Source organism: Centropristis striata, chromosome 17 (assembly GCF_030273125.1).
Source record: "Centropristis striata isolate RG_2023a ecotype Rhode Island chromosome 17, C.striata_1.0, whole genome shotgun sequence".
Classification (NCBI taxonomy): domain Eukaryota; kingdom Metazoa; phylum Chordata; class Actinopteri; order Perciformes; family Serranidae; genus Centropristis; species Centropristis striata.
The window spans coordinates 4,765,511-4,903,641 of record NC_081533.1 but is presented as its reverse complement, the minus strand read 5'-3'; the positions used below and the strand labels follow the sequence as shown (position 1 = coordinate 4,903,641).

Below are 138,131 nucleotides of genomic sequence, written 5' to 3'. Positions count from 1 at the left end.
ACATTAAAAAGCCTCTATTAAAGTTGTTAAATTATTATTAATAAATCATGTTTCACCACTGTAGCTACTTGTTTTGGAGTGCCTTCCTGTTTATCTTATTTTCGAAAAGCATCAGACATGCATTAATTCATTTATTTAGACTGACAAGTCCTCTCTTTTCTTTTTGACCCTATATCTGGTTTTGCTGCATCAGAACGGTCATTAAAGGTTTGAAAGTGGACAAAAACTGACTAATGTGCAGCTCTGCTACGTGTCGATATTAAAAAATGTATTTGGTATTTTAAATGTTATATTACATGTGAATAAATGTGATAAATTAGTTGTTTTTTGGTTGTTGATTTTTTAAAACTAACATACAGGGAATGTTTTTACATATTTCCACCTGTTGGACACTAAATACATTCTGCATTCATTTAAAGAGAAACTTTATTAAGTGATGCAGTTATTAAAGACAAACTTTTAGTGAGCAGAGATCATTACAAGACAGGGACAAAGAGAATCTGACAGTAAAATCCAACAGGAACAGCCCAGTGTGACGGAAAGCAGTAAATGACGTCATGAGTAGGATTGTGTGCTGTTACTTTTTTTTTGTCACAGCACGTTAGCATCACGGAGGCTACGTCACATGGTGACCTCTTACCTGCCGCAGGTCATCACATCACATGTGACGTCTCTTATTCGTTTTCTTGGACAATATTTATGACAAATTTATACTTTGACTAAAAAATGTACTACATGGATTTACAATGTATGAAAAAAGAGTTGAAAATGAATATTATCAATGCAAACTCATTATATGACCCCCCCTCCCCCGGGTCCGTATGTTTTTTTTTACACATTCTGGCTGTATGTAATATCCTCCAATATTCTCTAGGGTTGAAATTTGGAATTTGCAAGTATTTCAATGAGTGCCCTATTGAGGGTTAAAAAAATAAAATATTTATCTTTGGATCATTCAGAGTATTTGTAACATTTCTGCAGATGTATATAAAAATAAATAAGAGGCCTGTAGAACCTGATAATGTAATAAATTCCCGATAATGTAATAAAGTGCATTTCCCAATAATGTAATACACTTTTTTTACCAATAATGTAATAAAGTAATACATTAATGGGAGGTTATTACATTATCAGGTTAGCCTTCATTTCCCAAGTCCTGATAATGTAATAATTCCCCAATATTGTAATAATGTAACAGCAGACCACCCATTACTTGGGTTCAAGTGGTGATACTGTGTAGGAACTCTAGCTCAAGAGCTCTAGCGCCACCAACAGGTCAAAGTTGATTGTTTATTAACTTTTGACCCGTTCATCCGTTTTTCACTAACGAGGTATCCATGACAACGAATGCATTCAACAGCTTCTTGAAATCTAAAGGTGCTTGGTGTTATACTTTACTACATTATTGGTAAAAAGTGTATTACATTATTGGGAAATGCACTTTATTACATTATCAGGTTTTATTACATTTTCAATGGACTTAAGTGCAGATGATTTTTATTACATTATCTGGAATTTATTACATTATCAGGTTTTATTACATTTTCAGTGGACTCAAGTGCAGATTTTTATTACATTATCGGGAAGTTATTACATTATTAGGTTTTATCACATTTTCAATGGACTCAAGTGCAGATTTGTATTACCTTATCGGGGTTATTACATTATCGGGGATTTATTACATTATCAGGTTCTACAAGGCCTGCTGTCTCTGCAGTCTGGCACGTGGCATGTCCCCAGTGAGGAGTTAAACATGTCAGTGAACACCAGATACAGCTGATCAGCACAATTGACTCTGAAGAGAAACCGTACAGCTGTGACCAGTGTGGGAAGGCTTTTACCACGGCATCTAACCTGAAACAACATCAATGCATTCATTTTAGCCCACACTGAACATTTCCATTTTATGACACCTTATACTTATAATCGACTACATTTAACTGACAGCTTTGGTTATTTTTCAGGGTGACATTTAACATGAACATTTTTTAAAGAAATGTATAATTATTGAACTTATACAACTTATAGATTTATATATATGTTTTATGCTTTTCGTGGTATACACTTTAAGCAACATTTACTACTAATGTCATAATGCAGATAATTGCTTATATTTGCCAATTCGCTTTACTTTAACATAGAAAAAATATTTAAAGTTTAAACGGGTCACAACATTCCCGCCTACATTTGGCCAAATCTGCATTTACATCACTTGCAGAGTTTTAAAGAAGTCGCAGTTTAAGTTTTGTGGTTTTTCAGTGTCTCAGAGTTTATAATGGGTGTGTATTGGATCGAATGTTCAGAGTTAGAGTGGATGACATCACAGCTAGAGTGGAGAGAGGCTGGGACATTTTCTGACATTTTTCTGAAAATCCCGTGCTGGTTCCCAAACTTTCACTCTTCATAAATTATTTCTAGGGCAGGTTGTAAAGGATTTATTGCTGGTTGCAGACATCTTACCCTGGAATCAATGGGACGTACGGATTTCACTCAATGAGTCTGAATGTGACAGCAAATCCAACCGACTGTCCCATAGAGACCAATGAGAACTGGGACCAGGCATTTTTAGAAGAAAACCTAAAAAACACAGTTTTCCAACCTGACATGTTGCTCACATTTCTTTTTCTACAGACATTAAACCTACATCAACGCGTCCAGGGGAGATTTGTCTTTCTAATTAGACTAATATTTTGTTGTTAGGACTCACGGTTTTTGAGAAAACAAGAGCAGTTTGAGAGGTGTGATATCCATTAATTGACTTTCTCAGCCATTAGATATCAGCTGATAGTGTGTGCCCCTCCCCTCACCACTCTCTACTGCTGCACTCATCACCATAGCAGGAACAAACAAACTGAAAATAAAAGCTGTTTATTAAACTTTTAACAACTACCTCCCTGTAAATAACCTGCACATGTATGAACAGAACTAGAATATATTATGAGCTGTTTTTACTGAGTTCTCCCCTGTTCTATACATTGTGTTCTTTATATATATATTTGGAGAGACGCCATCCACAATTTCAGAGTCTTTTGACAATAATGATTTTTTAAAGATTTCTTTCTACTTTTTTATGTTATCTGGAGCAGATTTGGACACACTGGTCTGAATAATAAAACATTTATGATATTGTGTAAATGTGTAAGTGTTGGAACAAAAAGGAAACAGAGGATCAGGTCATTATTTAGTGATTCTGAGAAATAGATAGAAAAGAAAAACATCAAATTCTGATTAAATGTATCATTGCTAGAATAAGACAATATTTATATTTTAACATAAAACATGACTCATCAGGTAAATATAGGGTTTATATTTATTGATTACTTTAAAAAAAATCTTATATGTATTAAAATCATGAGTTAAATCCGATCTACACTCCTGTCAGAAGGTGGCGCTAATGATCCTGAAAGCTGTTTGCAAACCGCCATAAAACAGGAGAAGACGGACCGGATGTGGGCGGGGCTTAACGAGACGCTACAAAGACGCGAGGGAGTTGTCCAGACCTGAAACCAGAGTGAGTCCAGCAGTCCCAGCGGAGACCAGGAGCAGGAGCAGCACAGAGCAGAATGGAGGAGAACCAGGACCCGGAGGTCCCCAGTAGACCAGCAGCAGGCTCGAGCTCTGAAGTGAGTGGAACAGATGAAATACTTTCTGTTTTCTTTGTGTGTTTGAGCTCCAAAGTAGCAGATTGCAGTCGGTGTTCACATTTTTTTCTTTGTTGTGAGGGACAAACTACAGGTTCCAGCTTTAATAAACTCTGATCACATTCACTTCCATCAGCTCTAAAAAGCTCCAGCTTTAGTTTCTTTTCCCATCAAATCAAAAGTAGTTTATTGAACTTTTCCTTCTCTGTTTAACTTTATCAGAATCAGACTCTTCTCTGCTCCCTGCGGATAAAAATGGCGACATTTGTTTGTGTGAATGTATAAGTTGGTACAGGCAGAATTTAGACACATACATGTGTGAATTTTAATGAAACCATGAACAGTAAAAATCATCATTTTGAACCGTTGCAGGTTTCTTATTGATGCTGAAACAATCTTTGAGTATTTAGTGTTTCCTGGTTTCATCCTGATGTGACTGTATTATTATTATTGTATTATGAGTCCTCAGGAGAATCCTCACAGAGAACAATGAGGCTCACTGATCCCACAATGCATTGCACTTTTGCATGTTGTCCAGATGTCATTCTGGGCTTTTATTTTGAAGGTCTGGCTAATCCTGCCTCTGCTGGTTGCTGCTGTGATTAGAGCAGCATTAGAGAGTGGAGAGGGGAGGGGCACACTAGATCTAACAGATGAGAAAGGTAATTTAATGGAGAGCTCACCTCTCAAACTGCTCTTATTTTTGAGAGCAGAACACTGTCAATCCTAACAACAAAATATTAGTATCATATGGAAGAAATGTCTCTGAAGAAGGTTAATGTAAGTTTCATGTCTGTAGTAAAAAAATATGTGAGCAAGGTATTAGACTAGAAAACTGTCTTTCTCTGTTTCTTCTAGAAATGTCTGGTGCCGTTTCTCATTAGTTTCTATGGTAACTCTGAACATTCAGTCCAATATAAACCTATTATAAAGTCTGAAAAAACTCTAAACAGAAACTGAGAATTTTGTTGGGAAGCGTACATTCAAGGCCCATTCAAGTCTTAGGTCTCGTGACCAATTTAAACTCTAGAGGAGATATGTTGTAATGAATAATTAATAGAATAAATATGTTTGGATGACCATTGCTTTATAACTCAGCCAATGAGGGACAGGCGTCACTGTTGGAATAAATGTCCTGTTTGAACATTGAGGGTTATGTTGTACAACAGACGTCCTCTAAATATTATTGGTGTTTTAGATAGCTTGCTCTACCATGACATCTCACTGAACCTCTCTCTCTTTCTGTTTGTTCATTGCTATAGAAACAAGAAAAAAGAGAGGGACTCAAAAATCACCACTGTCAGCTCTGTGACAAATCCTTCACAACGGCTCATAATTTAAAGATACATCTACGGGTTCACACCGGAGAGAAACCGTACAGCTGTGAACAATGTGGGAAGGCTTTCACCACTGCACAGCACCTGAGACGGCATTTACTCGTTCACACTGGAGAGAAATCGTACAGCTGTGACCAATGTGGGAACGCTTTCACCACTGCGCAGCACCTGAGACGGCATTTATTCGTGCACACTGGAGAGAAACCGTACAGCTGTGACCAATGTGGGAACGCTTTTACCACTGCTCATTACCTGAGACTACTTCAACGCATCCACACGGGAGAAAGACCATACAGGTGTGACCAGTGTGGGAAGGCATTCAACAGTGCACAGTCCCTGAGACGGCATCAACACATTCACACTGGAAAGAGACCTTACAGCTGTGACCAGTGTGGGAAAGCTTTCACCACTGCACAGCACCTGAGACAGCATCAACGCATTCACACTGGAGAGAAGCCGTACAGCTGTGACCAGTGTGGGAAAACCTTTTCACAAAGTAGTACCCTTGATTGTCACCGACGTGTTCACACTGGAGAGAAACCATACAGGTGTGACCAATGTGGGAATGCTTTCACCTCTGCTCATCACCTGAGAACACATCAACGCAGCCACGCTGGAGAGAAACCCTACAGCTGTGACCAGTGTGGGAAAGCTTTCACCACTGCACAGCACCTGAGACGGCATCAACGCATTCACACTGGAGAGAAACCGTAGTGGTGTGAACAATGTGGGAAAACCTTATTACAAAGTGGTCAGCTTAATGTCCACTGACACGTTCACACTGGAGAGAAGAGTAGAGAGAGTAGTATCCTTAAAAGACAACAACACGTTCACACATAGTGTTCTTAAGCCTTTTTTAGAGCCAAGCTAGCTGTTTTTCATGCCTCCTCTCCATGTACTGTGTTGTTATATTCTGAGCTTCTCTCTGAAACTAAAGACTGACAGCAGTAACTGAGTCTGACTGCGGTGGTTTGATCCAGTGGGGAGGAAAAGGAGGTGAATAAACAGAGACACAAAAACACTTCAGAGTTCAAACTGAAGTAACCTTTTTTTCTTGAGACATTCTGACAAAATCTAAATATTATTGTAAACATGATTTGATTTGACTCAAGTTGTTGCTTTAATAATGCTGTTTTTATATTCTTATTAAATGTTTGAACACAAAGAGAAGCTTTGACTCGTCGTTTCAAACTGTTAGTCCTTGAATCAGTGTTTGCTGACCAGTTGTTGTCTTTCTCAGCATCAATTTGATCATTATTTTCAATTATCTGACACCAGTAAGATAATAAATAACACTAGAAAATTTCCTCTGGGGAAATTTTGAAAGGGCCACGGGGGCTACTGCCGGTGTGTGTGTGTGTGTGTGCGTGTGTGTGTGTGTAATTAAAATCACAAAGTTACTGTGTGTGTGTGCGCGTGTGTGTGCGTGTGCGTGCGCATGCGTGTGTTTGAAGCATGTGTATGCATGTGTGAGGAGTGTGCGTGCTTACGCGCATATGCGTGTGTATCTGTAACTGTAATCACATCAAAGATCAAAGGCAATCAGATCAAAGCAATCAACAGAATTAACTTACACCTGCTAATGAAAGAGTGACAGCAGCCAGAGGTGGACTGAAATTTCTGGCCTCGAACAGAAAGCATTTTTGGCAAAACCATAATACCTATCATTGATCCGACTTCCCTTTGAGCGTCCCGAGTTCTTCCTGAACGTCTACATGTGATTTTTTTAAAGAAAAATGAAAAAATAGCTTTGTTAGAGTGATCTAAAAAAACTGTTCCATCTTCCCTTTTTCCGAAATCTCCCTGCGTTTTTAATATGGGAGCCAATGAGGCTGTTGGTGGTTTTGATGGCGAATCTGTGGGTCGTAGGCCCAAACTATAACTCTGACAGCTTTACCAGAGGATTGTGAGTGAGAAGACAAATTTTCCTACGTTTCTATGTATAAATTATTTCTGTAGAGTGGAATTTGCGGCCTGGAGTGCAGTTTTCAAATTAATTTTTGACAATTTTTTCTCTCCCTCTACACTCTGGCGATGATGTCACACACTGTGACACGAACATTCCGTGCAATACACACCCATTATAATCTCAGAATTTCTCCAAAAATGATCATGGTCATTGAACAGGGATTGATAAAAAACTATATGACCTATCGAAACGTGGATTAATACACCGATACACAAGACTTGTGTCTACTGTTTAAAGTTTAAATGGAGTCTCTAGGTGAAATTATGCCGGAGAAGTAGACGTTTAAAAATCTCCAATTATTGTTCTTTTTCGCTCATTTTTTGTCGGCCGTCCCATTCATTTCAATGCAAAATTTTGGGCAGTTTTTCGCGACTTACATCGCGAAAAATTCGTATTCTGTAGAGAAAAGTAATAGCACACCGATCCCGATCAAACTGCACGTTTTGATATATAATTTGTCCTGCAACTCTTCAAGTTGTAGGACTAGTAGCGGGACGAAATTGCGTCCGGAAGAGGAATAAGAAGAAATCCACAGTATAACAGTAGTGCAGCACTGTGCTTGGTGCGATTGCCTCGAGGCCCTAATTAAAGTAATTGGATATATATATATATATATATAAATCCCAAAAAAGTCATACTTTACCATGTCGCGTTTTGTAAAAATGGTGAAAATTTTGAAATGCCTAAAAATGCTAAAAATGACTTTATTATAGTCTGCCGATACATATTAGAGCATAGTTTGTACAGAAATTACAGAAAAACACCATATTATGGGATGTCCAAAAATTGGACGAAAACATAAAAGTCATATTATAGCATGTCGTTTTTTTGTCAAAAATTTTGAAATTTTAAATGCCTAAAAATGTTTACAATGACCCAGTTATAGTCTGTTGATAGATATTAGAGCATATGGCCAGAAATTACAGAAAAACACCATATTAAGGGATGTCCAAAATTTGAAACAAGTCATACTATAGCATGCCCATTTTTGTTAAAAATGGTGACATTTTAAAATGCCTAAAATGCTAGAAAAATGACATTATAGTCTATTAATACGTATTACAGTATAGTAAGGCCAGATATAACAGTAAAAAACATATCAAGGGATGTCCAAAATTTGAAAAAAGTCATGCTATGTAGCTTGTCGATTATTGTCAAAATTAGTCAAATTTTAAAATCCCTAAAAATGCTTGAAATTGCCCAATTACAGTCTATTTAAACATATAAGAGCATAGTATGGCCAGAAATGACAGAAAACCACCATATTATAGGATGTCCAAAATTTGAAAAAAAGTCATACTATAGCATGTCGATTTTTGTCCAAATTGGTCAAATTTTAAAATGTTGATTTTTGTCAAAATTGGTCAAACTTTAAAATGCCTAAAAATACTTGAAATTACCCAATTATAGTCTGTTGTTGCATATTCAAGCATAGTATGGCCAGAAATGACAGAAAACCACCATATTATAGGATGTCCAAAATTTGAAAAAAAGTAATTCTATAGCTTTTCGATTTTGTTAAGATTGGTCAAATTTTAAAATGCCTAAAAATGGTTCAAAAAGCCCAATTATAGTCTGTTGATACATATGAGAGCATAGTATGGCCAGAAATGACAGAAAAACCAAAAAAAAATTCCCCCACATCGTGCCCAAAATCATCGTGAAAAAGTTTTCCCACACTGGTCACAGCTGTACGGTTTCTCTCCTGTATGAATGTGCTGGTGTTCTTTCAGGGTTTGTGCCTGAGTAAAAGCGTTCCCACATTGCTCACAGCTGTACGGTTTCTCTCCAGTATGAATGTGTTGATGTCATTTCAGGTGCTGTGACGTTGTGAAGGCGTTCCCACAATGTTCACAGCTGTACGGTTTCTCTCCAGTATGAATGTGTTGATGTCGTTTTAGGTGCTGTGCCTGATAGAAAGTGTTCCCACACTGGTCACAGCTGTACGTTTTTTCTCCAGTGTGAACCCATAGATGTACCTTTCCACATGTACATTTCCAGCTGTTGGGAAGGATTTGTCACAGAGCAGGCAGCGTTGATGTTTGAGTCCCTCTCTTTCTCCCTGTATCTATAGCAACAGACAGACAGACAGAGAAAGAGAGAGGGTCAGTGAGATGCCATAGTGGAGCAAGCTATTTAAAACCATCAATAATATCTAGAGCACAGCTGTACACCATAACCCTCAATGTTCCATTGTGAACAGATGTTTACCACCCGCAGGGCCATGTCCACCTTAATATTGTAGTAGAGGAGGGGCCTGCAGGACTTTTATCCAAGGTGGGAATAAAAATGAACAGTAATGCTATGACCCGCCCTGCCCTGTCCCTCACTGACTGAGCCATGAAACGCTGGTCGTCCAATCGGAGCCAACAAACGTTTGTCTATATATCTATGGCTACAAGACTCTCACCAGAGTTTCGTTCATAGTAGCTGAGTGTCAGGTGTAATTTGATAACAATAATTATATTATCACAACGGACTATCAACCTGATTGAGCAGAAAGCTGGAACAGCCAATCCGCATTCGTCATTTAAAATATGAATAATATGTATCTTGAGTTTATCCATCAAACTATCTGCTACAGAGGCAAAATGTATTTTTTAATGTATTCATCTTCTTATTCTGTGTTAGGCAAGCATTGTTTTTACATCAGCAAAAATACCTGTTGCTGACCAATAGAGACAGAGTGTATAACTTTCCAGTAGTTTAAAGTATTGTTCCATTCATATTACTACTAGTGATGTATGTTTTGATTATGTTAGGTTTGCTTGATTACAATTGCCTAATCTCACAGTTGTATGTGTAAAGTGGGCGGGGTTTGTTAAATTTGCAATTTAATGTTAAATTTGCAATTTAATGTTAAATTTGTAATTTAACAAACCACAGCTTCCCAATTCATTGTGGGAACAGTGAGCCTCATTGGTCTCTGTCGGGATTCCAGGAAACCAAGAAACACTGAATATAATACACTAAATTATTATATAAAGTGATTACTTTTTTTACTGTTTACACTTTTATTAATATTCCCACGTGTCTAAGTTCTGTCTGCATATTCACACAAACACACGTCGCCATTTTTATCTGCGGGGAGCAGAGAAGAGTGATTCCAATAAAGTTACACAGAGAAGGAAAAGTTAATTAAACTACTTTTGATTTGATGGAAAAAGAAACCTGGAGCCTGGAGCGGTTTGAACTGGTTTGTTGGAGCTCAAACACACAAAGAAAACAGAAAGTATTTCATCTGTTCCACTCACTTCAGAGCTCGAGCCTGCTGCTGGTCTACTGGGGACCTCCGGGTCCTCTTCTTCTGTTTTATGGTTTGCAAACAGCTTTCAGGATGATTAGTGCCACCTTCTGACTGGCAGAGGTGGAAGAAGTATTCAGATCCTTTACTTCAGTAAAAGTACTAATACCACACAGTGAAATGACTACACTACGTTAAAAGGATTGCATTCAAAACTTACTGATTAATATATTACTGAAATATAATGTAGTGTGTATTATATTTATGTATATTTATATAAGTCATAGTATAGCATGTTGCCCAAATTTTGAAAAAAAGTCATTGTATAATAATGTCATTCAAAATCACAAAGGAAGTCATAGTATAGTATGTCGTAAAAAATAAAAAAAAGTCATACCATAGTACTATAGTATATATTACTATAGTATGTTGATTTTTGTCAAAAATGGTCAAATTTAAAAATGCCTAAAAATGCTAAAGATGACTTTATTATAGTTGATACGTATTAGAGCATAGTTTGTCCATAAATGACAGAAAAAACACCATATTATGGGATGTCCAAAAATTGAAAAAACTCATACTATATACTATACTATAGTATGTTTTGTTTTCAGGGAAAAAAAAATCATACAATTGCCTTATTAGAGTCTGTTGGTGCATATTAAAGTATAATCTGACACAGAGTGACAGGAAAACACCAAATTAAAGGATATCCAAAATTTGAAAAAAACAAAACAACAAAATGCCATACTATAGTATGACTCTTCATTTTCAGAAAAAAGTAAAAAGATAAATAAATGTAAATGCCCCAAATTAATAAAATTGCCCTAATAGTCTATTGATTAAATTAAAGTATAATCTGACAAAAAGTGACAGGAAAACACCAAATTATAGGATGTTTAAATTTTGGGAAAAAAACCCTGTCCTGTCATGACTTTTTTTCTGAAAGAAATGGTCATAATATAGCATGGCGTTTTCTTTCAGTTTTAAAATGCCCCAAATTGATAAAATTGCCTTATCAATGTCTGTTGATGCAGGTTATCGTATAATCTGTCAAAAGTGACAGAAAAGCTCCATATTACAGGAACTCCAAACACTGAAAAAACCTGCCATACTATGATTAAATCCCATAGTATACTATGGCATCCTAGAAAAACAGCATTTCATAAAACTTTCAAAATAATATCAGCAAACAGGACTCTGAAACAACTCCAATGCCTCCATTTTTTTATTAAGTCTTCTACAGTATACAAATATTCACACACAAAATGTTCTCAAAAAAACCCTAATGTCTCGTAAACATTCATATATCCTCGTCTCGCAGTTCTGTCTTCTATTTCCTTCATTGTGTGCTGTATTGCCACAACTTTCTCAATATATTTTTCTTAAAAAAAAACAAAAAAAAAAACAGAGGCCCTGGTGTTGTCCCGTCACCCAGACACACCTCGTACGGCGGGATCATCGTCCCCCCTGACAGTTCTCCCCCAGCAGTGACCGCCGGGTGCAGGATGAAGGGAAGAAGGCAGAAATCACAGTGTGAAGCAGGAGCTCTTGACATCAGTGCGCTCGGTGCAGGCCCAGAGGTGAGGAACGACAACGGGACCGTATTGCATGGGTCGGCTTCGAGCTTAGTGTGTGGTGGGTAGAGGGAGGGGGGGCAGGTGTCACTCAGATCTGGATCAAAAAGTTCCTTATAATTAAACAGATAATCCTTCGTCTTTGTCTTTGAGCCTGGAAAGAAAGCTGGTGGAGGCCATTTATTATTATTTTTGTAGTTTTAGAATTGATTTTAAGATTTTATTACTCGTTTTTAAAGCCCTGAATGGTCAGTGTAGTGAAGAAACTGGGGCTAGGCGTTAGTTCAGGGGTTTGTCACACAGTTCACACCAGAGTGCCGGCCAGAGCACCAACTTAAGGCCAATTAACATCTAGAGGGTCCAAATGATGAGGCAGGTGATGGCTAGTGCAGGTGATTTATTTCTCTCTTTGCAGTCAAGGTCATGTGTGTTTATTTTTCATTCACGCACAGACCACTTGACGTGACGTTAATTAGCTGCTTATTTCTCACTCTGCCGTCTCACCAGAGCACACACCCGTTTCTGACCAAGCGCCGTCAGTTACGTTTTTGAACCAGCAGGGGGAGCGCTACTCTATAAGATGACCCACCCTACAACTGAACATAATACATAATATGACCTAACTTTGGGGCCTTTTCTACAGTCAGGCTTCTGCCTATATCACCAAGATGCTTTTACGCTACGAGCCTGAACGCTGCCTGAGTTCCTGCGGCTCAGCTTTGCTTCTGGTCCCGAGGTCCCGTCTCATTACAAACGGTGACCGGGCCTTCGCTGTCCGTGCTCCACAGCTGTGGAACTCACAGACTCAGGCAGGCGAGCTCAGGTCTGGATCAAAAAGTTCCTTATAATTAAACAGATAATCCTTCGTCTTTGTCTTTGAGCCTGGAAACAAAACTGGTGGAGGCCACACACACCGTCACAGTCTTCCTCCCACTCCAACCACAATTATTTCGACTCTTTCAATTAATTCCTTATGGGCTGAAAGAGTCGATAGTTTTCCCTTTCAGTGTTGTTTTTTTCCATCAATCCATCCAAAGATGCATCTTATGGTTTAATCTATAGATCAGCATTGACTTAATATCTTGTAAAAAAAAGATTAGTGTTTGATCTCGGTCAATTCAAACCTGATTTCTTTTTAGTTCAGATACAAAAATGTAATATTTATTCTCATTATTATCGACCTTAAGATCTTCATTGTTTTCCGTGTTTCCAGTTATTTCAGTGAAAAAAATGAAAAATGAAATGTTAAGATTAAGAGGTATAAAGGAAACACCAATGTATGCTTTGCATCTTGTACTACCTTTTCATTTGCAAGTGCTAATTTGTAAAAATAAAAAAATAAAAATATGGCACAATTACATCTGAAAAACTCAACATAATCCCCAGAAGTTGTTGTGAGCAGTTTCATATTCAGACTACTTTCTTTTTACCGAACCACACATGTAGGATGTAACTACGTTTTTATTTTGACTTTCTTTTTTGTAGTTTTAGAATTGATTTTAAGATTTTATTACTTGTTTTTAAAGCCCTGAATTACAAACAGTGACGGGACCTTCGCTGTCCGTGCACCACAGCTGTGGAACGATCTCAGGCAGACAAGCTCAGAGGCTTCTTTTAAATCTTTTAAAAACTCACTTTTATCCATTGGCCTTCTCTTAATTTCCTATTATTATCGGTGTATGATTACCTTGTTGAGAATGGTGATTTAAAATTTTACATTTTTTAAGTCCAATGTTATTTCTTTTAGTGGTTTTATTTTGTTGTCAGTAAATTGTATTTGATATGTTTTATTTCTGTTGTACAGCACCTTGTAGCTTGTTTTAGAAAGGTGCTATATAAATAAAGTTATTATTATTATTATTATTATTATTATTTTGACCAAAATCTGGCAGTGACACCAAATTTGCAACATGATCTCACAGGAATCCGTGAAATAGCCACGGATTTGCTTAACTCAAAATCCGTGGAATAGCCACGGAATCACTCAAATTTCCGTGAAACTGACACGGATTTCGCTACAATGCAAGTTAATGACAGTCATATCCCGTGGCTATTCCAACATACAAAGTGATTATGTACATTCACTGAGTGAATATTTAGAAAATAAAACATATATTTCTCGCTAGAAATGTGATCAAAATCCATTTTTATGCAGAAACTAAGTCAAAATATTGATTTTTTTTCACTAAAAATGAGAGAACTGTCTGCCATGTTTTTTGTTCTGACCGCCGGGACCTTGAAAGTCACGTGACTTGGAACAAACCAATAGGAAAAAATATTAACTTGCATTGTAGCGAAATCCATGTCAGCTTCACGGAAATTTGAGTGATTCCGTGGCTATTCCACGGATTTTGAGTTAAGCGAATCCGTGGCTATTTCACGGATTCCTGTGAGACCAGGTTCCAAATTTGACAAAGGGGGATGGGGGGGGGGGGGGGGGGCAGGGTATTTAAGACAAAGAATGGAAATGTTGGTATGGCTACAGGACACTGTTAATCAAGTAATAAGGGACAGCTAGATTATAGGGACAATGACTGGTGGGTTAAATCTGCATATTCAATAAACCTTCTTCAGTAAAGATCAGTTCATACAGTAGGAACCCCCACCAATATAAATCTATTTAAAAACATCTATAAGAACATAATCATGTGAAAACAAAGTATATATATATATATATTTATATATATGGAGACATCCATGAGGAGCAGCGCTGCAGACGCATCAGGTAACGTGGTTGTGGCTCTGTGGTTATGTGCTGCGTCTCCACTGCTGCTGCTCATGCATTCCTCTCATCTCTAGATCTTTATTCAATATTTACTCCGCAAGCAGCGGCTCTTTCCCAAAAATACCAGGAAAGCAGTAGTGCAACAAACTTTTAGCAGGATTTTTTTTTTTTTGTTATCATCAAGTACGTGAGTTTGGGACTCAAAACACTTCGTAAGATGCAATCCATGATCTGAGCGGGAGGTTTTTAAGAGTGATATGCATGTTGTTACTGAGGTTTTAAAGGGAACAAACCACATGTTGAAAAAAAAATGCATATTTTTCCTTTTACCTGCTGTGCTTTTTATGAGTCTAGATTGTTTCGGTGTGAGTTGTTAATCTGAATCCATACAAGTTATTTTAAATGTTTTGCTTGTGCATAATATTATTTTAGTTGCATGATTTTACGTTTTCTTTAAATTTTCTTTTGTTTGCAGTCCAGTTGACGGTTTAAATTTGGGAGCAACTTGTTTTAATGTAACTCAAACCAATCAGTAACTGTTAATTAATTCCTTATGGGCTGAAAGAGTCGATAGTTTTCCCTTTCAGTGTTGTTTTTTTCCATCAATACATCAAAAGATGCACTTTATGGTTTAATCTATAGATCAGCATTGACTTAATATCTTGTAAACAAGATTAGTGTTTGATCTCAATCAATTCAAACCTGATTTATTTTTAGTTCAGATAAAAATCTTTAATATTTATTCTCATTATTATCGACCTTAAGATCTTTGTTGTTTTCAGTGTTTCCAGTTAATTTGGTGAAAAAATGAAAAATGAAATATCACAACGAAAAAAAGATTAAGAGGTATAAAGGAAACACCAAATGTATGCTTTGCATCTTGTACTACCTTGTGCTAATTTGTAAAAATAAAAAAATAAAAATATGGCACAATTACATCTGAAAAACTCAACAGCAATCATGATGTAAAATGATCCACAAATGTTGTTGTGAGCAGTTTCATATACAGACTACTTTCTTTTTACCGAACTACACATGTAGGATGTAACTAAGTACATTTACTCAAGTAAGTACAAGAACCTCAAAATTGTACATAAGTACAGTACTTGAGTATTTCCATTTTATGCAACTTTATTCATGTACTTCACTACATTTTGAGGCAAATATTGTACTTTTTACTCCTTTTCCAGGAGGAAAATATTGAAAAAGTTGCTTGTTTTTTAACACAAAATCTATTTTTGTCATCTTCAGTTACTTTTCAGGTTGAGATTTCATCTAAAAAAACATGATACATTTAAAGTGATGAGACATTTCTTAAAATAATAAATAAAAATGAGCCCTATCTTTACATAATTAAAACGCTGCCGACATAAATGCATCATTAATAACCCAATATTATATATGGAATATATAATAACAATCTGAGTGGGTCCATTCTGCATCATTTTAAGTTTTTTTTCCTCCGGCAAGTGCAAGGTAATAGTGTCTCCTAGAAATCCCACAGTGCTGTTAAAATTATCCCTTCTTCTTTTAATTTATTTTAAATTTAATTTAGTTTTTTGTTTGTTTCTTTTACCTTTGTCAATTCTGTATTTTATTGCACTTTTTGCACTTTTATGTGAAGCACTTTGTGGCTCAGCCGTCTGTAAATGCGCTATATAAATACATTTGACTTGAACTTTGACTTTATTTTTACTTTTGATCTTTTAAGCACATTTTGATGCTGATACTTTTGTACTTTTTCTAAAGTGACTTTTGAATGCAGGACTTTAACTTGTCGTGGATTCATTCTGCAGTGTGGTTCTACACTTCTTCCACCACTGCTGCGGATGCACGCTTCCTTCTGCGAGGTGATACGGAAAGTCAATAGCTCCTACATGAAACTGCTCTGTGGATTATCTTGAACAACCGGGTCTAGTCATTATATTCAAGAGAGGTCAGAGCTCTCTAACACTCTGCAACTCACACCAAAACAATCGTAGCTTGATAAAAAGCAGTTCGGGTAAGAGAAAAGAAGCTTTTTTTTTATTTTGTGGTGACCTGTCCCTTTAAATCCTGCCAGTAGGAAGCAAACATCTTGCTGTACTGAACAATAAACATGTATGGAGTGCACCTTTAGACCTTTACATATCGTGACTTTTTGGTTCAAACCAAAACAAATAGAAGACAGTGAGCAGGTCATGTGGGTTTTTTTTTTTTTTTTGCTGCCTGGATGACAACTACCATGACCTTTGACCTTTCTTTGACTCTTCCTTTTACCTTTGCAGGTTTCCCTGTGAGGCTATGAGTGAACTAAATAAAAAGGCATTACTGAAAATAAGGCTAGCAGCCTGAGGCATTTAAAGGCACCCAGTCTGAGCTACATTCCATCTGTGACGACGAAAACAAGAGAGAAAATGCGATGTTTTAGCTTACAGTGATGTCCATCTTTGCTTTCTTTTCTTTCTTTTATTATTGAGCTAAAACCACTCTTTTATATCTTATTTCTCTCTCTCTCTCCAACACTATCTCACTCTGGAAGTTTTATTTTTTCTTCTTAAATAAGCTTTTGATTTTAGAGGAGGAGCGCTTGATTTTCTCTCCATTGTCGCTGGAGTCCTGGGAGGAGGTGCTCTGGAGCTTGTATTCCCTTCCCACGCTCCGGCCCTCCGAGTCCAGGGAGGTGAGGGACGGGTAGCGGCCCACGTTGGGCAGCATGCTGGCCGGCAGCTGGCCGAAGCTGTAGGACTTCTCCAGGATGCCGTTGTACACGCCCTTGCCCGTCGGAGAGGTGGCGCTCCCCTGCGAGAAGGTTACACTTTGGGACTCGGGGATGATGCGGGTGAGGTCGGGCGAGCCTCTGTGTGCAAACGGGTGGTGCTCCAAGGCCGGGGAGGGGGAGGTGGAGGGCGGGCCGGAGGGGGTGGGAGGCAGCGGAGGAGGCGTGGAGTCCCTGAGACTGCTGCTGCTGCTGCTGCTGGTGGTGGTGGTGGTGGTGGTGGTGTGGGAGCTGGAGGGGGCCGGGGTGGAGGCGGCGGGAAGCTCCGGACTCTGGCCGAACAGCAGCAGCTCCTCGCGGGAGATCTTGCGGTACGGGGCGTCCGAGGAGGAGGAGGAGCTGTGCAGCTGCTTGCGGCCCAGTGAAGAGTTGAGAGAGTCTGTGTCGCAGCTGCCCTCCTGAGCCGGCTCCCTGCAGGAGGAGGAGAGCCACAACTCAGACACGACAACAAAGTGGAGCAACTAGTGGACCGAAATAAAGTCAAACACAAAATCTATTTTTGTGACTTGAACCCTTTGATGCACAACTCTGTTTTTTAAGATGCAGTGTGCAGACTCTATACTCTACTATATGTAGATTTATGTAGGTATGTATATATATCACTTAAAACTTATCCTATTAGGTGCTTAAATCCTTAAAGTTACACATTTGAAAATATTGAAAAAGTTGCTTGTTTTTTAACACAAAATCTATTTTTGTCATCTTCAGTTACTTTTCAGGTTGAGATGTCATCTAAAAAAACATGATACATTTAAAGTGATGAGACATTTCTTGAAATAATAAATAAAAATGAGCCCTATCTTTACTTAATTAAAATGCTGCTGACATCAATGCATCATTAATAACCCAATATTATATATGGAATATATAATAACAATCTGAGTGGGTCCATTCTGCATAATAAAAAAAAAAAATTCCTACGGCAAGTGCTAGGGAACAGTGTCCCCTAGTAATCCCACAGTGCTTTTAAAATTATTATTATTAAATTATCTCAACCCTTTGATGCACAACATATTGACCCCCCTACTAATTCACAACATGGGTCAAAAATGAGCCTCATTCATTCCCCATGTTATTTAATGCTGCTGTGTGTTTCTGTGCTCTTTTGATATCAACTTATTTTATGATTGAATATTCCAAGTATTCTTTAAATATCTTGTTTTTGATAACAACAGATCATTATTTCCATTTTGCCTCTCATACTTTATGAGGAAAAACATTTTTGTATTATTACATAGCTAACTACTTGGCTAAGTAGCTTGCTAAGCTAAATACTTAGACAAGAAGTTAGCTCTGTAGTTAGCTTAGCAAGCTATTTAGCTAACCCTTTGATGCACAACATCGGTCTAAAGTGACCTGACAGAGTTTTTATGTTCTATATCTTTGCAATAAATTGTTTTCATCATTCAGTATTCCAGGTTTTCCTCAATTAGTTTGTTTTTGATCATCATACATAATTTTATGTTTTCCTTTATTATTTTTTTTTAATAAAATACCTTTTTGTGCCACTACTCTTCTAATGCACCACATGGGTCAAAAATGACCCATATCCATTTTTTAGCTAAGTAGCTTGCTAAGCTAACTACTTAACTAACTTCTTGGCTAAGTAATTAGCTAAGTAGCTTGCTAAGCTAACTACTTAGCTAACTTCTTGGCTAAGTACATATTACATATTGGGACATATTACACTGTTTTAAGTCCCGCCTCCTTAAAAAGCCCAGTCTCATCTGTCCAGTGGTTATTATTGACGTTTTATTTTTAAATGTATTATTACTATTTTTCTTGTAAGTGTACTTACTGTGTGTGTAAGACAATAACTTATAAAAGGGCAAAGTTGACTGAAGATCTTACTAATTAATTACATGAGACATGAACTGATTCGGGTGTATGACATGCAGGTTCCAGGAGAGCTTATCATGCATCCTCCACATAGTAGACGGCGCCCAGTAACAAACGGCTCCGTTTAACCCCGTGTGTGAATGAATAAAACACCTGTGAGTCCAAACTGTAAAACCATTCCGCGGCGTTCCGGCCACCGCTACATACCCCCTCCTATCCGAGCTGAACATGATATGTTCGTCGTCGGCCTCGGGGCGATAGGAGAGGGACGAGCTGGCCATGGACAGCAGGTCGGGGTCCGGGGACAGCAGCGAGGACTGGGGGGAGCTCATCAGGCTCCGGCGGGAACGACACAGGCTGCTGCTGCGGGTCAGCGAGGGCCGGATCAGCGTGGCCGCTGGGGGGGAGACGCTAATGTTAGCATTTAGCTCACCACTTTTATCTTTGTGTCCGTCTAATGCTACCTAGACATCAGAAGACTTTAAAGAGATTTAGAAAAAAAGACTCCTGGAAAACTATCAGAGGAGGGAGGAGAGAGAGAAGGAGGAGAGGAGGAGGAGAGAGAGAGAGAGGAGGAGAAGAAGGAGGAGGAGGAGGAGGGAGGAGGATAGAGAGAAGGAGGAGAAGGAGGAGTAGGGAGGAGGAGAGAGGAAGAGGAGGAGAGAGAAAGAGGAGGTAGGAGGAGAAGGAGGAGAGGAGGAAGAGGAGAGAGAGAGGAGGAGGAGAGAGGAGTGAGAGAGAGAGAGGAGGAAGAGGAGGAGAGAGAGGAGGAGGAGGAAGAGGAGGGAGAGGAGGGAGGAGGAACAGGAAGAGGAGGAGAGAGGAGAGAGGAGGAGGAGGAGGAGCGTTACTGACTTGTGAACTGTGGAATGATGGGAGGCGTGTCCTCGTCCAGGTCGTCGACTCCTCCTGCGATGGGATAAGGAGGAACAGAGACTCGGGGCATCACCACCCAGCTGTGGTCGGAGTAGAGGCTGGCCGTCAGGCTGGGCAGCCCCGAGTTATTCACCACGGGGAAGTTACACAGCTTCTCTATCTGCTGCCAGCGGTGGAGACGCTCCCTCAGGCACGCCGTCACCTCCGACAGGGCCTTCCTAAAAATAAACAACAGTTGGAGGAGTGAGGAGCAGTGGTGGAGGAGGAGGGAGGAGCAGTGGTGGAGGAAGAGGGAGGAGAGAGAGAGGTGGAGGAGGAGAAGAAGGAGAAGGAGGAAGAGGAGGAGGAGGAGGAGAAGAAGAAGGAGGAAGAGGAGGAGGAGGAGGAGAAGAAGGAGGAAGGGGAGGAGGAGGAGGAGGAGGAGGAGGAGGAGGAGGAGGAGAAAGAGAAGGAGGAAGAGGAGAAGGAGGAGTAGAGAGGAGAGGAGGAGGAGGAAGGGAAGGAGAGAGGAGGAGGAGAGAGAGAGAGAGGTGGAGGAGGAGAAGAAGGAGAAGGAGGAAGAGGAGAAGGAGGAGTAGAGAGGAGAGGAGAGGAGAGGAGGAGGAGGAAGGGGAGGAGAGAGGAGAAGGAGGATGAGAGAGAGAGAGAGGTGGAGGAGGAGAAGAAGGAGAAGGAGGAAGAGGAGAAGGAGGAGTAGAGAGGAGAGGAGGAGGAGAAGGAGGAGGAGAGAGAGAGAGAGGTGGAGGAGGAGAAGAAGGAGGAAGAGGAGGAGAGGAGGAGTAGAGAGGAGAGGAGTAGGAGTCATCAATAAGACTTTCTACTAATATGTCATATCAATGCAGATACAAAGGGCTCTGATTAGTTTGCACAATAAATGATCCTGTAGTCACGTTTGACTGCACAGACGAGTGTGTGTGTGTGTGTGTGTGTGTGTGTGTGTGTGTATGTGTGTGTGTGTGTGTGTCTGAGTTTCTTACTTTGCTTCTAGTATTTTGTGGTCCACCTCATCCAGTGATGAACTGTGGGCGACATGAAGGGTTCCAAACACTGAACCTCTTTTCTTCTTTATTTTCTCTGCCTGAGATTTAAAAAAACAACAAAAAAAAACATTGCAAGTATTATTTTGACCACATTTTTTTTTTAAATAAAAAAAATCACAACTTCTATCCAGAAAGTTGGATATAGTTCAATTATTCAATTAATTTGTTAAAATATGTTCTTTTTAAGGCTTCCTGATGCTTTTGTTTCTCTACCAAAGAATAGTTACATTGAAGCGAGACGCCCCAAGGAGAAACCCGACGAATGAGGCTCTCAGTTCTCTTATTAACTCGTCATGAGGACTGAAGTGAGAGGATCTGTTTTACGTCCAACCCGACTCGAAGGCTTGATGGTTCTTTGCAGATAAAGGCTACGGCCACACTAACACAGTTTGGTTTTAAAAAGGCCTTTCACATAAAAATAGATCTATATCTATATGAAACAGAATAGAATATCTTCATTGTCATTGTCGCATGTACAACGAAATTAAGTGAATTCTTGTCAGTGCAAGATTGAAAATAAATAAATAAAAGCTAAATTAATAAACTAGAGGAATATTAAAAAAACAGAAAACACATTTATATAAAAACAACAACAAACAATCGGAAAGAACATCAAACAACTGCATTTTTCGAAATATCTCTATTACATCTACAGGATGGGTTTCAAACTTGCGGCCCGCGGGCCAATTGCGGTCCTCGTGACGATATTTTGTGGCCCCCACCTTGATATGAAAGTTTAATGTGAGTTTTATATGAATGGCACTTTACCCTGTTGTGTGTGGAAGGTCCCTTTAATTACTTTTTTTGGTAATTTTGTGTCTCTTTTTAAATAATTCTGTGTCTTTTTTGATAATTGTCTGTCTTTTTTGGTCATTTTATATCTTTTTTATATCATTTTGTGTCTTTTTTTAATAATTGTGTGGTTTTTAAAAATAATAATTTTGTGTATTTTTTTTTTGTAATTTTGTGTCATTTTAAAATAATTTTGTGTCTTTTTTAAATAATTGTGTGGTTTTTTTTAAATAATGTGTCTTTTTTAGTAATTTTGTGTCTTTTCTTTGTCATTTTGTGTCTTTTTGGTCATTTTGATACTGCCTCCAGCGGCCCCCAGGTAATTTCAGTTTGAGACCCCTGATCTACATCATATTTTTATGTCTGCCTGCAGTTTTCTTTTCACACCACTAGAGGGCAGACTGTGCACATTTCATGCCAAATCCAAAATCACACACAAGCCACCTCCAACATTTTAACAGTGACATTTTGGAATAAGAGAAAATCTCATTTACCTATAAAATACAGAATTTAACTGCAGCATTGAGAGTAATTTGTGACGAATAAGGGAAATCTGGGAAGGACATGTTGTGGCTTTCAAGACCAAGAAGTGAATGTGTGTTTCTGCATCACTGTTTCCACCTGCCCAGACCAAAGTTATAACAGTTTTGGATTTTTCATCAGTTTTAGTTGTAATTTTGGTGTGATTTTTTGTTTTCAAATTCAGTCAGTTTTAATTCCTTTTTAGAGTGAGTTTGCTAGTTTTAATTAGTTTTTAATTTTTGGAAAATGCTTAGTTTTAGTTTAGTTTTTATTACTTTGTTATGTTTATAGTGACAATAAAGGCATTCTATTCTATTCTAACTTCCTAAGACACATTTCTCCACTTCAGTTCTTATGTCACTGTTTTTATTTTACAGTGCTACAGGCCAGCCATTAACCTGCTTTTAAACAACAGCAGCTATTAAAGAGAGAGCAGACAGATGTGCTGAGCTCTCTCTGCAGCAGTAAACATGATTTACTTCTCTTTTACCGTGTGGACAAAAAGAGATGAGCGAGGCACGGCTCGGTGTGCTTCAGCTCCAGACGGGCCTTATAAAACGTGGGGAGGGTTTTATTTTGCAGCTTTTGGTTTGGTTGTTTTCCAGCCAGTCAACATCCAGGACATAAAAGTCTCCTGCAGTGGCTGAAGATATGTGTCTTAGAAAGTCAAACCTAAAGTAGGGTCTTTTTTTTTTAATTTTTAGAATTTCACACAATTTAACCCTCTGAACCCCAACAAGCTGTTTCGGGGCGTATTTTGCTCTTTTTACATTTTACTCACTGTATCCTTGTATTTCACTGCAACATATAAAATATATGCAGCTCTATGGAATTGGCACAATCATGGCTACAATCGGGAGCAACTAAAAAATCTTTTGTGCAGAATAACACAATTATATTTTTTTTAAATTGGAATAAAATGGAATTTAAATATACACTATATATAACACTTCTCCAAGTGCCCATTAGTGTCCAGAATATTGAAAAAAAAGATTGGGTCTCCACATGCTGTACATATTGAACTATTTACATTTGTACAGCCTCTCCTGTCCTCTCCTCTCAGCTCTGTGTAAACAGCCTCTCCTGTCCTCTCCTCTCAGCTCTGTGTAAACATTCTCTCCTGTCCTCTCCTCTCAGCTCTGTGTAAACAGATTTTCAGTGAATATTTGTCACGTGACCGCAGAATTTCATGTTTTTAACAGGATCTAGTTAGTGCAAACGCTTTATTTTAAATGAGACATGTAGAATAAAGTGACTTTGACAGAAATATCAAGAATATAACGGAAACTTTAGTAACCTGTGATCCGTTCAAGGACTGTAAGAAAGTTCAAAATCTGACTCTGACGCCTGTTTTTACAGTTTCTTTCTACGATAAACAATGTTTTTTTTTTGGCAATTTTTGAAAGCAAACATATGTTTGAATCCCGCCCTCAGGGTTCAGAGGGTTAAATGAAATTACATAATACCTGAAATCAAATAAATGCATTTGAAATACTGTATACACCGGGTGTAAAAACAATTTTTAGTAAATAAAAGCCGGCCTCTTTTATAAGCCGGGTGTCTTACCGGTGTTATGTCAAAGTCTCCTGCTGTCCTCGTCATTCTCTGTAAAGTCGAGCCATTTACGCACGTTCTTCTGGGCTTTTTAGTAGTTTAGACATTTTAAATCCTGCTTAAAATGAACATTCAGCGTGCTGTTCATTGTTTGTTTACATCCCAGTACTTCCAATATGGCCGACATCCGGGTAACTGGCTACAATGCGCTGTGTAAAACACTCTAAAAAGTGGCGGTCAGATCTGCTCTGATTTTCTTTTTTTATTAAAAGTCTCCTTCAAATAATAGCCTGCCCCTATTATTAGCCGGGCCCCAAACTGATTTTTCATTAATAGAAGCCCGGGCTACTGTTTGAGGAAATACGGTACTGTAAAATCTCTGCTCAACCTGATCTCTGTTCCTTTATGAAAATGAATAAATGAATGAATGAATGAATGAATGAATGAATGAATGAATGAAGTACCTCTTCTTTGGCGACGCACAGCTGAAACTCAGCACTCTGCTTCTTGATGTTGTAGTACTGAACCTCCACCTCGTGTGTGAGCTGGAGCCACTTCTGCAGCGCTTCAGGCACCGACCGCTCCGACTGCATCTCCTTCTCCGCTCGCTTCAGGGCCTTCCGCACCTCGAGGAACAGGAAACAGGAAACACCAGGGGTTAAATTCACTCAGTACGTTTACATGACACTTGAAAAAAAATTAATTATTGCCTTAATCTGACTATAACTGGACAACTGAAGTGCATGTTAACATGTTAGTCTGACTGATGTCGGAGTTATCCAACTCTGATTAGGACACAAAGATAATAAGATTGCCGATATGCCGAGCATTTGATAGAATATGCAAAATACTGTGCAAGAATCTGAACTAGGGCTGGGACTCGATTAAAAAATTAATCTAATTAATTGGAGGCTTTGTAATTAATTAATCGAAATTAATCGCATTTTAATCTCATATAAATATTTGACCTGAGAACAGGGAGGAGTAATTTTTTTCACATGGATTTTTAGTATACCATTGAATAATGACTGAATACATAAGCTTAAGAAACAAAAATATTGTTTATTTTTGTTCAAGTCCAACAGACCAGTGACATTTTTGCCATTAAGTGTAGCAATAGCATATTTATAAATATAGTACATTTCATAAATCCAGGTAGCCTATAGGTAGGTAGACCTTCTGTAAACTAGAATACTTTGGTTTTGGAAGTAAAACACAATCCACGCTAGCTAGCACACTAGCCGCTAGCTGCTATATGTTTAGCATTGAGGTGATACTTGAGGCTGGATGTGCTGCGGTGATATGTGAATTCCTTGTTGCCTAGCAACACAACCATGCTCTTATGGACGCTTCCATCCGTTGGTTTAGTAACTAAATGTCCCATCATCCACGGGGCCAACCAAAGGTCTCATCAGCTTCTTCCTTCATGTTCACTGTGGTTTGTTGTTGTCTCAACTCATCAACGCTAGTTGGTGCTCCAGTATAATCGGTCCTCCTAGTCTCATCCAGTGAGAAACGTTCCACGGTGCTAAAATAAGTGAGATTAAAATGCTGAAATTTTTTTAACGCATTCATTTTTGTGTAATTAATTAATCTTAATTAACGTGTTAAAGTCCCGGCCCTATTTTGAACATTTGCAAAACGATGAATCTGTTCTCCAGCAGGTGTTGAGGGTTAAGTGGCAGCGTGGGCAGCCCTACCTGTACGAGCTCTTCCTCTGCGTATTTGAGCCGACTGAGTTCACACTCGGCGCCCTCCCGCAGCTCTCGGAGCCTGTGAGCCTCCGTCTTGGCCCCGGTGATCTCGTCCCTCATCTTCTGCTCCAGGTTCTGCTTCTCCACGGCCACCGTCCGGTTCTCCTCCTGAGCCTTCTCCAGCCTTTCAGATGGAGATGAACACAATAAAATGTTGATTTGGTGAAATGTTTGACGCCCACACAGATCCCCTCTCTCATTAAATACGTGTGCATCTGACGCGGTTCCTTCTCTCACCGGCTCTGCAGGTCTAAGAGGCTTTGCTCAGCATTTTGCAGGCTCTCCAGGTCCTTCATCATCTGGGAGATGTGCACCTTGCTGGACTTATTCTGCACGTAGGCAAACCAGCAGCCCCCGACACCGATCACTATGGAAACCATCAGGACAAAGTCCTTCATCCAGTTATGTTGAGGACCTGCAGAGAGAGAAATATTGAGAGTACAAGCACAACCAGTTAATATTCATGAACAACAATGTTTCTGGTTTTAACCCTCTGGAGTCTCCAAAAGCACCAAATCATGACTTCTTCATCACATCCAGACTAGAAAACAAAGCAGCGTGGAGCCCTACTGTAAATTTACCTCTAAAGTTCTGGCTGTAAACTCCATGAGGCCAGTTTCAGTTTGATGATGATATACCAAGTAAAACTGGAGACAAGCTCAAATAGATTTAGTATAAAATGATAGAACTGGATGGAACCCTCTTATATGTTAGATTTGACACCTTTGTTCACATTTGCAACATTTCAAATCACATTTTATGTTGAACCGAAGGACTGAAAAAGACACAACATGACCAAAAAAAGACACAAAATGACCAAAAAAAAAAACACAGAAGAAGATACAAAATGACTAAAAGACACAAAATGACCAAAAAAAGACACAAAATGACTAAAAAAGACACAAAATGACCAAAAAAGACACAAAAAGACACAAAATGACCAAAATTGTTACACTAAACACAAGAAACAAATAAAATGGAGTCCCACTAGAATAAAAACCAGAGTTGATGACAGGATCACACACAATCACAAGATCACATTTATGTTGGTTTTTCTTTGTTTCTTTTTGGTTCTAAATGTTTTAATCCAGTAAATCAGAATAAAAAATCAATTATTATTATCAGGTCATATAGGTGAAAAAAATATACCAACATGGCATTTAAATATTTTCTAAGGGGTGAATACAGGCAGGATGTAAAGGATTAAAAAATGGACAAAATAGCCCAAAACTCCATAGAGTTAAAATACTCTGCATACTTACGTAGTGGAGGGCCGAAAAGCACCGCGTCGAGCGCCTTTAAGTTTAGTTTCTGTTTATGCCGCTGGTCTAATATCTTCAGCTGCATCGACATAAACGACGGTTCATTTGCCGCGAGTCTGGAGAAAAAGAGAAATCTGCATTTAATACAGAGCACCTCTCTGCACAGTCACATTCAAACTGTTCCGCTGTTTCAGTGTGCAGCATATTTGTGACATTGAGCATTTTAGACATAAAGGCTTATGGCTGCACAAAGCTTTTGAAATTAATGTAAATAGATTCTGTGTGAATGAAATGCCAATAAAAAAGTATATTAACAGAAAAAAATGCCTTTAATTTATTTTTAAAAAATGAATGAATGCATTTAAAAACAAATAACAAAAAAAAAATGAATAAAATAAATAATAAATAATTAAATATATAAATGAAAATAAATAATAAATATATGGGCAGATTAATTAAAATGGTAAATAAATTACAGAGCAAATTAAAATAGAAATATCAATTTATGTCACATTGTATTCATTAATGGCTACCCATCTCTTTTTAATATTTTGTTTCGTCCATTTAATGGCATATTGGTAATTAATTTATGTATTTATTAATTCATTTATTAGTGTATAGGGAAACAAGCAGAGAGAATATGTCATTAAAATGTTGTGAATTATTGTTTTTTGTTAACTTTTGTGTGTGTATATATATATATATATATATATAGACATCAACCAAAACCTACAGTAACCTTAGAAAAAGAGCCGTACACAATAATTTCACTGAAGGAAACAGATTACCTGAAACTTCATACAAAGTTTAAATTTAAAAAATAATTTATACATATTTTTTGATGGCAAACACTTAATAATATTATGTTTGGTCCATTTAATGGCATATTGGTAATTCATTTATGTATTTATTAATTCATTTAATAGTGTATAGGGAAACAAGCAGAGGGAATATATTATTAAAATGTTGTGAATTATTGTTTTTTTTGTTTAGTTTTGTAGCTTGCTTGTTTGTCTTTTGCTATTTATTAACTTATATATATATATATGTATATATATACAACCCCCCCCCCAAAAATAATATATATGTATATAAATACCAAAACAACAACAATAATAATAATTATATATATATATATATAGATTATCTTGTTGTCAACTTGAACAGAAAGTCAAATATTTAGTGCTGTCACACAAACCTTTCCACTGTCTGACTTTAAAAGATGTCTCACTGCCCACCACCATCTTAAAGGCTCAGACAACATGGCAGCCCATCTAAACTCGACCCCCTTCTGCTGTGACATCACTTCATGAGTCAGCGCCCGTCAGCCGTGTGGCGTAACATGAACCCCCCCCCCCCCCCCCGTCTACTCATGCCGTACATGCAGTTTGCAGCGTGTCACATTCCTCAAGTGTCCCAGCAGCGTCTGAGTTTCCTCTCTGATGTCGCCACTGAAATCACCTCCACAGTTTCATCTCTACTGGCAATTTTGTGCAGATTTATGAGATTTAAAGTGGTGAATCTGCGAGAAAAAAGGTGTTTTTTTTCCACTTTTTTCTCGTAAATCTGTGACTTTTTTCACACAGATTTGCCACTTTAAATCTCTTAAATCTGCAACTTTTTTTTTTTTGTAGATTTGCCACTTTAATCTAGTAAATTTGCAACTTTTCCCCCGAAATCTTACCATATTTGGCCCTAATCAACGTCATAGTCAAGTTCTCCTGGTACAAGTCACTGAACAATAACTCTGTTTGTACGACTGTTTCTTGTACATTTTTTTTTGCAAATTTATATATATATATATAATTCTGCCAATATATGCATTTTTTTTTAAATCTATACAGTCATGGAAAAAAATATTAGACCACCATTTTTCTTCAATTTCTTGTTCATTTTAATAACAACAAAAACAGCTGATAATAGTTTAATTCAAGAGCTGATATCTAGACATTTAACATGGTTTTATTGATAATAACCAAAATCATTATCAAGAAAACCATGGAAAATATCTAGATATCAGCTCTCAAATTAAACTCTTATCAGCTATTTTTTTGGTTATCATAATATTTGTCCATTTTCCATGACTGTAGATGCTCTACTCTGGATTTTTTTTTATTTTTAAAAAGCATTTAAAATGTGATTTAAAAAAAAAAGATCTGACCTTGAAAATACCAACAGAGGAATAATTAAACAGAGGTGCAGATTCTACACTGTAAAACTTTTTACTGTAAAATTTACAGTACCTCTACTGTTTTATAGAAATACAGGTCCGTTTACTGACAAACTGTCTCGTAACGGAAAAAAATTTGTGACATTTAAATGTTTAACTCTAAATTATGTTACAACTAATCCATTTAAACTCTATATTAGGATTATTGGAAAAACAACACATTGTGATTATTTCAGCCGAGACAAAAAATAAATAAAATAAAATTTGTCTTCTTTTAGAAAATAACGGCTTTATATTCCTGACATGCTCAGCTGAAAACAGTAAATTCCTGAGAAAAAAAAAATATCATTTTGACCGTTGGAATGCCGAAGCAATCATGAAAACTCCCACAATGCTTTGTTTTCATAGCAATATACTGTACACTGCAAAAAAGCCAACTTGTATTTTTTGGCCTAAAACAGTGATTTAAGTTGGTAAAACTTGGAAATATAAATTATTGACATTTAGGGCAATAATGTAAGTTAGCACAACAAAGGAAGCCAGTTGTCTGCTCAAAAACAAGTTGGTGAGTTGTTGTTACTTATATCTTTAAGTTGGGGTTCAAAACAAGGGACAATAGTTCTGATAACTCTTATTTCTTTGTTGTGAAATGCGGGAAAGTGGTGAAATTCGGTCATTAGCGAAAGCTAGCGGCTAACTGATGCTAGCGGCTAACTGATGCTAGCCGCGCTGCTTGTTACAGCTACAAGAGTAGCCATTAGCGTATCAAAGCTAACTCAAAATTGTGGTCGCAACATTAGCTGACATTTCATAGCGGCGTTAAAATCGTGCCAATTCAGCACATTGCAGAAGTTAGCAGAAGTAAGGATTAAAAGTTATTACAATGTAAAATTATAAGTTAGTACAACTTTCAGTTGAGTTGACATAAACTTGAATTCAGAGTTGAGCACACTTAAAAAACAAAACTTAAAATATTTAGTTTAATTGTCCAACTTAAAATTTTATTGAAGTTTGTTGCCTTGAAATTTTGAGTTCAGCCAACTTTTCTTTTCTTGCAGCATACAATCGTTATTAGGGTTGTCAAAAGTATCGATACTAAAACGTTGTATCTGGACATGATACTCATTTTCAAAAGTATCGATAGCTCGCCAAGGAATGAACACTTTTTTTTTTCAAGCTTGCCTAATATTGTGCACAGCATACAACCTCTAAATATTGTTCTAATTGTTATTGTTTATTGTATTTATTTATTTTCTGCACTACCTCAGACCTGAAGCTTGTTATCATAGTTGCAGTTTCTTTTCCACAACTGTTTTTTATTATAAATATTTAACCTGTGCGTCTTTTCATTTTTACATGTTGCATTTTTCTTGTTAATAAAAATGTTTCTGTTAAATTTTGGGGTCTTTGTTTTTATCCTTGTGGTATCGAAAATGGTATCGAGTATCGAATATTTTCCTGAGTATCGGTATCGAGTTGAAAATTTTAGTATCGTGACAACCCTAGTCATTATACAGCAAGTTACTGTTAGAATTTGACTGTAAATTTACAGCAAAGTCCTACAGTGTACCTGTCTTTTCCCTCCTTGTGCTGCCTTTAATGACCAGCAGTGGGCAGCATTAAACAGAGTAATGTTTCAGCTGAAGATGCCTTTGGGTATTGTAATAAAGATCATAATGGTGTTGCTGTTCATAAACACACTCCACTGCTCACCAGCAGCAAAGCAAAACATCTTAATTAGAGGCAACGAAACGACACGAAGCACTTGTAACATCTGCAGACAGACACGTGGGGAGAGGTACGCACCGAGGCAACGTGTTCCCCGTCACCCGGAAGTCCCGGAAGTTCTTCTCATACTGCGGCAGCTCCACCGACTCCTTCAGCCACTGCACCGAGTCGTCCACGGTCCAGTTGTGGACTGAATGAGGAGAGAGGAGAGAGTGATGTCATTACGTTACAGTTAAAAAAATCACCAAATCCAGACTTGTTGACTCCATCAGACTAGAAAACAAAGCAGCGTGGAGCCCTACTGTAAATTTACCTCTAAAGTTCTGGCTGTAAACTCCATGAGGCCAGTTTCAGTTTGATGATAATATACCAAGTAAAACTGGAGACAAGCTCAAATAGATTTAGTATAAAATGATAGAACTGGATGGAACCCTCTTATATGGTAGATTTGACACCTTTGTTCACATTTGCAACATTTAAAATTCTTTATTGAGCATGATAGTGTTTTGAGAGTAAAAAAAAGATTCAAAATCACATTTTATGTTGGACTAAAGGACTAAAAAAGACACAAAATGACCCAAAAAGACACAAAATGACTAAAAAAAGACACAAAATGACCAAAATAAAAACACAGAAGAAGACACAAAATGACTAAAAAAGACACAAAATGAGAAGACAAAATAACCAAAAAAAGACACAAAATGACCAAAAAAAACACACAGAAGAAGACACAAAATGACTAAAAATGACACAGAATGACCAAAAAAGACACAGAAATACAGAAAAAGACACAAAATGACAAAAAAAGGACACAGAATGACAAAAAAGACACAAAATGACCAAAAAAGGACACAGAATGACAAAAAAGACACAAAATTAAAAAAAAACACGGAAGAAGACACAAAATGACTAAAAAAGACATAAAATGACTAAAAAAAGACACAAAATGACCAAAAAATAAACAAAATGACTCACAAAGACACAAAAAGACTAAAAAAAGAAAATTTGAAATTTGAATTTCAAAATATATCAAGAAAAAAAACGTTCTTCCAAAAATCATGTCATTTGCAGCATCACAGCCAAAATTATTGCCAAAACAAAAGTGAAACAGGAATAAAATATGGCAAATATGGCTGAAAATGTCCCGACTGGTTCCAGAGGGTTAAGGAAGCAGGAGTGCACGTTAAAAAAACTCGTTCCAAAAGCTCTTAGCTGCACACATATTTCAGAGAGATAAACAAACAGCAGGCGGAGAGTGACAGATTGGTGGGGGAGTGTTTGAACATAAACCACAGATGTGTTAAAAACAGAAGAGGACTTTGGGTCAAGAGTTGTCCCCATCTGAAATTTAAATCAGAGAAGAAGAAGGAGGGAAGGGAAGGGAAACTGATTTTGAAGCTGTTTAATTGCAGTAATATGATTAAATCTACAAACTTACACACTGTTACATTTAGAGGAAAAGTCTGTGTGATCAAAATGAAATTTAAAAAAAAGCTCTTGCCCCTGAGCTGCAGAGTAATTAACTCTATGGAGTCACAGAGGCCTATTTTGTCCATTTTTGAATCCTTTTCATGTCTTTGTAAGTCATTTTGTGTCTTTTTTGTGTCTTTTTTATGTCTTCTGTGGGTTTTTTGGTTATTCTGTCTTCTCATTTTGTTTTTTTTGATAATTTTGTGTCTTTTTTTTGTCATTTTGTGTCTTCTGTGGGTTTTTTTTTGTTATTCTGTTTTTTTGTTATTCTGTCTTCTCATTTTGTGTCTTTTTTGGTCATTTTGTGTCTTTTTTTTAGTCATTTTGTGTCTTTTTTTGGTCTTTTTTGGTCATTTTGTGTCTTTTTTGTGTCTTTTTTGGTAATTTTGTGTCTTTTTGTGTCTTTTTTGGTAATTTTGTGTCTTTTTTTGCCATTTTGTGTCTTCTGTGTGTTTTTTTTTTTGTTATTCCGTCTTCTCATTTTGTGTCTTTTTTGGTCATTTTGTGTCTTTTTTTTGTCATTTTGTGTCTTTTTTTGGTCTGCTTTCTTTTCTAGTCTGGATGTGATGAAGAAGCTTTGGCGCTTTTGTAGACTCCAGAGTAATTAAAAGCAGTAAATGATGATTAAAACAACTCAAATAGCAGATGGTTCCTTGAATAAATAACATGAATGAGTGTCAGCTTACTTTTAGATAATACAAACTCTGCAGGGAAAGTAAACACTCGACTGGAGGTAAATATGCCCCTGAGTGAAAGTCATTGCTCACATCCTCCTGAAGTCCACTTGAGTTTGTTTTTTAGAGAAGTTGTAAGTCACTTAATCCTCTCAAGTCCAGGAGATTTTAGTTCAAATTTGTCAACTTCCTATGGATTAATTTCTGTCTCTGTTCAGCATCTTTCAGTCTGTCCTTACATCACATGCATGGCTCCTTTTTCTACACACAAACTTGGCTATCAGTCAGATTTTTCATTTTATTTTAATTAACAAAGTATAAAGCTGCCAGGAACCCAAAATACAAACAAAAGATAAAGGTTTCTATGGAAATGTGCCATTTTTTAACCCTTAATAGGGCACTCATTGAAATACTTGCAAATTCCAAATTTCAACCCTAGAGAATAATGGAGGATATTACATACAGCCAGAATGCGTAAAAAAACATACGAAAATAATATTTTTTTGTGAACAACTTTTTTATTGCTTTTAAAGACAGAACAAGTACTGAAAATAATATTTTGAGAAAAAAACTTTATGAGATTAAAGTGGCAAATCTACGAGAAAAAAATGTGCAGCTTTATGAGATTTAAAGTGGTGAATCTGGGAGAAAAAAGTTGCTTTTTTCCCATTTTTTTTCTCGTAAATTTGCAACTTTTTTCTCGAAATATTACCCGAAGTTACCAAATATAGTTATTTGCAAAAATAATAAATAATAAAACTGCAAAACAGTCTATTTGCATGTAAATTAAAATAGTAAAGTACCAAAAAATACACAAAAAGACACAAAATGACTAAAAAAAGACATATAATGACCAAAAAAGGACACAAAATAAGAAGACAGAATGACCAAAAAAAACAAAGAAGACACAAAATGACAAAAAAAGACACAAAATGATTAAAAAAAGAGACAACAACAGACACAAAAAGACTTAAAAAGACATGAAAAGAATAAAAAAATGGACAAAATAGCCCAAGTTAATTAACAAAGTATAAAGCTGCCAGGAACCCAAAATACAAACAAAAGACACAGGTTTCTATGGAAATGTACCATTTAAAAAAAAAACCATTTATACACAAAAAACAGCATAATAATAAAAAAATAAAAAAATAATAAAACTACAAAACAGTCTATATGCATGTAAATTAAAAATAGTAATAGTTTTCATTGTAGAAAGAAAATTTAAATTTTAAAAATGGTCTAGAAACATAAATGGCACACTGTGAAAGCTCCTATGATTGAACTTTAACTGGCTTTCTCAGCTTGTCTACATATCATATATAAATAAAGTTATAAATGCAAATAAAACATGTGTATTTTCAATAAATAGATGGACTCCAGAGGGTTAAGTTGCCGAACAAGGATTGTGAGAGTCGAGGAGAGCTCGTCAAACAACTTCACTAAGAGGATGAGTCACTCATTAGAAACCACACCTGTGTCATGTTATTTGGTCTAATTACAGGGGAAGGTAAGGTGGCTCTGCTTGTCTGCTTGTTAGCAGGATTACAGAAAAACTACTGGCCTGATTTTCATGAAACTTGGTGGAACTGTTTCCCATGGGACGACAAAGAATCCACCATATTTTGGAGCGGATCCAAATCAAGGGGCAGTTTCAGAAATTATATTTAACTTTCATTAACCCTCTGGAGTCCATGAAACAACCTGCACATGACTTCTTCATGACATGAAGACACAAAAATGAAGCAACATTGAGATTTGCCATCTGCTTCCCTCTAAAGTTAAAGATTTTTTTTTATGATATTCAGCCAAGTAAAACTGGAGATATTGTCAAATATATTTAGTATAAACATATAGAACTAGATATTATCCTCATTTTACCTGATATATGTTATATTTTCAACCTGTGTTCATATTTGCAACATGTACATTTCAGTGTGTGAAACATCATTTTCAAGATCAGATTTGTTATGTTTTATGTTATGTTTTGATATGTATTTATTTGTTTCTTTTGGGTTCAACATTTTGATCAAGTACGTCAAAGTTAGAAATTAATTATTAGGACATATAGGTGAGGTAAAGCTGAAATAAACTGATACCAACATGGCATGGTAAAGATTTTTTAACAGATTTTTTAATGGACATAATAGCCCAAGATTTCAGAGGGTTAACATTGCAAGATATGGCATTTGTGCTGCATTCATGAAGTGAATTTTACTAACTGTGGCCTTGTATTTTACTGCAATATTTAACTTCAGCTCTATGGAATCAGGCTAGAAGTGGGAAAAACTCAAAAATGTCTTTTGTGCAGAATAACACAGTTATAATCACATAAATCATTTTTTTTAAAAAGAGAAAACGCAAGTTGAATTTCTCTGATACATTATTTTTTTTAATTGGAATAAAATGGTATTTATGTATACAACAATTTTAAGGGTCCACAAGTGCCATGAATATTGAAAAAAAAAATATTGGGTTTCCACATGCTATACATTTTGAATTATCTGTATTTTTACAGCCTCTCCTGTCCTCTCCTCTCAGCTCTGTGTAAACAGATTTTTAGTTAAATATAAAGTGCTATCTCAGCAGATCATCAATCATGTCTTCACAGTGTCTCTGAGGAGCAGAATTTAATGTTTTTAACAGGATCTAGTTATTCCAGACGGTTTATTTTTGGTGATGCTTTAAATGAGACATTTAGAATAAAGTGATTTTGATGGAAACATCACAATTTTAAGTTTCGTTTTGGTTACTTTTTCTAACAGAAACTTTTGTAAACTCTCAATCCGTTCGAGTACTGTCAGAAAGTTCAAATTTTGACGATAATGCCTGTTTTTACAGTTTATTTCTCTAATAAAAGGTGTGTTTTTGGCAATTGTTTAAAGAAATCATGTCTTCACAGTGTCTCTGAGGAGCAGAATTTAATGCTTTTAATGCTGAGCTGAGTGTTAATGTTGAGCTATTAGTGTTTTTGACTCGTGCTTTACCTTCAGAGGTCTTCCAGCCCTTCCACAGCTCCTCCACAGTGATGTGCTGGTCTTCATGGTGCAGGTTGCTGTGTTTGTTGGTTTGCTGCTGCTTCATGTCTTCTATTATAAACTAGGAAATAAAAGAAAAAAGAAACAGAATTGAGTTTTGCCAGCTTTTCACAAACATCACTAACAGATAGTTGAGTTGGTTAAAAGCATGTAGGTTGTTTCTACAAAAAAACTCTGGGGGAGATACAGACAGCTGTATATGTCCAAGTGTGGTTTTGACTGAGAGTGGTGCAGATTTGGCTTTGGATCACACACACACACACACACACACACACACACACACACACTTTCTTTTGGTTCTCCTTTCTTCCTTTTAGGGACTTTGAAAAGAGAAAGAAACCCGTGGCAGAGGCACCATTTCCACCTATGTGTGTGTGTGTGTGTGTGTGTGTGTGTGTGTGTGTGTGTGTGTGCTTCCAGTTTCCGGCTGTCCTCCTTTCGAGGCTCAGAACTAAATGCCCCCGCAGAGAAAGCCACAGCAAAGAAACTCACCAAGGAACAGCAGCAGCATTAACAACAGGAGGGAGGACGTGTGTGTGTGTGTGTGTGTGTGTGGCCTTGGCATGAAATAAAACCTAACCTCCTGTCTCATTTTTAATTCATGCACTTTACCTGCTTTGGATAACTAATTAGCCTTTCATATCACTACAGTAAATGCTAAGCATCCCATGCAAAATGCTGCTTATTCCAGGTGTAGATTGACCTGCTAAAGGGAGACACACCTATGTTACGTTAAACCTCTGTAGTCCAGGAGATTTTGGTTAAAAAAGAAAGAAAAATTCACATTTTAAAAATGGTCTAGAAACATAAATGTCACACTGTGAAAGCTCCTATGATTGAACTTTCAACTGGCTTTCTCACCTTGTCATCATCATATATAAATAAAGTTATTACTTTAAATGAAACATGTATTTTCAATAAATAGATGGACTCCAGAGGGTTAACCTCTCGTAGTACTACTGCGTGTCAGTCAGTAAGACCTCATACGACCAGAGTTCACACCCAAATCTGTGATTAAACAAAATCTAATTCAGGAAAATTAATCAGCAACACTGATGTGGTTTGCAGCTTCCCCTGAAAGTAAGCTAGTTAAACAGCAACCAGGAAAACTATTTATACTGTAACCGGGTGGATAAGTTTAATCAGCTAATGTTTTGTAACCTAGATACTATAATCACATTTAGTTTTAACCCTCTGAACCCCGACAAGAAGTTTCAGGGTGTTTTTTTTCTGTTTTTACATTTCACTCACTGTGTCTTTGTATTTCACTGCAATCAGCACAATCATGGCTAGAAGTGGGAACAACTAAAACATGTATTTTCTAAAATAACACAGTTATAATGACATAAATCATAAAAAATGAAAAAAGCTAGTTTCTGATAAATTATTAAATTATTTTTTAAAAATTGGAATAAAATGGAATTTATATATACAACACTTTTCCAAGTGCCCACAAGTTTTGTGAATATTGGAATAAAAAAAATGGGTCTCCACATGTTATACAGATTGAACTATTTACACTCTTACAACCTCTACTCACAACCTCTCCTGTCCTCTCCTCTCAGCTCTGTGTAAACAGATTTTCAGTGAATATTTGTCACGTGACCTCTCATCTAACTCTCTGCAAGAAAGAAAACAAGTGTATTTCCCAAATAATATCAAACTATCCCTTAAATTTACATCATTTTATCTGGAAATGTCCTCCAATGAAAGCCTGAATGACTGATAAGGTCCTTAAATTGTCTTAATATCTACCTGTGTATAAAGTAAATGAACCGAGCAGGACCTGTAAGCTAACAGGAAAAAAAGGAACATCTGCAGCTAGGTCTTGCTAATTGTAGCTCAGGGACAAATAAAGAGAAGCTTAGCTGGTAGAATCACTAGTTAAGATGCATAAGCAATAGTGTAAATTCACAGAGGAATTAAAAGTTCCTGAGTTTTCAGCCTCGGCGTGATCAGCGGGGAGCTGAATGTGCTGTACTATATGAACCACTTTGCCTGTTAATGTCAGCAGCAAACTCAGAGCTCAGAGAGCAGAACATCATTATGAATCACAATAGTTTCACATCAATGCATTTCACATCTGACTTAATAGATCAGCACACTCAGATTCTAACACAGCCTGAGAACTGTCATGTGTCTGCATTACCACACACGTTACCATCAATGCTCGACTGCACTGAATGCCTTTGAAATCGTCCTAAAAGCATGTGAAGATGGATCTTGGACGGCTGCATTTATCATGACATGTAGACATGCATGTCAGTTCTTAAAATCCACCAGTACTTTCACACATCTGTGCTGTGTGCAGAGAGTCTGCAGGAGCACTGGGAGTTTGACATTGAATACATAATAGCAGTCGGGTGTTGAGAAGAAAAAAAAACCTTTCCAGCACTGAATGCATTTTCCTGTCACTGCAAAAATCTCCCCGTGTGATCAAGGAATTATTTGAAAATTTCCTCTGTGAGATTCACTTCATGGAATCAAAGATGTGGGAAGAGATTTGTGCACAAAATACTGAGTGAACAGAAAAATCAGTGATATCAAAGGAATCGCTGGACATCGTAAAAGGGCGGAAAATGTTTGTGCTCATTTCTTGTCATTAAAATTCATGCCTGGACATGCCACTAGATTTTTTCATTTTTTCATTTTTTCATTTATCCTTTATTTATTTCTCGAGGAATCATTGAGGGCAACCCCTCATTTACAATGATGTCGAGAGTACAGAGAAAACACAAAACAGCACAGAGAAAAACACATGCAAAAACATTAAAAACAGTTAAAGTGAAAGGCAGTTATTGGTTATCATAGTTTTAAACTGGCCCATAGTTATAATTGTGTTGAGTTTGAGTGAATGTTGTCAGATGTTCCAGGTAGATGCAGCAGAAAAACTGAAAGCAGTTTTTCCAAATTCAGTATTTGTCCGAGATCTCTGCCTTTGTAACATAGTTAATCAGGTAATAAGTGATTCCACTTGCCATCTTTAAATAACCACAGGTATTGAACGCAGCACCCCTGGGGTTTAGTGTCGTGCACCCCGGGGGCAGCTGCATTCAGACCTTGTGGAGTAACGGTAAGGTTACGGGCTATGAGCTCCGTCTTTTTTCTTTAATATATTAATTTAATTTCACTTTATTTTAGTAGAAACTTCACGTGTCTTTTAATTTTATATTTTTCAGAGGGATGCACCTGTTTTTATTTTATCAGGTATGATTTTTGTATTTTGTGTATGATTTTTGTGTTTCTTGTCGTGCATTCGGACCTTGTGGAGTAACGAGGGATGCACCTGTTTTTATTTTATCAGTTTTCAGAATAAATGGCTGGATGCCAACTAGATGTCCTGGTCTCAATAACTAACACAACGCAGAAAGAGTACTAAGCCGCTACACCTTCGTTTGGCTGAATCTGACTCTGCAGCCTGTGGCGTGAGGGCGTGCCAGCTGGTGATGTAAAGTGATTTTATCAGCAGTCCGATTCAACCTTCATACACACACACCTGGTGTGTGACGCACGGTATTGAACACACACTGAATCTGCATGTGACCAGTCATGAGAAAATATACCACAATGTTACAGCCTGTACTCACAGCCTCTCCTGTCCTCTCCTCTCAGCTCTGTGTAAACAGATTTTCAGTGAATATTTGTCACTATCTATATTATCGCTAACTGTGCACAACGTCAGCAGCTGATCATAAACAAACCAGCATGGCTAATTATGCACAGCCAACTGTTAGCCTGTTAGCACTGTGCTACTATGCACCTTGTTCTGTGATGCCGGACTGAACTATGAAAGGGCAGAAAATCACTTTCGGGGGCGTTTCAGTGAGTGAGACCCGCCTCGTTCTGGGTATTTGACTCTAGTGGAAACACCCCTATAAGTTCTGATGATTCCTCCTGAGGGGAACAAGACTGGACTAAAATAGTGCTGTAACATCTCACTCTAAACCACAAATGTCAAGGTGCTGGTGTCAAAAGAGGCAAAGTCAGCAGATCACAATGAACATCTCTATAATTCTTAGTTAAAAAACTTCATTCAATAGCTGCTGAGATATTTTAGTTTGGAACAAAGTGGTAGACTGACTGACTGACTGACTGACTCTGCTCTACAGACTGAACATAAAACATTCCTATAGAAACTCTTTAGTTGTTGTTGTAACCCTTGTTTACCCACATCAGGAGTTTTCTGGGGTCTGAAAAGCTCTTTCACCACATCAGTAGTGGACAAAATACTGTGAGCAGCCTGAAAACTTTGCAGAGTGTTTTCTTCTCCTTTGCCTTCTTCTTCTTCTTACTCAATACAAATGCTAATGAGTTTCCTCACTGACGTAAAGCCAGGAACCAACTAAAGGAACCAACTGTCTGCTGAGTCACTGGAGGGACCACAACGTGTGCAAGACCAGTCCAAGCAAATGTCTTGCAAAGCCTTTAATGCTCCTTGTACTTTATGAGAAATTAAGTCCTGCTGGCAAAGGTGCCAGCTTCAAGGGCGGTTTGCCAGAGCGCACACACAAGAATAGAAAAAGCCTGATGAATGAAAATGTAACTCTATGGCCATAAAAGAAACATTTTAAATGTCTACCTTTGCTTCTTATTTAATTATTTATGTCTCCATTTAATTCTCGAATAGTTAGACATTTGGTACATATCAAGTTATCCCTCTGAACCACAACCTCTCACTGATGAAACATGTGTCTTCTTTAGAAGATGATAAAAAAACACACTATTTATCGTGGAAATAAACTGTAAAATCAGGCATCATCATCAGAATTGGGACTTTCAGACAGTTCTCAAACGGATAATTAGTTACAAAAGTTCCTATAAGAAAAAAGTAATCAAAATGACGCTTAATTTTTTTTATATTTCTGTCAAAATTACTTTATTCTACATGTCTCCGTTTGTAATAACTTGTTAAAAACATTAAATTCTTTGTTTTGACTCCACCTAGGTTTTTTGTTTTGTTTTTGTGGTTTCTTTTTTATTTCTTTTATTTTTCTACTATCATTCTGTTCTTTCGTGTTGATTTCAAGCATAAATGAACATGTACCTTCTTTATTTTTGTATGTGAACGAAAGAAAAAAAAACAATAAAGAGAAGTTTGAAAAAAACAACAACATTAAATTCTGCTCCTCAGAGACACTGAAGACATGATTGATTCTGCTGAGACCAACGGTCACGTGACAAATATTCACTGAGAATCTGTTTACACAGAGCTGAGAGGAGAGGACAGGAGAGGCTGTTTACACAGAGCTGAGAGGAGAGGACAGGAGAGGCTGTTTACACAGAGCTGAGAGGAGAGGACAGGAGAGGCTGTTTACACAGAGCTGAGAGGAGAGGACAGGAGAGGCTGCTTACACAGAGCTGAGAGGAGAGGACAGGAGAGGCTGGAAAAATGCAAATAGTTCAATATGTATAACATATGGAGACCCAATGTGTTTTTTAAATATTCATGACACTTGTAGGCACTTGGAAAAGTGTTGTATATATTAATTCCATGTTATACAAATCTTTAAATAATGTATCAGAGAAATTTGCACTTGCATTTCTTCATTTTTTTTTAACGATTTATGTCATTATAACTGTGTTATTCTGCATAAAAGAAATGTTTTAGTTGATCCCACTTCGAGCCATGATTGTTCTGATTCCATAGAGCTGCAGGACGTATAGATCTTATATATATTGCAGTGAAACACAAGGCCACAGTGAGTAAAATGTAAAAATGTTAAAGACAAAAGCCCCTTTCACACATGTACTGCAACCCTAAAAGTATCTACACATTACCCGGAGAAGCTGTATGTGAGAAAACAAATGTGCAAATGAGTTGGAGCGGACATTAAACCGGTCTTTACCCTGCCAGCTGCATGATAGATTCAAATCTGATTGAGCCTCCATGTGAATAATGCAGCTCGTTGTCTGCAGAACTCACAGTGAGCGGGTGGGCATGTTGATGACATTTCATTTTTACATATCTTGCAACGGAAAAGTCTTACAAGAAAGACAATAAGATGCCGAAATCATCAAATTTGACATATTCTACACTCCAAAAAAATAATACTACATGTTACTTAATTCAGTCAGTGCAACATTTTTACACTTAAAAATATTGAGTTGATTTGAAAGCTCTCACATCGGTTACACAAAACATGAGTAATTAGTAAATTTAAGTAATGTTTTCACGTACGTCTGAATTAATTGACTTATTAGATCAATTACCACATAAGTAAATGTAACTGAAATATTATATGAACCATATGAAAAAAACTGAGTAGAAATCACTAAACAAACTGAGTAAATATAATTGAAAACATTTGTAGGATAAAACTGCAAATTTTTGCTTATGATTTACTTAAAAAAATGTGTTGTACTGACTGATTTTACACTTATTATTACAAATATTTAAACCATGTAATCTGTGAGTCAAATATTAATTCATTTTGAAGAAGTAAACTTAATTTATATTTGGAAATTTTACACAAAGATTCCTGTTGGAATTCTACTAATGAATTTTGATGCAGTCAACTCACCTCACCTTGATATGAAAGTTTAATGTGAGTTTTATATGAATGCCACTTTACCGTGTTGTGTGTGGAAGGTCCCTTTAATTACTTTTTTGGTAATTTTGTATCTTTATAAATCATTTTGGTAATTCTGCGCCTTTTTTTGGTCATTTTGTTTCTTTATTTTAAGTAATTTAGTTTTTTCGTTCATTTTGTGTCTCTTTTGGTCATTTTGTGTCTTTTAAAAATACTTTTGTGTCTCTTTTGGTAATTCTGTGTATTTTTTGTCATTTTGTGTCTTTTTTTGTCATTTTGTGTCTTTAAAGTAATTTAGTGTTTTGTTCAGTCATTTTGTGTCTTTTTTTTTGTAATTTTGTGTCTTTTTTAAGTCATTTTGTGTATTAATAATTTTGTGCCTTTTTTGGTAATTCTGTGTCTTTTTTTTTTTAGTAATTTTGTGTCTTTTTTAAGTCATTTTGTGTCTTTTTTCTGTCATTTTGTGTCTTTTTTTAGTCATTTTGTGTCTTTTTTGCCTCCAGCGGCCCCCAGGTAATTTGAGTTTGAGACCCCTGCCTTAAAGAAAAAAAGATTTTTCTCTTTTGTTAGAAAAAGACATATTAAAAAAAGTTTCCCCACCAAACAGTGTAATAGACAACACAAAAATGATCAAAGTAGACTATTTGCACCTGTTAAAAAACAAATAATTCACCTCAAACAAAAAAATAAGAGCATTAAAAGTAAAAGAATTGGTTGGAAAGTGCTGCCGTCTACGTATGAAGCATCTACTTGCTATCAAAATGCAGCTTTGCATGCGGTCAAAGCCAGCTCTGTGACGCTTTATGGAGTCATATCAAGCCGTGCATATAAAGATACGTCTTTGTGGGAGAGGCTTTGTGGCCTCTGTGGTTAAGAGTTTGGATAGTGGGAAAGCCGTGATGGTTACGGACATGGTGTGAAGCCTGGAAAGGAGAAGAAACTCCAGCGTTTAAATGGGTGAATTGGTAGAGATGAGTAAACAAGATATGAAGGCCTGAGTCACTCCTGAAAAGAAGACAATAATGCGTAGACGTATTCTATGCAGACAGAGTATGACACATGCTCAGACACACACAGCAGCACACAAAGACATATTTGTTCCTTTCAGATTCCAGATTGCAGGGAGCTGGCAGAGTCCGACACTCTTCCCATGAGCCTCTGCTCTCTCCAACAGCCGACTCTGACTCCAGCCACCCCTGATAATCCGCTGCATCGGTCCATCTGTCCACATCTACTCATCTAATTTACCCAAAGTGATCACATCCATCATGAACCCCAAAATGATTCTTTTCACTCAACGGCACGCCTCGACATTAATCAACCCCGTTTACAATGTGAAACTGCAGGAAGATGCTGATTAGATTGATTAATTGTTATCAATCTGATATAAATTTTGGACAAAACAGCTCGCCGTGCTTGGACATGACTTATGAAATGCACGAACTGCTCGGAGCGTGAGCTGATTTATTACACATGACAGCTGGGAGGCTGGATTGTGAAGCGATCACTCATGATAAGATCTTCCTTGTGCTTCCTTGTGAGGCCTGTAACTTGCCCAAGATCAAAGTGGGTGTCTCTGCATAGCAATGTGCTCTTTTGTTGGACATTTTTGGAAACTACTTGTTTCAGTGGTTTTGTACTGTGGCCCTGAGAGCTCACAGCAACTGCAACTGAAGAAAACACATGCAAATACAAAAAACACAAGCAAACTGAGAAAACATCTTCATCAATTTGACAACACAAGAGCAGCATTTAGAAAACGCTGCAAAGACCACAACACAACAGAAGTGTTTCCAGAGGACACTTAAAAGTGATGCACACGTCTGGACACGCGTGTGTGCTATGCTAACAGTGCGTTAGCATGCACAGTTTAATCGAGCTACGCTTAAAAATCGATATTGGCGTCTAATAGGACTTCTGTCCTTGTCCCAGTTTACATGCAACTGAGAAAATAGAATAACTGACGGGAACGTGTCCTCCTCCTCCACACTGGGTGGTGATATGCGTCGTTTCAGCGGGTTAATATGGGGCGGTTGTGGCTCGGTTGGTAGAGCGGTCACATACAGATTGGAAGGTTGGTGGTTCGATCCCCGACCGTGGATCCCTGACCTGACCTTGAGCAAGATACTGAAACCCAAAATTGCTCCCAATACTGCGTTCATCGGTGTGTGAATGAATTCCCAATGGTGGCAGGTGGCACCAGTGTGCCCTGGTAGCCGCTAACACCAGTATCAATGTGTGTGTGAACAGGTGAATGAGCGTAGTGTGCAGTGTAAAGTGCTTTGGATAAAAGCGCTGTATACGTTTTTTTTAATATGGCCCCCTTTCCGGTTGACCTCAGTTTGACACTTTGTGCATTAGCCGTCGCTACTGACCGGCTAATGTGACCGGCTAATGTGAGACCGGCTAATGTGAGATTGGCTAATGTGAGATTGGCTAATGTGAGATTGGCTAATGTGAGACCGGCTAATGCGACCGGCTAATGTGAGACCGGCTAATGTGAGATTGGCTAATGTGAGATTGGCTAATGTGAGATTGGCTAATGTGAGACCGGCTAATGCGACCGGCTAATGTGAGACCGGCTAATGTGAGATTGGCTAATGTGAGACCAGCTAATGAGACCGGCTAATGTGAGACCGGCTAATGTGAGATTGGCTAATGTGACCGGCTAATGTGAGATTGGCTAATGTGACCGGCTAATGCGACCGGCTAATGTGAGACCGGCTAATGCGACAAGCTAATGCGAGACCGGCTAATGTGACCGGCTAATGTGAGACCGGCTAATGCGACCGGCTAATGTGAGACTGGCTAATGTGACCGGCTAATGCGAGACCGGCTAATGCGACCGGCTAATGTGAGACTGGCTAATGTGACCGGCTAATGCGAGACCGGCTAATGTAAGACCGGCTAATGCGTGACCGGCTAATGTGACCGGCTAATGTGAGACTGGCTAATGTGACCGGCTAATGCGAGACTGGCTAATGTGACTGGCTAATGCGAGACCGGCTAATGTAAGACCGGCTAATGCGTGACCGGCTAATGTGACCGGCTAATGCGTGACCGGCTAATGTAAGACCGGCTAATGCGACCGGCTAACGTGCGAGCAGCTTTCGTGGATGTTTTTGTTCCGGGGTCATACTCCAGCGCGGCGGTGGAGCATGCGCACGTGTTGTCTTGTCATACATGCCGGCGAAAATCCTATGTGGTCCGATGACCAAACAGAGAGACATGGGGACCCCGTTTTAATATCCACTGAAATTACCAAATATAGTTCTTTGGCCTATAAAGGGTTAATGCACAAGTTCTACATCTCTATTCGAAGCAGCAGGTCATAAATAAATCATCTGTCTTGAATGTTCGCTCCAGAACATTCCCAGACAAGTCAACAAACCTCCTATAGATACAACAGGACGCTCCACCAGCTTCTTCTCTTCCCAGATACAGAATGCTTGCACTGATGTCCAACTCACATGCAAGCCTCATTTTTCCACAAAGCGGTAGTGCATGGCTTGTCAATAACTAATAAAGCACACACAGAAGCTGCACCTTCGCCCCCCGATCTGTGACGTGGGTTGGGGTTCTTGCAATTTCAAAGTGATGCAACACGATCCAGCTGAGCGTCTTCTTGGCAGACGTGCAGCGCCCCGAAGAGAGGACGAGCACCTGCCGTCCCTAGTGACGGCGCTTAGCAACAGACCTGCAGCTGTCACTCAAAACGCCTGGCGACGCCCAGACTCACCCGGTAATCACAGGCAGGATTATGTTTAACAGGATTACAGCTGGATTCGATCCCTAATAAAATTCTTCCACGGTAGTCGAGTTACAGAAGCTTTTGGCAGTAAAAAAGTGATTACTTTCGATTTTTTAAGGGCTATAAATACACGTTATTTATTTAGGCAGGTCATTTTGTGTCTTTTTTGGTAATTATGTGTATTTTTTTGAAAATGTTGTGTCTTTTTTGGTCATTTTGTGTATTTTTTTGGTCATTTTGTGTCTTTTTTTAGTCATTTTGTGTCTTTTTTGGTCATTTTGTGTTTTTTTTAGTCATTTTGTGTCTTTTTTTTAGAAATTTGTGTCTTTTTTGTCATTTTGTGTCTTTTTTTGTAATTTTGTGGGGTTTTTTCTGTCATTTTGTGTCTTTTTTGTCATTTTGTGTCTTTTTTGGTCAGTTTTTTCTCTTTTGTTAGAAAAAGACATTCATTAAAATACATAAATCAAAACAACATATATCAAAGTTTCCCCACCAAACAGTGTAATAGATAACACAAAAATAAAAGACTATTTGCACCTACAGCTGGATTCGATCCCTAATAAAATTCTTCCACGGTAGTCGAGTTACAGAAGCTTTTGGCAGTAAAAAAGTGATTACTTTCGATTTTTTAAGGGCTATAAATACACGTTATTTATTTAGGCTGATGGAGACAGGCAGGGGAGAAAGATCTGACAGTTCTGATCTTAGGGCAACTTCACGGGAAGAAAATCTTTTTCTGGGTGCTACACATTATAATACACTCATTCATACACATTTTCACACCATTTCAAATGTCATATAATCATGAGACTGTATGGCATTAATGATTTACTATAAATCAACCTTTTACCTTCATGATGCCGACTGATTCTGACAAAAAAATCTGTCTGTTTGCTTCACGAGAGAGCTATTTATGTTCTGCCACGACTCTGCTCCAGCTTCAAAAGCAGCCAGATCAGAAAGGGAAAAAAAATGAAACGCAAGTTGAATTTATCTGATAAAATATGTTTTTAAAAAGTGCACACAAGTTTCATGAATATAGGAAAGAAAATTGGTTTCCACATGCTGTACATATTGAACTATTAGTATTTTTTTTTCTGTCCTCTCCTCTCAGCTCTGTGTAAACATGCAGTTGTCAGATTTTCAGTGAATATTTGTGAATGTATTATGTGATCATTCGTCTCAGCAGAATCAATCATGGGTTAAGAATTTAATGTTTTTAATAAAATTCAGTTATTACAAACAGTTTATATTTAAACGAGACATGTAGAATAAAGTGATTTTGACAGAAATATCACCATTTTAAGCTTCCTTTTGGCTAATTTTTATAACAGAAACTTCAGTAACCTGTGATCCGTTCAAGGACTGTTGGAAAGTTAAGAAAAGTTAAGTAAGAGTAAGTTAAGTTAAAATGTCGGCAATAATGCCTGTTTTTACAATTTTTTTCTACAATAAATGTATTTTTATTGCATATTTAGGCTCATATAAACTATTAATTTAAAAACTTAAATCAACTATTCCAAACTGTTAATTTTCAACAACATGTCAAATAAGACATGACAGAAATAAATCAACCTTATGCCAACTGATTCTGACAAAGCTCTCTCTGTTTCCTTCACGAGAGATCTATTTGTGTTCTGCCACGACTTCAAAAGAAGCCAAATCTCTTTTTTTTTTTTGCTCAACATCCTGACTGATAAGTGTCTGACGTGACATGTCAGTGAATTCTGCAGTTGCAGTTTTGTGTCTTTTTTTAGTAATTTTGTGTCTTTTTGGTCATTTTGTGTCTTTTTTTTAGTAATTTTGTGTCTTTTTTCTGACATTTTGTGTCTCTTTTTTTTTAGTAATTTTGTGCCTTTTTTCTGTCATTTTGTGTTTTTTTTTGGTCATTTTGTGTCTTTTTTGGTCATCTTGTGTCTTTTTTTGTAATTTTGTGTCTTTTTTTCTGTCATTTTGTGTCTTTTTTGTCATTTTGTGTTTTTTTTGGTCATTTTGTGTCTTTTTTTAGTAATTTTGTGTTTTTTTCTGTCATTTTGTGTCTTTTTTCTGTCATTTTGTGTCTTTTTTGTAATTTTGTGTCATTTTTTGTAATTTTGTGTCTTTTTTGGTCATTTTGTGTCTTTTTTTAGTAATTTTGTGGGTTTTTTTTCTGTCATTTTGTGTATTTTTTCTGTAATTTTGTGTCTTTTTTGTAATTTTGTGTCTTTTTTGTAATTGTGTGTCTTTTTTGGTCATTTTGTGTCTTTTTTGTAATTTTGTGTCTTTTTTTAGTAATTTTGTGTCTTTTTTCTGTCATTTTGTGTCTTTTTTGTAATTTTGTGTCTTTTTTTGTAATTTTGTGTCTTTTTTGGTCATTTTGTGTCTTTTTTTGTAATTTTGTGTCTTTTTTTTAGTAATTTTGTGTTTTTTTCTGTCATTTTGTGTCTTTTTTCTGTCATTTTGTGTCTTTTTTTGTAATTTTGTGTCTTTTTTGGTCATTTTGTGTCTTTTTTTAGTAATTTTGTGTCTTTTTTTTGTAATTTTGTGTCTTTTTTTAGTAATTTTGTGTCTTTTTGGTCATTTTAATACTGCCTCCAGCAGCCCCAGGTAATTTGAGTTTGAGACCCCTGCCTTAAACACCTCTATTTGTGTTCTGCCACGACTTCAAAAGCAGCCAAATCTCTTTTTTTTTTTTTGCTCAACATCCTGACTGATAAGTGTCTGACGTGACATGTCAGTGAATTCTGCAGTTGTAAAAGGAACAGAGGTACTTATTGGCCTCACCACTTCCTTGTTTGCCTTCCTCGCCTCGCCGCTGCAGAGTGTCAATATGTTTAAGTACACGTTAATGGCTGCTGTTTTTGTGTGTGTGTGTGTGTGGCCCATTACAACAAAGTGTGAAGCAGTTGGTGAGACTCCAAGTCAGAGATATGATGGGGAACTTCAAATGAAAAACGCCAGCTACAATGACTCAGCAGTGTGTGTTTTATGTCTACGAGGGTTACTAGGCTACACTGATTGTTGTTAAGGCACAGAGGAATCTTAACTCTACGGAGTCTCTATGGACTATTTTGTCCATTTTTGAAAACCTTTTCATGTCTTTTTTTTGTCATTTTGATCATTTTATGTCTGTTGTTGTGTCTTCTTTAGTCATTTTGAGCCTGTTGTGTCTTTTTTTAGTTATTTTGTGTCTTTTTGTGTCTTTTTTGGTCATTTTGAGTCTGTTGTGTCTTTTTTTGTCATTTTGTGTCATTTTTGTCTTTTTTTTAGTCATTTTGTGTCTGTTGTGTCTTTTTTTAGTTATTTTGTGTCTTTTTTGTGTCTTTTTTGGTCATTTTGTGTCTTTTTTCTAGTCATTTTGTGTCTTCTTTTAGTAATTTTGTGTCTTTTTTGGTCATTTTGTGTCTGTTGTTGTGTCTTTTTTGGTCATTTTGTGTCTGTTGTGTCTTTTTTGTCATTTTGTGTCTTTTTTTGTCATTTTGTGTCTTTTTTTTCGTAATTTTGTGTCTTTTTTTGTCATTTTGTGTCTTTTTTGGTCATTTTGTGTCTGTTGTTGTGTCTTTTTGGTCATTTTTGTGTCTTTTTTTTACGTCATGAAGAGGTCGTGCTCTGGCGCTTTCGTGGACTCCAGAGGGTTAATCATCATTTTTACGCTTCACTGCTACCAGGTAACTCAGTGATAAGGCCGCAGTCTATTTGGTTACAGTAAGTAACTGCATGCTGGCCAAAATAGGCTTTGTTATAGCAAATCAAATATTTTGTCACTGTGCTTCAGACTTCCCAGTGCCTGGTTCAGACATTATCATGAAGTGGGAACAACTCAAAAATGTCTTTCGTGCAGAATAACACAGTTATAGCGACATAAATCATAAAAAATGAAAAAACACAAGTTGAATTTCTCTGATTAATATATATTTTTTAAAATTTGAATAAAATGGAATTGATACATACAACACCTTTCCAAGTTCCCACAAGTGTCATGAATATTGGATAAGAAAATTGTGTCTCCACATGATATACATATTGTTTGCATTTTAACAATCTCTCCTGTCCTCCCCCCTCAGCTCTGTGTAACAGGATCTAGTTACTTTATTTTGGCAAATGAGACATGTAGAATACAGTGATTTTGACAGAAATATTTCAATTTCAAGCTTCCTTTTGGTTACTTTTTTTACAGAAACTTTTGTAACCAATGATCCATTCAAGGACTGTCGGAAAGTTCAAATTTCAACAATAATGCCATGTTCTTTCTACAATAAACTGTGTATCTTTGGTGATCTTTAAAAAAAAAGAAGTAATTTTCAACATGCTATACACATTGAACTATTTGCTTTTTTACAGCCTCTCCTGTCCTCTCCTCTCAGGTCTGTGTAAGCAGATTTCCGGGGAATATTTGTCACGTGACAATTTTTTGATAATTCTATTAATTGTTTTCATTTCCCAGAGCATATTGCTACTGTATTGACCCTACAAATACAGATCATAGTGTAAACTATATATAATGGCAGTTTTCCCAAGAAACACATTCTCACAGCACCATATATAATCACTGAGCTCATGTCATCTCTACCACCAGCGCAAGAATCTCTGAAATGCGTGTTATGAAAAACTTGATATCCTGACCACGGCTATAACATTACAAATATATGAGCATCCTCTCGTCTTAGCCAGGCTGTTGAGATTTAGGACAAAGGTGAGAGGAGGGCAGAATAAGAAAAAAGGAAAAAAGCAGGAAGTGACAGTGAGATCTTTGTTGGCTGAGTAAAGTTTCAACCAGGTGGCAAAAGAGGCTGACACCCCCGACCCCTCACTCATAAAACCATGACGCTGCGTTTAACTCATCACTGCCAGGAAGAGACTGACTTTATTATTGAACCAACAGTAAATAGGGACCTAAATTTGGCACCTCATAGTAACCAAAACAAAGCTTAAAATTGTTATATTTCTGTCAAAATGACAAAAAAAAAAGGAAAAAACGTAAGTTGAATTTCTCTTATAAAATATTTTTCAAAAATTGGAATGAAATGGAATTTATATATCCAAACATTTTTCCAAGTGCCCACAAGTGTCATATAGGAATATAGGAAAAAGAAATTGGGTTTCCACATGCTGTACATATTGAATTATTTGCATTTTTGTCTGTCCTCTCCTCTCAGGTCTGTGTAAACAGCCTCTCCTGTCCTCTCCTCTCTGCTCTGTGTAAACAGCCTCTCTTGTCCTCTCCTCTCAGCTCTGTGTTAACAGATTTTCAGTGAATATTTGTCACGTGACCGTTTGTTTCAGCAGAATCAATCATGGATTCAAAATGTAATGTTTTTAACAGGATCTTGTTATTCCAAACAGTTTCTTTTTTAAACGAAATGTAGAGAGTTACAGTACAGAAACCAAAAGTAAATAGGAACCTTAATTTGGCACCTTATAGTAAACAAAACAAAGCTTAAAATTGTGATATTTCTGTCAAAATCTCTTAATTCTACATGTCTCATTTAAAATATGACCAAAAATATCTGTTTGTAACAACCAGATCCTGTTAAAAACATTAGATTCTGCTCCTAACTCAGAGCTAAGAGGAGAGGACAGGAGAGGCTGGAAGTAGAGGTTAGAAAAAAGCAAATCGTTCAATATGTAGCATGTGGAAAACCACTTCTTTTTGTGTTTTTTTTTTTTAATCACCAAAGATACACCATTTATCATGGAAAGAAACTGGCATTATTGTTGAAATTTGAACTTTCCGACAGTCCTTGAATGGATCATAGGTTACAAAAAAATAACCAAAACAAAACTTTAAAAAATTTAAAAATGTCTGTCAAAATCACTTTATTCTACATGTCTCATTTGCCAAAATAAACTGTTTGGAATAACTAGATCCTTTTAAAAACGGTCATGTGACAAATATTCACTGAAAATCTGTTTACACAGAGCTGAGGGGAGAGGACAGGAGAGGCTGTAAAAATGCAAATAATTTTATATGTATAGCATGTGAAGAGACAATTTCTTTCTTTTGTCTTTTCTTTGTGAGCACTTGGAAAAGTGTTTTATAGATAAATTCCATTTTATTCCAATTTAAATCATTTTTTAGGGATTTTTTTACACAGAGCTGAGAGGAGAGGACGGGAGAGGCTGTGAAAATGCAAATAATTCAATATGTATAACATGTGGAGACCCAATGTGTTTATTCAATATTCATGACACTTGTAGGCACTTGGAAAAGTATTAATTCCATTTTATACAAATCTTTAAATATTGTATCAGACATTTGCACTTGCATTTCTTCATTTTTTTCATGATTTCTGTCTTTTTAACTGTGTTATTCTGCACAAAAGACATGTTTGAGTTGCTCCAACTTCTAGTCATGATTGTGCTGATTCCATAGAGCTGCAGGACTTATAGATACTATATAGATTGCATAGATACTATATAGATTTTTGCCAATTAGGGACTTTTGCTTTTCACTTTGACACCAATTCGTCCAGCGTCCTCTTGTTGGTCAACTCTGCTCGCTCTTATCACATGATAAGTGAAATGTGACTCCTGAGCCGACACTTTCAGTGGGTAACTGGAGCTTCTGTCAGCCGACTAAGTCTTGATGGCGCGCTTGGTATTTTTTTATATGACGACTGTGGAAGCTGATACACAAGAATACATTTACTGCTATAAAAAGTGCAGACAGTGGGTAAGTAATGTATTCAGTGTGTGACTTTAGTGTAAAAGTAAAGCCATGAATCTTTTCACTTAACCCTCTGAGCCCACTATAATTTACAACCCTTTCAGACACTTCGGGCTGAAATTTTTTCCCAAAAAGCGCGATAAAACTTTACAGAGTAATATTCCTCCTAAACAACTTCCGCCCTGCTCAAAACTACCAAATGTTTAAACATTTTTGCCATTTTAACTCTTTCAATGACAGTTTGATTGCATGGTGTCACTGATGTTGAAATGTCGTTATTTTCCAGATAATAAATCATTTTTGGCTGATGGTTTTGATCAGGACTGAAGTTGATTGAAGGATTTAACCCCAAAAAGTTTATATATATATATATATATATATATATATATATATATATAGTCACAAAAAACACTGTATTTTTAAAGTTTATATATATATATATATATATATATATATATATAAACTTTAAAAATACAGTGTTTTTTTGTGACTATATATATATATATATATATATATATAGTCACAAAAAATACTGTATAAATAAATATATATATATAGTCACAAAAAACACATATATATATATATATATATATATATATATATATATATATATATAGTCACAAAAAACACTGTATTTTTAAAGTTTATATATATATATATATATATATATATATATAAACTTTAAAAATACAGTGTCTTTTTGTGACTATATATATATATATATATATATATATATATATATAGTCACAAAAAATACTGTATAAATAAATATATATATATAGTCACAAAAAACACTGTATTTTTAAAGTTTATATATATATATATATATATATATATATATAAAACACTGTATTTTTATAGTGTTTTTTGGAAGTGGAAGTTGTCTGCCATCAAGTTGCCATAAAGGGGTTTTTACATCTTAAATCTGACACAACACAAAAAAAAAAAAAATGCATCAAAATCAATTTTGTTGCTAATCTTTGACATATCCAAGGCTGTGATAAAAAAAAAACAAATGCCCCAGCCAAAAAATATTCATTGTATGGAGAAAAAAAAAAAAAACAGTCTTTGAAAAACAGTGACATCATGTAATCAAACTGGTATTTAAGGGGGTAAAATCATCAAAAATATTTGAAAGTTTGGTAGTTTTGAGCCGGGTGGAAGTTGTTTAGATTAGATTATATTAGATTAGATTAGATTAGATTAGATTCGACTTTATTAATCCCACAACGGGGAAATGTCTTTGTTACAGCCGACCACGAAAAATTGCACACAAAATTATTTCCCTTTTAGATAAAGATAAAAAATAAAAAATTAACAATCTAATAGAAAAAGACATTTAACAATATACAATATACTATGTACAACTTAGTGCAAATTAAGTGAAGAATATGCAGAGTGCAAATTATATGCAAAATGTGCAGAAAAGAAAGAAAGAAATTTACAACACGTTTAAGAGGTTTATGCAGAAAAACAGAAAAAAATATGAATCTGTAAAGTTTTTATCACATTTTTTGGAAGTGGACATTTTCAGCCCGAAGGGTCTGAAAGGGGAGTAAATTACACAGTGTATTATTATTATTATAGACCCATTAGAAAAAAATAAATTTGAACCTTCTTCGAAAAATCATGTCATTTGCAGCATCACAGCCAAAATTATTGCCAAAACAAAAGTGAAAAGACAAATTTGGCTGAAAATGTCCCGAAAATGTCCTGAAAATCCACTTGTTTTAGTGCCGTGCTCACAATTACGTGATAATGAAACTAAGTGATAGACAGCCACTAATTTGGTGAAAGGAGCATCCATCATGTTATGAAACCCTGCTCGGCTGGAAGAGGCTCGGAAATCCTCAGTAATGAGCAGCGGCCAAAAACAACTGCTGCAAAGAAACAGACACTGCTCACTGCCCTTATAAAGACAAAGGGTAAAAACAGGCGAGGGGTCAGTGTGTGTCATACACTCCTATGCAGCACATATACAGGCATCATGCACGTCGGCTTCATGTGGGCCGGGGGCCAGTTCTAACGCTGCAGCCCTCAGGGGCCCTGAGGCACCACTCATACAGCGTCATACAGCCCTGCACCCAGGCTGGAAGGTATAACTGTTTCTCACACCAGCACTTCTCAGCCAGTTAAAAATGACTCCTGCCAATAACACACACACACACACACACACACACACACACACACACACACACACACACCCACAGAATGTGAGCATGGTCCAGAGTGGTTTCTTTTGAGCGTTGATCACCAGGAGACTCAGGGGCCACAGCAGGTCAGAGAGCTCTCAGGTGTCACTTTCTCCTCTCAGAAACACAAACCTGAGGCTCGTCTCTCCTCACCAGCTCCACACACACAACCACTGTCGCTACCGTTATTGTTTAGGCCAGGGGTGGGCAGTTAATTCTCCCAAGGGGCCACATGACGTACACTACTGGTCAAAAGTTTTAGAACACACCAACTTTTCCAGAATTTAATTGAAAATTATGCAGTTTAATGTCTCAGTGTACTCTGAAATTAATGCAGATTTGCAACATTTAAAATTTTTTATTGAGCATGATAGTGTTTTGAAAGTAAAAAAAAAGATTCAAAATCACATTTTATGTTGGACTAAATGACTAAAAAAAGACACAAAATGACCAAAAACGACACCAAAAGACACAAAATGACTAAAAAAAGACACAAAATGACCAAAAAAAGACACAAAATGACTTACAAAGACATGAAAAGAATTCAAAAATCGACAAAATAGCCCGAGACTCCATAGAGTTAAGTTGTTAACCCATTTCTTGTTCCCTGAAAAAGGCCTACTTGTATAATTCTGAAATGTACATTATTTTTCAGTTTTTGTTAACCTTACCTTTTTTTATTTTCCTCTGGCAGTTCACCACTTACCTTTGGACCCTTTCAAGCTGTTCATTTGACTTGAACTGCTTGAATTTCAATAAAAAACTGGAAAAATTGGGGTGTTCTAAAACTTTTGACCGGTAGTGTATACTGTGAAGCAGGGGTAGCCAACACAGTGCACTTGGTTGCCCGCAGGGACCATGTGAGTCGCCCGCAGGGCATGTTCTTAAAAAAGCATTCTTTACAATGAAGGTCTATCTAAAAATTGTATTTAGTTGTGCTACTGTGCTTTTTGAATAAATAACACCTGATGTAGATTTGAAAATGACAATATTCAATATAACATTTTCAAAACAAAAATGTTCAGTGTATATATGAACTCTGAACTTGTCTGAGCGCCAAAAATACAACATTTATCGTAGAAAGAAACTGTAAAAACAGGCATTATCGTCAAAATTTAACCTTTCCGAGAGTACTTAAATGGATCATGGTTGCGAATGTTTCTGTTAGAAAGAATGACCAAAACAAAGCTTAAAATTGTGATATTTCTATCAAAATCACTTTCTACATCTCGTTTTAAAAATAAACTGTTTGGAATGACAAGATCCTGTTAAAAACATTAAATATTGAATCCATGATTGATTCTACTGAGACAAACTGTCCCGTGACAAATATTCACTGAAAATCAGACAGAACTACAGGCTGTTTACACAGAGCTGAGGGGAGAGGACAGGAGAGAAAAAAATGCAAAATAGTTCAATATGTATAGCATGTTGAATTTTTTTCCCTATAGTCATGAAACTTGTGGGCACTTGGAAAAATGTTTTATATATGAATTCCATTTTATTCAAATTTAAAAAATATATTTTATCGGAAAAATTCAACTTTATTCTTTATTCTACATGTCTCATTTAAAACGTTGCCAATAATAAAGTGTTTGTAAAAACTAGATTCTGTTAAAAGCATTAAATTCTGCTCCTCAGTGACAAATATTCACTGAAAATCTGTTTACACAGAGCTGAGAGGAGAGGACAGGAGAGGCTGTAAAAATGTAAATAGTTCGATGTGTATAGCATGTGGAGACACAATTTTTTCATATTCATGACACCTATATGACACCAACACAATAGTGTTGTATATATAAATTCAGTTTTAATTAATTAAAAAAATATATTTATCAGAGAATTTCAGCTTGTACTTTTTTCTGATTTATGTCATTATAACTGTGTTATGGACAAAGATGGACATTTACGTGACAAATATTCACTGTAAATCTGAAAGAACTGCAGGCTGTTAACACAGAGCTGAGAGGAGAGGACAGGGGAGGTTGTAAAAATACAGATAGATCAATATTTGCAGGTGCAGGACTTATATATTGCAGTGAAATACAAGGCCACAGTGAGTAAAATGTAAAAGGCTCAGATCAAATTAATTCCCCTGAATTGAATCAAATCAAGTTTGTATCGTGAGTGTTGTATATATGAATTCTATTTTATTTATTTATCCTGATTTTTTTCTTTTTATCAATGGTTTATATCATTATAACTGTGTTTTTCTGCATAAAATACATTTGGAGTTGTTCCCACTTCTAGCCATGAATGAGCTGATGTATGAATGTAACAAGCAAAAAAAACAGGCTGAAAGGTCTTAATGTTCTGAAGGATAAATGCTTTCAGCTTCTCAGCTTTTTTTGTCATTTTGTCATTTTTTTTAGTCATTTTGTGTCATCTTGTGTCTTTTTTTGTCATTTTGTGTCTTTTTTTTTTGTCATTTTGTGTCTTTTTTAGTCCTTTAGTCCGACAGTAAAATGTGATTTTTTTCTTTTATTTTTATCAATGATTTATGTCATTATAACTGTGTTATTCTGCATAAAATACATTTTGGAGTTGTTCCCACTTCTAGCCATGATTGAGCTGATTCCACAGAGCTGCAGGACTTGAAGTGAGATACAAGGCCACCATGAGTTAAATGTAACAAGCTGAAAAATCTTGGTGTTTTGGGGGTTAAATGCTTTGAGTTTATCTGAAAGGCACCAACTCATAAAAAAAGGCCTTGCATTGCATTGGAGGGCAGTCATGTGAGCATGTCTGCACAGAACTAAAAATCTAAATAAAACATTTCATGCTTCATATTAGAGCATAATGTCTGTGAAGATCTGCAGCTAAAGATCTGTGTGTGTTCTGATGATGTGTCACTACAGCTACACGAATTCGTCTCTTCGCTGATGACTACTTGCTTAATATTTCAATTTTTTTGACTTAATAGCTGAAAAACCTGACACACTGCCATAGGCTGTTACTTAATGTTAACTAAATATTTACTTTTTATGTGACTTTTAGAGATGATAGGCATGTACTCTTGTGTAGACAATAAATTATTTATAGGGAGCTTAGTTTAGTTAACCTACTGATCTACAAAATGCTAGTAACATGAGAAAGACATAGTATTCAAAACGTACAGAAGGAATTTGTTACCCTTTCTCTTTACAAGAAAAAAGGTTAACACCTGGTTTAAAACCCCTCCTTAACTTTAACCCTTTGAAACCCAACGCTCTTTTTGCATTTTACACACTGTGGCCTTGTATTTCACTGTAATCTATAAAAGTCCTGCAGCTCTGTGGAATCAGCACAACGACCTCTCCTCTCAGCTCTGTGTAAACAGGTTTTCAGTGAATTTATTATAAATTAATTATTATTATTTTGGCAAATGAGACATGTAGAATAAAGTGAATTTGACAGAATATTTTCAATTTTAAGCTTCTTTAAAAAGTGTTTTTCCACATGCTATACATATTGAACTATTTGCTTTTTTCCAGCTTCTCCTGTCCTCTCCTCTCTGCTCTGTGTAAATAGATTTCAGTGAATTTATTATTTATTAATTATTATTATTTTTGGCAAATGAGACATGTAGAATAAAGTGATTTTGACAAACATTTTTTAATTTTAAGCTAAGACACTGTCTTCAGTGTCTCTGAGAGCAGAATTTAATGTTTTTAACAGGATGTAGTTATTAGAAACAGTTTGTTTTTGGCGATGTTTGAAATGAGACATGTAGAATAAAGTGAATTTTGTCAGCAATATCAAAAATTTTAAGCTTTGTTTTGGTAACTTTCTCTCACGGAAACTTTTGTAACCTGTGATCTGTTCAAGAGCTGTCGGAAAGTTCAAATTCCAACGATAATGTGTGATTTCATGTTTTTTTTTCTTCGAAAAACGGTGTATTTTTGGCAATCTTTCAAAGAAAACTTCCATTAAAACCCTGATTTTAAAAAGCTGAGTGTCACAAAGCTCACCTCCACGCTCTCGTTGACTTCTATCCCCCCGTCATTGTCGTCGTCCAGCTGTTTGTGGATGATCCGCAGCGCCTCCAGACTGAAGCGGTCCTCCTCGCCCATGCATGGCGGCATCACAATGAGACAGGGGTCTACGGGGGACAGGAGGTTCAGGTCAGAGGTCAGGGGTCAACAAGCAGCTGGAGGAAGTTTGCACAGTGATCACATGTCCAATTATTATGTGTCAGGAGCAAACACATTAGCAGTTTTAGTTACATAATAAACTTTATATAGTTGCAGGCAGAATAGCGTGACTGCTTTGTGTCATACTTGGCACGCAGACGACATTTGAGTTTACATTCCAAGTCAAAGAAGCAAAACATAATAATAATGACACATCTTTTATAGGGTTAAGTACAATGAGGTTGTGTCTGCAAACAGTAGCTGTGTCCCAAAGTCAAGGAAGGATCCTCAAACGGCTGAATTTCGTCATCGACAGCTGAAGAATGTATGTGTGTATCCTCCGTGCGCCCCGAGTACCCATAATGCCTTGCACACACCGGTCTACCGGTAGATTTAAAAAATGGTGAACCAAGAAACTGCAAAGCCGGCGGTGCAATATGCATTTAAATATATAAGTATTTCCAGTTTATTTATTTATTCCAATTAATCAATTTTTACTCCCTCAGACAAAGTAAAATAACTGTTGCCATTGTTGCTGATTAGTATTAAATTAAATTAAATTAAATTAAATTAAATTAAATTAAATTAAATTAAATTAAATTAAATTAAATTAATAAATTTTTTTACTCACTCAGAAAAACTAAAATAATTGTTGTTATTTTTGCTGGTTGGTATTTGTTTTTTCATGTCATTTAATGAAAATACAAATAAATTTTAATTTTAATTTAATTAAATTTAACTTAATTTAATTTAATTTAATTTAATTTAATTTAATTTAATTAATATTAATTTATCCCTCAGACAAACTAAAATAGCTGTTGTCATTGTTGCTGATTGGTATTACATTAAATTAAATTAAATTAAATTAAATTAAATTAAATTGAATTAAATTAAATTAAATTAAATTAAATTAAATCAAATTACATTAAATTAAATTAAATTAAAATTAATTAATACTTTTTTTTTACTCACTCAGAAAAACTAAAACAATTGTTGTCATTGTTGCTGGTTGGTATTTAATTTTGGGAGATTTTTTAAATTCTCTCTCAGAGTCAGACAACCTTAAAATATTGTTGTTGTTTTTTGTTTGTTTGTTTTTATATATATTTCCATACTTTTGTTATAAAGATATTGTTATATTTATAGAGTTGTGTTACATTTATTCTTTAAAAAAACAAAAAATGAATCTCTAAATCTTTAATTATTTGTCATTTTCTCCTGTGGTAACGAAAACAATATCAAGTATAGCGTATTTTTCTGGTATTAAATCGAGTTTTAAATTCCAGTATGGTGACAAGCTGAGCTGTGGCAGTTATCATGAAGATCTGATGCAACATATAAAGCGTCTTATGGCAGCAGCGTGTGCTCCGAGCTGCTGCTGGACTCTCTGCTGAGCTGTTGTCATTCCTGCTGCGTCCCCAGGCGTCCCCCCTTGTTTTCATTCAGTCCCCCTCCCGTCCCCGCGGGGAAATGAGCCCATTACTTCCAGCCTTCCAAGCCATGGACAGTTTGAGCTGGCCGCATGCCAAACTGTCTCAATGGAGCCACAAAACACACACACAGACAGATTTCACACACACACACACACACACACGACCCAAAACCACATTATAAAAAGCAACAATCACTAAATAAACTGCACACAAAATGACAGAAACTATGCCTGAAACCTGTAACTGCCTGTTTAATGTCAATACAAGTGGTGCCAGGGTTTGGTCCAAGCCAAACAAATAATGATGCTCCCGGTTTGGCAACATACCCAACCCAACACACACAAAGCCACACAGCAGCTGAGGTAGACACAACAACAATTAGACAGCAAAACACACCCAAACACATGACTCAGGCTCCAGCTAGGAGAGTTTCCCAACCAGAGGACCAGATACTTCTCAAGGCACAAACTTACTCACGAGGACAAACTATTGAAAATGCTCCGTATTCATAAAACATAGAAATAATCTCTAAGGTTTAGCAGCTGTGTTTCCATTAACCCTCTATGATACAGTGCAGGCTACATTCCCATTTTTGGCCTGTCAAATTTTTACAATGCATGGTTTTGAGTGATGTGATACTTTCAAAAAGAGGGAAGAGTATAGGGAACCAATAGCAATGCTTTAATTTGTCACATGACCTCCAGGAGGCCATATCGAAACACTTTTTTTGCAGACTTTTTGCCATTTTGGGCCACAAAATAGCTCTCAAAACGTCATTGCGTGACCCTTTTCCATCTGTAAAAAATATATTCCTACTAATAGGTGAGTAAACCTTCATTTTCGATAGTTTCATACAATTTATTTTCTAATTAAATAATGGAAACTGCTAAAATGCAACTGTTGCTTATAATTTCCACACATGGCAACAGGCAACAAACCCCAAAAACTCCCACAAATATACATATATATATATATATATATACATATATATATATATATATATATATACACACACACACATATATATATATATATATATATATACACACACACATATATATATATATATATATATATATATATATATATATATATAATGTATTCTTATTTTATTTTATTTTTTTTATTTATTAATAAAGGCAATTGGCCCACGGGCTGCAAGTTTGAGGCCCATGCTTTTATGAAAACCACATTATAAAATACACTGAAAGTTGCAATTAAGTCAGAAGCATTTTGAGTGCATGTAAAGAAATAAAAATATCCATAAGCGTGTACATTATGGTGCATATAGGCGGCCATGTGGCACTTTCTGTGGGTTTTTGATGTCGTATCTGTTTACTGACAGGAGACATGACACGTTAGTTATAGAGTTGCCACTTGGCAATCTGCAGAAGAAGCAAAAGGAGACATTTGATTGGACGTGTGCCCGGGCTAAGTTTGGATGAGAGGACACTGGGGAGGATGTCCATGTCCAGGGAAGAAAGCGGCGTTGGCAAACGGCTGCACCTGGAGTGAGGCCTCACGGCGCTACAGCGCCCGGCTGGACGACGCCAACATCACTTGTTTTTGTGTAAATAGAAACAGTCGGTTGGTTGAACTGTGTCAAACTGTGGAGCCACTGAAATAAATATTCAACCTGTTTGAACATGGTTGTTTAAAGAGGACTGGATAGAGTGTTGGAGGCGGGGCTTATTCCTTATGACAGCTGCTCAGTGACGCATGATGACACCGAAAGAGTCACACTTCCATGCATTAAAAATACCTGGATCTTTAAAAAAAAACAGTCCATATGGCTTGAGAACTAAAGAGTTAAGCCAGGCGATCTGCAAACTTAACTGTGCATAATAATAATAATAATAATAATAATAATCATAATAATAATACTCTTGCGGCTCCGTTATGTCACTTGTCACTCTCTTTTTTGTACTAATTTATTTGATTTTATTTTATATTATTTATTTATTTACTTTGTATTATTACTACTATATTATTATTATTATTATTATTATTATTGTTATATAATAAACATTTTTATTTCATTATATATATAATTCTATTTATTATTTATTTGTTGTTATTATCATTAGTATTTTATATATTTTATAATAATAATTATTATTATTATTAGGTTTTTTAAATATATATATTTTATTTTAAAACATTTTTGCTAGAGGTTAGTGGGTTTGTTTGGGATCTGATGGGCGTTAATTAAGAGGAAGGGGTATGGTGGGGGTAAGGAAGGGGTATGGTGTAAAACATGTTTGTGAATAAGAAAAAAATGATTTGAATCGAAATGTAAACAGTTTTAATGTATTTCAATGATAAAAAATTAAATTACATTTTTTTTAAATCGATTTTTAATAAAAATAATCTTACAGCTCTTAAAGACTTTCCAAATATTGTTGGACTGAATGAACCAAATTTTGAAAGTTTTTTTTTTATATACTTAAAATCGATCCTTATTTGTTCTGTATTGATATTCTTCAGATGTGTTTCTATTGTTATCATTGTTAATATTACTTTACTTAATTAATAAAATTATTTTTAGACTTAAGTTTGTTGTTGAGGTTTGCATGTTTTGTACATTCTTTGATAATCTTTATACATTTCCCCTTTCTTAAAACTCAATAAACATATCTGAATAAAAATCTATAATCTGCCATGATCTTAGAGTTTGTTTTCACAGGTTCAGGCTTCTTTTTCGCTTTTCAAAAATTTACTTTTGAACCTCCCACCTTTACAGAAGCTTAGACATCTCTCCCTGCACTACTGCAAAATAAAAACCTCTCTAGTGACAAACTGCACGGATACATGTGGCTGATTTATCTATCAGTTTCAGTAACAGGAAAGATTATCCAAACAAGGAGCCTCTTTGTCGGATCGTCCTTATTTCCGTCTGTCTCTTCTCAAAAAGCATCTGATCCTTGAGAACAAGTTACATAATGCATTTGCTTAGCCTGCCAGTGCAGTTTACATAGCCTGTTGTTTGCATAGCATGCATATCTATTTGGCTGTTTGGTTATTTAACCAGGCGCAAAACTCAAATACTTCACTTATGTTTTACATGCACACGCCCAGAGACGCTGCAGAGCTCAGCTCAGCTTGTCTAGCAGAGACATCAGAACTGATAAGGGCCTTACTTTCACAAACAACTTTTTATGATGTTGATCTGCTTTTTTTTCTGTTGTTGTCAGAGCTTTCTATACTGGTGGCCTAATTCTGTTCTGGCACAGTATAAAGATTGATGCACGTGATGCAGAACCTGAGTTTATAAGGACACTTTCAGCTGTACGCCGGAGGTTAACTCAACAAGCTCAAATCAGTCAAACTACGGCCTGTCAAATGAAACGCTGGAAGACCAACCAACAACAGAAAAGGAGCCATTTATAGAACAATAATGGAAACACATCAAACAGCTCTGTAGCTGTAGATCAGGGGTCTCAGACTCAAATTACCTGGGGGCCGCTGGAGGCTGTGTCAAAATGACCAAAAAAAGACACAAAATGACTGAAAAGACACTAAATGACAAAAAAGACACAAAAAAAGACACAAAATGACAAAAAAAGAGACAAATTGACAAAAAAAACAACACCAAAATGACAAAAACAGACACAAAATGACCAAAAAAGACACAAAATGACTGAAAAGACACAAAATGACAAAAAAAGACACAAAATGACAAAAAAGACACAAAAAAGACACAAAATGACAAAAAAAGAGACAAATTGACAAAAAAAACAACACCAAAATGACAAAAACAGACACAAAATGACCAAAAAATACACAAAATAACTAAAAAAAAGACACAACAGACACAAAAATGACACAAAAAAAAGACACAAAAAAACATGAAAAGGTTTTAAAAAATGGACAAAATAGTCCAAGACTCCATAGAGTTAAAAAATATATATTATTCTCTTGAACTTGAAGATTTGTTCTTCACTGTGAAAAGTTTGACAAAAACTGGCACTTGTTTGAGTTGTGAAAAGACACTAAATTACTTTAAAAAGACGCAAAATTACAAAAAAAGACACAAAATGACAAAAAAAGAGACAAATTGACAAAAAAAACAACACCAAAATGACAAAAACAGACACAAAATGACCAAAAAAGACACAAAATGACTGAAAAGACACAAAATGACAAAAAAAGACACAAAATGACAAAAAAGACACAAAAAAGACACAAAATGACAAAAAAAGAGACAAATTGACAAAAAAAACAACACCAAAATGACAAAAACAGACACAAAATGACCAAAAAATACACAAAATAACTAAAAAAAAGACACAACAGACACAAAAATGACACAAAAAAAAGACACAAAAAAACATGAAAAGGTTTTAAAAAATGGACAAAATAGTCCAAGACTCCATAGAGTTAAAAAATATATATTATTCTCTTGAACTTGAAGATTTGTTCTTCACTGTGAAAAGTTTGACAAAAACTGGCACTTGTTTGAGTTGTGAAAAGACACTAAATTACTTTAAAAAGACGCAAAATTACAAAAAAAGACACAAAATGACTGAAAAACACTAAATTACTTTAAAAAGACGCAAAATTATTTTTTTTAAAGACACAAAATGACACAAAAAAGACACAAAATTATTTTTAAAAAGACACAATTATTATAAAAGACACAAAATTACAAAAAAAAAGACTCAAAATGACTGAAAAAAACCCCACTAAATTACTTTAAAAAGACACAAAATTACCAAAAAAGACACAAAATTATTTAAAAAAAGACACAAACCAACAACTTTCTATGATGTTGATCTTCTTCTTTTTGTCTGTTGTTGTCAGAGCTTTCTATACTGGTGGCCTAATTCTGTTCTGCGTGTGTGTAAAAGCCTTCATGACTTATCTTGTGAAGCTGACGGAGGAAGAGATAAGACAGATGAAAGAGAAGAAAACGCTGTCATTCACTAGCAGTATTTAGAGTATTTAGGCTGGCCCACCTAGTGAGCCATACAGAAACATGACAGCCTTTTCTTCCCTGTGTGTCCTATTTTTCACTACGTTTGAGTGTGTTTAGTCGTGAGCGCTACAGCGAGGAAGCATGCGACAGGAAGTGGCCACCAGTGACCCCGAGCGTTCCAGGGGGACGCACGCACAATCACAACAACAACCGGGAAGAAGCGCTCCCAAAAGATGACAAAATTGGAAAGCACTGGGTTATTTTTAACCCATCAGGCTCCCAGTTGTCAGGATGTAAAAGCTCAACAATGGCAGAGGTCTCCCTTCTTTAAACACACACACACACACACACACACACACACACACACACACACACACACACACACACACACACACAAGCAGATGTTAAGTACACACACACGCAGCAGGCAAACACAAGCAGGAAAAGCTGTCGTACAGTAATTCACTGTGGCGTTACTCAGAACGGCGTGCAGGCTGTCACAGAGGGCGGCGGCTTGGCTTCAAAAGAATCTGATAACAAAAGCGTTTAGCTGTCAGCTGCCGCCTTTAAAGTGAATCCCGACACTTCAAAATGTTTTTTTTGGTCCAATATATGCATGTGATTAAGAAGGTGGTGTCTATATTTTCACAGAGAGCTGCTGAGGAGGTGACAGGAGACGCAGACAGGGACTCTTATGGACTTTTTGGGGACTTCCTTGAACATGATCACTAGAGACACATGGACGTCTCGCTGACCCAAATGCATTGTGGGTGTGTTGAAGAGTTAGAGAAAGACGTCTTCATAAAGTGTCGGATAAACATTTTCTCAGCCAGGTTTGATGTGCTAATAAGACAGAAGTGACAGTATGGGAGTAAAATGTGTTTTTCTGCATTCTGATTCTGTCTCTGCAGTGGATTTTTTTTGCAATTGGTCCAAAAATAATTGATGTAAACTTATTTCACTGTGCTATAGAGTGTCAACAATACGATGAACACACACAATGGGTTTTTTTAGTCAATCTTGAATACACCAAGTACTACACCAAATGTGGACTCAACATAGTTCCCAACAAATGCAATATATGTGACTGTTTGAAGAAAATTTACCAATACAACAGTATTGAATTTTTAGGTCTTCATTAAATTAGTATAAAAAGACACAAAATGACAAAAAAAAAGACACAAAATGACTGAAAAAACACTAAATTACTTTAAAAAGACACCAAATTACCAAAAAAAAGACACAAAATTATTTTTAAAAAGACACAAAATTCCAAAAAAAGACACAACATTTCCAAAAAAAGACACAAAATTATTAAAAAAGACACAAAATTACTAAAAAAAGTTATTAAAGGGACCTTCCACACACAACACCGTAAATTGCCATTCATATAAAACTCACATTAAACTTTCATATCAAGGTGGGGGCCACAAAATATCATCACGAGGGCCGCAATTGGCCCGCGGGCCGTGAGTTTGAGACCCATGCTGTAGAAGAAGCCATATATCAGTAGAGTGAGCCCTCCACCTCACCTCAATCACCCGGTCTCGGCTGAGGAGCCAGATTGAGTGTAACAGTATCCGGGCCGAGGCGACGTGAAATGAAGATATAATGGGCCTGACATGGGACCCTGAGGAGCCACACGGGGGCTGAGGTGGCTGGAAACTGCTCGAGATGTCTCTTTATCCTCAGATATTTGCTTCTCACATCATCTGCTCCTCTCTCTCTCCAGAGTAGAGTAGTTAAAGACACACCTTGAGCACACATCCCTGGTCACACACACTCTGGAGTGTCTGAGACGGTGCTGAATGGCGGCAGACTTGACGAGCGGACCAGGATGAAGTAATGCGGAAGCAGACTGGAGAACATGTCAGCAAACACTCCACATGGTGAAACAGATGAGGGAGCTCACTGACACACAGATCAGCTGCTCTTCATGTTTCAGCCTCCTCACATTTAACTCTATAACAAAGATCATAAAGTGCATGGGTCTTAAACTGGCGGCCCGCCAATATAATAATAATAATAAACAAAAATAATTTTGTGTCAACATACTGAATTACAGTAAAATCCTGCATTTTATTGATTTTTTACAGTAGACTAAAACACAGTATAGTGCTGAAGCTAGTTGCAATATTGTTGTAGTATACAATGCAGTCATGTTGCAAATGCAAAATGTAAATAGAGTATATTACTGTCTGAAAGCCAATTACTCCGAATTAGAATATATATATATATATATATATATATATATATATATATATATATTATGGGAAACTGAAACTGCATTTATTTAGATCTACTATTATTATATATTATTTCATTATATTATATATATATAATTTTATTTGTTTATTTTTATTTTTATTATCATTATATTTATTTATTTATTATTATTATTAGACATATTCTATTTTATTATTATTATTATTATTATTATTATTATCATTATTATATAAAACCATTTATTTATTTTTACTATTATTATATTTTATATATTATATATTTTTATATATATAAATTATATTTTATATATATATATAATTTAATATATATATAATTAAATATATATATAATATTTGTTTATTTTTATTATCATTATATTTTATTTAATTGTCATTATATTTCTTTATTTACTGCAAGCTACCTACAAACATTGCCCAGAATGCATTGTTTTCTACAGTATAATACCTTTTTAATGCTGTTTTCTTACAGCAATCTGTTCCAGCCTCGTCTTCTGGTCTCATTTTTCACTTAATGACGCCTTCATGATGTAACAACAGTGGCTACATGTCGGGGCGACCTCCTGCTTGGATGTCAAACTGTATATTACCACAGTGTGTCAGCCATGTCAGCAGTTCGTTAGGTCCACTGTCACCGTGCCAACCGCCTATCAGCTTACATGCACTTATGATATATGCACTCACCATATGGATGATAAGCAAGTACATTCTTATACATTCCTGTATTAAATGAAGCTCTCAGCAGCCAAGAGTTAGTAACAACTAGGGTTGCAAAATTCAAGGAATTTTAAAAGTTGGTAACTTTCCATGGGAATCAATGGGAATTTATGGGAATAAAAAGGGAATTTACACAATTGAAGGTTGGCCCTTAACAGGGACTTAAATATGGCTTGGTAAAATATATTTTAGCATAGTCTTGACTAAAACTACCAGATGCAAGTACACTTAAATATATGCAATATGCCATGGGTTTCAAACTCTTGGTCCGCGGGCCAATTGTGGCCCTTGTGACGATATTTTGTGGCCCCCATCTTGATATGAAAGTTTAATGTGAGTTTTATATGAAAAGTAAAATTTATTTACTTTAATTACTTTTTATGGTAATTTTGTGTCTTTCTGTGTCATTTTGTGTCTTTTTTTTTGGTCATTTTGTTTCTTTTTTAAATAATTTAGTTTTTTTCTGTCATTTTGGGGTCATTTTGTGTCTTTTTTAAAATAATTTTGTGTGTTTTTTTAAATAATTTTGTTGAGTTTTTTAAAATAATTTTGTGTCTTTTTTAAAATAATTTTGTGGTCATTTGATGTGGACACAAATTGACCACAAAATGACCAAAAAAAGACACAAAATGACCAAAAAAAGACACAAAACGACCAAAAAACCCCACAAAATGACCAAAAAGACAAAAAAAACATGAACACTTTAACACAGTGGAGACAGAGCTGACTTCCAAAATGATTTGGCGACCCCCAGAAATCATCTTGCGACCCCAATTGGGGTCGGGACCCCAAGGTTGAGAACAGCTGTTGTAAATGAAGCTAAAATCTTAATCAAACTGCATTCAATACACCAATCAGATGCTCCAAATGGTGTGAAAGTGGAGGGAGGGGAGGAATGTGATGTCAGTGTGTACCAGACGTGTCCCCTGTAACCATATGGCAGTGTCATAAGTCAATCTGACGGCTCAGTATTAAAGGCAAGTAAATAAAGCTTCTGGAGAGTCTACCATTTCAGCTCATCAGCAGCCATTAATAAGACACAAATATCATTAGCCGCCTACAAATGCCACCAGCTAGTGCAGAGAGTTACGAGAGCGAGGGAGAGGTGGTTAGTTAAAGAGGAAGAAACAAGATACAGAAAGTGTTTTTATGTTACTCTCAGTTTGCACAAGCTGTTAAAACGGGCGTGCAGTGAGCCATATTTAAATCTCTTTTTTTATGCAAGAAAGTGACACGAGAACAATCTCAAGGTGGCTTTAACCCTCTGGAGTCTCCAAAAGAGCCAAAGCATGGCTTCTTCATCACATCCAGGCGTAAAAACAAAGCAGACCAAAAAAAGACACTAAAAGACACAAAATGACTAAAAAAAAGACACAAAATGAATATAAAAAGACACAAAATAACTGAAAAAGACACAAAATGACTAAAAAAGACACAAAAAGACCAAAAAAAGACACAAAATAACTGAAAAAGACACAACAGAAACAAAATGACCAAAAAAGACACAAAATGACCAAAAAAGACAAAAATGAGAAGACAGAATAACCAAAAAAAAACCCCAAAAAGACACAAAAAAGACACAAAAGACACAAATTGACTTACAAAGACACAAAAAGACATGAAAAGGATTAAAAAATGGACAAAATAGCCCTTTAAGACTCCACAGACTTAATGAACATATCCAGCAGGAGGGAAAAGTAATCTGACAGCAAATGTCTCGATCTTAAAATCAAACAAGCGATTTCTCCGTTTTAGTACACTTTCAAAAAAAAAAAAAGAAAGCATCATTTATTCACCAGGCTTTGGTTTCCTGTTTTGTTTGAGCTACTGCTATGTTGACAGGTGAGCTTTCTGGCTCCCCAGGGTGCCCTGGGGCATGTCACAGGAATGTGCAACTGCAAAGTCACCAACAAGCAAACACGAAACAAAATCGCATAATTACCCAGAGTGGAAACGGTCAGAACTATTTTTCAAATGACACGCATGGATAATTAATATTTCTTAAGAGCCACCTACGCAGAAGCGTCCCATGTCAAGCCAAAACAAAGTCTTGCAAAACCTCAAAACCTCTAAGCTGCACGTGTCCGGGCTGCCAGACATGTCTCGACCAAACCTGATCCACCCTGAACTCTATTGTCTTTGTCGCAATGAGTGAAGCAACGGTTTATGGACACTGCAGATGGAGGTGGAGCTGGATCAGCTCAGGTAGCAGCCTTTAAAGTCGTTACTTCTGCTCCACACCTCTCAGAGGTCTGACTGCATTTTTGAGTACATTGAAGGCATAGTTTGAATTTCTTTTTTAGGTGGGAGTATTACTTACAGAGCAGGCAGCATACCGCCAAGACAGCTGAGCGACGTACTGCTTAGAGGCAGAAGAAAATGTCACTTAAAACGCCTAAAACAAAGCCCACCTGGAGGCTACGTTACAGCAAAGTATATGGGATTTTGAGACTGATGCATATACCAAAGGGTGTTTCCATTACAGCCCAATACCAGGAATGAGGCGAGTGAGAAACGCATCAAATTTTAATACGAGCCTTCCTGAGCGGTCTTTTGACAGGACTTTTTTTGTCCCTGTAGAAGAGCAGGGTCTTTTTTTCTCCCCTGAAAAAATCCTGGTTGCTGATTGGATAGAACGCTAAGCAGGATGTGACGTAGTATTCGACGCCACAACAACACGTGCCATTTGTAAAGCCGGCAAAGCACTGTTGCCAACTTGGCTACTTTTTTGTTATATTTAGCGACTCTTCACACCCCCTTAGCGACTATTTAAAAAAAAAAAAAAAGCGACTAGCGACAAATCCAGCTACTTTTTCTGGTGTTATTGGAGACTTTTGGAGACTCTTTAACTCTTCTTAATGAGCCGCGGGGGCCGGAGGCTCGTTAAGAAGAGTAAGAACAAGTCGAAGCGGCACAGTCCTCCTGCAGCAGTCTCTCCCAGCTGCAGTCACAGAGCCAGAGGGGATGTTAACCCCTTAGTGTCCAGTCTGCAATTTGCTAAAAGGCTAACAGTTAGCTCTGTAGCAGTACAGTGTGTATATGCTAACAGGCTAACAGTTAGCTCTGTAGCAGTACAGTGCGTATGTGCTAACAGGCTAACAGTTAGCTCTGTAGCAGTACAGTGCATATGTGCTAACAGGCTAACAGTTAGCTCTGTAGCAGTACAGTGCGTATGTGCTAACAGGCTAACAGTTAGCTCTGTAGCAGTACAGTGCATATGTGCTAACAGGCTAACAGTTAGCTCTGTAGCAGTACAGTGCGTATGTGCTAACAGGCTAACAGTTAGCTCTGTAGCAGTACAGTGTGTATGTGCTATCAGGCTAACAGTTAGCTCTGTAGCAGTGCAGTGTGTATGTGCTAACAGGCTAACAGTTAGCTCTGTAGCAGTACAGTGTGTATGTGCTAACAGGCTAACAGTTAGCTCTGTAGCAGTACAGTGTGTATGTGCTAACAGGCTAACAGTTAGCTCTGTAGCAGTACAGTGTGTATGTGCTAACAGGCTAACAGTTAGCTCTGTAGCAGTACAGTGTGTATGTGCTAATAAGCTAACAGTTAGCTCTGTAGCAGTACAGAGTGTATGTGCTGCTGCTGCAGGAGGTGTTCACTTAGCGATCTCTGTTTGTTTACAACAAGCACCAGACACTCTGTGCACAGTTAGTGATGCCAGTTAATTCACAATCACTATGTTTATGACCAGCGGAGACGCTGTGCATAGTTAGCCATGCTGCTTTGTTTATGATCAGCTGCTGACGTTGTGCACAGTTAGCGACAGCGGCCACAGTATCTGTCAACCGATATATCTGTCAGGCTCATAAAGTGATGTACAATGCCTATAAAAATAAAAAGTATTCACCTCCCTTGGATGTTTCACCCTTTTGTTGCTTTCACACATTAAATATTATTCATTTACTTTACCTTATATTTATTTTTAATTCATTGACATTATTTTGTAAAAAAAATCTGTTTTAACTTTGATATTAAAGAGGGTTTTTTTTGCAATTTTTTGTAAAAAATATTGGCCATGATTTCATGTATGAAGGCACCAAAAGGTTGAAACATCCAAGGGGGTGAATACTTTTTATAGGCATTGTACTTCTCGAAATGTATCTTATTATTTATCATGTCAATGTGTAAATATGTTATGAAAGCACCAATTATCAACCCAAAAGTATATTGATATTGAGGTAGGGCTGGGCGATATAGACCAAAAGTCATATCCTAATATATTTAGGCTGTATATCGATATACGATATATATCCCGATATTTTCTTATTGCAAAGTGAGAGCAAATGTTCAGTCAAAGTCAAATACGACATGTCACAAGTAGTTTTATTGAAACTGTTTAAGTGAACATAAATACTGTATAACAACAGGAGTAAAGTGCACATTTAAATTAAAAATATCTCAAATAAAAATGTTCTTTTTCCAATAAATATAAATATAGTTATATGAGAAAAGAATAATGAAGATTACAAAAGAAGTAAATATGACAAACCCTAGTAACGGCAGCATTTATATACATATAAAGAAAGAAAAAAAATGAACTATGGTCTAATTCCATATCACATTTAAAAATATCTATATGTTTTTATATGGATATATCGCCCAGCCCTATATTGAGGTATTTGTTCAAATAAAATGGTGATATTAGATTTTCTCCATATGGCCCAGCACGACTCAACTGGTTGGTCGTGTTTATTGTGTGACTTTAATGAAGAAGTCACGCAAGAAGTCACACAATAACACAAAGAAACGCCCGTTTGAGGCAGTGGCAGACCAGCAACTCCCTCGCTGTGCAACGGTAAAAATATATTTTTTTTTCAGATTTTGTCAAAGCAGTGTGGTGGCTTTGAAGAGAGCAGAAATAACTGTGTCAGTCCCCCACATGGTAACTTCAACAGACCTGTCTGACGGCATTCTGAATATATTTAAGGTGGCTGAAATACTTTCTGTACATTGTTTACCTTCCACTCTGTTAATCCTTTCTGTTTCTCAGAAGTGTGGGTGTGTCCACTGCCATTTACCGTAAGTAATGTGTACACACATTCAAAGTCTGCTTTTGGATTTGGGACAATGTTTTAACAGGTGGATGAATGGAGATATATATATGAATATGGATGGATGGATAGATAGATAGATAGATAGATAGATAGATAAATAGATAGATAGATAGATAGATAGATAGATAGATAGATAGATAGATAGATAGAAACAAATAAACAAAAAAGAAAATAAACAAAGACAGAAAGAAAGAGAGAGAGAGACAGAGAGAGTGAGAGAGAGAGAGAGAGAAAAGGAAAGAAAGAAACAAAGAAACAAGAAAGAAAGAAAGAAACAAACAAACAAACAAACAATGGAAGAAAAAAAGACAGAGAAACAGACAGATAGATAGATAGATAGATAGATAGATAGATAGATAGATAGATAGATAGATAGATAGATAGATAGATAGATAGATAGATGGATGGATGGATGGATGGATGGATGGATGGATGGATGGATGGATGGATGGATGGATGGATGGATGGATGGATGGATGGATGGATGGATGGATGGATGGATGGATAGATAGATAGATAGATAGATAGATAGATAGATAGATAGATAGATAGATAGATAGATAGATAGATAGATAGATAGTGGTGTAAATGTGTCTTTGGCTACTCCAATATATAAAATACAAACATGACACACATGAAAACATAAATACACATAGGTAATAAATAAATACACTAGCTATACACTAAACACCAGTAACAGTTTGCACTGAACAGAAAACCATCTATTTCTGTCTCTTTGACTCGGTAGGGAACAGGGAGCGTTGAACCCAGTCCTTTCCACTGGGACAGGCTATCCCTTACCAGTCTAAACCACCTTAATGAGCAGCAGTAATCCTCTGCTTAGGCCACAGCTGCAAAAAAAGAGAGCAAAAAGTGTGGAGGCCCTCCGAGTCTGATCTAAAACTTCCAGAAAAGGAGAGGCTCCTTGGGCCCGGGCGTCCCAGGAATGCTTCAATAACAGTCCTGCTGAACACGAGATGTGTGATGTATGCGGCTGGCAGGAGGAGAAGGAGGATGAAAAGACTAGAAGGGGCCGAGCACTCGTTTAATTAGCTCGCTCGGCCTCCGACACGCTCCTCTGGATGTAAGGTTAATGGATTGAATGTCTCCAGAAAAGCGAGACGGGGAACAGGCGGCTACCATCACATGCTTTAAAAGTGAACAATGAACAATGGGAAGCATGATGAGGACGCAGAATGCATCGGATCAAATTAGGGGTGTGCCATATCGTATCGTTCACGATAATATCGGTATATTTTTTTATGGTTAAAAAAAATGCATATCATAATATTGCCAACATTCCTACTTCTTGATGTCGTGGTTAAAGTTGTTTTAATCACAAAAAGCTACTTACTTTCTGTCGCTAAACACATGCAGCTTTCAAAATAAGAGCACGGTGTGTTAACAGAATCCACCACAGAACTTACAAGAAGACTGTCAAAATAAGATGCCTTAAAAAAACATACAAGAACCTTTATTCTCCTTTACAAAATGTCATTAAAATATGCCCCCGAAACCCCTAAATGGTTATTTTTATTATTTGATCATACTCAAGAGTCAAGAGTTAACATTTTTGTATTTGGCAACTGTTGAGATTTGCACTTCACACACTACATTTTAGATTTTTATTTATTTATACAGACTTAAAAAAAACATGTTTTCTATCTTTTTAAGTATTCCGTAATATCGTGAAGAATAATCGTTATCGCAAAAATAGCCTGAAATATCGTGATGTTCTTTTAGGGCCATATCGCCCAGCCCTAGATCAAATGTTCCTGCACAACTCTAAATCATGCACACAAAGTGTTTGGAAGACGCATCCACAGCTGGGATTATGTGTTCTTCATGAGCGCCTCAGGACAGGAAATATCAGGGTTAAGACTTTTTCCCACCGGACTTCCGAGTCATCTCTTTTAGGGTTTGGTACTCCGTGTTCCCTGAGCTGGTCACTTATTGGTTCAACACGGAAAAGAAGGAAGACGGTAACAAGAAACAGACTCCAGATGTCTGTGGATCCAATCCACTTTATTTATAGAGCACAATTTTAGCAAACACAAGGTTTTCAAAGTGCTGCACAAACAATAAATAGATTTTTAAAAAAATATATACGAAGAGATGTAGTAAACAATAGGATAAAACAAATTAAAAATAGGATAAAATAAATAAACTTGAGTCAACAATTCTCAAGTCCAAATCAGTTTCAAGTCCCTGGTGTTTGAGTCAGAGTCTCCTAAGAAGAGCCAGAGTCCAGTCTGACTTGAGTCATCATTACCTGAGTTCTAGTCTGAGTCCCAAGTGTTTAAGTCCAAGTCAGAGTCTCCAAGACTTGAGTCACTTATACCTGAGTTTGAGTCACAAGTCAGAGTAATCGGAGTGCAAGTCAGAGTCAGGTCACAAGGCCCAAAGAATCTGAGTCCCGAGTGTTTAAGCCCAAGTCCGAGTCTACAAGAAGAGTAAGACTTGAGTCACCAATTCTCAAGTCCAAATCAGTTTTGAGTCCCGAGTGTTTAAGTCCAAGTCCAAGTCTACAAGAAGAGTAAGACTTGAGTTATCATTACCTGAGTTCTAGTCTGAGTCCCGAGTGTTTAAGTCCAAGTCAGAGTCTCCAAGACTTGAGTCACTTATACCTGAGTTTGAGTCACAAGTCAGAGTAATCGGAGTGCAAGTCCGAGTCAGGTCACAAGGCCCAAAAATTGGGCTTTGAGTCAGAGTCACCAGTAAGAGTGTGAGTAAGAGTCAAGTCACGAGTCCCAAAAACGTGTCTCCGTGTCCGGTTGCATCTGACTGCAGTCTCAACATTTCAGAAATCACGGATCGAGATCGAGTTACAAGAACATTGTCATAAAGAAACCTGATCTCATTAGTGAAGGAGCAAATGAAGAAACTACACACGAGTCTTTCATCGCTGACGATTTATTAATACTAAATTCCGTTGATGTTACATTACAGGGACATCATTCAAGATGTGTGCAAAAACAAATCCACTTCTAGGACTTTCTGCAGGCCTCGGAAGAGAAAGATCTAAAATGACTTTTATGTGAAAGAGAGGAACAGTGAGAACAGCATGTTCAGACCTTTAGACCTACAAGCTTTGTCAAAACAAGTCAGAGTCTGTGCGCTCTGCAGGGAAGGACACACGTTTTTCAGTTTCATTTTAAAAAGTGGCATTGGACTACAAATTGGTTTTGGACACTTGGGTGACTGCGCTGGCATGGGAACGTCTCCGTCAGACGACTCGGAGCAGGCAGCAGCTTTGGCTCACTGCCAGCTTCCTGTGTATGTCTTCCACCTTCCTGCTTAACAGGATTTTTATGTTTTTTCTAAACTTGGTGCTCCTAAATATGGACGCCAGTATGAAAGCTAAGAATAAGTGCCACACTTTAGACCAGTATGTGTGTGCATGCTGGATGTAGTTATTTTGCATATTGTATATAATTCTTGTATATAGTTATTGTGCATTTGTGTGTGTGTGCATGTTGGATATAGTTATTTTGCATATTGTTTATAGTTCTTGCATATAGTTATTGTGGTTTTGTGTGTGTGTGTGTGTGTGTGTGTGTGTGTGTGTGTGTGTGTGTGTGTGTGTGTGTGCTGGATATGCAAATTGACCACAAAATGACAAAAAATGACCACAAAATGACCAAAAAAAGGAAACAAAATGACGAAAAAAGCACTCAAATTGACCACAAAATGACAAAAAAAGACACAAAATGACTTAAAAAAAGACACAAAATGACAAAAAAAATACACAAAATGACCAAAAAAGACACAAATTGACCACAAAATGACCAAAAAAAGACACAAAATGACCAAAAAAAAGACACAAAAATGACCAAAAAAGACACAAAATGACCAAAAACCCACAAATTTACCAAAAAAAGGCATTAAATGACCAACAAGTCTAAAACATGAACACTTTAACAAAGTGGAGACAGAGCTAACTTCCAAAAGGATTTGTCGACCCCCAGAAATCATTTCGGGTCTGGACCCCAAGGTTGAGAACAGCTGCTTTAGACAATAGTCACTTTGTAGGAGTGAATCCAAATAAAGACGTCTGTCAAATCTGGAGGACAGAAAGCGGTGATGCAACACCCTGCAGAGGACTAAAGGCTGCAACAAGCTGCTGCTAAAGGCTGCAAACAACACAAACGACTGTGAGAAAGAAGTCGTGTGCAGACAGTTTGAGCTCCTCAACCTTTTTACAGACCTTTGACCCACTTGCTGCTGCAGAGGCAGGACAAGAAAGCAAATAAAAGTCATTCTGTTGCCATCAGGTCCTTTGATGTGTAATACAAGCTGGGGGCAGATCAAGGGGAGGTCAAGTGGCTCCTCAGCACCCACCTGTTGCTCCGGACATGCTAACACTAGCAGCACTAAGGCGGATTAGCGGGAAACTCACAGCAAGACATAACGGAAAAAAACTGTTTGCATGTAATGAAACCCTGAAGCATGCATAAGGGCAGCAGAAAGAAGCTGGAAAGCACAGGTTTTTTTTTTACAGTTGGTGCAACCAGTATTTTTTAAACCATAAAAATCTGATTATATACAGCAGCTTTTCTCAACCATGGGGTCCTGACCCCAATTGGGGTCAAGAGATGATTTCTGGGGGTCGCCAAATCATTTTGGAAGTCAGCTCTGTCTCCACTGTGTTAAAGTGTTCATGTGTTCATGTGTTTTAGTCTTTTTGGTCAATTAATGTCTTTATTTGGTCATTTTGTGTTTTTTTTAGTCATTTTGTGTCCTTTTTTGGTCATTTTGTTTCTTTTTTGGTCATTTTGTTTCTTTTTTGGTCATTTTGTTTCTTTTTTGTCATTTTGTGTCTTTTTTGGTCATTTTGTGTCATTTTGTGGTCAATTTGATTCTTTTTTGGGTAATTTTGTGTCTTTTCTGACAAATCCCAAAGTATCAAGTTGTTACTTTCCAAGGAGTCTCTGTCTTGAAGCTGACTGTAACACACTCAGGAGGTCAGAATGGACCTTTAAACTGATAGCAAAGGACTTAGGATTAAAAGGAACAATAAAATATATAAAAAAATATATAAATGCACAGACATAGAGATGTTTTAGTTGTTGTCTGCTTCATTATTTGTCCAAAATCCGTCGAATCAACTGAGTTTGTCTGATCTGAACAGTGAGATTGTGTTCAGTGAGGGGGGGTCACGGACAACATGCAGGTTAAATTGGGGGTCTCGACTTGAAAATACAATCACGTTTACATTGCAACACTATGGTATATAACACATTTTTACATAATTTGTCAAAATTTTGAAAAAAATGGTTGTATTTAGAATATGTTCTGCTCAATATTGACGAAATGTGTAAATGTAGAATTACTCAAATGAAAGTTTTTAAACTGAAGTAATTATATGTATAAGTCCACTTAAATACAAAGTAGGTGGATGAAGTATTTAATATTCATCATTTTTTTGTGGTTAAACCATTTGACGCCTTGCCAACCCTTATTTATCACTGACCATATACATATACGTGCATCCTATTCTGCTTTTCTGATATTTCTTTCATTGAGCTACACTTGTGTCCGAGTCTCCATGTTGTGTTTGCTCTCCACTTGTACATTAGTTTGTTGTGAGCACAGGTCAGAGCCTGAATGTTGGTGGAGACAGACTTTGAGGGGACAGCATACCAAAGAAATCCACACCGCTCTTTGCCCCTCATGCCCAGGCCACCTCATCACGTGCCCTCTGCCAAAGGGAAAGTCCCTGAAATCAGAGGGGACTGCTCCTCACGTCCCTGATCTAACTTTAAATCCTGCTCAAATAAATATAGATCCATCCGCCTGGATATGAATGGAGAATCTGCTGTAGACATATGTTAACTCTATGGAGTCTTGGACTATTTTGTCCATTTTTGAAAACCTTTTCATGTCTTTTTTGTGTCTCTTTTATTGTCATTTTGTGTCTATTGTGTCTTTTTTTGTCATTTTGTGTCTTTTTTGATGATGTCATCACTCTAGCCTCTCCATAGGATAACATTGGGGGGATTTTTTGGCATGTTTTTGTCTTTTTGTGTTCATTTTGTGTCTTTTTTTTTGTCATTTTGTGTCTTTTTTTGTTCATTCTGTGTCTCTTTTGGTAATTTTGTGTCAATTTATTTATTTTGTGTCTATTTGTTTACAGTGCAGTAACTTAACATATTTCATACTCAAATGCATGTATAACAGTATAAATAGGAATACAAAATACTGTGATTTCTTTTTTTTTTTCAGTACAAGAACAGCAGATCAACATTAATTGCAAGAAGTAATTTTGTGCATTTTTACACTGCACTTTTAAGATTTCATGCTCAAATGCATGTAGTTGTACTGAGGGCCACTTCAAGAGAGGGTGAGGGCCGTATGCGGCCCCCGGGCCTCCAGTTGCCCATCCCTGAAATAGGTGAAGAAAAAATGGATACCAAATATGGCTATAGTAAACATTTTTTATGTGGTACATGAAGGGCAAAATCAAAAGTATTCAAAAACGGCCAAAATAGGCTGAGAGCCCAGAGGGTTAAATCTTTGTCATGTCTGGATGGTCAAACATCTTCCACAGGTGAAAACACATTAAATCTATCTTAGCTCACAACAATTAACCCTTTATCAGGCAAAGAACCATATTTGGTAACTTTATTGTCATTGTATTAAAAAAGTATCCAACTAAATGTACGTGTGCTTCTCATATATAAGGTGCTTTAGAAAAGACATTCAGACATTACGCATATGTAATAAGTAGTCTAAAAAGATAATAAATAGTTTAAAGGTAAAAGATAAAGTGGTGATGGATGCAGATGTTGTGTTATTGTCTATTTAGGGTTGCTGTGGGAAAGAGACTACAATAAATATTATAATAATAATGACTCAATTGACCTCGATTTGCAATATAAAAATGAAACATTTTGCCAAAAAGTCTGTAACGCTTTATATTAAGGTCCTTGTAATAACCATTAATTAACAAGTAATAAGGCATTGTTCTCACTTTAGATCCCTTTAGCTGCAAAAAGCATAGTTTTTTTTAGATTAATACAGATTAATAAAGGCATGGCAAAGACCTAATGGGTGGGTTATGGGTGTTTGTAATGCTATTATGAAGAATTATAAGATACTCATGAGGCTTTTATTAATGTTCTTATTATACATCTCTTATAGCCTGCTATTAGCTGTATTATAATGCCATTATTAACATTTATATAGGCTTATAAACACACAGTAATGTTAATAAGCATATTGTAAGGACTTACAAGGGCCTTATTACTTGTTAATTAATGGTTATTACAAGGACCTTAATATAAAGCGTTACCAAAAAGTCTTGTAATATCCTCCAATAACACTTCATGGTTGACATTTTCAATTTCCAGGAGTGTCCTATAAAGGGTTAAAATGTAAGATTTAGCTTGCAGCTTGAGAATCTAAGGCTTCAGTAGCTACATGTGATTAGCCTGGAAGTAACATGCAAAGAGAGGAAGCCACAGAGACAATTTTAGGCCTGTGTGAAGGGCACGGCATTGGCTTCTTCCTGTGTTAAGGTGACAAGTATTATCACAGCAGGATCCCGCTCTCATAACAGGACCAGGCTGTGACCCCATCCGCCTTTTAGTTATCTGGAAAAAACCTGCACGGCAGCTCAAAGACTGGGTTTATTTTCATGTTTTGATTGTGATTGTAGCAATGAATCCATTCATCGTGCTTCTAAAAAATGGTGAAATTGAGGTTCCAAGGTGGCATCTTCAAATTGCTTCTTTTGTCCCACAAATGCTGCAAAACTAACTCCCGAGAGAAGCAGATTCTCACATTTGAGTAGATAACAAATACAGAATGTCTTGCATTTTGCTTCTTCTCTTATCAAACTATAATCAGATTCATTTTCACTGTAATACATTATTCTGTAGTCATTTCATTTTACTCAATATATTTGATAAAATGTATTAAATATAAATGCGTCCTTGATTTTGAGGCAGTTGTTTGAGTAACTTTAATATAAAAACTAACTAAAACTAACTTCCTGTTAAGTTATTAACTGAACTTGTAACGTAGTTAGTTTTAATAAATACAATTGCGTGCAATCTGTTGCCTCAATTTTATTGAGTAGCTATTGGTCATCTTTTTTTCTTTTACAGTGTATCAGATTAATTTTCTGATGAATCTAACCACTGTCATTTCATTTTACTTAATATATTTGATAAAATGTACTAAATATAAATACGTCCTTGATTTTGAGGCAGTTGTTTAAGTAACTTTAATATAAAAATGTTTGAGATAGAATCTACTATCTCTAACTAATCTATTTTGATCACATTAAATATAATCTTTATATGTATGTAATTCTAAATCAAGAGGATTTTGAATGAATCCAACACAATATAATTAGTCTGTTTTTAATTGACAGGCACTTCCTGTTAAGTTATTAACTCAACTTGTAAATTTAATAAATAATATTGCGTGCAATCTGTTGCCTCAGTTTTATTGAGTAGCTATTGTTTATCTTTTTTTTACACCTCAGACAAACACAGAGGAAGTAAGACGGTACAAAAAAAGGAACCTACACTAATTGCGTGCACACATCTGCATGTCTTTTCTGAGGTTTTCCTGTGTATTTGCATGCAGCGTTGCCAGCTTGTGTGCATCCATCCCCCAGCCAGGCGGACATGCGTTGCCAGCTGGGGATCAACACCTTCCAGCGTGGCGGAGCGGGACAACAATAGTCCCTCAGGCTGCTGAGGGCAGACGTCCTGCTACTGTCAGGAAACGCTGCAGCGGAGTCCAGTGACCCACATCTCTCTCTGATCCACCAGGGAAGCAGCTCACTGGCTGCTGGTGTTCTCCACTAGACCAGCTGTTCTCAACCTGGGGGTCCCGGCCCCAAATGGGGTCGCGAGATGATTTCTGGGGGTCGCCAAATCATTTTGGAAGTCAGCTCTGTCTCCACTGTGTTGAAGTGTTCATGTGTTTTAGTCTTTTTGGTAATTTTGTGTCTTTTTTGGTCATTTTGTGTTTGTTTTTTTGTGTCTTTTTTTAGTCATTCTGTGTCTTTTTTTGGTAATTTTGTGTCTTTTTTCAGTCATTATGTGTCTTTTTTTGGTAATTTTGTGTGTTTTTTTGGTAATTTTGCGTCTTTTTTGGTAATTCTAAGTCTTTTTTTGGTAATTTTGTGTCTTTTTTGTCATTTTGTGTCTTTTTTTTGTAATTTTGTGTATTTTCTTTGGTAATTGTGTCTTTTTTGGTAATTTTGTGGGTAATTTTGTGTTTTTTTGGTAAATTTGTGTGTTTTTTGGTCATTTTGTGTCTTTCTTGGCCATTTTGTGGGTAATTTAGGGTTTTTTTGGTAATTTTGTGTCTTTTCTTTGGTAATTTTGTGTCTTTTTTGGTAATTTTGTGGGTAATTTTGTCTTTTTTGGGTCATTTTGTGTCTTTGTTTTGGTAATTTCCTAATTATATCCTAATTTCCTTTGGTAAAAAAACTTTGAATCTAATATATCAACAAAATAAAATATTAACTTTGAAATTTGCTTTATCCAGTGTTCAGATTTATGTCCTGGAAACATATGCAAATTGGCGCATATTTAATGAGTTTTTAATGAGTTAACACCTCATTTGCATATTGAAACAAAAAAAATCAGGAAAACTTGTAATGCAAAAAAGTATTGTCTTAATGTAAATAACAAACTGGGGAAATTTCATAGTGATATCTATAAGTAAAAAAAAAACAACCTATTACCACCCTGAGGAGAGAAATAGAAAAACAGCGAACAAAAGCTCCTCGATGGGGATTAGCGACTTAACAATGCCTACATGCCAGTGAATCAGGTCATTGATTGTCTCAGCGCTTGTTAGTGACTTCAAATCGGATCTCTCTGCTCTCTGCTATGGCTGCTGGCTGCAGGCTCTGTGGGGTAAACCATTAAATAAAGCCCCATTATCTCCCAGCTGAGAGTCACACTGGTACAAAGTCTCAGTGACAGATCTGGGTACCGATGAGGAAAACTCTGAACCCGCCGTGTCGATGACAGCAGCAGCCACAATGGGGAGCGTGATGGAAAATGCACATGGAAAACTTCACCAGAGGCTTTATAAATACACCGGGGGGGGTTGTGATGGTGACGGGCCTCATTAGGTCGGATCACAACCGTAAAGCTCCTGATTGAGATGGGCGGCAGCTGTCCACTTCTGGAGGACGTTGGCTGGGCAACTGAGTGGCCGATGGGTCGCCAGCTTTCATTTGAGGTTATTTAACCCTCTGGAGTCTCCAAAAGCTCCAAATCCAGACTTATTTTTAATACTTTATTGCAAGGCTTCTTACTTTCACTAACATAATCAGTCATTTGGTTTTCTTTACAATATTGTACCTTGCATTTTTTTTTTTTTCTTTTTCAAGTTATATATTCACAAAGTAAATGGTAATGGTAAATGGACCTGCACTTACTATATAGCGCTTTTCTAGTCGATTTGCTTTACACTACAGATTGCGCTCATTCACCCTTTCACACACACATTCATACTGGTGGCAGGTGGCACTGGTTAGGGTAGCCTCTGCCACCAGTATGAATGTGTGTGTGAAAGGGTGAATGAGCATTGGGAATTAGGGCTGCAACGATTCGTCGACGTTGTCGACAAAAATCAATAATAGAAATAGTCGACAATGAATTCCATTGTCGACTATTGTCGCCAGACGTGTTTTTCCAACAGAGTGAGGCATCTCACTTCATTACAATCTCTGCCGAGCGCGAGCGGTAACATACGCGCTTGCGGCGTCCAACACAGCTACACGTACCAAAACTTAGAAAGTTTGGGAGCATTTTAGCCTGGAACCTGGACTGGTGCTGGTCTGTGATACGAGGTTTCAACAGGTGAGCCCAGTTCAACCCAGACTACATCCAGAACCAAGAACCAGTTCCATCCACTTGATGGAGCAGAAATACAGTTTTATAAAACACATTTTCCTGTCCAGAAAAAAATGGACAGAGGTTTATTCATTTTTTGCAGCTGAATTGTTGAATAAAAGATGCATTTTTCATTTAAGTACCCATCTTTCTTGTGTTTATTATCATTTGCCACATATTTAAAGCAACTTCATGCTAAATTTAAGAAAAAATTAATAATTATCCGATTAGTCGACTAATCGTTTCAATAGTCGGTGACTAGTCGACTATTAAGATAGTCGTTAGTTGCAGCCCTATTGGGAATTCATTCTCACACTGATGAACGCAGCATCAGGAGCAATTTGGGGTTCAGTTCTTGCTCAAGGATACTTGGATGCCATGGTCGGGGATCGAACCACCAACCCGGTTAGGGGGCAACCCGCTCTACCAACTGAGCCATAGCCGTAAATAACAAAACATAGGGTCAACAGACAAACATGTATACAAGGCAAACTGGTATTCCACAAATGAGGATCTCCAAGAAAAGGAATAAACAACAAACTAATGACAAAAAAAAAATAATAATAATAATAATAATAAATAAATGAATTAATAAATAAATAAATAAATAAATAAATAAATAAATAAATAAATAAATAAATAAATAAATAAATAAATACTAAGATATACTAAAATAGACTAATGAGACAATAAGGGGTGGTGCATGTATGCGTGTTCATGAATCTGTTAGTGTTGGGGTGGGGAACATTTAGTTCATCTCCTTAATTTGATTAAATATTTCCACTGTTTTTACCAGCCTTTCTTTACAGTATAACTTATTCCAAATATGTATTTGTTCCCTATTTCTAAAAGTTAGTCTTTCCATCTCTAAACTTTGTTCTGCTGTTAATACCCATGCTCTTAATTTTGGTGTATTTGATTGTTTCCATGCTTTTTCCAGACTTGTTGACTCCATCAGACTAGAAAACAAAGCAGCGTGGAGCCCTACTGTAAATTTACCTCTAAAGTTCTGGCTGTAAACTCCATGAGGCCAGTTTCAGTTTGATGATGATATACCAAGTAAAACTGGAGACAAGCTCAAATAGATTTAGTATCAAATGATAGAACTGGATGGAACCCTCTTATATGTTAGATTTGACACCTTTGTTCACATTTGCAACATTTAAAATTCTTTTTTGAGCATGATAGTGTTTAGAAAGTTAAAAAAAAGATTCAAAATCACATTTTATGTTGGACTAAAGGACTTAAAAAGACACAAAATGACCAAAAAAAGACACAAAAAGACTAAAAAAAGATACAAAATAACTAAAAAAAGACACAAAATGACCAAAAACAGACACAAAATGACCAAAAAAAAGACACAAAAAGACTAAAAAAAAGATACAAAATAACTAAAAAAGACACAACAAAAGACACAAAATTTCCCCAAAAAGATACAAAATAACTAAAATGATACAACAAAAGACACAAAATGACAAAGAAATAAGTGCAGGTCCATTTACCATTTACATATAAAGTCTGGTGGACTCAGTGGTTCAGTGGTGAAGTTGCAACATTTTTCATTTGGCTTGCTTTCCTTCACACTGTGTTTTATTAAGCACCACGCATTGTGAACAAATGTCCTTCGTCTGTTGGACAGAATATGAGAGGGACGGAGCTGACACTTTGTAGAAGCAAGACAAGGACTTTAATGAAAAATAATCATTTGAAAAAATAATTTGTTGGCTGAGTTTTAATCCATTTCTGTGGCATTGAACTGATGAGCCTTCATCCTGTCTCTAAAAAGACTTTGTTGACTGTGTGTGTGTTCTGTGATCGTCTGACAGTCTTTACTTCATCATTAGACCACGTAGATCACCAAACCATTAGATCCTGTCTGATGCTCATTATCACATTCACCAGGATTCTCTCTGTTTTGGTTCTCGTCCTTCCTTCGGTTCAGACTGCATCCTCACCTGCAGCGAACTGTCTTGTTTTGGTAATTTTGTGTCTTTTTAAAATAATTTTGTGTCTTTTTTAAATACTTTTGTGTCTTTTTTTGGTAATTTAGTGTCTTTGTTTAATAATTTTGTGTGTTTTTTAGTAATTTTGTGTCATTTTTTTGGTCAGTTTGTGTCTTTTTTTTAAATAATTTTGTGTCTTTTTGGTCATTTTGTGTCTTTTTTAAAAATAATTCTGTGTCTTTTTTGGTAATTTCATGTGTTTTTTTCAGTAATTTTGTTTCATTTTTTTGGTCATTTTGGGTCATTTTTGTGTCTTTTTGAAAAATAATTTTGTCTTTTTTTGGTAATTCTGTGTTTTTTTGTGGTAATTTTGTGTCTTTTTTTGTAATTTTGTGTATTTTATAACTAATTTAGTGTTTTTTTCAGTCATTTTGTGTATTTTATTGGTCATTTTGTGTCTTTTTTTGGTCATTTTGATACTGCCTCCAGCGGCCCCCAGGTAATTTGAGTTTGAGACCCCTTGCTCCAAAGCCAAAATGAGCTGAAAAACCTAAAGCTATGAACCGTTTTAGGGCTTTTCAGCTGAGCTGAGAGAACCTTTATTGCAAGTGTGCAAATATTCAGAAATCAGTCAGTCAGTTTAGTTTAAAAGGCATTCAGCTCAGTCTTAAAGACTTTGGGACTTTTTCTTTTCTTTAATTGGCTCATGAGGAACCCCGTCTGAACAGTGTGTTCTAGTCGGGGGAAAGGAAATGACCTGTTGAGCTGTTCTCCGGGACAGAACCGGGACATTATGACTCGCTCCACGTCCACTCTGACACTCTGTCACTTTTAGCCCCCGGAGCGAACACAACACTCCCTCTGAGGCTCCAACACCAGACAGACAGACAGACAGACAGACAGACAGTCAGACAGACAGTCAGACAGACAGACAGACAGACAGACAGTCAGACAGACAGACAGACAGACAGACAGACAGTCAGACAGACAGACAGACAGACAGACAGACAGTCAGACAGACAGTCAGACAGACAGACAGACAGACAGACAGACAGACAGACAGTCAGACAGACAGACAGACAGACAGACAGACAGACAGTCAGTCAGTCAGACAGACAGACAGACAGACAGACAGACAGACAGACAGACAGACAGACAGTCAGACAGACAGTCAGTCGGACGGATGGACAGACAGACAGTCAGACAGACAGACAGACAGTCAGTCAGACAGACAGACAGACAGACAGACAGACAGACAGTCAGTCGGACGGACAGACAGACAGACAGACAGACAGACAGACAGACAGTCAGACAGACAGACAGACAGACAGACAGTCAGACAGACAGTCAGACAGTCAGACAGACAGGCAGACAGTCAGACAGACAGACAGACAGTCAGTCAGTCAGTCAGACAGACAGACAGACAGACAGACAGTCAGACAGTCAGACAGTCAGACAGACAGGCAGACAGACAGACAGTCAGGCAGACAGACAGACAGTCAGACAGACAGTCAGTCGGACGGATGGACAGACAGACAGTCAGACAGACAGACAGACAGTCAGTCAGACAGACAGACAGACAGACAGACAGTCAGTCAGTCGGACGGACAGACAGACAGACAGACAGTCAGAAGGCCTGGTTTCCCTCAAACGACTGTGTCTCTCTGACAGAACTCGGCCGACCAGCAGACACGGAACGATCACTAAATGCAAATTCCTGCAGTACTTAAGCAGCGCTGGTGAGATAGGCAAATGTTGAAACTCCTTTCCAAACAAATCCCTTTATTAACCCTCTGGAGTCCAGAAAGAACCGGAGCACTTTGACTTCTTCATGACGTCACAACGTAAAAACGTCCAGCAGCATGTTCCTGCTGTCAGCTCAACTCTACAGTTTTGGCTTTTACACAAGTTTCCATGTCACATTTAATGCATCAACTCTTTTTTAGCAAAGGTATAAAAAAAAAAACACCTCAACCAAGTGTAGTAATGTGATTTTACTTTTTTTGCAGAGATTTTTCTAATTCAGCTTTGTGCATTAAGCATTTGTAAAGCAATATTTTGTGTTTACTGTTTTTTTGTGGGTTTTTGTATTTTTATTATGTTTTTGGTGTGTTTTGAGTGTGCTTGTAAGTGTTTTTTGTAATTTTGTGTGTGTTTTTGGTTTGTTTTTCATGTTTTATGTGTTTTATGTGTGTTTTTTGTCATTTTTGTGTGTTTTTTTGTATTTTTGTTATGTTTTAGGTGTGTTTTGAGTGTGCTTGTATGTGTTTTTTGCCATTTTGTGTGTGTTTTTTTGGTTTGTTTTTCATGTTTTATGTGTTTTATGTGTGTTTTTTGTCATTTTTGTGTGTTTTTTGTATTTTTATTATGTTTTGGTGTGTTTGAGTGTGCTTGCGCTTGTGCTTGAGTGTGTTCAAAATGTTGAACCAGTAAGTCAAAATGAAAACTTAATCAGGTCATAAAGGTGAGGTTGACCTGAAAACAATGATACCAACATGTCATGGTAAAGATGTTTAAGTGGTTTATATACAGGCAGAATGAAAAGAAGTCAAAAACCGACAAAATAGCCCCAAACTCAAAAGGGTTCAGTAATGTGAATGCTTAGACTTCTAAGGATTAATGCAGCCCCTTTAGCTCTGAGATAGCCAACGTCACCACTGATTTAGCTCTATAAACACAGAAATAACTCTCCAAACTCGGACAGTCTCTGACTGAGTTATACATCATGTACCGAACGTGACAAGTGGAGCGAGAGAGAGATCTACTGGTGTTTGCTTTACTGCTTTTGACTGTGTGTAATTTAACCTACAGCAGCCAGTTCCTGCATCTGTAAGTTATGTAAAGCTCATGCTAAATGGGGCTCCTGTATCTGAGACAACTATCATCCAGCAGCAGGCACATTACTTGAGAACTGGATGTTCCTTGCAGTGGGAGGGGAGGGTTTGTTTGTTGAAACGCCAAACGAGCTAAATACACCATTAAAACGGGGGAAGACCACGTTCACACTGCCACTCAAGCGTCTCCAGCACAACAACAACTTTCTCTTCTTGTTTTTTTTGCATGCTTTGCTGAAATTTCTCCCTCAAGGTGTAGAGAGAAGGGCTGTCAAAAGTATCGATACTAAAACGTTGTATCCAGATTTTTTTGGTCATTTTGTGTCTTTTTTAGTCCTCTTGTGTCTTTTTAAATAATTTTGGGTCATTTTGGGTCTTTTTAAAAAATAATTTTGTGTCTTTTGTAACTAATTTAGCGTTTTTTCAGTTATTTTGTGTCTTTTTCTGGTCATTTTGTGTCTTTTTTGGTCATTTTGTGTCTTTTTTTAGTAATCTTGATACTGCCTCTAGCGGCCCCAGGTAATTTGAGGATACGATACTCATTTCCAAAGTATCGAGTATCTGAAGCTTGTTATCATAGTTGCAGTTTCTTTTTTGCACAACTGTTTTTTATTATAAATATTTAACCTGTGGTTCTGTTATTTTTATTTATTTATTTATTTATTTATTTTTATTATTAATTTAAACAAAACACAACATAAGTCACCAATGGACAAACACAGTAAAGTAGACAGAAAAAGAAAGAAAAAGAACAACAACAACAAAATAACAAAACCAACCTACATAATTAAATAAATAAATAAATAATAAATAATAAATAAGAACTTTAACACATTAAATAACATAAAAAACTAAAACTAGACACAAACAAACATCAAACATAATTACCACATAAAACATACAGTATATCAGTAAACTTGATAACCTAAGAGAAAATATTCTGTTCTGTTCATTTTTACATGTTGCATTTTTCTTGTTAATAAAAATATTTCTGTTAAATTTTGGGGTCTTTGTTTTTATCCTCGTGGTATCGAAAATCGAATATTTTCCTGAGTATCGGGATCGAGTTGAAAATATTAGTATCGTGACAACCCTAGTCTATAGATGATTTATGATTCCTATTGTTTACTCAGAATTTGCACCCAAAAGAAAACTGCAGTGCATGCAATTAAAATGATAATAAAGGAGGAACCCTGGGCGATTATAAAGGAACACAATGAGGAACAAGTTTTGTAGGTTAGACCTGAAACATTCACGTGGCTTCAGCTGGAACAGGCTGTGAAATCAGTTTAACACCGGCATGAAAACAACTCCACACTGTGACATTCAATTCAAAATCACATGAGGCACCATAATCAATTATGACGTCGCTTTATGTTCCTTCCAAGACAAAGGAAGGTCCTGGAAGCACACAAATGGACCAGATAATCTGTTAATTCTCTGCTTTTAAAATTCATAGAGGTTACAAAAAAAGATGTTGGCTGATGGAAGCTGGTTGCTTTTGCAGGATTCACTGCTATTAACCCTCTGGAGTCCATGTAACCACCTGCACATGACTTCTTCATGACGCGAAGACATAAAAATAAAGCAACATGGAGTCTTTCGTCAGCTTCCCTCTAAAGTTCTGGCTTGAAACTCCATGCCAGAATTTTTTTTGATGATATTCGGCCAAGTAAAACCGGAGATAATGTGAAAAATATTTAGTAGGGCGAGTTAATTAAGATTAATTAATTACACAAAAATTAACGCGGTAAAAAAATTGACGCATTTTAATCGCACTTATTTTTGCACGGCGGAACGTTTCTCACTGGATGAGTTTCAGGCGGACCGATTATACTGGAGCACCAACTAGCGTTGATGAGTTGAGACAACAACAAACCACAGTGAACATGAAGGAAGAAGCTGATGAGACCTTTGGTTGGCCCCGTGGATGATGGGACATTTAGTTACTAAAAACCAACGGATGGAAGCGTCCATAAGAGCATGGTTGGGTTGCTAGGCAACAAGGAATTCACATATCACCATAGCAGCACATCCAGCCTCAAGTATCACCTCAATGCTAAACATATAGCAGCTAGCGGCTAGTGTGCTAGCTAGCGTGGACTAGCAAAAATGGCAAAAATTGCACTGGTCTGTTGGACTTGAACAAAAATAAACAATATTTTTGTTGCTTAAGCTTATGTATTCAGTCATTATTCAATGGTATACTAAAAATCCATGTGAAAAAAAATACTTCTCACTGTTCTCAGGTCAAATATTTATATGCGATTAAAATGCGATTCATTTCGATTAAATAATTACAAAGCCTCTAATTATTTAGTCCCGGCCCTAATATTAAGTATAAAATATTGAACTAGATATTATCCTTATTTTACCTGTTATTTGTTATATGTGCAACATTTAAAATTCTGTATTTTGAAACATAATTTTCAAGATCAGATTTTATGTTTCCTTTGTTTCTTTTGGGTTCAACATTTTGATCAAGTAAGTCAAATTTAAAAATTAATTATCAGGACATAAAGGTGAGGTTGCACTAAAATAACTGACACCAACATGGCATGGTGAAGATTTTTAACAGATTTTTTAACAGACATAATAGCCAAAGATTCAGAGGGTTAAGTCTCTGCTTTTAAATTCATATAGGTTACAGTAAAGATGTTGGCTGATTCACTGCTATTAACTTGTACTAAGACTATAATCCCTAAAAAGGGTTAAACTTAAGCCGTATCTGTGTTTAAATGTAACATTTTATATCCAAATTCCTTCACGTTTCAGAGCGGGCAGGGAACTCCTGCTACAAATTGCACACCATCCTTTGCTTTACTTCTGAAACAAAATCCCCCGCTTCTCCTAAAGCCTTAAAAACGGGCCTGATCTTTTGAAGATCCCAAATCACAAGGGAGCGGCCCGACCCACCAAATGTTAAACCCAAGCCCCCCTCCAGGTCCCACCCCTCACCCCTCACCACTCGCAGCATGCTAAATGGCAGCTTTGAACCCTAAACTGCTTCAAAAACAACCGCCTTGTGTCTTTAGCCTCAATTACAATAGTACCAAGAGCAGGAAATATCTGTATGTGTGTGTGTGCAAATATAACTGCAGGCAGAATTAGTAATTCACATTATAACCTCATTTCTAAATGTGCAAACATCCTTGAGTAAGTGTTGCTAGTCATAGATGAATCATACCAGTAAAGCAATGCTGTCTTAGCAATAATGATACAAGCTACAGAAACACTAGTTCAAGTGGAGAACAGACAGGAAGTCAGCAAACAGTAAAATATCACATCTGAACCCTCTGAACCCCAACAAGCCGTTTCAGGGCGTTTTTTTTTTTACATTTTATTCACTGTGGCCTTGTATTTCGCTGCAATAGGGTGGATTCGGGTAATGTGGGACACTTAAGGTTTGGCTGGTTTATTTCCTGCTTAAAGTAAATATAGTCATCAAAACCTTTACTATTGGTCTACCATGGGTGTCATGTGACTGAAATTACATTAAATATTTTTAAATTTAGAAAAATTTAACAAAGTCAAAATTGCAAAAAGTGTCCCACATTACCCGAATTCCCCCTATATAAAATATAGAAAAAATATAAAAGTCCTTCAGCTCTATGGAATCAGCACAACTGTGGCTAGAAGGGGAAAAAAACAAAAAATGTCTTTTGTGCCGACATAAATCAGAAAAAAGCAACAAAAAAATAGTTTAAAAAGTTTTATTTCTCTGATTAATTATTTTTAAAAATTGGAATAAATAAGAATTTATACAATCAACAATTTTCCAAGTGCCCACAAGTGTCATTAATATTTTATATATTATAAAAAGAATTGGGTCTCCAAATGTTATACATTATTTGCATTTTTACAATCTCTTCTTACAGCCTCTCCTGTCCTCTCCTCTCAGCTCTGTGTAAACAGCCTCTTCTGTCCTCTCCTCTCAGCTCTGTGTAAACAGCCTCTCCTGTCCTCTCCTCTCAGCTCTGTGTAAACAGATTTTCAGTGAATATTTGTCACGTGACCACAGCAATGATGACTACTACTTTGTGTTACCTTTATCAGGTAGAGACCTCTCCATCTCTTAACATACCTGCACTCTTGCCACAAAAAAGGATTTTTCTTTACAAAATATAAAAAACTATCCATGACTAAATAAGCAACAATCATAAAAACACATCCCTTGCTATGATTTTATAAGATTTGAACTCAAAAACTGGGTCTCCAAATCTATACATATTGAACTATTTGTATTTTTACAACCTCTATGTACAACCACTGTCCTCGCCTCTCAGCTCTGTGTAAACAGTGTCTCCTGTCCTCTCCTCTCAGTTCTGTGTAAACAGCCTCTCCTGTCCTCTCCTCTCAGCTCTGTGTAAACAGCCTCTCCTGTCCTCTCCTCTCAGTTCTGTGTAAACAGCCTCTCCTGTCCTCTCCTCTCAGCTCTGTGTAAAAACAGATTTTCAGTGAATAGAAACGCTTTATTTTAAATGAGACGTGTATATCACAATAGAGAAATTTTGACAGAAAAAGATTTGTTTTGATTACTTTTTCTAATGGAAATTTCATCACTAATGATCCATTCAAGAACTGTCGGAAAGTTCAAAATTAAAGTTAAAAACTGCCTATTTTTACAGTTTCTACGATAAACGCTTTATTTATGGCGATCTTTTGAAGAAAACACATTTTGGGGCTCAAAGGGTTGACAAACCAACACAAAGAGGCAGTCTCTTCCACCTGCTTTAAAGTTGATGTGTTTTGAATATGTCACACCTTAAAACCAAGATTAAATGCTATTTAACACTTCTAAATATAAGGTTGTTGTTGTTGTTGTTTTTATCTTTGTAAGAACCAAATGATTTGCAGTGCAAGTAGTAAAACATCTCCCTGAAGGCGTCACTGCAAATATTAGCAGTGACTTTTCACAAGAACTCCCTTAAAGCTACATTTAAATGTTAACTTTAAGTGTATTTTGTGACTGTTTTGGCACGTTGCGCTGTTTGCACAATAGTTCGACTGCAAACATTGACAGAAGAAAGTTTCAGCTGAAGCCTCGTCTATATATTTATGTTCTTCTAACATCTAATCATCTAACATCTAATCATCTAACACACGGGTCTGCAGAGAAAAAATGTCAGAATGGAGCCACAATTTTATTTTGCCTTACAACAAAAATAAAACAGCCTTAATTGAAGCCTTATTAGCCAATAGGACACAATGAGCAGTTAGTAAGATGTTTTTTTTGAGGACAGAAGTGCAAATAAGAGGCGAGACTCCTGAGAAATATCTGAGGAAAGCTATCCTGGTGAGGGAAACTCAAAACTAGACTTGAAATTGGCTAAAGTTAGAGGTTAAGGCGTCACAGACTTTCAAAGCTATGATGCACATTTAAGTTGACTAAAATGTTTTTTAAAAATGTTTTAGAGCTGTTTATAAACCAAATTTTTTACAATTGAAGAAAACAAATTGATTGGGCATACATCAATGATAAATTTAAATTTTAACGTAAAAAAAACAAAACAAACCTCCCCCAGGAGGAGCTGGACATTGTGGCCCTGCTTAGCCTGCTGCCCCCGCGACCCGGCCCCGGATAAGCGGACGAGAATGGATGGATGAAAAAAAAACCTTATTATGTCTTATGATTCTTTGGCCATCCTCTAATCATCTAAATTTTGCCAATTAGGGCCAAGTATGAAAGTCACAAATTTATGAAATTTAAATTGGCAAATCTAGGAGAAAAAAAGTAAACCGTTTGTCTTAAAGAAACTGTAAAAACAGGCATTGTAGTCAGAATTTTAACTTTCTGACAGTCTTTGAACATATGTTAGAATAGTTTTGGTAAGAAAAAGTCACCAAAACAACAGCTTAAAATTGTGATATTTCTGTCAAAATCACTTTATTCTACACGTCTCGTTTAAAACGCCGCCAAAAATAAAGTGTTTTTAACAACTAGATCCTGTTAAAAACATTAAATTCTGCTCCTCAGAGACACTGTGAAGACATGATTGATTCTGCTGAGATGTCACGTGACAAATATTCACTGAAAATCTGTTTACACAGAGCTGAGAGGAGAGGACAGGACAGGCTGTTTACACAGAGCTGAGAGGAGAGGACAGGACAGGCTGTTTACACAGAGCTGAGAGGAGAGGACAGGAGAGGCTGTAAAATGCAAATAGTTCAGTATGTATAATATGTGGAGACACAATCGTCTTTATCAATATGCATGACACTTGGAAAATGTTTATATAAATTCCATTTTAGATATATTTTCACAGATTTATGAGATTAAAAGTGGCAAATCTAGGAGAAAACCCCTGATCTGACACATTCAGCCCTGCCTGTCCATTAAGGTAATAAACCATGTCCCAGACAGCTGTTAAACATTCATGACTGTCTGTTTACAAGTGTTAAGCAGCTCCTGAAAATGAACCAGGGATATATAATATATTGATTAATAAGGAGAACACAACCACAGTGTGAAGACAGACGACGTCTCCCCATGACAACAATGAAGATCTCTGGATGACTTCATTCAGTCAGTAAACATGACAGCAGAGTTCCCAGCCGGCTCTGTGGAAAGGTCAGCTGCCTTTTAGCTGATGTTGGCGTCAGGCGAGGAAAACACAAGTCTGTGTGTGTGTGTGTGTGTGTGTGTGTGTGTGTGTTCATGTATCTCCTGAATATGCATCTTCCTTTATAGATGAACAGCTGCTTTAGTGAATATTGCATGATGTTTGTGCTGCTACTTAAATGTAGGGTTGTTACGATACTAACATGTTCAACTTGATACCGATACTCAGGAAAATATTCGATACTCGATACCATTTTCGATACCACAAGGATAAAAACAAAGACCCCAAAATCTAACAGAAATATTTTTAACAACAAGAAAAATGCAACATGTAAAAATGAACAGAACCACAGGTTAAATATTTATAATAAAAAACAGTTGTGCAAAAAGAAACTGCAACTATGATAACAAGCTTCAGGTCTAAGGTAGTGCAAAAAATAAATAAATACAATAAACAATAACAATTAGAACAATATTTTGAGGTTGTATGCTGTGCACAATATTAGGCAAGCTTGATAAAAAAAATAATCGATACTTTTTAAAATGAGTATCGTATCCGGATACAATATTTTAGTATCAATACTTTTTGGAGTATCGATACTTTTGACAACCCTAGCTGCTACTTAGATAATTTATCTTGTTTTAAGAGTTAATTTCTTATTTTAAGCGTTCAACATGCTTATTTCTAGATTAAATAATTTTAATTCAAGAAATCTTGTCAAGTGAAATTATCTGTCCATGCAGCAAGATCATTTCCCTCAGATTTACTGTTTTTATCTGGTTTTTAGACCTAACACCTTTTATGCAATTTGACTTTAAGTGGCATTTGGTGGCCTTCATCAGGGGGTTCAGCAGTTAATTTCAATCACAGGATAAAAGGTGGTCATATATGGAGCGGGAATCATAACCAGTGCTTCTATTCAAGGGTGGTCAACTGTGTCATCTCATGATAACTCATTTTTATTCTCTGATGAAAGTCACAGCATGCATCTGGTCAGTTTAACCCTCTGAACCCCATGTATGGAAAAGTATGGTTTCTTTAAAAGACTGAAAAAAGTACACCGTTTGTCTTAGAAAGAAACTGTAAAAACAGACATTTTCGTCAGAATTTTAACTTTCTGACAGTCCTTGAACAGATCATATGTTAGAATAGTTTTCGTTAGAAAAAGTCACCAAAACAAAGCTTAAAATTGTGAGATTTCTGTCAAAATCACTTTATTCTACACGTCTCGTTTAAAACATTGCCAAAAATAAAGAGTTGTAATAACTAGACCCTGTTAAAAACATTAAATTCTCCACAGAGACACTGACGACATGATTGATTCTGCTGAGACCAACGGTAACGTGACAAATATTCACTGAGAATCTGTTTACACAGAGCTGAGAGGAGAGGACAGGAGAGGCTGTTTACACAGAGCTGAGAGGAGAGGACAGGAGAGACTATAAAATGCTAATAGTTCAATATGTATAACATGTGGAGACACAATTGTCTTTACCAATATGCATGCATATGCACTTGGAAAAAATGTTTATATAAATTCCATTTTAGATATATTTTTTTAGATTAACATTTTAGCAGACAAATTCAACTTGCGTTTTCATTTTTTATGATTTATGTCATTATAATTGTGTTTATTCCACACAAAAGACATTTTTGAGTTGTTCCCACTTCTAGCCATGATTGTGCTGATTCCACAGAGCTGCAGAACTTTATGATTTCATGATATAAAAGGCCACAGTGAGTAAAATATAAAGAGAGCACAAAAAAAACCCGCCCTGAAACTGCTTGTTGGGGTTAGAGGGTTAAATGAATGTTTTGGGAGTTTTAGATTTGTTTTTTGAAAATGTACATATTTGCTTTCTTACAGAGAGTTAGCAGTTAGCTTATAGAACCAATTATCATGTTTGTTTACAATTACACGTAGAGTGTTGATTTTATGATTTTTTGTTTTCATTTATATACATGCATATTTTATTTTGTGCAGGCAGTACATTTTACATTTTATTTTATTTATTTTTATCCTATTTTTAAATGTATTTTATCTTACTGCATTTTACTGTTCTATTGTTTACTACATCTCTTTGTATTGTGTTATCTATTTATTGTTTGTGCAGTACTTTGGAAACCTTATTTTTGCGAAAATTGTGCTCTATAAATAAAGTGGAGTGGATTGGATAACTTCCTGGTAGAAAACCCCAGCAAACACCACAGATTTTAAAAAAATGAAGCTTGAGTTTACCTAAAAATACAACAACTAGCAGCATATAAAATAAGGTGAGACAAGGTTAGACAAGGTGAGACAAGCGTGTTTAGCTATATGTCGTTAAAGATTACAGTTACAGCTGGAAATGAAACTGAAAAAAAACAAGTTTGCAGCTTTCACTAATATGAACAATGTAAATGAACCACCAGTAGTCGACCTGGAAGTAGCAAGTCAGTCTTTGGTTGAGCAAAAAGACCGAAAACAAGAAGAAACAGCAAACCCTACCAACACCGCTAATCCCCACAAATTAACACATAACATGCATTCGTAAAAACACAAATAATTCCCCTAAATGTAGAACTACTCCTTTAAATCCTAGCTCGTGTTTGGAGCCTTGCTAACAGAGCGAGCAGAGTTCTAAGAAACTGTCCAATACATGAAACAAAAGGCTTAAAGCATAAAACAATAAATAAATCTCTGCAGGTCCATACAGCAACACATGACTGAGTGGATCAAATCAATTAGTTCCACAACCTCAGTGACAATTAACAGGAAGTAATCCACCTTTTACAGTCACATAAGAACAACCATCTCTAACACACCAGCATGACTTCATTCAGAGAGTTTAAAGTCAGGTGATCTAGAACAGATCAGTTAGAAAAAGACAAAGCTTAAAATAGATAAAATAACTAGATCCTGTTTAAAAAAACAACATTAAATTCTGCTCCTCAGAGACACTGTGAAGACATGATTGATTCTCGGTCACGTGACAAATATTCACTGAAAATCTGTTTACACAGAGCTGAGAGGAGAGGACAGGAGAGGCTGTTTACACAGAGCTGAGAGGAGAGGACAGGAGAGGCTGTTTACACAGAGCTGAGAGGAGACAGGAGACAGGAGAGGCTGTAAAAATGCAAATAATTCAACATGTATAACATGTGGAGACCCAATTCTTTTTCCCAATATTTATGACACTTGTGGGCACTTGGAAAAGTGTTGTTTATATAAATTCCTATTTGTTCCCATTTTTTTTTTTAAATCAGAGAAATAAGACTTTTTTTGCCTTTTTTTATGTTTTTTTGTGATCATTTTTGTATTGTTTTTTCCATTTAGTTTAAAGCATCAATTGGGCAATAATAGCAACAGCAACAGAGAAGATTAAATGGTAGTGTAGCATAACAAACAATAAATAAATAACGATGGCAATACTACCAACCAAACATATCAATAATATTGAGTGTTGAAAAATAAGAAAAAGGGGAAAAAAAGTTTTTTTAAATGTTTTAATTAATTAATAATTGTGTCATTCTGCACAAAATGCATTTTTGGGGTTTTCCCACTTCTAGCCTTGATTGTGCTGATTCCATAGAGCTGCAGGACTTATAGATTTATATATCACAGTGACAAAAAGGCCACAGTGAGTAAAATGTAAAAAGAGCAAAAACACCCTGAAATGTTCAGAGGGTTCAGGTATATTATGATATAATACTTTTTGCTAACTTTTTGTCTATAAGTAGAGGTTGCAAAAATGCAAATAGTTCAATATGTATATCATGTTTAGACCCTTTTTTCCAATATGCATGACACTTGTAGGCACTTGGAAAATTGTTGCATATATAATTTCCATTCAATTCCAATATTTAAAAAATAATTGGTCAGAGAAATTCAACTTTTGTTCTTTCTTTCTTTCATCATTATAACTGTGTTGTTGCACAAGAGACTTTTTGGGTTGTTTCCACTTCTAGCCATGATTGTGCTGATTACAGAGCTGCAGGAATTATAGATTACAGTGAAATAAAAGGTCACAGTGAGTAAAACGTCAAAAGAGCAAAAAATTGCCCTGAAACAGCTTGTTGGGGTTCAGAGAGTTAATAATAATAATAATAATAATTGTTACTGTTATTAGTGCTGGTAGTATGAGGTGGGGTTACGGCAGTTGAGTGCCCCAATTACCTGCATGACTCTCACTATTTTGAACTTTAAAAAAATATTTAAAAACAAGAATATAATATATGATAAAATGAGATAAAATTGTAATAATCCCGGAGGAAACTCTTGTGCCAGGTTGCTCCAAAAGTACAATAAAATACAGTAAAATAAGAACAACTAGATAAATGAATAAAAAATATGTAATATGATAACAAAAATATATTATTATCATTGTTATTATTATTATTAGTAGTAGTAGTATTATATCATATTATTAAAAACTAAATAATTGCACATAATAAATAATATATGCAATATATGATATATATAATTTATAATTGAATGTCACCTAGTGAAAAATATTTAAAAACAAGAATATAATATATGATAAAATTAGATAAAATTGTAATAATCCCTGGAGGAAACTCTTGTGCCAGGTTGCTCCAGAAGTACAATAAAATACAGTAAAATGAGACTAGTAAGACATAAAAAAAATGTAATATAACAAAAATATATTATTATAATTATATTATTAAAAACAAAAATAATTGCACATAAGAAATAATATCATATGCAATATATTAAATATATAATTTATAATTTAATGCATATGCATATGAACATTTACATGAGGACAAGTACTAATATTGGAATAGATTTATGCTAATTCAGATTGCATGCACCTGGACCTCCTTTATATTCTGATGCTTTTATCCTTTTGTTGTTACGACCTAAATTCCTGCAAATTAGCTTCAGCTAGACGCCTTTTAACCCATTAAACATAAAAAATAAAGATTGTTTTTCTCCCTCACCATGCATGCATGGAGCTTTTATTTAATTTGACAGCTGCCATGTGCAACATACAGCCTGGTGAAAAATATTTAAAAACAAGAATATAATATATGATAAAATTAGATAAAATTGTAATAATCCCGGAGGAAACTCTTGTGCCAGGTTGCTCCAGAAGTACAATAAAATACAGTAAAATGAGACTAGTAAGACATAAAAAAAATTTGAATATAACAAAAATATATTATTATATTTTTAAAAACAAAAATAATTGCACATAATAAATAACATCATATGCAATATATTATATATATAATTTATAATTTAATATATATACAATGTTACCTATAAGTCATGTGCATATGAACATTTACATAAGGACATGTACTAATATTGGAATAGATTTATGCTAATACAGATTGCATGCACCTGGACCTCCTTTATATTCTGATGCTTTTATCCTTTTGTTGTTACAACCTAAATTCCTGCAAATTAGCTTCAGCTAGACGCCTTTTAACCCATTAAACATAAAAAATAAAGATTTTTTTTCTCCCTCACCATGCATGCATGGAGCTTTTATTTAATTTGACAGCTGCCATGTGCAACATACAGCCTGGTGAAAAATATTTAAAAACAAGAATATAATATATGATAAAATTAGATAAAATTGTAATAATCCCGGAGGAAACTCTTGTGCCAGGTTGCTCCAGAAGTACAATAAAATACAGTAAAATGAGACTAGTAAGACATAAAAAAAATTTGAATATAACAAAAATATATTATTATATTTTTAAAAACAAAAATAATTGCACATAATAAATAACATCATATGCAATATATTATATATATAATTTATAATTTAATATATATACAATGTTACCTATAAGTCATGTGCATATGAACATTTACATAAGGACATGTACTAATATTGGAATAGATTTATGCTAATTCAGATTGCATGCACCTGGACCTCCTTTATATTCTGATGCTTTTATCCTTTTGTTGTTACAACCTAAATTCCTGCAAATTAGCTTCAGCTAGACGCCTTTTAACCCATTAAACATAAAAAATAAAGATTTTTTTTCTCCCTCACCATGCATGCATGGAGCTTTTATTTAATTTGGCAGCTGCCATGTGCTAAACGAATCAATAGCGCCTGGTGAAAGCACATGCAAATAGATGGAAATCCTCCTCTCATTAGGTTATGTCAATATCACGATTTGAGACGAGGGTCACCTGTGGCCTTCAGAGCCCCGATCAGCACAACTGATGTAAACAGAGAGTGGAGGAGGAGGATTTAATGTGCCTTACTACGCTGCATGTGTTATTATGCATAGATAGATAGATAGATAGATAGATAGATAGATAGATAGATAGATAGATAGATAGATAGATAGATAGATAGATAGATTTACTTAATATAGTTGATAAAATGTATTAAATATAAAGGCGTCCTTGATTTTGAGGCAGTTGTTTAAGTAACTTTAATATAAAAATGTTTGAGATAGAATCTACTTATTTTTATCACATTAAATATAATCTTTATATGTATGTAATTCTAAATCAAGAGGATTTTGAATGAACCCAACACAATAGAATTACTAGGTTTTTAATCGACAGGCACTTCCTGTTAAGTTATTAACTCAACTTGTAACGTAGTTAGATTTAATAAATAATATTGTGTGCAATCTGTTGCCTCAGTTTTATTGAGTAGCTATTGTTTATCTAGATAGACAGATAGATAGATAGATAGATAGATAGATAGATAGATAGATAGATAGATAGATAGATAGATAGATAGATAGATAGACTTTATTTATCCCATTACAGTGTAGCAGCAGCATTACACACAGAGACAATAACAACACAATTAAATAAAAAGAACAACCTAGGCATACTTCAAGCAATAAAATATAAAAATACAATAAAAAATAAATTGTCTAAAGAAGGAGTATGTATTAAGGAATAGTATTCCAGTGCAGAATAAATATGAATATGCAGTATTAAAATTTTGGTGCTGTGAAACAAATAAGGTGCAATGAACAGTGTGCATAAAGAACACATAAAGTGCTTATAGCGACTGTATGTACTGAACCAGACTGTTATTTGTGATTGTACAGTGTGATGGCATGTGGCAGGAGAGATTATTTTTTTTGCCTTCATGCCCTCCACAGCATCCTTGGTGGCACATGAAGGGCACCATTACAGTAAAAAGACCCTCAGAGAGGATCTGCATTCCTGTCATGTCATGCATTCCTCAGCAATGTGCAGAGGGAGAAAAGGTGACTGCATGTCGACATTGAATGCATCACTTTCCATGAAGCCCCCATGCGCAGGACATTCCTCGGATTTCCCTTTCGAGAAAGCCACCAGGGAGCAAGAAGGAGAAGGAGGAGAAGAGGAGGCGGAGGAGGAGGAGGAGGAGGAAGGGGAGAGGGGTAACAGTGGACATGGAGACACTTGTATCCGACATGGACTGCGCTGCTTACCTGTGGCGGCTACATTTGCAGCATCAGACGAGTGGCTGGCTAGATCATTCGAGTAAGTGCACTCCAAGCCCAGTACCGCATAGATGACGAGTCCACGTAGCAAAACATTCAATACCTTGTGGATGTAACTCATGGTGGTGGGGAGGGAGAAATGAGGAGAAAAAGCGAGTATTGGTATCGGTGGGACTGGCAGCTGGAGGGGGATGACTGGGGCAATCCCGGGAAAAAAACAAAAAAAAAACAGCCAGCCAGTCAAAAAATAAAAAAATAAATAGTCTTTTTTTTTAAGCAGAAGAAATGGTGCCACGAGCAAAAGAGACACCTGAGGGAAAAAGGGATAAATGATAAAAAAATAAAATAAATCCCGCAGTTTTACCTGCTAACAGCTACAACAGGAGCAGTCATTGCTGTCACAAATAACAAAATAATAGTTCATCGTGGGTCAACGACAAGCCAAACTACTTTGAAATAAGACCCGGTTCAAAAAAAAAAAAAAAAAAAAAAGCCTCTAATAGCCTCTAATGGCTTTTCTGTCTGTTTCAGAGGGGTGACTGCTGCGAGCTACGACAAGCCAGTCCCCCATATCTAGTCTTTAATTTAAAAAAATATGTATCAGCTATAAGAAATAAATAAAAAACGACACAGCGCGTAGTGGATGTAGACAGCAGAGCACATGCACAGCCCTGTCTGAAGGAATTCCCTGCTCAAAAGAGAAAAAAAAAATTGCCTCCGTGGATATCCGAGAGCGAGAAATAATATCAAGTGGTGTAATAAATCCTCACGTAGGCCCGTGAGTTGGAAGAAAAGAGTCTCTGTACTTCCACGTACAGTATACAAACACCGGGGACAGCTTCAGCATATTGAACTCGCAGCGTCTCATAGGTCCGCCTCTTCACACCAAAGTAGCAAATCCCATCGCATCAAAAAACACTTCTTCTTCTTCCTCCGTTTCCTCTAATCCTTCCGCGACCTATATCGACCGCGCACGACATCCGCCTACTTCCCAGATGAAGTTTTTAAGTCAGCTTTTCACGGCTTTTCACGGGCTGCGATACTGTTTCTCCTCCCGGTCATATCAGCTGCTCGCCGGCCGATGCAGACGGAGGGAGGGAGGGAGGAGGAGGAGGAGGAGGAGGAGCGGGGCGGAAGTCACTATGCAAAATGGTTTGACATCAGGAGGAGGAGAGAGGGAGGGGGGGGGGGGGGGGGAGACACTGGGGTTTAATGTGGCCACGACTACTGCTGCTGCCGCGTGGATCAGACACGTTTGTTTTTTTTTTTTAGGGCATGCAGAGGGGTTTCTCTACCTTTTTTAGGGCATTCAGAAAGGTTTCTCTACCTTTTTAAAGGCATTCAGAAAGGTTTCTCTACCTTTTTTAGGACTTGCAGAGGGGTTTCTCTACCTTTTTTACGGGCATGCAGAGGGGTTTCTCTACCTTTTTTAGGACATGCAGAGGGGTTTCTCTACCTTTTTTAGGACATGCAGAGGGGTTTCTCTACCTTTTTTAGGACATGCAGAGGGGTTTCTCTACCTTTTTTACGGGCATGCAGAGGGGTTTCTCTACCTTTTTTAGGACATGCAGAGGGGTTTCTCTACCTTTTTTACGGGCATGCAGAGGGGTTTCTCTACCTTTTTTAGGACATGCAGAGGGGTTTCTCTACCTTTTTTACAGGCATGCAGAGGGGTTTCTCTACCTTTTTGTATATTAGATTAGATTCAACCTTATTGGCATTGCACATGTCACAAGTACAAAGCAGTGAAATGCAGATAGCATCTATATATATGTATATATATGGTAATGGTTATTTATTTATGAGTTATTTATTTTTTGTAAATTTGACATTAATTGACAATAATACTGCTATTTTATATATTTTTTATTAATTATTATTTTTATTATTTTAATATTATTATTTTTTTAATTATTATTTTATTATATATATATAGTGATAGTATATATGTGTGTGTGTGTGTGTGTGTGTGTGTATATATATATATATATATATATATATATATATAATTTTTTTTAATTATTTTTTTTTATTTTATTTATTCTATGTATTTCCAGTAGTGCAAATGAAGGTGATACATTATGTTCATCAACAATATGTGCGCTGTATATAAACAAGGTGAAGGTGCAGTTTATTGTGCAGTGACGGTTACTGCATTTCACTCAGTGTGTGTGTGTGTGTGTGTGTGTGTGTGTGTGTGTGTGTGTTCAGCGGGGTTTCTACCGGCTCCCCGGGTTTATGGTTTTGGTTTCTATCCACAGCTCCCTGCAGCCTGGCTCCGCTCACCGGGAATCCTCCTCACTAACTTCCACTTATTATTATTTATTTTTTTTAATGTTGTTGTTGTTTTCAGTCATGGTGACGCGTGGGAGGATGATGATTTACCCATGATGATGATGATGATGATGATGACCGCTTCATTGTTCTCCACTTCCCACTCCGGGCCATGCAAGTTTGTCTCCCGGCTGAGCGCTCCCATTGGCTGCTGTGTCCCAACATGGCAGCAGCTGATTGGCTGATCCAGACAGCAGCTTTTTCTTTTTTTCTTTCCTCTTCACTTTTGAAGATGCACAGCGCGGGAAATATAACAGCCACGTTATTATAAAAAGCCCAAAATAAACACACCAAAGACATTAAAGCTGTTCTTGAATAGTTTGTAAGTAAATATTTCATATGTATATATCAATATCGCACAGCAGTTTATTCCCCAAGAGTCAGAATAAATATTTGCTACTGGTATTGAGTGAAGAATATGCCTGAATATTTTTGGTTAATACAGGCCTGCAGATCATTATTTATTTATTTATTAGTTATTTATTTTTTGTAAATTTGACATTAATTGACAATAATATTGCAATTTCATATATTTTATTTTTATTATATATATATATATATATATTATAAATATAACTATATATATATATATAACTATATATATATATATATATATATATATATATATATATATATATATATATATATATATATATATATATTATATTATATATACTGGTATTGAGTGAAAAATATGCCTGAATATTTTTGCTAAATACAGGCCTTCAGATCATTATTTATTCATTTATTTATTTATTTTTTATATTATATTTTTATATATATTATATTATATTTTATTTTTTATTTTTTATTTTATATATTTTATTATCTTTAATATTTATATCATTTATATATTATGGTATTGTATATAGTTATATTTCTATAAAAAAATAACATCTATATATTTGACATTGACAATAATACTGCTATTTTATATATTTAATTTATTTTCTTATTTATATATATATATAATTATATTTATATTCTATTATATATTCTTATTGTTACATATTTTATTCATTGTTTATCTTATATTATCCTATATTATGATTGTTTTTGTAATTGTTTTTGTAATTTGGAGCAATCTGGAGCCAGAATTTCCTTTGGGATTAATAAAGTTCTGTCATATCTTATCTTATCTTATAGTGATGCTGCAGTTTAGTTCTGTTTACACACATTGCACATATGTGTGTGTATACATATATATGTTTAATGATTGCAATATATATACTGTATATTATTATACTTTACTACCACTCTCATGCTTGCACCACTAGTTTTGTCGTACCAGCAGAACATGCAGGAGATGGCAACCTTTACGAACAAAGAGCCATTGTTGGCCAAAAAAAGAGTCTCTAAAAATGTCGGAATGGAGCCACAAAACCTATTTTGAGCCTTACAACGAAGATAAAACAGCCTTAATTGAAGTCTAAATCAGCCTACCAACATAACTAACAGGTCAGAATGAGCAGTTATTAATATGATTTTGTTAGAATGCAGCGAGGACCCAAGTTCACATGAGAAGCTGGACTCGTCTGGCTAGATCAGGAGATGGGCAACTGGAGGCCCGGGGGCCGCATACGGCCCTCACCCTCACTTGAAGTGGCCCTCAGTACAACTACATGCATTTGAGGATGAAATCTTAAAAGTGCAGTGTAAAAATGCACAAAATTAGTTCTTGCAATTAATGTTGGTCTGCTGTTCTTGTACTGAAAAAAAAAGAAATCACAGTAAGTGGTTATTTTTTATTTGCTTCAAACCTTTTGTATTCCTATTTATACTGTTATACATGCATTTGAGCATGAAATATGTTAAGTTACTGCACTGTAAACAAATAGTCACAAAATAAACAAATCAACACAAAATGACAAAAAGACTGAAAATGAACAAAAAAAACCCCAAAATGAACAAAAAAAGACACAAAAAGACAAAAACACGCCAAAAGATCTCCCCAATGTTACCCTATGGGGAGGCTAGAGTGATGACATCATCAAAAAAAGACACAAAATGAACACAAAATGACACAAAATGACAAAAAAGACTCAAAATGAACAAAAAAAGACACAAAAAGAACTTTAGAGGTAAATTTACAGCAGGGCTCCACGCTGCTTTGTTTTCTACTCTGGATGTCATGAAGAAGTCTGGATGATTTGGAGCTTTTGGAGACTCCAGAGGGTTAAAGGTATGATTCATCACATATGTGGCTAGTAACACTGACTCTAGTCTGTTTGCTCATTCATAAATGAGGTTAGATGACATTAAACACACATCTGTCCCATCTGCTCCAACAGTTGGATCAGTATAAATGAGGCTACACTCTTAGAAGTAATGGGCTGAATTTGCACCTTTAGGGGTACAACGGCCTGTCACTGGGGCAGAACCCTCTAAGGTACAACTGTTGACATTGGCTTGGGAACATGTGATGTATGCAACTTTTTGGCCTAGGGTGCATTGTTGTGGATTGTACCTTGGGGGATGGAAATTGATTTGGACTGTAGCCCTATTTCTGCTATATAGATATCTTTTTGAGGGGTAAAAAGATACATATATGTACGTATTATTGTAAGCCAATAACAAGGGTACAACAGCTGTACCTTAAAGGGTACTGCCCCAGTGACAAGTTGTTCCCCTAAAGCAGGGGTCTCAAACTCAAATTATCTGGGGGCCACTGGAGGCAGTATAAAAAATGACCAAAAAAAGACACAGAATTACCAAAAAAGACACAAAATTATTTAAAAAGACACAAAATTACCAAAAAAGACACAAAATTATTAAAAAAGACACAAAATTACCAAAAAAGACACAAAATTACTCAAAAAGACAAAATTATTAAAAAAAGACACAAAATTACCAAAAAAAGACACAAAATTACCAAAAAAAAGTAATTAAAGGGACCTTCCACACACAACACGGTAAAGTGCCATTCATATAAAACTCACATTAAACTTTCATATCAAGGTGGGGGCCACAGAATATCGTCACGATGGCCGCAATTGGCCAGTGGGCCACAGGTTTGAGACCCATGCTCAAAAGTACAAATTCAGCCCGTTATTTCTGAGAGTGTACATGGCCTGTAGACCTTATTACAGCCTCCAGCTTTAAATTAAATTACATATGTCTTATTTATTCCATGTTCAGCTGTGCTGGTTAGCATCCTGCCTTCTTGTGACCTGCCCAACTTTCTAAATGTTTTCTTGACATACTTTTGCGATGCATCAGCTGATGTCAGTTGGTGTCAGCTGTCAGTGATGTCATTCAGACTGATGCATGTCTGTCAGACTTGTTGTGCTTGTTTGGCTTCATTTCTACATTGCTGCATACTGAACTACTTGACTCTGACACGTGCTGCTGAGAAAACACTGAAAGAAATGAACTTCAACTTCGTTAGCAGTGGAAGCAATTTGTTCTATTATTTTTATTGTATTTTATTTTTTGAATTTATTCTTAGTTTTGCTCAAATTGAGATTGTCTGAGTAGCTGACTGGAATAAGTTGGATATAGTTTACCAAAAGGTTCAATACATCTTTAGTTATTTTCGATAACGTCACAACATCAATCTTATTTCATCAAATGTATTATTTATTTTTTAATACATTAAATATATGTTTAGTAGTTTTCAGTCGACTGTCAGTTCACTTGCATTACAAAATTCATTTCTATTTAATCAAATTAATTCTTATTTATTCATTTTATGCATTGAACATAGTTTGTGTTTTTTTTCTATATTTATTAAATGTATTTATGTAATTGTGTATTGTGTAATTTATTATGTAATTGTTATTATTTAAATGTATACGTATATACAACATATTATTTGTTTTATTTATTATTTAATCAAATTAATTCTTATTTATGAATTTTATGCATTGAAAATAGTTAGTTTTTTTCCTTATATTTATTAAATGTATTTTTAATTGTTATTATTTAAATGTATACAACATATTATTTGTTTTATTCATTTATCTAAATCATTATTTTTTCATAGTTGATCTTCATTTTTTATCTAAGTTATTTTTATTTATCATTTTTTGATCAATTTAATAAGTTAGTTTTCAGTAGACTGTAGCAGTTCACTAACATTACAAAGTCGATTTATATTCAATGGAATTTATTTTTATTTATTAATTTTATACACTAAACATACATAGTTGTTTATTTTTATCTTTATTTATTTCATTTATTTTTAAATTATTGTTATTTCATTTAATTAGTATGTATATACTAAAAATCACTTTTTATTTATTAATCAAATTTAATATTTTGTTGTCAGGATATTTTTCATAGTTGATCTTCATTTTCATCTAATTATTTTTGATAAATTTAATATAGTTTAGTAGTTTTCAGTTGGCTGTGGCAGTTCACTTGCATTACAAAATTGATTTTTATTTAATCAAATTCATTCTGATTTATTCATTTTATGCACTGAACATAGTTTGGGTAATTTTTTTCTTTATTTATTAAATTTATTTTTTTAATTATTATTATTAATTATTTAAATGTATACGTATATACAACATATTATTTTTTTTATTTATTTACCTCAATCATTTTCATTGATTTACATTTTTTCCATAGTTGATCTTCATTTTCTATCTAATTTATTTTATTTGTTATTTTTTATATATTTAATATATGTTTAGTAGTTTTCAGTTCTCTGTGGCAGTTCACTGAAATTACCAAATTGATTTCTATTTAATCTAATTCATTTCTATTTATTAATTTTATACACTGAATAATATCAGTTTGTGGTACTTTTTATCTTAATTATCTAATTTATTTTTTATTATTTCTTTAAATTAATATGCATATGCTCCATATTTTTTTTTAAATTTATAGATTTTTTTAAATTATATTTTCATGGTTGATCTTCATTTTATATTTAAAGTATTTGTATTACTTTGATACATTATGTATTTTTTTTTAAATAATAGATTTTTTAATTATTATTTCTTCAAATTGTTCAAATTATTTTTTTATATTATTTTTTTCATAGTTAATCTTCATTTTTTATTTAACGTGTTTGTATTATTTTGATACATTATATTTTTAATTAATTTTTAAATTGATATTTATATCGTACATATTCTTTTTTTTATTAATACATTTTTTTATTTTATTTTTTATTTTATTTATTAATTTGATAAATTAAATGTATGTTTAGTAGTTTTCAGTAGACTGTGGCAGTTCACTCACACTACAAAAGTGATTTCTATTTAATCTAATTAATTTTTATTAATTCATTTTATACATAGTTTGTGTTCATTTTGATTAACACAAATTATGTATGTGTTTGATTTATTTTTTAATTATTTATTTACATGAATATGTATATACTACATATTATGTTTTATTTATTAATCAAAATTATTGATTTATATTTTTTCATAATTGATCTTCATTTTTTATTTAATGCATTTGTATTATTTTAATACATAAAAATTATATTTTTTTAATTTTTATCCATTTTTTAAATTATTGTTTTTTCTTTAAATAAATATTTATATACTACATATTTGTTTTATTTTAGATTATTTTTCCATAGTTAATTTTCATTTTTTTAATCTATTTTATTAGTTTTTTTGTTATCTATTGTGTACATTATTTATCTAAATTGTTTACATTTATTTTATTTTTTTACCACTTAATAAAATTCACTGCCTACAAGCAAATACTTTTTTCGAAAATACATGTCGCCAAAGTTAAGAAGTAAACATGTTAAATAACTGTGATCTCAATATTGACCAAAAATAACCATGATTACAATTTCTGTCATAATCAAACAGGCCTAGTAGGTAATATAATCTGTCTAAACCAGGGGTCTCAAACTTTTGGTCATTTTGTTTCTTTTTTAAGTAATTTAGGTTTTTTTCTGTCATTTTTTTGTCTTTTTTGGTCACTTTGTGTTTTAAAAAAAATAATTTTGTGTCTTTTTGGTCAATTTGTGTCTTTTTACAGTCATTTTGTGTCTTTTATTGAGTAATTTTGTGTCTTTTTTGGTCATTTTGTGTCTTTTTTTTTAGTAATTTTGTGTCTTTTTTTGTAATTTTTTGTCTTTTTTAAGTAATTTCGTTTTTTTCTGTCATTTTGTGTCTTTTTTTTAGTAATTTTGTGTCTTTTTTTATTTATTTTGTGTCTTTTTGGTCATTTTGTGTCTTTTTTTAAAGTAATTTAGTTTTTTCCTGTCATTTTGTGTCTTTTTTTAGTAATTTTGTGTCTTTTTTTGGTCATTTTGATACTGCCTCCAGCAGGTAATTTGAGTTTGAGACCCCTGGTCTAAACCCAACAGGGACGGGTTACTGCACATCTTGTCTCTTTGTAATGTTCAACCTGATATGGTTGAAAATCCAACCTCAAAGTTGTGAAAGGCTTAGTCAGCACACTGTACTTGATCCGCCTCTAAAGGAGAAATCTCTCAGCGTTTGCCAACATCTGAGCGCTGATGGACAGAAGTCAAAGCTCCCTGCAGCGCAGCAACCCGGCCACCAGGAGGGCCCTCCTCAGGAGGAAACAGGCTTCTGAGGGCCAAAGGAGGCGCCTGATAACAGAGAGAGACGTGGGCGTCCCAGGAAACAGGTGGCAGATGTAGCAGGGAAAGAGAGAGAGAGAGAGAGAGAGAGGGAGGAGAAAGAGAAGAACAGCATAATTCGATACGAGGCAGCAGAGGGGCGGCAGGGAGGACGGCAGCCAACAACCAGGGAGGAGGGGAGCAGATGCTACAGGAGGAGGAGGAGGAGGAGGAGGAGGTGGGGGGCAGGAGGTGAAGTCCCTCAGCGCTGCTACCTGACCAAATATTTATCCCGTCACACACAAACCAGGAGGAAGATTCAATTAAGGAGCAGAAGAGAAGGATGATTCTCATGAAGCCAGTCTAAGATTATAAGGACATACTTTATTAAACTAAATATATTTAGTCCCAAACACTACTGTTTTACTGTGGATTTCTTCTTCTTCCTCTTCCGGACGCAATTTCGTCCCGCTACTAGTCCTACAACTTGAAGAGTTGCAGGACAAATTATACATCAAAATGTGCGGTTTGATCGGGATCGGTGTGCTATTACTTTTCTCTACAGAATACGAATTTTTTGCGATGTAAGTAAGTAAATAATTGCAGATTTTTAAACGTCTACTTCTCCGGCATAATTTCACCTAGAGACTCCATTTAAAATTTAAACAGTAGACACAAGTCTTGTGTATCGGTGTATTAATCCACGTTTCGATAGGTCATATAGTTTTTTATCAATCCCTGTTCAATGACCATGATCATTTTTGGAGAAATTCTGAGATTATAATGGGTGTGTATTGCACGGAATGTTCGTGTCACAATGTGTGACATCATCGCCAGAGTGTAGAGGGAGAGAAAAAATTGTCAAAAAATACATTTGAAAACCGCTCCAGGCCGCAAATTCCACTCTACAGAAATAATTTATTCATAGAAACGTAGGAAAATTAGTCTTCTCCCTCACAATCCTCTGGTAAAGCTGTCAGAGTTATAGTTTGGGCGTAGGACGCACACATGCGCCACCAACATGCACCAACAGCCTCATTGGCTCCCATATTAAAAACGCAGGAAGATTTCTGAAAAAGGGAGATGGAACAGTTTTTTTAGATAGCTCTAACAAAGCTATTTTTAAATTTTTCTTAAAAAAAACAAACATATGTAGACGTTCAGGAAGAACTCAGGACGCTCAAAGTGAAGTCAGATCAATGATAGGTATTATGGTTTGGCCAAAAATGCTTTCTGTTTCGAGGCCAGAAATTCCAGTCTGTCCACCTCTGCTGTCAGTATGGCGAAACAGGTGCCAGTTAATTCAGTTGATTGCTTTGATCTGATTGCTTTGATCTTTGATGTGATAACAGTTACAGATACACACACACATTCACACATGCGCGTAAGCGCGCACATTCCTCACATGCATACACATGCTTGAAACACACACACGTGTAACTTTATGCGATTTTCGCTACACACACACACACACAAATGCGCGCGTAAGCGCGCACACTCCTTCAGATACACATTTCACACACACACACACACACACACATTTTGAGGTTAAAGGGCATAGTTTGAAATCTCATCATAGTGTACACACACCGGCAGTAGCCCCCGTGGCCCTTCCAGAATTCCCCGAGGAAATTCTGTAGTTAGTGTTATTGTTACTCATGCATGGTCTTCTTTATTTAAAAAAATAAATAAATATATATATATATATATAAATATATATATATATATATATATATATAATTCTATTTACATTTTAGTAGTACCGCTTTCTCTGCCTAATAATGATACATAATATTTATCATATATTAATACTTAACTGCTAGATCTATAACTGAAACACGCATGCACGCACGCACACACACGTATATATCACAAACAAAATGTTATAAAAAATGAAGCCTAACTATTTTTAAAATTAACAATTTTCACACACACACACACACACACACACACACACACACACACACACACACACACACATTAGATAAAACATGTAATAAAAAATGAAGCCTAACTAATCACCCAGAATCAAGTGTGACTGAACAGCTGCCAAACGTTTTCAAGGTCTCAGCTTTTAAAAAAGGTTGTATTTAAAAACCCAGAGGAGGCGATTCAGCACAACTTTATTTCATTTTCTTTTAAAAACGGGTTATTTGAGGTGGCAATGAACATTCACATGTGTTGGATAAAAGAGACTGGCATTGACTGACTTAATAATGTAGAAAAAATGATTTGATTGCATTAAAATTAAAGGTGAAACACATACAATATATATTCAGGAATTAAATGCATAATTAAAAATAAATGGAATAAATAAAATACTGGCACTGGAGGTGATAAATGTCCCTTAAGCACTAATATCCAATATCTTTATGAGTATAATAAATTATGTGCACACAGCAGCAGCTTCTAATCATATAAGTTACATATTAATCCAGGTTCTCTCAGCAGACGCTAATGTTTCACAATAACAAGCAGCAGCTACAGAATGAATTACAGAAGCTAATTAACACTTCATTAGCCGAGCTCTGAGATGTTACTGTGGTTCTATTCTGCACAAAATATAATTACTATTACTGTTTCATGCAACTGATCCGAGCGCTGCTGAGAGGATCGACTTTCCTGCAGAGCAAGGAAGAAAGAAAGAAAGAAAGAAAGAAGGAAAGAAAGAAAGAAAGAAGAGATAAAGGAAGAAATAAGAGAGAAAGAAAGAAAGAAACAAGAAAGAAAGAATGAGAGAAAGAAAGAAACAAACGAACGAACGGACGGACGGACGACGAACGAACGAACGAACGAACGAACGAACGAACGGACGGACGAAAGAAAGAAAGGAGATAAAGAGAGAAAGTGAGAAAGAAAGAAAGAAAGAAAGAAAAAGAAAACAAACAAACAAGAAAGAAATAGAGAAAGAAAGAAAGAAAGACAGAAAGAAGGAAACAAACAAAGAAACAAACAAGAAAGAAAGAATGAGAGAAAGAAAGGATCAAACAACTAATGAAAGAGAGAAAGAAAGAAAGAGAGAAAGAAAGAAAGAAAGAAAAAAAAGAAAGAAAGAAAGAAAGAAAGATAGAAAAAAAGAAAGAAAGAGAGAGAGTGATGGTAGCTGCTGTGATTCTGGTCTCTCCTCCAGATCATATGTGTCTATCAGGAGGTGATCTTGTGAAGCTGACTGGTTTCAGTCTTTACTAACATGCTGTTTAATATCTAATAACATGATGGAGGTTATGGTGAGAGGATCCTCTCTTCATGGAGCGTTCAGGCTAAAGGATGAAGCGTCCTGTCGGTTGTTCCCCTGTTTCCTGGTGAATGGTCAATAGAGCGTCGTGGCGTTCTGCAGCGTGTCTTTACTCTCCGTGGCGTGTTGGTTAGTCCCACGCTCTCCTCCTGCAGCGCCTCAGATCACCGTGGCGAAGAGGAAGATCTGGAGGAGCGGCATCACCTTCAGAGTTGAAAGGTCGGCGAGGACAGCCTGCAGCGTGAGGGGAGAGGTCAAGAAAACACAAACATGTCATCTAAACTCACCCTCCTCCTCCTCCTGCTCCTCCTGCTATTCCTCCTCCTCCTCCTCCTCCTGCTCCTCCTCCTCCTCCTCTTCCTGAGCAAAGCAGTACCTTAACTCTATGGAGTCTTATAGGGCTATTTTGTCCATTTTTGAATCCTTTTCATGTCTTTTCGTGTCTTTGTAAGTCATTTTGTGTCTTTTTTGATCATTTTGTGTCTTTTTTTGGTCATTGTGTCTTCTTTAGTTATTTCGTGTCTTTTTGGTCATTTTGTGTCTTTTTTTAGTCATTTTGTGTCTTTTTTGGTCATTTTGTGTCATTTTGTGTCTTTTTTAGTCATTTTGTGTCTTTTTTTTAAAACATTTGTGTCTTTTTTGGTCATTTTGTGTCTGTTGTGTCTTCTTTAGTTATTTTGTGTCTATTTTTGGTAATTTTGTGTCTTTTTTGGTAATTTTGTGTGTTTTTGGTCATTTTGTGTCTTTTTTTAGTCCTTTAGTCCAACATAAAATGTGATGTAGAATCTTTTTTTTAACTTTCAAAACACTATCATGCTCAATAAAGAATTTTAAATGTGAACAAAAGTGTCAAATATAACGTATAAGAGGGTTCCATCCAGTTCTATCATTTTATACTAAATATATTTGAGCTTGTCTCCAGCACACACACACCCCTTTTTTTTCAAGACACATATTTGAAGATTTAAAAAAAGAAAGCACACAGATTGACCATGCATAATGATGATGCAGGATCCTCGGGAAGTGACAAGCCTCCCCGCTCCCCACCCCTGTCCTTTTGGGATGGGTGGGAGATTAAATTTAGGGACCCTATCATGTTAAGAGAGACGGTTTAATATTTCAACGCTGGGCCCGAGCGTCTAAATATAAGATAAGGAGCAGTATGTTATGATATCTTCTCTCCCTGCCGGGGCAGGTGGTAAATGAGCAAGCAAATAGTGCCGGCCAGCATCTCAGAGCTCGATGCGTCACATCGTAGTTTAACCCCCCCTCACCCTCGGGGGACAGGAGGGGGAGGAGGGGGGGGGGGGGGCGAGTCATCATATGGGTTACTATTATATGGTTTCAGTCATATGATAGTGGACCACATTATGGTGGCGGTATACAGTGAACAGCATGCACAAGAATAACATTACTGTAATTATGCAACACAAGTACATAAGCTCATACAGGAAGCAATAATTAAGACATTAAGAATCTAAAGTTATCAGCTGGTTTTAATGGCAGGAGAAAGAACGAGTGCGTGTTACGAAAATCACATAAAGTTACCTGTGTGCGTGTGTGTGTGTGCGTGTGTGTGTGTGCGTGTGTGACTGTGTGTGTTTGAAGCATGTGTATCTGGAGGAGTGTGCGCGCTTATGCACATGTGTGTGTGCGTGTATCTGTAACTGTAATCAGAGCAAAGATCAAAGGCAATCAGAGCAGAGCAATCAACAGAATTAACTGACACCAACTGTCAATGTTCTGGAACAGTGAGAGCAGCCAGAGGTGGACAGACTGGAATTTCTGGCCTCGAAACAGAAAACATTTTTGGCAAAACCATAATACCTATCATTGATCCGACTTCACTTTGAGTGTCCTGAGTTCTTCCTGAACGTCTACATATGTTTTTTTTTAAGAAAAATGAAAAAATAGCTTTGTTAGAGCGATCTAAAAAAAATGTTTACATCTCCCTTTTTCAGAAATCTTCTTGCGTTTTTAATATGGGAGCCAATGAGGCTGTTGGTGCATGTTGGTGGCGCATCTGTGCGTCCTACACCCAAACTATAACTCTGACAGCTTTACCAGAGGATTGTGAGGGAGAAGACTAATTTTCCTACGTTTCTATGTATAAATTATTTCTGTAGAGTGGAATTTGTGGCCTGGAGCACAGTTTTCAAATTTATTTTTTGACAATTTTTTCTCTCCCTCTACACTCTGGCGATGATGTCACACACTGTGACACGAACATTCTGTGCAATACACACCCATTATAATCTCAGAATTTCTCCAAAAATGATCATGGTCATTGAACAGGGATTGATAAAAAAACTATATGACCTATCGAAACGTGGATTAATACACCGATACACAAGACTTGTGTCTACTGTTTAAAGTTTAAATGGAGTCTCTAGGTGAAATTATGCCGGAGAAGTAGACGTTTAAAAATCTCCAATTATTGTTCTTTTTTGCTAATTTTTCCCATTCACTTCAATACTTCCTGCAACTCTTCAAGTTGTAGGACTAGTAGCAGGACGAAATTGTGTCCGGAAGAGGAAGAAGAAAAAATCCACAGTATAACAGTAGTGCTCGGGGCTTTATATGACTACATAAAAAAGTCTGAGTGAGTCCATTCTGCCTAACAGGTACTTTTACTTTTGATACTTTAAGTACATTTTGATGCTGATACTGTTGTACTTTTACTTCAGTAAGTTCTGAATGCAGGACTTCTACTTGTAGTGGAGTCATTTCACAGTGTGGTATTAGTACTTTTACTTTATTAAGGGATCTGAATAGTTCTTCCAGCGCTGGTTATCAGCAGGTTTTAATGTCTTGTCCACTAGTTTGTTGGGAGAAGCAGGCTGAGTGTTCTGTTTGTCTCAGACATGTGGCTGCAGTAGACTGGGTTACTGCTACTGGCTGCTCATCACAGGCTATTTACAGCCTGCCAGGAGGGTCTGGGGGACGATGGGGGGGACGATGTGGGGGACGGGGACAGGACTGGAGGTTCAGACACACAGGTCAGATGTGAGACAGACAGACGGGTGGACATACCTCGGCCGAGGCCAGCGACGTCACCTCCATCAGGTTCTCGGCGCGGAAGGCGAAGACGGCGGCTGCGAGGACTGAGAGGAGGAGTGATGTCAGAGAGGAGAGGGAGGGAGGGAGGGAGGTGAAGGAAGAAAGATAAAGGAGAGAAACAAAAAAAGAATAAGAAACAACAAAGAAAACAAACAAAAAAAAAAAGGAACAAAGATAAGAAACAAATGACAAAAAAGGAAGAAACAAAAAACAAGGAAAGAAAAGAAACCAAGAAACAAAATAGAAACAAACAAAAATGGATGAAAAGAGACAAACAAAAAAGAAACAAAAACAGAAAGAGAGAGAGGGGGGGGAGAGGAGAGAGAGGGGAGAAACAAACAAACAAGAAAGAAAGGAAGAAAAGAAAGAAATAAGAAACAAAGAAACAAGGAAGACAGAAAGAAAGAAAGAAAGAAAGAAAGAAAGAAAGAAAGAAAGAAAGAAAGAAAGAAACAAGAAAAAAAGGAAGAGACAGACAGACAGACATGGATAGATAGATAGACAGACAGACAGATAGACGGATAGATGGATAGATGGATAGATGGATAAATAGATAGATAGATAGATAGATAGATAGATAGATAGATAGAGACAGATAGATAGATAGATAGATAGATAGATAGATAGATAGATAGATAGATAGATAGATAGATAGACTGATAGACTGATAGACTGATAGATAGATAGATAGATAGATAGATAGATAGATAGATAGATAGACTGATAGACTGATAGATAGATAGATAGATAGATAGATAGATAGATAGATAGACTGATAGATAGACTGATAGATCTTCTACCTGCTACTATCTCCAGAGAGTCGTATCCCAGGACTCGGTCCCACAGCAGCAGCAGCTGGTCGGTGGACAGATAACCAGAGAACGCTCTCACCATCCACTTAAAGGCCACACGCAGCCTGGAGACAAGAAATATCATATAATACATATAGAACACATCTCTTTATCAGGAGAACAACCTGGAGACAAGAAATATAATATAATACATATAGAACACATCTCTTTATCAGGAGAACAACCTGGAGACAAGAAATATAATATAATACATATAGAACACATCTCTTTATCAGGAGAACAACCTGGAGACAAGAAATATCATATAATACATATAGAACACATCTCTTTATCAGGAGAACAACCTGGAGACAAGAAATATCATATAATACATATAGAACACATCTCTTTATCAGGAGAACAACCTGGAGACAAGAAATATCATATAATACATATAGAACACATCTCTTTATCAGGAGAACAACCTGGAGACAAGAAATATAATATAATACATATAGAACACATCTCTTTATCAGGAGAACAACCTGGAGACAACAGCAGAACACCTTCAGCTGGAACACTAATATCTCTTTATTAGGAACACTGTGATTTCAGTAGATGGCCACCAGGTGGCAGCAGCTCATCACAGCACCAGGAGCTATGTGTGTGTGTGTGTGTGTGTGTGTGTGTGTGTGTGTGTGTGTGTGTGTGTGTGTTCAGGTGGATGTGACTCCTGCAGTGGAGGAAGATATTTAGGTGCTTTTCTTAAGACCTTTTTTACTAAAGTAAGGTTTGAATGCAGGACTTTTACTTGCAGTGCAGTATTTTCACAGTGTGGTATTAGTACTTTCACTTCAGTCAAAGATATAAATACTTCCTCCACCACTGGAGCTGCTGACAAGCATTCTTGGGTGAAGTCTCTCTGAATTATGACAGCAGACACATGCATGTCCTTTAGCATTGAGTTGGAGTTTACAAGGCAACAGGAAAACGTCACACACTTTGTTACTTTCTGATTTATTTAATGGTGATGAGTTCACTCTCTTAAACCTCTTAAACCTCTAACCCTATAAAGTCTAAACCATGAAATAATTGCAAGACAATTGTATTTTTTTAACTGGAGTGTGAAAGAAAGAAAGAAAGAAAGAAAGAAAGAAAGAAAGAAAGAAAGAAAGAAAGAAAGAAAGAAAGAAAGAAAGAAAGAAAGAAAGAAAGAAAGAAAGAAAGAAAGAAAGAAAGAAAGAATATATATATATTTTTTTTTTAATTTGTCTGCAGGTTCAATAAACACTCTAGTTTGAAAAAAATAGAATTTTCTGGCAATTATTTCATGGTTCAGGTTTTATAGGGTTAAGTCTGTCATTCAGGGAGGCAGGAGGAGGTGAAGGAGGAGGAGAAGGAGGAGGAGGTGAAGGAGGAAGAGGAGGAGGAGAAGGAGGAGGTGAAGCTACTCACGGCTGCGCTCCGATCTGTCGGAGGTGGTAGAAGAGCTGAGGGAGGTGAGCCTGGAGCAGACGCTCAAACTGCAGACACAAAGACACGATGCCCTGCAGGAACATGAAGGTTCAGCTCAAAACATCAGAATATCATGAAAAAGTTCAATACTTTTAGTCAATTATTTCAGAAGATGAAACTCGTACATTATATAGATTCATAACACATAGAGTGAAATTTTTCAAGCCTGTTTTTCTTGTAATTTTGATGATTCTGGCTTAGAGATAATGAAAACACAAAACTCAGTGTCTCAGTATAAAATTAGAATATTGTGAAGAAGGAGGAGAGGAGGAGGAGCAGGAGGAGAAAAAAAGAGGAGGAGGAGGAGGAAAGGAGGAGAAATTAAGAGGAGGAGGAGGAGGAGGGGGAGAGGAGAAAAAAGAGGAGGACGAGGAGAGGAGAAAAGAGGAGCAGGAGGAAGAGGAGATGAGGAGATAAGGAGGAGGAGAGGAGATGAGGAGGAGGAGAGGAGGAAGAGGAGGAGCAGGAGGAAGAGGAGATGAAGAGGAGTGGAGATGAGGAGATGAGGAGAGGAGAGGATGAAGAAAAGAGGAGGAGGAGGAGAGGAGAGGATGAGAGGAAGAGGAGAAAAAAGAAAACTGAGTTTTGTGTTTTCATTATCTCTAAGCCAGAATCGTCAAAATTTACAAGAAAAAAATGACAAATTTAAGAGAAAAAAATACAAAATTATATAAAAAATCTAAAATTCATGAGAAAAAGATAAATTTACAAGGAAAAAACAACAAATTTCAGAGGGAAAAAAAATCACAAATTTATGTGAAAAAAATCACAAATTATGTGAGAAAATAAATCACAAATTTAAGAGAAAAAAAACTCAAATCTAAAAATTCATGAGAAAAATACAACTTTATGATAAAAAAAATCTGTAATATTCTAATTTTCTGAGACACTGAGTTTTGTGTTTCCATTCTCTCTAAGCCAGAATCATCAAAATTACAAGAAAAACAGGCTTGAAATATTTCACTCTATGTGTAATGAATCTATATAATGTATGAGTTTCACTTTCTGAAATAACTGACAAAAAATATTGAACTTTTTCATGATATTCTAATTTTTTAGATGTACCTGTAGATAGATAGTACAGACATTTACACACACACATGACATGTGAGTATTGAGATGTTGTCATGAGTTTACCGAGGGAGAGGAGGAGATGGAGTGTAGTCTGAAGAAGTAGCGGATGTACATTTCCCTGAAGACACTGTAGAGCTTGGACGGCTCGTTGTACAAGAAACATAAAGGTGCCACTGTGGGACGAATGCAAACACACCTATTAATCCCCAAAACACACACACACACACACACACACACACACCCTGGTATATCTTGCTCTTGCAGTGAAGTTTAGTGTGAGAGCTTTAAATGTACTCACCGTACATTGAAAACCCATGAAAAGGGATGACACCTGTACAAATGACATTTTTTTAGTCAGTGGAGTTAAAAACATAAACTTTACTGGATTACAGCAAATACATTCCTCTCTGAAACTATTGGAACGGTGAGGTTCATTTTGTTTATATATACCAACAGCGATGGTGTTACACTTTTAGGAGGAACGGTCTTCATTTCAGATAGGCTACTCTTTATTTTTACATTGAACATGTGATTATCTGTAGTCAGATTGCAAGAGAAACACAATTTCAAGCATTTACAAGCACTTTTAAACCTTCAAAATACAACATTTAAATTCAAGCATTTTCAAGGATTTCAAGCACCCGTACGAACCCTGTATATAACTTTATTGACACGTTGCCGTGGATACGCATTGTTCTGCTTCTCTCCTGATGACTGCTCGCCTTGTTAGTGACCTGTCAATCAAAGGTAGCCCCGCCCCAAATCATACGATTCTTTATCTTCTTTTTTCTTCTAAATGGGGCCATTATTTACACTATTAACATCGATTGTTTACTAGTGATTGAGACCATAGTGTTGTCCTGAAAAAGAGGTAATAAATCAAATGGGAAGTTTTCTCAAAGAAGTATTTCTGATTCTGAAATACTGGCAATAGAAGCTGAAATATTGATCTTTTGTCTCATATTCAACTTTTGATGTCAAACCTACATGTTTACAGCAAAGATAAAGAAAATTGCCTCGTTGTTCCAATAGTTTTGGAGCGAACTGTACTTACAGATTTACAGACAATTTTTTTTTTTTTATTGAATTATTTTTGTTTCCTATACAATGTAATAAAATGTGAATGTCATGCTGCAGGCTCACCGTTGGGAGGATAAACAACAGCACACTCCTCATCTCCTCCTTTCCCTGTTAGACACACACACACACACACACACACACACACACACAGATCAATCAATAACAGAGAGCTACAGCTGTATGGTTTCCCTTATCTGTGTACAGACATGTTGTGTTCGGTCATCTGAGTGAAACGGCTCCTGTGAGTTCATGTGAGGTGTGTGTGTGTGTGTGTGTATGTGTGTGTGTGTGTTTGTGTGTCCTTGGTGAAGGCCACATCCTCTCACCCTGGATGAAGGATTTAGGAGGCGTGGCACTGTTGTATTTGAAGTGCTCCAAGACGGCGGTGTCTCTGGAGAAACACAGCAGCACCTGGAACACAGATTACATATATATATATATATACGTATATATATTAACTCTATGGGCTATTTTGTCCATTTTTTGAATCCTTTTCATGTATTTTTGTGTCTTTTTTGGTTATTTGTGTCTTTTTGTGTGTCTTTTTTTTTTAGTTATTTTGTGTCTTTATTGGTCATTTTGTGTCTTTTTTTAGTTATTTTGTGTCTTTTTGCATCTTTTTTTTAGTCATTTTGTCTCTTTTTTGGTCATTTGTGTGTCTTTTTTTTAGTTATTTTGTGTCTTTTTTAGTCATTTTGTGTCTTTTTTTGTTCTTAAGTCCAACATAAAATGTGATTTTGAATCTTTTTTTTAACTTTCAAAACACTATCATGCTCAATAAAGAATTTTAAATGTTGCAAATGTGAACAAAGGTGTCAAATCTAACATATAAGAGGGTTCCATCCAGTTCTATCATTTGATACTAAATCTATTTGAGCTTGTCTCCAGTTTTACTTGGTATATCATCATCAAACTGAAACTGGCCTCATGGAGTTTACAGCCAGAACTTTAGAGGTAAATTTATAGTAGGGCTCCACGCTGCTTTGTTTTCTAGTCTGGATGGAGTCAACAAGTCTGGATTATTTGGAGCTTTTGGAGACTCCACAGGGTTAAAGGGGAACTTTGGAGACGTTTTTGTGTGTAAAGTGACTAATGGGCAGAGCAACATTTGAAAACAGTCCAGTGTTGATAGAAAGTTCTGTAGTGGGCAGGCAGGAAACGAGCTGTGAGGGCAGATACACACCTTCACTGTGAAGCTACGCTCACTTAAAGTGCTTGTTTTGGCCACTGAGAGGCTCAGACTGTTATTATGGAAAAAGAACCAACAGAGAAACAAAACACTTTTTGCTTGACCGCTTCTGTTTGTTATTTTGTCCAAATCCAACTCAAGGGGAAGTCTGAAATCTGAATATGAGGCTGGAACAGGTCTGCCTCTTTCAACACAGGTGGTTTTTCCTCAGGAACACCACCAGTTTCTACAAGTTTCACAACCTCAGACCTTATCTAAAACAAGTCAAGCACTTTTAATGGATGTAACCAGTGGTGGAAGATAATATAAAGTCAAATATAAATTAGTTGAATTAATATTAATAAATTGCATTTAAATATATATTAATGTAAATTTACTATAAATAACACAGCATCAAATTAATCAAAATTATATTTAATTAAATCAATTCAATGAAGTTTGATGAATTTATAACAATAACCAATTAATTTGGTAATTAATTCATTAATCACTGAAGATACATAAATTGAATCAAATTACCATACATCCATTAAAAATGATTGAATTCAATTACATTTAATTAATTAAACAGAGTCAAATCAAATAAAAATGACTCTACCAAATTAAATTACACAAAAAAGAAAACGTTTCTCATAATAACAGATGTTACAGAACATGTGATTATTTTATCAAATTATGAAGTAAAACAAGAAAAATATATATATTTTAAATATTTTAATGTATGAAATATAATCATTTTTAAAGTAAGAATTATGAGATAAAAAAACATCTTATATAACTACAATGTGTTTGATTAATTAATTAATTAATTAATTAATTTTATCTTTAAGCTTTTATTTAAAAACAAGTTTACTCTTTGGTCCAAGTGAAAAAATAATTAATAATTTTATAATAATAATTTTATTTTAATTCATTTAATTTCATAAATTGTGTAGGAAATGAGTATAAATAAATAGTTCATTAACTGAATTAATGTTAGACTGCTGATGCCAGCAGCTGCAGCCTTCTCCCTCAATGCTCGACCAGTTTTGTAAAAAAATCGTTGCGCAAATTATTCACAAAAACACGGTGAAATAGGATTTAAATTGAAAAATACCACAGTTCTCGTTTAAACATGCTCTCGCCCACACACACACGGATTAAATGCACAATATGTAATATGATGGTTGCCTGGTGACAGCTGGTAAAGCAGACGTAGTTAATACACAGTTCTGTGCTCGAGGGGCCGATGATAGCCTTGAGCGTCTTTCTTCCTCTTGGGTAAGAGTCGTATTAGAGCAGAGCACCTGGAGCCTCAGACTCAGGACGCTAACAGAGCAACACAATGACCATTTAAGTGGGAGGCTCTTCCCATTACAGTCCAATCTGTGTCTCTGTTAAAGAACCATTCCATTTCCAGAGAGCGGCGGGGCGGGGCGGGTAATCTCTCTGGGCATGAAGCGAGACCGCCAAGAGTTCATTTAATGAGAATGACTGAGAACGGCTGCAGGTTGTCCAGTAGGTGATTCTAGTGAACATGGTGCAGCTCATAGCAAAAACCCAAGAGCATTCAATGCATAGTTTAATTTTCTTTGACCCTTTATAACAAATACAATCTAAAGTCACTGTTTAATATGAATTTATAATCTATTTGAACATTTTTAAGGTATTTTCTGAGATTTTTAGAGTTTTGGAGAATTCATTACCGTAAGACATTTTTGAAAAAAAACAACAACAAAAGGTTGTTTTTTTTCTTTGGCAAAGACTTTAATATGCTCAAGGGTAGCTGATAATCAAAATTAAATTTCATTAAATCAATTCAAAGAAGTTTGATAAATTTTTAACAATAACCAATTAAAGTAAATTAGTAAAAAAAAAAAAAAAGTAAATTAAATCGAATAAAAATAAATAAATAAATTAATAATTTGACTTACATAAACTGAATTAAATTGCCATACATTCATTAAAAATGATTAAATTCAATTACATTTAACTAATTAAACAGAGTCAAATTAAATAAAAATGAATCTAGCAAATTAAATTACACAAAAGGAAAGAAAACGTTTCTCATAATAACATTTTTGTTGTCAAGTTGTGATTATTTTATCTATTTATGAAATAAAATAAAAAATAAAATATATTTTTTAATATTTTAATGTATGAAATATAATCATTTTTAAAGTCAAAATTATGACATAATTAAAAAAACATTTTTATAGAATTACAATGTATTCGATTAATTAATTAATATTATCTTTAAGCTTACTTTGAGTTTACTCTTTGGTCCAAGTGAAAAATAATAGCTTCAGTTTGTAGAAGCTCTCGCTCAAATAAATACAGACGGCCATCAAATTAAGTAAAAAGTATTAATACCACACTGTGAAATTACTCCACGACAAGTAGAAGTCCTGCATTCAAAACTTACTGTAGTAAAAGTACAAAAGAAGCAGCATGAAAATGTACTTAAAGTATCAAAAGTAAAAGGGCTGAATGGACCCACTCAGATTGTTTTATGTATGTATGTATTTTAAATATATTATTAGATTATTTGTATTGATGCATTCAAGTAAGCAGCGCTTTAATTTTTCATTTAATTTTAACTACTTAACCCTTTATCAGGCAAAGAACTATATTTGGTAACTTCAGGTAATATTTATATACTAGATTAAAGTGGCAAATCTACAAGAAAAAAATGCATAGATTTATGAGATTTAAAGTGGTGAATCTGCGCGAAAAAGTTGCAGATTTACGAGAAAAAAAGTGGGAAAAAAGCAACTTTTTTCCCCCAGATTCACCACTTTAAATCTCATAAATCTACAAAAAATGTTCTCGTAGATTTGCCACTTTAATCTCGTAAACTTTTTTCTCAAAATATTATTTTGTATGGTTTTCTTTACACATTCTGACTGTATGTAATATCCTCCAATATTGTCTAGGGTTGAAATTTGGAATTTGCAAGTATTTCAATGAGTGCCCAATTAGCCCATTGACGCCGGGAAAGCATTACCGCATTTCTACCATTAAAACCGGGAGCGCTGTTGCGTCACTCTACCATAAAGACCGGGACAGCGGATATGTCATTTTGTAGTATTTGTATTTTTTTCCACCTATTTTCGGTCTCTTGGCCAATGAAATGCATCAGAATACATGCGGGAGTGTCACAATGCAACATCGGACTTTTCCAGAACTTATAAATCATGGAGGAAGACGACTATAGCGGAGGAGCTCAGCAGGAAGTGACGGAAGAGATCTGATTAAAACAGCACCGATGATTTAATTGCTGATCCGACTTTGAAGCCTCGGAACCAATCGACCGGCATTTATGGATGAGGAATATGTTTTTAGACGACATATTTTCACCAAAGAACAGACAGATTTGTGGCCATGTGGAGATAATAATAATATTATTAATAATATATTCATATTAATAATAATAATAGGCTAATTGATTGTGATGATGATATAAGAAATCATGACTGTTTATGTCTTATATTACTTTATGCGTCGTTGAGTACCCTGAAAAGTGCAATATATAAAATGTATTATTATTTATTATTATTATTATTATTATGATAATTATTATTTTTTTATTAGAGTAGGCTAATGAGAACTATGTCTTGTTCTTCCAGTGGTCATATCATGTTTGCATCTTGCTAATGGGCATGTATTAGTATTAAGCATAGGATTTTTTATTCAGTCAAATGTAACATTTGCTGAGTTTGTTGATTTTTAAAAAAACTTTATTGAAGGTTTGGACAAATAAACTCAACTTCGTATGAAAGCCACGGGTATAAGCTCTCAAATACTTTTTGAATTTCATTTTTATCTGCTACAGAGGCTGAAAATTCTATTATTTAGTAGGTGTTGAATTTCCAGAAAAACTTCAGGTTTTAGGGGGTCATTTGAAAATCGCCCATAGGTTTTCCAGGCATTTTTTTCCAGGCGCTTTAGGCCTTAATGGGTTAAGGGTTAATATATGTAGATTTTTGTCAAAATTCGTTAAATTTTAAAATGCCTAAAAATGCTTGAAATGGACCAATTATAGTCTGTAGTTTACTCTTTGGTCCAAGTGAAAAACACAGTAACCATGTGACTTCTTTTCACACATTTCTGTGAAATTGCCCTTTTTTAAGAACTTCCGATATCTTCCTGGTTATAATTTGAACACCTGTGTGAATCCACGCCGGCCAACAATGAGTGGATTCTTTCACTGCCTGGTAGTGAGTTTACCATCAGTCAATATTGACAGTGATACAGCGGCTTTGTTCTTGCTCCACCTGTGTACTCATCGATTAGCGGCGGCGCAGCGTGACGTGTTAACAGCCGCTGAATGAACCGGTTGCCGAGTGTATATACGTCGTCTATCAGCACAGAAGGCAAACAGAGCGGCTGGAGCAGAGAAGCTAATAATAACGGCTGGATACTGTCTGAGATGAATCCAGGACTGTATTCACACAGGAATGCTGTCAAACAGTAACCTCAGAGAAAGCTTTCCTTTACACTAATTATGTTTCAACTCTTAACTTGTGGAATGAAGAAGACGCAACAGTGATAGGTTACACGCATTGTGTATTTAATCCTCTAATTGAAAAGTGTGTTTTCTTTAAAAGATCGGCAGAAATACAACTTTTATCCTAGAAAAAAACTGTGAAAACAGGCATTATCGTTGGAATTTGAACTTTCCAACAGTCGTTAAATGGGCCATAGGTTACAAAAGTGTCTGTTAGAAAAAGTAACCAATATGAAGCTTAAAAGTGTGACATGTCCGTCTAAAAAATCACTTTATTCTACATGCCTCCAAAAATAAAGCGTTTGTAACAACTAGATTTAGTTAAAAACATTAAATTCTGCTCCTCAGAGACACTGTGAAGACACGATTGATTCTGCGGAGACCAACGGTCACGTGACAAATATTCACTGAGAATCTGTTTACACAGAGCTGAGAGGAGAGGACAGGAGTGGCTGTACATAGAGGTTGCAAAAATAGAAATAGTTTAATATCTATAGATGTGGAGACCCAGTTGAGTTTTTTTAGTTCAAATCTTATAAAATCATAGCAAAGGATGTATTTTTATGATTGTTGCTTATTTAGTCATGGATAGTTTTTATTGTGTGAAGAAAATCCATCAGTGGCAAGAGTGCAGGTATGTTAAGAGAAGAAGAGGTCTCTACCTGATAAAGGTAATCTTCAAACACAAAGTAGTAGTCGTCATTACTGGCAGTGAGCTTCACATCCTGCTGGACCGGCCGTTTGGAAAAAAAGAGAAGATTTGATGCATGATCGTTAACATAAAATTCCCAACATCTTTGGTATTAAAGTTTACATTACTACGGTGGCCCAGAGAGCTCACAGCGCTGCAACTTCAGAAAACACATGCAAATACACAAAACACAAGTAAACTGAGAAAACATCTTCATTAATTTGACAACACAAGAGCAGCATTTAGAAAACGCTGCAAAGACCACAACACAACAGAAGTGTTTCCAGAGGACACTTAAAAGTGATGCACACGTCTGGACACGCTTGTGATATTATCACGTTATTTCATGATAATTTCAGGTTATATGATATATATATGATATGATATGATCAGCCGCTAGCGTGCTAACATTAGTAGGCGCTCGAAAGCATGTTAACGTTAGCGGCCGATCATAGCGTGCTAACGTTAGCCGGCAATCGATAGCATGCTAACATTAGCGGCCGATCAAAGCGTGCTAACATTAGCGGGACAAAGCGTGCTAACATTAGCCGGCGCTCGAAAGCATGCTAACGTTAGAGGCCGATCATAGCGTGCTAGCGTTAGCTGGCGAGCGATAGCGTGCTAACATTAGCGGGCTAGCATCATTCATTTATTTGATTTGTTTAAAAGCAATGTGCTGTTAAACAAATATACATCACGTTATAACATGAAAATATATTTATCAGGAAATAACGTTATAACGTGAAATTATCATTATTTTGAAATAACGTGATAATATCACAAGCCCAGACATGTGCATCACTTTTAAGGGTCCTCTGGAAACACTTTTGGTTTTTGCAGAGCTTTTTCTTATTGTGTTGTGTTGTGATCTTTGCAGCGTTTTCTAAATGCTTCGCTTGTGTTGTCAAATTTATCAAAATATTTTCTCAATTTGCTTGTGTTTTGTGTATTTGCATGTGTTTTTTTTAAGTTACAGCGCTGTGAGCGGAACAGATAAATGTGTCAGTATTTGGTTTTAATTTACTGTGAGATCTTGATTATGTAGCTTCATAAACACTACAGAAAAACAAGAGCGTACCTTATAGATGAGGTTGTCCACCAGCAGGTCGTGTTGTATAACTCCAGCTGTTAGTTGTTCATAATGCATCACATCCTGGAACGGCAAAGATTCAACATGTTTTATGTATTCAAATAACTTCCATAAAAAAATCCTATAATGTGGCTTTCTGAGAGTGAAGTTCCAGTTCTCTGACAATAAATATGCTATGTAAAAGATCAGCCTCTTGACAGAAACCGCTAAATCAACTTTATGTATTCTGACGGCGATGACAGAAAGATTAAACCGAGCTTAATGGATGGGTGTCTTGTTTCCGACCATATGGTAAAAGTCAGACGTGTTTATACGGTTTGAGACAGTTCACATCAGCGCTGCGGATGTGAGGAGAACAGAAACAGAGATGGTCATTTTGACAGCTGAGGGAGAACATTGTGGTAATATGGACAGTCAGTGGACGAGACTTGAGACTAAAGTAAATGAAACTGATTATATATCTTGAATATTGGAATCATATAAATGTACCTAAAATGAGTATTATATTAAGTCATTAATAAGACATATAAGTTACCAAAATAGAAATGATTATTCACATTTATAAAGAGAACATTTGTGTCGTATGAACCCCTTATGATTCTGCCACTTTTTATCTTTTGGTATTTGCAAAGCAGGGATGGGAAACTGGAGGCCCGGGGGCCACATACGGGCCGCTCCCTCACTTGAAGTGGCCCTCAGTACAACTACATGCATTTGAGCATGAAATCTTAAAAGTGCAGTGTAAAAATGCAGAACATTACTTCTTGCAATTAATGTTGGTCTGCTGTTCTTGCACTGAAAACATATTTGCTTCAAACCTTTTGTATTCCTATTTATACTGTTATACATGCATTTAAGCATGATAATATGTTAAGTTACTGCACTGTAAACATATGAAAAATTTAAAAAATCTAAAAAATAATTTTGTCTTTTTTAAGTAATTTAATATTTTTTCAGTCATTTTGTGTCTTTTTTTGGTCATTTTGTGTCTTTTTTTTATAGAATTTTTTTGTCTTTTTTAAGTAATTTTGTGTCTTTTTTGTGGTAATTTTGTGTCTTTTTTTGGTCATTTTGTGTCTTTTTTTAGTAATTTTGTGTCTTTTTTTGGTCATTTTGTCTTTTTTGTTTAATTTTGTCTTTTTAGAAATTTTGTGTCTTTTTTTTGCCATTTTTTGTCTTTTTTAAGTAATTTTGTGTCTTTTTGTAGTAATTTTGTGTCGTTTTTTGGTCATTTTGTGTCTTTTTTAAGTAATTTAGTTTTTTTCTGTCAATTTGTGTCTTTTTTTAAAATAATTTTGTGTCTTTTTTAAGTAATTTAGTTTTTTTCTGTCAATTTGTGTCTTTTTTGTTCATTTTGTTTCTTTTTTTTGTAATTTTGTCTCTTTTTTTGGTCATTTTGTTTCTTTTTTAAGTAATTTAGTTTTTTTCTGTCATTTTGTGTCTTTTTGGCCCTGTGGGAGTGTCGATGAGAAATCGTGGCCCCCTGCAGCATTTAAGTTGCCCATCCCTGATGTAAAGCAATAGTTGGTGAGATTTGAGCAGTTGCAGGTTACATAATGCACATTGTGTCCCGAGCCTGTGACTGTTTAATGTGTTTGGCCTTGTGGCGTCCAGAGGCGCGCTAACACTCTCCAGACCTCCGTCAGGTCCCTGTTTCTCTCCCTCACAAATCAATCTTCCCATCACAAGCGTTGTTTTATCGACTTGGCCTCAGCAGCAGGAGAGTCTGGACTCTGGGCGTTTACACAGCACTCTGCCACACAGGCTCTGTTTGGGCTAACTGTGCTAAATGGCCAGCATTTGATTATCTTAGCATTTGTACAAGACGCAGCTAAAACAAAGCAAAGATAAACAGGACGGAGGGTTAACACACACATTACGCTGCAGGTCAGTCTGTGTCTGTGCTGCTTTTTACTGTACAGCAGGGGTCTCAAACTCACGGCCCGCGGGCCAATTGTGGCCCTCGTGACGATATTTTGTGGCCCCCACCTTGATATGGAAGTTTAATGTGAGTTTTATATGAATGGCACTTTACCGTGTTGTGTGTGGAAGGTCCCTTTAATTATTATTTTTTGTAATTTTGTGTCTTTTTTTTAATAATTGTGTGTAATTTTTTGGTAATTCTGTGTCTTTTCTTGGTAATTTTGTTTCTTTTTTAAGTAATTTAGTTTTTTTCTGTCATTTTGTGTCTTTTTAAAAAATATATTTTTTTGTCTTTTTTAAATAATTTAATGTTTTTTCAGTCATTTTGTGTCTTCTTTTGGTCATTTTGTGTCTTTTTTTAATAATTGTGTGTCATTTTTTGGTAATTCTGTGTCTTTTTCTGGTCATTTTTTTCTTTTTTAAGTAATTTAATGTTTTTTCAGTCATTTTGTGTCTTTTTTTGTCATTTTGTGTCTTTTTTTAGCAATTTTGTGTTTTTTTTAAATAATTGTGTGTCATTTTTTGGTAATTCTGTGTCTTTTTCTGGTAATTTTGCATCTTTTTAAAGTAATTTAATGTTTTTTCAGTCATTTTGTGTCTTTTTTTTTGTAATTTTGTGTCTTTTTTTCCCCTTGTAGTAAACATGCAGGTTGGGAATCACTGCAGCTGTGTGTGTGTGTGTGTGTGTGTGTGTGTGTGTGTGTGTGTGGTTGTGTGTTGCTCCTCTATAACAAACACTGACAGCTGACACCAGGGTTCAACTCAGCTGTGTGTGTGTGTGTGTGTGTGTGTGTGTGTGTGTGCTGCCCTACAAAGCCTAACTGCAGTAACTACACAAATGGTAAAACTGAGAAAAACCGCTCTAAAGTTTTTTTGTGTTTTTTAACTGGCCTGCCTAATGGGTTATAGGTAGATAAGTGATATGACATTTTTATGCTAAAAAATCATGACAATTTATTTGACCTTTGACCCCAAGAATGTAGTTACTGCACTCTGGTTTTGCAGGTTCTCATAGTAATGCACAAACATTGTGCAGTAACTACAATGTTGTTGTCTTCTTTAAGCTTTTAAACTTTGTCATCAGTAAATAAACATTTTTTTAGAGTTTTTAGAGTTTAACAACTCGATTCACTGATTTGTGTATTTTAGTCTTAATATAATTTTATCTCAGTTATTTTCTGGATTTTTTTAGTTACGGCAATTTTTATATCATTATTCCTCTAAAGCAAAATGGAAATGTGAAACTTTGTCACAAGATAAAACAGACATCAAGGAGTTCATTTTTAGTTTTAACCAGGCGGCAACCTCCTGGTCTGAGCAGGGAGGCAAACCAGGAAGTGCCTTAAGCTGCATTCTACCAAAAATTCCAGCAGGGGGCGCTAAGTTTGGCTGCAAAAAAATCTGCCCATTCATTTCAGTGCAAAATTTGAAAACTTCTCACTTGATTTATTACCTCAGAAATGTTTTTTAGGACAACACTATGGTCTTCAAGACAATCTGATGTTAATAGTTCTAATAATGGCCCCATTTAGAAGAAAATAGAAGACAAAGAATGGTATGATTTGGGGCGGGGCTACCTTTGATTGACAGGTCACTAACAAGGCGAGCCGTCATCAGGAGAGAAGCAGAACAATGCGTATCCACGGCAACGTGTCAATAAAGTTATATATAACGTTATATAGATATAAAAAAGGATATTTAGCGGTTTGGTCTCATAACTTTGACCCTTTCACACTGTATTTTCACTTAATGACAGTTCAGTGTCATGTAATGTCTTGTTCAGCGTTTGGTTGGACTAACAGACACTCCAAGGAGTCGCTGCTCAGTTTTCTGAGGTAAGAAAGATACATTTTGTTTTTGATTTTTGCCAAAACTAGCATCCCAGTTAATGCTCCAGTTAATGCTAACATGAGTCAGTCAGGTGGAGGTGTTGCTCACAGTCCAGATATGGTCTGCTCCCCGTATCAGAAACAAGATGGAGACGAGTGTAAGGATGAACTTGATGCTTCCAACGGGCCACAAACCAACGGGTGACGTCACAGTGACTACGTCCATTATTTATATACAGTCTATGGTTATAACTCAATTTTGACCCAAAATGTATGTAGTGCAGTGAGGCTTGGTAGGGCGGTGTGGTACCTGTGGCTGGTTGGTGGAGTTGAGGATGAGGGCCCACAGGTCTGCTCGGAGCCCCGTGGAGCAGCCCTGCCGACTGTACTGCTGCGCTGCTGCACTGTCCTGCTCCACGAGCACTAGAACAGAAACAGATGGAGAGTCAGACACAAAGAGGACGATTAAACAGACAGTCCGTGTTTCCAGCAAGCCCAGTTTTGGTGCTGGAAATTGTAAATATATGTTATTTTTTTCATTAAACCTCTGAAGTCCAGGAGATTTTGGTTCAAATGTGTCAACTTCCTCTGCATTAATTTCTGTCTCTGTTCAGCATCTTTCAGTCTGTCCTTACATCACATGCATGGCTCCTTTTTCTCCACACAAACTGGCTATCAGTCAGATTTTAATTTTAATTTTAATGAACAAAGTATAAAGCTGCCAGGAACCCAAAATACAAACAAAAGACACAGGTGTCTATGGAAATGTGCCATTTTTTTAACCATTTATACACACAAAAACAGCAGAAAAAATTATAAATAATAAAACTACAAAACAGTCTATTTGTATGTAAATTAAAAATAGTAATAGTTTTCATTGTAGAAAGAACATTTATATTTTAGAAATGGTCTAGAAACATAAATGTCACACTGTGAAAGCTCCTATGATTGAACTTTCAACTGGCTCTCTCAGCTTGTCTACATATCATATATAAATAAAGTTATTACTGTAAATAAAACATGTATTTTCAATAAATAGATGGACTCCAGAGGGGTAAAAGTTCAATGAATTACATTTAATTTAATTAAAATAAATTAAATGTTTACTAAATTTAATTAAATACATTAAATTAGTTAACCTAAATTAGTGTTACATCAATATATATAAATTAAGTGAAATTATCTCAAATAAATTAAATTCAAGTAAATTAACCATGAATATCATCTATGAATTGGAATTCAATTCAAACTAGTTATACTGATTTTAATCTAATTCAATAAGTTTAATCGACATAAATAATCAAAATAATATTAATTACTTTAAATCAATTAAATTTGGTTCGATTAAATTAATTGAACTGAACTTAATTATAAAATGAATTCAAAAAGTCAAATTAATCATTTAACATACATCAATTGAATTGAATTGAATTGAATTAACACGTTAATTAAAATGGATTTTATTTTATTAATTAATGACATGGAATCAAATTGAATTAAAATAAATTATCAAATTAAATTAAGTCAAATTAATAAATTACATTCAATTATCTATTAATTTTATTAACACAAGGGGGAACAAGTGGCTTGTGCACTGCATTTGACCTGCCTACCCAGAATGCATCAAACCAACAAGAATTAATAGAAAACCTCATGATTTGCCGGCAGAATGACATAATAAGCACAAACAGCAGCTGGGAAATGTAACACCTGCACAGAACAACAATGTTAAAACTATCAGGGGCTTTGCTTTTTCCAAGAAAACTTGGAAAGACTGAGCTCCTTTAGGACAGAAATAAAAAATAAATTACAGAAAATACTACAGATGTGTCAAGAGACTTATTAAACTAAAATATGTGGTGTCCCATTGGTGTTCATGGGCTCGCTGTAAACGTAAATAGAGGTTCATTCTATCCCTCTGAAAATGTATAAACATTAAAAATCATAACAGAGACGTGCCCATAATGTAGATTATTTCTTTCTGGTCATGTTGTGTCTCTTTTGGTAATTTTATGTTTCTTTTTGGTCATTTTGTGTCCTTTGTTGGTCATTTTGTGTCCTTTTTTGGCCATTTTATGTATTTCCTTGGTATTTTGTGTCTCTTTTGGTAATCTTATGTTTCTTTTTGGTCATTTTGTGTCCTTTTTTTGGTAATTTTACGTCCTTTTTTTGGTCATTTTATGTATTTCCTTGGTATTTTGTGTCTCTTTTGGTAATTTTATGTTTCTTTTTGGTCATTTTGTTTCCTTTTTTGGTCATTTTATGTATTTCCTTGGTATTTTGTGTCTCTTTTGGTAATTTTATGTTTCTTTTTGGTCATTTTGTGTCCTTTTTTGGTCATTTTATGTATTTCCTTGGTATTTTGTGTCTCTTTTGGTAGTTTTATGTTTCTTTTTGGTCATTTTGTGTCCTTTTTTGGTCATTTTATGTATTTCCTTAGTATTTTGTGTCTCTTTTGGTAATTTTATGTTTCTTTTTGGTCATTTTGTGTCCTTTTTTTGGTCATTTTATGTATTTCCTTGGTATTTTGTGTCTCTTTTGGTAATTTTATGTTTCTTTTTGGTCATTTTATGTATTTCCTTGGTATTTTGTGTCTCTTTTGGTAATTTTATGTTTCTTTTTGGTCATTTTACGTCCTTTTTTTGGTAAGATATTTGTATTATATTATATTCATTATAGAAATTAAAATACTTTCCAGAAGAAAGTAGAGCAGAGCAGAGACGTGCCCATAATGTAGATTATTACATAAGTTTCCCGCAAACACTCAGACATTGCTGGAAACGGCCTCTCCCCACATCTCTTCTGCCCTAAATCTGTGTTGTGACAGTAGCCAAAAACACACGGCCCTTGACTTAAGGTGCTGGCCAGTCATAACATAAACCAACACACTCCTCGCCTCTTAAATTTCCTATCTGAGTGCACTTAACACTTGGCCTGGAGCACAGCTCGCAGCTCGGGAGCCAGCGGTGGACCAGGGCCTCGTGGCTGTGTATATGAAATACAGATTGTGTTTTTAAGACGATTGATGTGTGATTGGTGTGGTAATAAGGTCGGTGTTTACGCTGGCTTCATAGCAGAGCAGTGAGACGGGACTTTAAGTGTCTCTTGTGCTGTTTTCTGCACCTGAGATTCATTAAAGGCAGCAGCTGAGGTCGAGGATTTGACTTGACGGTTATATGTATCTTCACAAAATCATGTTTTTCCAGCAGTACCTATAAAACAGGGGTCTCAAACTCAAATTACCTCGGGGCCGCTGGAGGCAGTATCAGAATGACCAAAAGAAGACACAAATTTACAAAAAAAGACACAAAATGACAGAAAAAAAACAAAATTACTTAAAAAAGACACAAAATGACAGAAAAAAAACTAAATTACTTAAAAAAAGACACAAAATGACCCTAAATGACAAAAAAGACACAAAATGACTGAAAAAGACACAAAATTACCAAAAAAATACACAGAATTACCCAAAAAGACACAAAATGATCAAAAAAGACACAAAATAACAGAAAAAAAACAAAATTACTTTAAAAGGACACAAAATGACCAAAAAACACACATTTCAAAAAAAAAAAAAGACACAAAATGAAAAAAAAAGACACAAAATGACCAAAAAGACACAAAATTACCAAAAAAAGACACAAAATTACCCAAAAAAGATACATTTCTAAAAAAAAAAAAAAAGGACACATAATTACCAAAAAAGGCACAAAATAATTAAAAAAGACACAGAATAATTAAATAAAGACATAAAATTACCAAGGAAAGAAACAAAATATCCAAAAAAGTAATTAAAGGGACCTTCCACACACAACACAGTAAAGTGCCATTCATATAAAACTCACATTAAACTTTCATATCAAGGTGGGGGCCACAAAATATCACCACAAGGGCCACAATTGGCCCATGGGCCGCGAGTTTGAGACCTATGTTATAAAAAGTATCCACCTCTCTCTTTGTAGTTTTATTCTTTTAAAAGTGGATCCAGAGTGGATATCTTTAGGTTTTTTGATGTCCAGAAAAACTCTCTTTAATAAAATTAAATTAAAAATAAATGTGTGATGGTGTGAAGGAGGTCAAAATTAAAACACAAAGGCAGACTCAAGATCTGAACCCTTTATATG

The 138,131-nt window shown here is 35.9% G+C and overlaps 3 protein-coding genes and 1 pseudogene across 5 annotated transcripts in view; 1 reads left to right on the top strand and 3 right to left on the bottom strand.

Moving 5' to 3' along the window:
* Positions 1-12,516, bottom strand: part of LOC131990129 (zinc finger protein 883-like) — a 22,856-nt pseudogene extending 10,340 nt beyond the window's left edge.
* Positions 3,564-6,104, top strand: LOC131990100 (zinc finger protein 239-like). Its single transcript, XM_059355507.1, has 2 exons — positions 3,564-3,623; positions 4,904-6,104. The coding sequence occupies exons 1-2, from the start codon at positions 3,564-3,566 to the stop codon at positions 5,690-5,692; spliced, it is 849 nt and encodes a 282-aa protein (XP_059211490.1). The 3' UTR covers positions 5,693-6,104.
* Positions 12,517-16,706: 4,190 nt separating the features above from the next.
* Positions 16,707-103,680, bottom strand: stim2b (stromal interaction molecule 2b). 2 transcript variants are annotated; one of them, XM_059354709.1, is made up of 12 exons: positions 103,191-103,680; positions 59,037-59,167; positions 35,917-36,028; positions 30,867-30,978; positions 26,891-27,006; positions 25,866-26,043; positions 25,575-25,752; positions 24,339-24,500; positions 20,944-21,044; positions 19,946-20,184; positions 19,244-19,487; positions 16,707-17,662 (listed from the first exon to the last, which is right to left on the bottom strand). In XM_059354709.1, the coding sequence occupies exons 1-12, from the start codon at positions 103,321-103,323 to the stop codon at positions 17,017-17,019; spliced, it is 2,352 nt and encodes a 783-aa protein (XP_059210692.1). In that variant the 5' UTR covers positions 103,324-103,680; the 3' UTR covers positions 16,707-17,016. The 2 variants fall into 2 exon arrangements, with proteins under 2 accessions (XP_059210692.1, XP_059210693.1); XM_059354710.1 differs by having other exon boundaries at positions 19,298-19,487.
* Positions 103,681-115,139: 11,459 nt separating this feature from the next.
* The window catches only part of tbc1d19 (TBC1 domain family, member 19), a 40,356-nt gene continuing 17,364 nt past the window's right edge, over positions 115,140-138,131 (bottom strand). The window contains exons 11-21 of one of the 2 annotated variants that reach the window (XM_059354723.1): positions 134,318-134,430; positions 130,244-130,318; positions 129,137-129,202; positions 123,123-123,207; positions 122,860-122,904; positions 122,015-122,047; positions 121,780-121,889; positions 120,583-120,674; positions 119,137-119,252; positions 118,310-118,380; positions 115,140-115,510 (exon numbers count right to left, since the gene is read on the bottom strand). In XM_059354723.1, the coding sequence (XP_059210706.1) occupies positions 115,436-115,510; positions 118,310-118,380; positions 119,137-119,252; positions 120,583-120,674; positions 121,780-121,889; positions 122,015-122,047; positions 122,860-122,904; positions 123,123-123,207; positions 129,137-129,202; positions 130,244-130,318; positions 134,318-134,430 (881 nt within the window). In that variant the 3' untranslated portion in view covers positions 115,140-115,435. The remainder of the gene's footprint in view (positions 115,511-118,309; positions 118,381-119,136; positions 119,253-120,582; positions 120,675-121,779; positions 121,890-122,014; positions 122,048-122,859; positions 122,905-123,122; positions 123,208-129,136; positions 129,203-130,243; positions 130,319-134,317; positions 134,431-138,131) is intronic. The other variant, XM_059354724.1, reaches the window with a different exon arrangement.

Excerpts from the sequence above, each read along its gene's own strand:
- LOC131990100 (XM_059355507.1), top strand. The coding sequence starts at position 3,564 with ATGGAGGAGAACCAGGACCCGGAGGTCCCCAGTAGACCAGCAGCAGGC. Across the intron at positions 3,624-4,903 it reads CAGCAGGCTCGAGCTCTGAA|AAACAAGAAAAAAGAGAGGG; the intron begins GTGAGTGGAACA and ends TCATTGCTATAG.
- stim2b (XM_059354709.1), bottom strand. The coding sequence starts at position 103,323 with ATGAGTTACATCCACAAGGTATTGAATGTTTTGCTACGTGGACTCGTC. Across the intron at positions 21,045-24,338 it reads TGTGCGTCGCCAAAGAAGAG|GCAGAGAAAATAAAGAAGAA; the intron begins GTACTTCATTCA and ends TTTAAATCTCAG. Across the intron at positions 20,185-20,943 it reads CACAAAATACTAGAAGCAAA|GAAGGCCCTGTCGGAGGTGA; the intron begins GTAAGAAACTCA and ends GTTTATTTTTAG.